At 40.0% G+C, this 144179-nt stretch overlaps 3 protein-coding genes across 7 annotated transcripts; 2 read left to right on the forward strand and 1 right to left on the reverse strand.

The window, feature by feature from the left end:
• Positions 1 to 5114: 5114 nt before the first annotated feature.
• Positions 5115 to 50706, forward strand: GUCY2C (guanylate cyclase 2C). Its single transcript, XM_010223274.2, has 27 exons — positions 5115 to 5351; positions 6339 to 6451; positions 7643 to 7710; positions 10113 to 10328; positions 12709 to 12830; positions 13679 to 13775; positions 16210 to 16324; positions 17493 to 17628; positions 19175 to 19257; positions 19687 to 19798; positions 23798 to 23879; positions 25617 to 25722; positions 26253 to 26315; positions 26887 to 26958; positions 27863 to 27967; positions 28930 to 29016; positions 32842 to 32974; positions 34686 to 34823; positions 39478 to 39566; positions 41291 to 41382; positions 42944 to 43102; positions 46187 to 46379; positions 46747 to 46921; positions 47824 to 47922; positions 48657 to 48751; positions 49409 to 49485; positions 50532 to 50706. Exons 1-27 carry the CDS (start codon positions 5141 to 5143, stop codon positions 50704 to 50706), a joined length of 3213 nt encoding a protein of 1070 aa, XP_010221576.2. The 5' UTR covers positions 5115 to 5140.
• Positions 50707 to 54207: 3501 nt separating this feature from the next.
• On the forward strand, positions 54208 to 90644 carry PLBD1 (phospholipase B domain containing 1). Its single transcript, XM_088532861.1, has 11 exons — positions 54208 to 54335; positions 62853 to 63072; positions 70048 to 70131; positions 72051 to 72189; positions 77068 to 77232; positions 78345 to 78489; positions 84812 to 85012; positions 85110 to 85250; positions 88240 to 88425; positions 88926 to 89032; positions 90445 to 90644. The coding sequence occupies exons 1-11, from the start codon at positions 54263 to 54265 to the stop codon at positions 90610 to 90612; spliced, it is 1629 nt and encodes a 542-aa protein (XP_088388987.1). The 5' UTR covers positions 54208 to 54262; the 3' UTR covers positions 90613 to 90644.
• A 9024-nt stretch (positions 90645 to 99668) lies between these two features.
• On the reverse strand, positions 99669 to 131406 carry ATF7IP (activating transcription factor 7 interacting protein). Of its 5 annotated transcripts, none has more exons than XM_088532852.1 (15): positions 130349 to 131406; positions 127278 to 127367; positions 126824 to 126969; positions 125518 to 125655; positions 123718 to 123783; positions 122887 to 122960; positions 122264 to 122349; positions 120621 to 121259; positions 119123 to 119190; positions 117434 to 117649; positions 106683 to 106761; positions 104931 to 105086; positions 104074 to 104259; positions 101860 to 101972; positions 99669 to 100344 (listed from the first exon to the last, which is right to left on the reverse strand). In XM_088532852.1, exons 1-15 carry the CDS (start codon positions 131403 to 131405, stop codon positions 99928 to 99930), a joined length of 3531 nt encoding a protein of 1176 aa, XP_088388978.1. In that variant the 5' UTR covers position 131406; the 3' UTR covers positions 99669 to 99927. The 5 variants fall into 5 exon arrangements, with proteins under 5 accessions (XP_088388978.1, XP_088388977.1, XP_010221578.2 ...); XM_088532851.1 differs by having other exon boundaries at positions 104931 to 105089; XM_010223276.2 differs by lacking the exon at positions 117434 to 117649.
• Positions 131407 to 144179: the final 12773 nt, after the last annotated feature.

The following is a 144179-nucleotide window of genomic DNA, read 5'->3' on the forward strand; positions in this document are numbered from 1 at the left end:
CTTTTTTTCTCTTTTCCCGGCCTGTTGACTGGAATAATCCAAATTTGAGGCTACAAAACAGTGATTCCATTTGTCCTGATCCTTGCTGGGAGGAGATGGTTAGTCCTTCAAAAAAAGAATGCAAAATCAGAAGAGGAAAGATCTCTTACTATTCTAGTGTACAAAGTAGATGACTTCAAAATGTGTGTACATTGAAAAAGGAGTAAGAAGAAGAAGGCTTTCCTAATCGGGCTAGATATTTATGATACGTCACACATTTTATTTCATCTTCTGGTATGTGGCAATATAGACATACGGAAAAATAGGGCCATCACCTGAGCTACTGTAATATGATGCAATTCCAATTGCAACTTTTTTATCCATGTTTATAGATTTCCTCTCACTGGATCAGTAACTTCTGATGAGAAAGTCAGTTCTGTGCAGCTGTAGTGTAATTCTGCACTGGTCTGTGGCAGCAGCTATGCATTCCAAGGACAGATATATTGGAGATCTGTGGTACCGTGTTGTGATTTCAGTTGCACTTTTATGAGCTGGCTATGCAAAGGGACTGTGTGATAGCAGACTGGTCTCTTGTTCCCGTTTTCCAGGACTTTTGTACTTGATGCAAAAAACGTAAGTATTCGAAGTGAGCACTCAGTGCATTAGTAAACTATACTGGGAGGGAGATGTTCTGTGGTGGATAATCTTATGTAGGCAGAGGGAGCTAAAGGAACACCTTAGTGGTGTTTTTGCTGTTCTGATTTTGGTTTGTCTACATGTCTTTGAATGTTCCAGAAGACAGGAAAAATCACTCAGGGTAGTTTTAGATCAGGAAGTCAGTGTTGATTATCTGTTTCAACAGATATAAACCTATAAAATCTGGTTGTTCATTATCCAATAAAGCAGAGGGCAGAGCAAACAGGTTACCTAGAATCAAGGGCCAAAAATCACTTTTCACTAAAACCAGTGTTACCTTTTTTTCAGTGTGTTAATTTGGATCAGTATTTCTAATCTAATACAGATTAGAAGAACACCCACACAAACCTGTAAAGACGTTTTTGTAACTATTCAGCATATGCTCAGGTTGTTGGCAAGGGATTACATTTTCCATTTACATAAATACAGCACGCCAATCTGAATATTAACTGTCTCTGTGCTTCTGAAGGTAGAAAATGTCATAAGCTTTCGGCTTTCAGGTTTTCAGGCTTTCTTTTCAGTGCTTCATATTCGATTTAGTTAAGGGAAGACCTCCTGCCACTGTTAGTAACGCTAGGATTGCAAAGATATACTCAAACAGATGAACATTCATGAACCAATTTAAACATTTTGCACGTAGTAAATATTTTGTATTGGAATCTTTTTGACCTTGCTTTCAAGAGTATAACAGTAACCACATTCTAGAAGTTGGAGAAGTCTGACAGGAAAGTGAGACGTGTTTTTTAGCGTGTTATTCCTTAAAAGGTAATTAAACATGGTATCTTGAAAGAGCGAATAAGTAGTTCTAGATGATGTGCTTTGAAAAAGCTTTTGGGAGAAATTTGTGGTCTATGCTTGGGGTTTCAGGAGAGGGTATCTTTAGCAGGACCTTGCTGGTCTTTGAAATTTTGATTTGCTTCCACGTGACATCCTGTTCTTTCTCTGCAGAGGACTTCATTGCCTTCAGCAATGCTAATTAAAGCTTGTGCTCCAGGCTTCAGGCACCTGCAGGCTTTTCCCCTTCTGCAGGACTTTCCCCTGCTCTGAGGCATAATGGGGCTTCCAGATTTATAAGCTGTGTCCCTCTGCTCTTTGCAGTATGAAAACTGGCTCATGAATGGGGGGAAGTTATTGAGATAGTGGGGATGGTGCCATGAAAAGATATGGAAGAACCTTTGAGGCAACCGCCTCATATGTCTCACTGATAAGCTCTGGAGCATATAGATTGCTAGGCTGGCCATTAGAACAGAATTTTCCCTTAGATCAAATTGGTTGGGAACCTTAGGGGCTTAGTTTCTTTCAGTAGCTGGTGCATTATGGACTCTCATGCATGTTTCTTCTATTTTATTCCCTAGGACTGAAGGTCCCTCGGGCACAGGCAGGGTTTTGTTCTCCCTTAATCTTCCTCCTTTCTCCTTACATGAGAGCATATGGTACATTCCCTTCAGGGGATCCCAGCAAACACCAACATACAGAAGTTTTGGCTTTTGCTTGTAGCAGATCCAACAGATCTTGTGCCTTACGTGTAAGGTACTTGTCTGCTTTTCTTTTCTCCACCTTCACATTCTTCTAATAGTAGTAACTCACAGCACAACCTCACAGCTTTTCTTTGTTTTGCTGAGCCTGTGTAACAGGTGTCTCCCATCAGTCTGCCAAGCAACTGTGTCTAATGCCTAAAACCCTGAGATGGACAGGAACGTGTGGTGGTCGATCATTGTGCACCGAGGAGTGCTCGCTTCACCTCCACCGCAGTCTTCTGCAGCAGGCCCTCCCACTCCACATCACCTGATGTTCAAGGCATGCTCCTGTCACGAGACTTGACGCAGAGAAACTACATATACTGGGCAATTAAAAGTCGAGAGGTCAACAACTCAATTATACCTTGTTCTGTGTGTGGACTCCCTTTGGTACTTTGGAGGTAGGAAGGAAGGGAGAGGGTAGAAAGAAATGCTACACTAAGACCATAATTGGTTTTGCCTTTTGTTTTTAAAGGACATTTTAAAGCTGCTATGAAAGCTAAATAATCACATGAATAAATACAAAACCAGAGGGACTCAGTGCCATACATATTCCCTATGTGACACATACATACCTATAAAATGGGCCAAAAATGATCAGATAATCTCAACATGAAAAGCTGTATTCCATTCTTAGTCTGCCACTCTAGCTATCTATAGTAGTCCAGGTCTTTACATGCCAGATTGTTAATTTAGAGTTACGATATTCCTTATTATAAAAGCTAGATTGGATGTGCTGATGTGTTCATGGTCTGTTTTTAAATGCTAGTTCGTAGTCTCTCCTGTTTTTTGGTAGAAGAAACACTCAAGTCATTAAGTATTAAAAATAGGGTAATGTAATAACATTGTGCAAATACATTTGAAGTGTATGCATCACCTTTTAGAGACAGGCTTTCCAAAGGAAAGAGTGTAGGTTTTCAGTTCTGCACCAAAAGCACACTTATTTACATTATTGGTGATCAATTTCCTTGCTTTGTTTGTCTTAAAATTACCTCAGGACAGTGATAAAAGTGAAATGATTTATTATCTGACAGCCTCAGTCTAAGTTTCAGTAGGAAAATAAAAGCTTCTATAGGTGTTTAAGACCCTTGCAAATTTTGACCAGTCACACTCCGTACTTTATTTAAAATGCTCCTTTGTGGAAAGCTGTTGGTTCCCTTTATCACAGAATCACAGAACAATTGAAGCTGGAAGATCATCTGATCTGAAGTTAGAGATCATCTAGTCCAACCCCCCTACTCAAGCAGGATTACCCAGAGCATGTTGTCCTGGACCCTGTCCAGATGGCTTTTGGACATCTCGAAGAATGGAGACTCCATCTTTCTGGGCAACCAGTGCCTCTACCGTAAAAGAAGTTTTTCCACATCTTCAGATGGAATTCCTATTTCTGTTTGTACTCATTGCTTCTTGTGCTATCTCTGGGTACCACTGAAAAGAGTCTGGTCCTATCCTCTTTACATCCTCTTCAGGTATTTATACACATTACTAAAATCTCCCTTTTAGCCTTCTCTTCTACAGGTTGAACAGTCCCAGCTTTCTAAGCCTTTCTTCATATGAGAGAGACTCCAGCCCTGGTGCGTGGGGTTTTTCCCAAGTGAAGGACTTCACACTTTCTTTTGTTGAACTTCCTGATGCTCTTCTCTGCCCATCTTCCCAGCCTGTTGAGGTCCCTTTGAATGACGGCACAGCACTGGTGTATCAACCATTTCTCCCAGTTTTGTATCTTCAGCATACACTGAAGGTGTACTCTGTCCCTTCATCCAGGTCATGAATGAATAAGTTGAACAAGATTGGACCCAATACTGAGCCCTGGGGTACAGCTTTGTTACAAGCCTCCAACTAGAACTTGTGCCACCAATCACAACCCAATCTTATATATCTCACTTATCAGTAAAACTTCTTTTTTTTTCTTTCTTTTTTTTTGTCTCACACTCATTCTATTTACCCTCTCTGAGACCATTCTCAGGGAAATTAAAATGATGGGATTGTTTTTAGGAAAAGTACTCAAGAAAGTCTTAGAGCTCTACTAACGAACATTACCATGATGTCCTTTAGCGTGTGCCTGTTAGTGATGACATTTACAATCTAGCTTTAGTCATGCAGGTCCAAGTCAGGCCCTTCAGCATTGCTAATCCCTACCCAGTATAAGAAGTCATACCACGTAAAATAGGAACGTGTTGTCCCCCGTATCAGGAGCCATTTGACAAAACGGAGTGGGCAATGCTGTGTGGTAGGAATATCTCTAGGGCAGAGCTGGGGCACTCCGGGGTGCAATGTTGGGTGCCAAGCCTACTCTCTAAACAGAAACAGAAGCTTCAAGTCAGGCATTTCTGCCAATATTAAAGATACTTTGATGGCAAAAGCTAACCAAACAAAATCGGTAATTTACCACAGAAGAAAATATAACCTTGGTTTATGAGCACAGCCAACAGAGGTAGTATTGTAGAGCAATTCAAACATGAGGCAACCATCTGTTTTCCTCTAGGCTTTAGCATGGCTTTTATTTTATTTCCATTTTAAAGAGCCTGTTTTACAGTCCATTTGCACCCTCCTCCTTCCTTCCCTCAGCCCATCAGTGTGATGAAAAGTTAGTGTCCTTATCAGACAAGGTTTCTGGTAATGCTTCAGTTTTATAGCCTCAGCCTTTCCATGAGCAAACATTGACAGCAACCTTTAGCCTTACCTGAGTTCTGCTGTTGTTAACAAACAGAAGTGCCACCTAAGACACCGGAGGGACAGGCAGAGGTGAAGTCAGAAAAGGGGGACAGGGAAGCACCTAAATGGAGTCTTGCAGAGCCTATTTTTGAACTTACAGCGTGGAAATCTGTTTTGTTCTATTCAGAAACGAAACTGTAGGGTACCTGGGAGAGAGATCTCTGGGAGATCTGAGTATCTCCGAGAGAAAGAGAAAAGAGCAAACACACAGAATGGATCTAAACTGAGCAAAGATGAAGCAATGGATGCTGCCTCTGGCCATTTGGCCTTTGTTTCTCTTGCTCCCACTACTGCAAGAAATTGGTTCAAACAAGTGTAGCAACGACAGTTATGTGATCAATGTGATGCTCATGGATAACACGGATTTCCCAGTGACTACTTATGATTTGAGGTCAACTGTGGAACAAGCCTTGAACATTATACGAGAGCAGTTCCAGATGGAAGGTAAGGCAATGGCTTTCCTACTGTTGTTTCTTGTCAGACTTAGTGTCACAGCTCTCTACTGATCTCACTTTCTGCAAACTCCTCCTCAGACAGGCTTCTTGGTGGTCCATGTTCTCTGCGTAACTCTTACAGTAGTAATGGCCCTCCTTCTGTGAAAACAGAAGTGCTGTAGGCAGAACCATTCTGGCTTACATGGTAGCTGGGAAGACTCTTCCTGCATTCCTTTCTGAGGTGTCCACTTGGGATTGAGAACACAAGAATTATTGAACTGGGTTACACCAATGATCCCTCCAGTCCAGTGACTGAGTTGTCCTTGCAACAGAATCTAGCACTAATCCATCCTATTTCATAATTACGAGATTGCCAGAGATATACCATGTAAAAAATGAGACTCCTCTCCTGCCTGGATAGGCTATACTCTTGGAGAATAATCTGCATCTTGATCCCTGCTTGTTGATCACATTATGACTTGAAGTGTGAAGAGTCTGCAGCCCATATGTTTTTTGTCCTCAATCAAGTGCACTGTAGATAATGCTTCTATTCACTTCAGTATCTTACTTCTTCTTTCAATATCACTGGTATATTGTCACTCTCTAGACATCTTTTGACAAAAATGTTCTTGAGAAATGATTCACTTTTCCTACTGTCTGCTAATTGAAGCGTTTTTTGTTGTTATTTGTTTGTTTTTTCCATTTTTGTTGCAAAGTGGTGTCTTGTTTCTACAGAGCTCTAAAAATCTATGTCTGATAATGACCAGCAGTAATACTCAGTAGAGGAAGTCAGCACTGGAGCAAATTTTCTAATCCCATGCTAAGTAGTGTGAGTTAGGTAGGTGGTCTCACTAGTAGTAGTTTATTGAGACTGGAAATATCTTAGCATGAAATTATCTGTGTTAAAAAAAAAAGAAAGAAGGAGAGAGTGTGTTAACACAGAGTATGTTAAGAGTTATCTACATCTCATAATGTTGTTTTCTTATACTTCTGGCAGGAATAAATGTTACAGTAAATGCTAGCTTCCACAGCCTTGGCGCACTACTGTATGTCTCTGAAGGCTGTCGTACCAGCACCTGTGAAGGGGTGGACCTCATCAGGCAAATTTATGTGAGTATCAGCTTTTAGGCTTTTTTTTTTTTTAAGGCTAACTTCCTAAGAAGAAAACTTTCTTCCATGTGTTTTTGTGTGCATGTGTGCATGTGAATATATCTGTGCTCATTTATCTCTTCTGTCTTTTACTAATAACTTTTGAATTTGTTTTTAAAAATAAATTTGACAGGGAGTTGCTTACTCCCTCTGTTATATCTGCACAGCTCTCTGTGTGGCCACACAGCCAAAGTAATACAGCTAAAAATGAAAGCACAGACAGCCCAATCAGTCAATTTCCAGCTGAATCAGTTCCCTGATCTGGTTCACCATGGAATTACACAAATATTGTGCCAGCACAAAGAGGAGAGCTGTGTAATGATGAGAATGTGCACCTTTGGGTAGAAGTGCTATTAGAGTGACATTGTAGAACTCATGGAACTATGTCCAGAGGGCAAAGATGAAATGCATGCTCGCTCCATACAAGAAATCAGAGGAATCACATGGAGAAAAAAAATGCTGGAAAATGCTTTAGTTTACAAGGGGTGCCTTACAACACATTCAAGAAAGCATGTTTCAGTGGATTTGCTGGTATCTAATAGCTTTGGCCTCCAAGTAAAGCTTTGACAATCTGATTTTAACAAGGTATGAGCATATGCTATAATCTTAGTTACTAGAAAAATCATTCATGACAAACAGCAAATGGGCCCTTATTAATTTTGGTGGTCATAAAAACTTCATATACCCATAAATAATCTAATTTCTGTACAAGAGTATCTCAAAATTCCAAACCTTTTGTCTGCTCCAAGTGCAGGCACTCTTCTGGTATGTAATTCCGTATTTGCAATTGCACCATACTGGTTACTGGTGCATTCATTATGCATTTTAAACCTAACGTGCTCTACGTCTCCCTTACTGCTTCACTTTGCAGACCAGGAAGTTAGCTCCTGCAGAGGTTTTTCTTATCTTTCAATGAAAGTCATACTCACAGGCACTATTCTGTCCTCTCTCTTTTCTTAGGTAATTCTCTAACTCCTTTCATTTGTACTCCAGATTTTTTTTTAACTTTTCTGCAGTTCCTTTCTTACTCCATTCCTGCCTAAATTCTGGGACTTCCTCCTAAATTCTGTAGTCTTCTTTGTTCTCCCACTCTGTTCTTTGTGATAGGTCTCTGCATTGTCCCCACTGCTGACCCTTTCTGATCTCTTGCAGATTAACAACTCACTTGGCTGTGCTGTCATAGGACCTGCTTGCACTTATGCCACCTATCAAATGGTCTCGTAAGTATTAAAACACCTTTGCCTGCCTTCCTTGGTGTTAAAGATATGAACTCTTGAACAAAGTTCTTCTATGCCCAACAAGCCAGCAGAAAGATTGGACCTGGGCATTCAGTAGACACCTTGGACTGTGCAGTCAAGGCAGTAAGACTCTTATATTCATAGCCATTGTGTTTGCTGGAGAGAAAGAAATCGTTTTCCAAACCCCATCAATGCAATCCCACCACTAGCAGGAAAATGTTTATAAGAGGTCAGAACACGCATCACTTCAACAAGCATGGTAGGAAAGCTAGTTATTAGCCTGATGCACGTAGATATTGCAGTACCGCAGCAACTGAGATCCTTCTAGGTGCATGTTCAGTCACTGAAAGGAGCCCGAGTCACATGGACAAGAGAAAAGCCAAAAATCCCAACCACCTACAGTAAACTGTTCATATAATGAGCAGTTTCATTTTAATCCTTTTGCCTGAGAAGGCATACCTGAAAAACAAGAGAATCTTTCTATCAGCATATTAGACATCAATATATATAATTCTATATTATATGTTCATTGTCAAACTGAATGCACAGCACTAGCATCATTCAGTTTAAAAATGGTAAATCATAGCATACAAGTTCATATTTTTACCTAACTAAATCACTGTCCCCTTTTTAAATGTTGCTAGTGTCTTGGCTTCATTGAGAAATACAGAAAAGATAGGGATGTTTTTGCCTCGAACTTTGCTTTTTGCTTTTTCTGTACCTTTTGGGTGGGATAACCAGAAGTGAATATAGTCTTCCCAGGGAAAGTGATTGATTTATAGAATAATAAAAACAATACAGTCTTCCTTATATATAAGACCACAATAAAATATTGTGTAATATACTCCATTTTATTTGTTGTGTTTCCTAACTGTGTTTGGATTTCTAATTTGTTGGATATGGAGCTGTCCAGAATAATGTCCAAGTCTTTTCTTCCAAAGCTGACACAGTTAAACTAGTAACTGGTAAGAAGTATGAGTAGCAGAAGTTTGTGCAGGGCAATGTAGAGCACTAACCATCAGGCACCAATCTGGATTTGCTCATGGTGCAATAGGTTTGTAAATAAAAATAGGTGCCTTAGCTTACAGCATACTATCTCAGCTAGAAAAATGTCCATTTCATTACATTTCCTAATTTATTACATCTCCTGGGTCTCTTTCTATTGCACTAAATGTAAACTTTCTATTTTGGTAATGACAGTGGCCTTTACTGAAAAACAAATTTCTGTTGTAATAATGCCAACAACTCTGATGAATATGTTTTTCACAGTCAAAATTCACTGGTATAAAATAACTTGTCCTCTATAAGAACTGAAATATCATTAGTCTAATAACAACATCTATAAAAATACTTTCATCTTATCCAACTTATTCTCTTTAAGGAGAAAAAAATATTGTCGTTTCACCAAACCATTCCGGTAAGAGGGTTGCCTTATTTTCTCTCTGACTGTTGCTGTTGTCCATCTTCTAAATTATGCCATAGTGAAACGGAAAGACTTTTCCTTTGGCTTGCAGGAGTAAACCTTTTTGATGGCAACAAAACCTTCCCCCTCCAGTACTGTCTAATAAAGAGATCAGATCCATTTCATATTAAAAGTTACAGTGGAAAACTGTCATCTGGCAATGCTCACAAATTGGAGAGGCGGTAAAATCCCCCTTGCTCATCCAAAACTAACTTAATAGCATTACCAAGACAGCCTCCTTTAAATTCCCTGAGCGCACACCTTGGATTTGTCAAGACATTTTCCTATAATTTTACAAATGTGACTACAGACACCAAAGTTTTTTTTTTTTTTTTTTTACTGCATACATACGTTGACAAACAGATTACTTGAGAACCTTCTAATAGTGTGTAGCTTGTCATTTCAGTCATCTGGGAGAGTTTTCCTGGGAATATATGCTGTCCCCGCCTTTTTGTAATCTGTTGTTCTGGCCTGGCCCTTAGAATAGGTCATAAAGCCACCTTCATTTCCCAGCGCTTAGGTGAATTGCTGAAAATATATACATCACTTACAAGTCAATTCCTGACAGACCAGCAAACAGTGCACAGTCCTTGATGACAAATCTGAGAGCAGAATTGGATGCATCCTAGAACCATTGGATCCCTCTGGCTCAGTTGATGCACAGTACCACAAGAGGCTAGATAAGGAAAGTTCCTGTGGCACAGGTGATCAGGACACTTGGAGAAGATGCCTGGCATGCTCATTTCAGCAGGCCATACTGATTTGAAATTTGCTCATGATCATTAGGAACCTTCTGTTTCAGGTTTAAGCTGCTGTTCAACTATGCAGGCCACAACATGAGAGGATGCTGGGGGTGGAAATTACACAGTAGCTGCCTTGATGCCACCACAATTCAGACGTGTCCTCTTTTCTCTCTCCTCAGAGTGGACACGATACTGAGCATGCCTCTGATCTCTGCAGGGAGTTTTGGACTATCCTGTGACTATAAAGAAAACCTAACCCGCATTCTGACCCCAGCCAGGAAACTGAATGACTTCTTCTATTATTTCTGGAATAATGCCAGTTTGCCTTTCAAAACCACAGCCTGGGAATCTGCCTACGTTTACAAGAGGAATGATAACTCAGAGGTTTGCTTCTGGTAAGGTGCAGTTTCACATCTGCCCCAGCTGTTGTTCTGATAAATTCAATATCTGTTTTGGGGCATAGCTTCAAGAGGCTGTCCTTCAATTCCTTTCTTTTGGAGGTGCTACACTGCTATCAAGAAATGAGCAGGAAAAGATGAATTACATCCTTCAGGTATCCTGCATATCCTAATGTTACATCCAGTCTAAGTAGACTGAGATCTCGGTCCTATAGAGCGCTAGGCATCTTCTTCTCCCCATTATTCTCAAAAACATAAGAGATAATTCTTAATTTACAGGAACATAAAAATAGGTAGGACATACTCAATTTTACATAAACTCAGCTATCAATGTAGAAAGTCATGCACTTTTGAGAATACTTTTAAGAAATCTCAAGCCTTGAAAATTGCTATGGACAGAATTATCAAAAACTTGTCCTGTCGGGAAATACTTCATGTAAAGAGTGCTACATGTGAGAAGCTCCCTCATTGTTCTCCCCGCAAATGTGTTTTTAGGTCGAGAGGTCTTATCTAACTCTTTTAATGTCTCTAGGTGGACACTATTGTTACTTTGAGACCTTTCCAAATGTGAAACAGTATCTTTATTTGAACAAAATTACCCCAAATAATTGCAAAATTTCAGCTGTGCTCACACCAGTTTGGAGCACAGGAGTCAATTCTTACTTTGTGACATGAAACAGCAGCCTGTACTTGATTCTTCAGAATACTGAGTTTTCTCCTTTTATAAAATGAAAAAGTATTTTAGTCAGGTATATGCAATAATATATTGGCGTTTGTCATTGCTCTTTGTTTACTGACTCTTCAATTTTCACTTCATGTCAATATTTCTATGTTCTTCTGATTTTTTCCCCCGATGTTAGGGTATGAAGAGAATGATTAATTCAATTACCTCTTCTACTATTTTTAAAAGGTAGTTCAAAGACAGCTAAGAATTCATGGAAATAATTGTTATTCATATTTCCAATTCATAACCTGAGGAGCCTGCAGAATTTTAAGGAAACTATAAAACTCTATTGTCTTCAAAGTGATGTAAGAGTGTACTTAGACAATATTATCTATGTGTAATTTTACATTTAAAATCCTTTTCATAGGATAAAAAGGCCTAAATATCAATCTCCATTTCACTGTGTTATAGATAGTTAGGGCCTTCTATTGTTTTCTTCTTTATTTTACAATAAATTGATGACATGATGTAATTGCTAGAATTATCTCTCTTTCTGGTTTTGAAACACAAGTGCACTTCTCTAATGTGCTAATTTTTGTTCAGATTCTTCTTTATAACTTCCTTTGCTGTTGACTTAACAAAATATTTTAAAATCAGTTTTGTATCTCTTCCCATTTTATTGTCATTTTTCATCCTAATACATTTGGGAAAAATGTGTATCACGTTCTGCTTTACTAGAAACTATCAGCTTAAAGGTTTTATACTTCTTTAATTTTTTTTAATAAATTTTTTAGTTAAAACACAAAGTATACTGCATTGGCTGTTTCCTCCATATATGTATAAAAGTGCATGAATGTCTGTACTGATAGCTGAGCCTAGGCAAAATCAGGTATATTCCGACTATTTTTATGTTCCCATAAATAAATGATTACTTCTGTTTCTGAGAATAATGGGTTGGAAAAGATGCTTGGTACTCTACAGGGCTGGGATCTCAGTGTTGGTAGATCAGAAAGTTAAAGAGTTTGAAAATAGAAAATTTCCTTTCCCCCCTCCTCTCCACACACTAACTTTGTTTCAGACAGAACAACCCTTTTGAACAGAACGCACTGAGGCAAGAATAGGATTTAGGAGTTGGGAGTATGCTTAATATTTTAGCTAGCCTTTTCCTCTTTTTTTTTTTCGGTCATTTCTTCCCTTCGATGTTTAGCTGACTCAGTATAGATTTTTTTTTTTTGTTCTTGTTGCTGCCTTCCTCCTTTCTTATCTTCTTTCACCATCAGACTGTGTGTGTGTTTTGAGATGTTGGTTCTTTCTGTAGCTCCCGTTTAATCCTGTAACTCTTCCAACATGTCTCCTAAGATTAGCCCTCAAGTCTTATTACAGCAGAGAATCCTAGAGCTATCTGTCACTAAAAGTTTCCCACATCCCAGTTTATTTTTAAGTGTTAATGTCTTATTACTCCATTGTATTTGCTCACCTCATCCTTTGTATTACCAGACTTAAATACCTTTGGGTGATATTCAAGATGCTTTTAATTCTTTCATGCTCCGTATTAACTTTCTTTCATAGGTGCACAAAAACTGCTCCTGTTATGCTGCAAACACTAAACAGTCTATCTACCAGCATGTTGGCTTATTTTGGAGAGAAGGCACTATGTGAATGTGAGGGGTTAGCAAATTTCTGACAATATTTGTGCTCCCTGCTTTGTATCAGGTACATGAATGCTCTAGATGCTGGAGTCACACAGTTCTCTGAAAACCTGAAGATCAAGGAAATTTTAAGGACTTCAGATCAGTTTAAAAAAACTGTGAAAGATCCAAAACGGAAAAGCAATGGTAAGGGGGGCTGAGGGAGGACTCTGTCTTGCTGGTAAGTTGCTATTCCCTGAAAATCAGTCTGACTCCCTTAGTTACATTTTAGGGACAATCTTTCCATAGAAATGGTGGAAAACACACACACACTGCTTCACATTGGTGCAAATGTAAGCTGGCACAAAGTTCTCAGATTCCTTTTTCCTTTCCTATAGAGTATGGGGGACTACTCTGATTCCAGAGGCATCTTGGGGTTAATTATACCATTGAGATATGACATTATCTTCTTATGAACCCTCTTTTGTGAAAGATTCAGAAATTGAGAAATGACAGCTCTGATCAGGGCCTTTAGTATTACAAAAATGATTAGTTACCTACCATTCCTATATTTGCAGCTTTGGTAAACATGCAGGCATTGCCTGTGGAGTAAGGGGCACTTCTTCAGGAACTGATCAATCTATACTAGAGACACTGATGAGTTATATACTTCATCTTCTAGTAAGACTATGCACCTGGCATCAACAGGCAAAATGAATGTGCGAGCTATAGGACAGTGAAACTGTAGTGGTTGAATGCCATTTACCTTGAGAAACTTTCATATTTAGTAACCTGACAGTATTGCTAAGGCTTATTCGAGTAAGGTAATAGTAATGTCTTAGGGCAATCAAACATAACATGGAGTAGGCATTGAGGGACCAAACTGCATCTCTCAGATATCCCTGTCCTGTTGCAGACTGTAGCCCAATGCCTGGGTCCCAACATAGCTCAGATTGCCTCAGCCCAACACTGTTATACTACCTGCTACTCAAGCACTGCGAGTAAGCAAATGTCCTCTCCTTATCTCTACCTCTCCATTTTTGCCTGATCTCTAGTGATCATCATGTGTGGTTCTCCTGCTGACGTCAGCATTGACCTAGGGACGGAGCAAGTGGATGAAGACATAATTATCATCCTGATAGATCTCTTCAAGTAAAGTATCACCTCTGCTTTTCCTCATTTTTCTGCAGCTTGCTGCAGGACAGAGATAATCAAAATAGGATGACTGGAACTGTGGCATTGAAGAAATGATCTCTCACAAAATATTTTTCATAGACATCCTTTGCCCTTTAAGCTGTTTAACTACTGTTGCTATTTAAGCTGTTTAATGCTTAAATTGTGGCACATCCTCTACAACATCCAACCAGTTTACATGAGACTTTTCTAAAGCAGTGACCAGAACAGGTATGAGCTTCATACTGCTCAACCTTTACCTCACTGCGGAACCCATTAGAGAACCATAGAATCTGATGTCAGAGAGCATGTCTGATCTCATGTGCATGAGATTGTGTATTTTTCTTACTGTCTATCCAACTAGACAATTGCATAATTAATCTTGCAGGATATTTTTCCAAGCTTTACTTACTCTGTTTTTAAATGACTTAAAGGATGAGACCTTTCCTTCACTGATCAACATCTTTATAACTCCATTATAAATAAGTACTCCATTTTTCAATTTCATCTTTAGAATTAGAAAGTAATTATAGATGAGGACTGTTGCAAACTGGCCTTATCATTGGTAGCCTCAAAAGCTTTATATGTATTCATAAATAGGAGGACCAATGGCCCTAAGCCTGTTACAACACAGCTTGCATCCACACAGCTAAACTATCGCAGATGTCCAAACTGCCTTTTGAGAATGACTCCCATCATCCTGCCAAGTCACAATCTGGAAGAAACTAGATGGCTTGGGCCAAAACCATGCCAGGAACTGTGCTGGCAGCTTAGTGGTATGGATGATCATACAAGTGTGTGCCCATGCCTTGATCTTATTTATTTCACTGTTGATGTAGTCAAAGAATCCATACAATTTCAGGCCTCTGGGACATCCCAGCGTTCCCTTCCAAAGCTGGTCTTGACAGTTCAGGAGGGAAGCACTTTGGAATAATGACTTCAGTCATCTAACTTTTAGGTCCAAACATTTACTTGAGCCTGCAGTTTGAGTTCCAGCAGTTGACTCTGTCTCCTTTCAAAGTTCAGCATATATGTGTATGTTTATTAGAAGTGCCTCTAACAACCTTAGCATTTTCACAACTTTATCTGGGCATTAAGAATTCTCAGTTGTTTTTCGTAAGGCAAGACTTTCCCTTTCTTTTTAAATGCACTACAGGGACATGCTGGTGCTGTATGTATAATTGCCTCAGTTCTCTCCTTTACAATAGGAAAGGCTGAGAAGGGACTTCTCTGCTGTGATATGTGATCTGATACAGCCAAATGCTTCAGCCCACCTTATGTGTTGCCCTGCTTAAATTTGCTACATACTCCTCTGATTTTGCTGCCTATCTCATGTTCTTCCTAGAACACAAACAAAATATGGCACATGTTAGATCCAAACTCAAGCAATAGCAGAAGACAGTAGGCAAAAATCTCATCATCTCCAGCAGTGACATCCCTCAGGCAAAGCAATGGATTTAAATTTTCTTCAGTTCTGAATCCTTTGGCAGACAGGACACACACATTCAGACATTGTGGGGAGAGGGGCTGTTATAGGATTATCCAGTCTGGTGGAGTCTAGTGAAATCTGGATAGTTCAGTCCAAGCCAAACTGAAAAGTTCTTTGAACTTCTCCTGTCTGAAAAGTGCAACTTCAATGTCAGACAGTTCAATGAATGGGACAGGATTCTGGAATCAGGTTCCCGTCTTGTACTTGTGGAGCAGAGCCTGTGGTCTTCAAAAACTCCTGTTGCATTGCTAAATGAAAGAGTAAAAGATCACACCTGAATAATGACAGAAAGCTCATACCAAAGGGTTCTAATCAGGCCAGCTGTAGCAATGATAGGGGCTTCTACTTGAGACTAACATGTATTGCTAAATTCCGCTGTAATACATAAATCTAGTTTTTGCAATACTAATGGGGGAAGCGCTTCCAGATGGCCTGTCAGGATGCTGAAATCAAAGACATCTGAAAGCTATAATCCTTACTGCTTGTTTCATCAGTTTGCAAATTTGCACAGTTTCCTGTAACTTTTCCTAGCTCACTGAAGAATGAAAAGTCAGAAGCAATAGCATGAAGAACCTATATATTCCACTACTATGGATGCCAAGAAGATACTCACTTCTTGAACCACTACTTGAAAGAAGGGGAAACAAACAGCACAGAAACAAAACAGTTGTTGTAATAATAATAATTCACTGCAGCTGTTTAGTTTCAGATTGCCAGATCTCCCTGATGTTATCTTTTTAAATAGTTAAGCACAGAAGCTGCCACCAGGGAATGAAAAATGTTAAGAGCTGTGTTTTTGTTTTTAGAAGCACTCCATTAACCTGTTAATTAACACTTCCACTGGGGAGGGCAGAATGATTCTCTTAGGGTTTCTCCTGTCCCTGTGGCTGATTGTTTTGGGTGCTCCTGTGTTTTGCTCTGCAGTAACACATACTTCAGGGACAACAGCTCAGCCAGTTACATGCAGAATGTACTTGTCCTGACCCTGCAGCCACCTGAAAACAGCTCAAATACCACAAAGATGGATGAAGACATCCAGGTAACCACACTATTTTCTGTCAAATCACTCTATTCACTTGGTTCATGTTCACGCACTAGGAAATGAAAACTAAAAATGCAGCTGTAATCATCTGCTGATCCACTGTTACGTTGATATTTTCATACGTTAATGCTGGAGAACATTTAATTCTGCTGTAATATCTTATATAATATCATAAGACAAATATGAAGGATGTCACATTCCTGCTTTACACAGTTCAACTCAAGCTGTTTTTTCTGGTCTGAAAGTGTCATATTCATGAGCTTGCAGGAGACTTGTAAATACATGACCTTCTTACGCCACTTTTGGGTGACTGACAACTTAAGCATGTTTTCAGCATGTGGCTGCAAGACATCAAGACATCAATGAAGAAGGATCTATATGTGTAATAGGGATGTGAGTGTGGAAAGTTCAGCAACTAGTAATTGTTGGCTGATTTGTGTGTGCAGATATGTGTAAGCAGTGGCAACCATTGTTCTTTCTGTCCAGTAACTTGCCAGTTAAATGTTTCTTTCTTTTTTTTTTTTTTTTCAATTTCCTGAAAAGCATAAGCTACCTAAATCTGGTGTCTGCTCTATGAAACGGTTACACTTGCAGTCTGCTCAGGACCCAGATCCTATATGTAGAGTTCTTCCAACGATTTGTGGCTTTGCGGTCCAACTCTCCAGCAGGGAGTCTGAAGCTTCAGCTTGGATTTACAGGGCTCCCAAAGCCCCCCTGCCCTGTCCAAAGGCTTTTTGGGTGCCAGCTCTATGGCAGGCAGATGGAAATTCTGGCACAGCTCTCTGCCCCTGATCTGTGGCCATCTGGAAGCCTAGACTCACTGGCATCATACCAGATTATCTGTACAGAAAATCTAATCAAAAGCCAGGGGCTTTGGATCCTACTGAGTGGACCTGCTCAGGATCCACAGTACATGATTTCTTGACTCTTGCTCTGTGATCAACATGTCAGAGCTTCAGATAGATACCTTCTGTAACTCTAAGTTTTTCCCACCTCTCTTGTTCAGACATCAGAAACATCTTGCAGCCTTCTTTTTCTCCAAGCATTCAGCAACTTCTAGCTTTCTATTATTGAGTTTTTGCCAAATGAAGACCACAAGGGATGTTGAAATTCCAGACAGAAGTACAATCTTTCAAGATGCCTTTTTTCTTTTTCTCTGTTCTAGAGGGAAAATGATTTTGTTCTTGGCTATTTTAATGCAGTCATGCTTTTTGGACATATTCTGAAGAAATTCATCTCCTCCCAGAAACCAGTTTTGCCTGTCAGTTTCATCAATGAATTCCGAAATGTCACTTTTGAAGGTAATATAGTACAGTCCTGAACAGGATTAACTAAACTGATGAAGGAAAAGAAATTTGTTTTTAAGCAGTCTTAGGGTAAATGCCTTCTACACTAAACAAGTCTAAGCTCTTCACTGAGTTCTGTTCCCACTGGTTCTTCTTTTCCATTTTATCTTTTTTTTTTTTTCCCCAAATATGTTATCTTCATATCCTAACAATAGGACTCTAAAACAGTCTTTTGAAGAATTCCCTCACTGTATGCATAATAGAAAAGGCAGGAAGCCAAAATAAGGAACATTTAAAATGTTGCAAATAGGAATATGCCGAGGACAAGATTCCTTTCTGGGATATAGCCTTTTCCTATTGTTTTGAAAGTATAAAGGAACCTAAAAGGAACATTCCTGCCTAAGGAGGTATGAGGAAAGGAGGAGAGGCAGAGCTTCCAAGCCAGCGAAGTAGGAGGACAGGGACAAGTCCTTGAAGCCAATGTCCTTCTTTTAACTAATACAGTGATTTGTTCCTGCTGGTACAGAAATTTAAACTATCTATAGGGAAACAGTTTGAAGAATGAAAAAGGACTTGGAACATTGAAGCATATGGGTGGGTTTCCGGGTGCATGCTTCCCCCAGAGACAGGTTGTCATACAGATTTCATTTTTTACTCACCACAAGTTGTTAAATTGTGACAGTGTCATTTCTAAACTTTGTCCCAAAGACGGACCATCAAAAACTCAGCATCAGTTTCTGAGATAAAAAGGGAGAATATCGTTGTCAAAGTAAAATAACAATACTGACCTTTAGAAAGGATAAAATAGATCATCAGCAACAGCAGCCAAAAACCCTATCTGAAGCTGGTTGAAAAGGCTATCCTGAAAAAAGAAAGCAAGAAATTTAAGTTGAGATTTTCAGGAGTGATGGGTATTGGCTTAGATTGCCCTCTTCTTGTTATGACTGATTTCATCAGAGCAAAGTCAAGCCAACACTGAGTAGCTTAGAAGACTCTACTGTAAATCTTTGGAATGTGAAACGTAGGCATTTTCTCAGGGTATACATTTGCTGACATAAGGAGGGAAGAGGTTAAAAATAAAAAAGAGCCTGGTTAAAATAATATTATTAGAGCCACATAGGTAACTATCAAAAGAGCAAGAGGTATGAAAGTATGTCTGCATTTCCTTTTTTGCTGATAGACTCAAACTGATGATGGAAGCAAGCAATTTCTCTTCTCATCTCTAAAGCAGTCCCTTCAAGGGAGGTTGTTCTGACATTCTTAGTATACTGAAGAGACATGATAAATATATTTTTTTTCAATGGCCAGACCTTTCCTCTAGAGTGCAGTTGGTTCAATATCTTTTCCTGGAATTGAATCCAGATTTTATAGGAAAAAAAAAAAGTAGTGTACTATTAAGGGAGAAGCAGAGTCACACTTTGTGAATATATGTCCTAGTACATACATGAAGGAGGAAGAAAAGTTCCCAAGCATCAGAAAACTTTTTATTTATCCCATTCATCCTTTCACATACTTACGTTTCTGAGAATACAGGCCTCTGACTAATTCCTTTTGTCTACAGGTGCACGAGGTCCTGTGACTCTAGATGAATTTGGAGACATTGATGTCAACCTGACCCTGCTGTATACATACCAGTCTACATATGTACGTATGTCCAGGGTGCAAGTGTTCAACCACAGATGCAAGAGAAGAAACAAGATGCCCTGCACTATGTCATAGGGGTGACAGAAACAACTACAGTAGAGGTGGTGGCATGCCAAGGCCAGCTGTACATGCTGGGGCTGGGTCAGGAGAGGAGTCCTGAAGTCTGTTAGGACTGATGTCATGCAGTGACTCAGTAAATGGAAGTGCAGCTGATATTCTGCTATATTTTTTTTCAAGGAGAGGGGAGGAATGAGGGAGAGTACCGCAGACAAACATATGGCTAGGTTGAGGAACACATCACTGAAGCAGATAGAATAAGAATTATTCTTTTTGACTTTGAGCAGTACATTTATTAAGGTAGCCTGAAGCACAGGACAACAAAGGGAGACCACAGCTACTGACTGCTTTTCTTCCCTCTTGCACCTGTAGTTCAGGACTCTCCTGTATTTTGACACTCACAAGAATGAGACTCGTGCACTGACTGCCAGTCCGGATTTTGTCTGGAGAAGCCACAAGCTGCCTAATGATACTCCAAGCACTGGTGAGATACTCATTAATCCTACTCACACGGTACTAAGGTCCCACCAGCACTCTACCTTCATGCTACTCCGTGCCAATGACCATAGGAGCTGGAGACAGAGCAGTGTCTTTCCTTCTCCTACTCAAACTCTCATATTCTCTGCATCCAGGCCAATTCTAAACCTGCATTTCTGTTGAGGCACTGCTGAAACTCTTATAGACTCCATAGAGAAGCAATAACTGCAGGCAGTAACATTCCGTGATTTGGAAGAGGTCACAGTGGAACATAAAGTTTTATTGTAAGATTGTGGTGGTGTGAATTGCTTCAAGGGCCATTTGGGAAAGGTGTCAGACTTAAAGTTACGATGTGTTATCAGAGTCTGCATTTCTATCTATATCCCTCATACAGCACAGTGGCTTCTCTCTGCCCCTTTAAACTTATTCAGTGGAACTCAGGAAAGCACAGAGGTGCAGATTGAGGGAGTCTGTGCTTCTTCATTCCTGCTGTGTTCCCTGTTGTGAGCCTGCTCCCATCAAATGACCAACTACTGAGGGCAGAGGAAAGAGGGAAGGGAGTGAGGAACAGCCCCTTCCCCATTCACCATCTCATTCTCTGAAACTGCAAAACTCCTGACTCAGTGTCTGGGTTTTGGAAATGTTTTCTTTTGTGCTGAAAGTATATATGAAAATTACTACGAAACAAACAAACAAACAAAAAACAGGCTTAAGAATGGTGCAGTATGGCCCAAACAAACTTAATTGGCAGGAAGGCTTAGATTAGCTGTGTCTGTGTTGCATATGCACTGTTTCAGATCCTGTTAGGAAGCTTTCTTCCAGACTGAAAAATGACCCAGGACCAGCCCTGACCCCAGCATGAAGCACCTCTCTGTGCGGAACACAGGGAGCAGAAGCAGTTGGCTACATCAGGCTTAGGTTTTCCATTCTCATTAATTTCTGCTCTATTTGGCATTTCATACCCTCCTTGTCCGGAGTCTGAATTTGTTCATGTTAGTTGGCTTAGTGGAACCAATTTTACATTGATATCAAAGCCAGTAGTTTTTCTTGGCCTTTTGAGTTAGTGTGAATATGGCTGTTTAATGCTGTCCATCCATTAATCACCTGCAGATCATGCATTGGTTCCTTTGCTTGCAGAGCATTTACTTTTGTGCAGCTTTAACACTCCTCAGCTAGTGGGCTTAGTTATTTAGCACACATGGTCTGTAGGAGAGCTGGATTCTTGCAAACAGACAATGGGAGGCTAGGTTATCACTCTGTCTCCACCCAAACTTTAAATCTGCAATCTCAGAAATCATGGACTACTTCTCCATTGAGTTTTTTTGTATTTCTTGGATAGAACAGTGGAACCCTCTTGCTGTTCAGCAGAGCAGAGCAGAACCTTGCTAATCTGTGCACTTTGGGATTGCTTCCCTGTATAGACTGCTGCCATATGGTGATTGGCAATGGCAAGGCCTCTTCTTCAGGGGATGATGTTGAAGACAAAAACCATGGCATTGGTAGTGGTTGAATGGGTTTAATGCGCAATGGGACTGTGTTCAGATGAGTTATTCACAAGGACACATGTCCAGAGGCTCTACTGTTTTTAGTTATAGGCCACTATTAGATTACATCTATCAGGTACTATTAGACTTAATTGTACTAGGGGTACAAGGTTTGTTATCGTGCAAACATAGATAGCTTAAGGCACAAATGTTTTCTCATAATTAAGAGTACATTTGTAAGGTGGTATGCAGAGTTAAACACTTTTATTCATAAATAAAGTAAACCACCTGACTTCAGATTAGGTCTTGTCCTCCTAAAAGAAATGAGAGGTTGTGTTCAGGAGCAGTGGTTCATGGCCAGAGTCTTGTGGGAACCACAAGGAGCAGGTGGCAGCGACAGGAGAGAAACAGGGGAGATGCACCAGCCCTGTCCTGACTCTCGTAGGGCAGCTCTGAGAGGAGCAGAGGGAGCTGAGCTCTCACTTCTTATCTCTGGTCGCTGCTCGGATAGTCTCCTTTGGCCTGACTGCATGGCCAGGGACAGTAATGGGTTGCACATTAGCCACAGGCTCTCCCTGCTTCAGCTATCTGAGCTGCTTGCTGCCTGGCCACAGTCTGCTCCAGACCCAGGCACATCCATCCCCACCTTTGAGAACTGCAGAAAACCAGTATCTGCAAATCAGGTAGCTTAAAATTCAGCTCTTAATGAAGGCCCAACCTTGTCGCCAAATACCCTAAACCGAAGCAAAACTGCTCCCAAAATTAATCTACTTTTTTAATAAACTTTATTCCAGTATGATTTCTAAATAAATAAATCACTCCAAAGGACTACTTTTTATAGTCAAAATTTAAGTAACCACCAAGCTTTGCCAAAGCCAGACAAAACTTGCCAACCATATATTCCAAATATATTTTTTTCCTCCAGAGAGGAAAACAAACACAGGAACCAGAGCCCAGTTTCTTCCTAGTGTGTAATTGAAAGCAGCTGACTCAGTTTTGCTACGTCCCTCTGCCCTGACTTCCGATGATATTAGGAATTTCATCCATTTTTTTCCATTATTCAGAAATCTTTAGTGCTTACTCTACACATGGATAAAGTCTGCTTTTCATTATGCCAACATTTCTGCTTATAGAGGAGCTGAAAAAATTTAATTCATGATGCAATATCCTTTTGTGGGTTGCAGTACTAATGGCCAGGAGGTGGTAGCAGAGCCTCAGGAACAAGAAATTGTGGCGCTCACAGAGCTCCCACTGCAAACTTGAAGCTGCTGGTGGTCTTCAAGCTGCAAGCTGCAGTGTGCTAAACTTGTTCCTAAGGATTCTTAGGAAAATCCTTTTGAAATTGATTTCTTATTGGAGAGAACAGCCCACCCAGTAGCACTCGTAATCCCAACACAAAGTGTCTATAGAAGAGTTCAGAAGAGCGTCTGGTTTCCAAAGCTCTGTCTACAAGAACTTTAGAGCAGCTTTAAACAACCAGGCCAGTAAAGGAAGAACCCTGGTGCTGAATGTTGACAAGACTGCATAGGTTCACGTGGCACCATAATTTTCACTCCAGCTTCTCCTTGGATAACAAATCCTTGCAAGAAATGCCTTTTGAATTCACCATCAGCTGTAATCTGTCTCAACTCAAATCCTGGGATAAAAAAATATGGTCCTTGGCCTTCCAGGCCTGAAGTTAACTCGGGTGAAAAAGGTATGAGTTGCTGTACAAAATACACTGTAAAAGAGGAATCTACCCTGCTCTTTTGATGCACTGCTAGTCTAGAAGGAAAAAGATAGCTTATTTTCAGCATTAGAAAGCCTAAATCAGACTGTAATCACTGAATATTGCTTTTAATGGTAAAAATATATATATATATATAGGGGACCAAATCCTTGTTCTCCAGTTTTGGGAAAACATTGTCCAAATGAGTCAATGGAGAGCATTAAGCCCTGGATATTCTGGGCATAAACAATGTTTTCTGCTTGCTGGTGACTCTGCAATTAAAGAATGAAGTATCTATATCCCTATATCTCCATCTTACACAGAATTATTCTCAAGATTTGCTGCCATCATCCGCTGGAACTATTATAAGGAATAATTTAGCCTTTTAATGTTTAAAAACATAGTTACTAATAAACTAAGTCAACTTCATAGTCTTTTTTTTTTTTCAAAGGAGAAGACCTGAAAACTCTACTGTTGAGCTGATTAAATTAAAAATAAAAAATAAGTTAAAAGTGTTTTTAAATTCACTTCCCACCTGGTTGTCCCTATCAAATGCCTATGCCCTGGCTGCTAATGAAAGATCACACTGTGCTGATTCATGCCTCATCCTGCAGTGAAAGGGGACAGGCATGTATCTTCTGTTTGGCTGATCTTTACCAAAGCTTCTGAGCTAAGGTGTGACCAAAGCAATATTCCTGCTCAGCAACCATGGATTGTATATTCATGGATAATGACATATTTTTTGAAAAGTACAATGTTCTTTCTCAATGTCTGTGATAAATCTGTTTACTTCCCATTTTTTTTCTTTCTGCAGGTCCACATGTTTTAACTATTGCTGTCTTTACACTTGCTGGAATTGTGATTCTGGTTCTGATCATCTCTTTGCTGATTCTAAGGTATCAACCCTTTGTCCCTCTCTTTGTCCCTCAATGACTTTTCTCCTTGGGTAACTCTTTTGATCTCTTCTTGAAGAACCATTCCTTATTTTTCCCCACATACCTGTGTGTTTGCCCTCACTGTACATGCTTCAGTGTTTACATCCATGGTGTTGCTAGGTCAGCACTCCATTTCCAAAGTGCATATGTATATGTGTGTATATGTATGTGTGTGTGTGTGTATTATTTTTTCATGTTTAAAGAATTTTTCTTACTCAAGTGTCTGCTTCTAGTAGCTTAGGATATCACTTTGCCATATTTCAGAGAGGTTTATAAAAAGTGAGAAAATCAGGTCTTAAGAAAACCTGGTTAAAAAGATACTACCCAAATGCAGTTGTTTTGACTGTACCAATCTACATGGCTACCTACGGCTTTCCAAGATGGAAAAATCAAAGACGAAGGTATAGAACTATCGCATATGCAATTGTTCTCAAGAAACAGAAAATCTACTTTTTCCCACAACACAGTCCTAACATATAAATGAACAGTTAAAGTTCTTTTGCTTGTAATGTTTCAACCTGTAAAAGATTCTGTGCTCTTCCACATTTGCAGATGCATAGAATATAAAAAAATCTTTTTAGATTCGATTATTATCATATATTATCATACCGCTGTAACGTACCCAAATGTCAAATATAGAAGAAATTTCTGAGGATTTTTTAGAATATTTTTGGTATTTTTGCTAGGGAACTGACTCTTTTGGTGTGAAAATAAAAGCAAACTTATTAATTGCAATTATTACAGAAGACTGTATCCTAACAAGAAAAGAAGAGACTCTCAACTGTGAGAATCAAAATGCCTTGTTACTCCTCATTTATCTCATAAATCATCATACTTCCCCATGTAGTTCTGACTGCCAAGTATGACATTGCACCGTGGTGATACAATGGCAACCCGTCTTTCTAGATTGCAGCTAATATTAGTCTCCCTCTTCTTATAGACATAGAAGTTAAAATGCATTAGAAAAATGAAATACCTGTGTTACCTAATGCCATAGATTATCTTGTTTGGATCATTTGTCTGCAGCCATCAGTGGGCTGGGATTTCCCTAAAGTCTCTCCAGTCAGTCTGGTGTCCTGTTTTTTTGTTGTTGGTTTTTTTTTAGAGAAAGCACTTGCACGAGGCAGTGGGTAGTCTGATGAATCCCAGTCTTCTTGTAATCTTGTCTGAAAGAAGACAGTCTTTGCTCTGAAACTCTGCAAGAGAAACAGCAGACTACCCCTTCCATTTCCAGAGGCTCTTCCCTCCTTTTTACAAGATAGGCAGAACACAGGGGTTGTTGTAGTTCACTGTTCAGCAGTGTTGTTACCTCCTCTCCTGGCACTGCATTAGCACCAGTTCTAACAATCCAGCATTGATGCCGGGACTTCCTTAGGCTTGTATTTGTTTGTAAGACCTCCCTTTAGAGTATGCTCAGTTACACAGAGAAGAAAGATATACAAAATCCTAATGGCTCTTTGTGCTTTAAATTGTACTGTCCTCCCTTGAGGTTCTAGCAATGGCCATTTTTTTTTCCTGCTAAATCTTGGAAACTGAATCAGTGTTTAGGCTTTGCCAGAGCTAGGTGAAAAAGAGCAGCCTTAGACTGGGCAACTGTATAAGAGACACACCTGACACTCCACATTTCCCTGCCCCAATCTCTTGTTGCAGTTTCAGTTTGCTGGGTAGGTATTCTGAACAAGTTTGCTTCTTTCACAGGAAGTACAGAAGAGATAATAGACTTCGAAATAAGAAATGGTCCCATATACCACCTGAGAAAATCTTACCTCTGGAGACCAGTGAGACAAATTATGTTAGTTTGAAGGTAAGAGAAGTATGGTGCTGTAGGCTGGGTCTTGGCTTCCATCTTCTAAAGACCATAGATGGTGGGGCTCTGACTACTATGTCTGTGATAGGACTGGGTTCTAATAATATTATTTTAATTATTTTTTAACCCTCACTTACTGTATAGAAGAAAAAAAGAGATTAATCCCTATCAGTAGGTCCCTAAAATAATAAATCTATTTCTGAACAGTAAAGCTCATTTCGTGATGGAAGAATAGTCTGGGGAGTGATGTCCAGGCTCTTCTATGCCACCACTGTTAGAAATTATTTCCCTCTGCTTTGTTCTGCCTCTATAGTGTCCAAGAGCACAAAGGCAGCAGGTGGAGACCCCAGCGGCTCTGGGAGTGGCATGGCCATCCCACACTTTCTGTGGCATTCTTTGGCACTCCTTGGACAGAGAAATGCTTGTGCTTCTCTTTGTGGTCACACTGACATTACTTATCTCACTTGGGACTTGCCAAGTGGAGAATATGTGATGATTGCAAATTAATGATCCTTCTTTGTTCCCAGATTGACGAAGATAAAAGGCGTGACAACACCCAAAGACTACGCCAAGGCAAATATGACAAGAAGGTAAAACTGACTCTGCGCAGTATTCATGCTCCCTTCCTTTGCTTGTGTGAATTTTTTGTTGAAGATGGTCAGTTTTCTTCAGATCTCAGGACACAACATCTGGGTTGCATGGGTTGGATTTTTGGGAAGCATAAGAAGTTTGTTTCCTACCAGGTAAAACAGATGCAGTGAACTTCAGGCCTAATCCAAAAAGACAGAAATAGGAGCAAATATAGCAAACTTTGGTATCAAACAGATTAATGGATTAATGGACAAGGACAGGCTATATACATGGCAATTCCTATACATTCAGTACAACTATCTGCCTGACTAACTTTTAAGTCATGTTGAGTTATAATCTGTATTAATGTTAATTTAGCTCCTATCTCTGGTAATTTTTAAGAGAAATATAACTCATTATTATTTGGATTATAATTAGAAGCATAACTTCCTGATTGGTTAAGAGATACTCCAATAATGAAGTAGTAGGCATTTGTTTCTGAAATATCACTTGTATAGTCATCTCTGGGAAAAGAAGGATGAAGTCTTGTATCAAAACCATACTGTTCTTCCACTGGTATCTTTTCTTCAGGTGGTAATCCTAAAGGATCTCAAGAACAATGATGGTAATTTCACAGAGAAGCAAAAAATAGAACTGAACAAGGTAATTATTGCAGGTAGCAAAAGTGTGGCTGAAGCCTACAAGTGATTGCTTTCCACTGTCAAATCCAACTCCAGCTTGAACATGTTTGTGAGTAGAATGGGTTTAGGAGCTCCTCAAACTGTTTTGCCTGAGGAGCTTTCTCCGTGGGTCTGTGATCTCACCACCAGTTCAGTATCTGGACTGTAACCGGTGAGGCTGAGGATGAGTGAAGTAATTCATATACAGTCATAAGGCCTTGCTAAAAGACATTTTTATAGTTGATGCTAAAAGGCAATCCACCCTGCTCATGTAATTACTAATTCATTAAGAGTGGAATATTGTAGTTAAATCTCATTATTAAACACTAAGGGCAGCTCTTTCAATATAAATATCTCTCTGCTGATTTCTGCATACTGACACCTCCAGCACCAGAGCTGAATTTGGCTACAGTACAGCATCTTGCTGAGTAAAACACACTTTTCCGTGTTAAACAGCATGTAGGTACAATGTGCATAAGCTTTAAAAGTAATTCAAAGCATACTAAACTACAGTTGTCTCTATAAATGGGCAGAGTCCATATTACCCTGCAGAGTTATTACATTTTTATAACCTGCTCATTTGCACACTGATCCACAGCATCCACTCATAATGGCTATTCTGACCAACTGTGAGGTTCTACTACTAGAGAGGCAATAATGGAGACTACAGTAAAATCTGGAATTAACTTGCAATACCCAGTGGCAGCCGCTCTTATCTCTCCGACACAGAAGTACTCCGACACAAGTACTTCATGCAATGCCGTAGTTCACACTGAGTCAAAAGGAACTCATACCTCTTATCAGGGCCTGAGACAACTTATCCTTGACCTGTGTTTCTACACCAGCAATGACTGATTTTTCAAATGGATGTAATATTTCTGTTCTAGCTTCTACAGATGGATTATTACAACCTGACCAAGTTCTATGGCACTGTGAAGATAGACACCATGATCTTTGCAGTGATTGAGTACTGCGAGAGAGGTTCCTTGCGGGTAAAGGATTTTGCAGGCCCTCTTCCAACTCAAACTGTCAAATCTCAAATAGTAAAATAACCCCTGCTATATGCTTCTGGTGCCCATGTGGCAGCAGTGGCAGCAAACTGAGCAGGTGGTGACAGGACTCTTTAAGTTCCCACTTCCTTCTCCTGTTCTTCCCAGCCCTTTCCCAACTGCTGTTGTTGCTGGAAGATTGCTGGTCGTAGGCAGCCAGATGATGCTGTGAGTTGCAGGCAAGTAAAATACAGGCTTAGCCATGTCCAGGCAATAGCAGCAATCAGGATTAGGAATTTCTTGTATTTGTTTTGTGTCGCTCATTGAAGGCACACAGGGTATATCTTCTTATTTTCCAAGCTGTAGGTGTCATCTTTGCTGATGCTAATGCTGCTCCCACAGTTGCCCCAAGGTTTGAAAATACAGAAAAACATACTCTATTTCATTATTTCATTATGGAATGAAACCCTTTTTTTGTTTCTTTGTTTGTTTTTTTATGAAATGAAATGGTAAATTACTACCTGGCAAGAATCGGGAAAGACTTACGGTTTATCATTGGCAATATTATTTCAGTGTTAGTCATGTAGTAATTGGTGGTATCAGATCGTGTGTAGATAAAAGTAGTCTTTGCTTCTGAGTCCATGCAAAGACTCTTTATCATTTGCAGCGTGCTCTGGAACAAACTCACAGCAAAGCAGCAAAGTAAAAGCTCTATCTCTAGTTCTTTAAAAACACAACCACCCCTCTCCGGAGTCCTCACCTTTATAGCTGTGTAAACCTAAAATATATTTCATATTCTCTGCTTTCTGAATCAACTCCTGTTCTAGTACATGTAGTTCCTAAGAAAAATGAAGGGCCATGTTTTTCACACCCTGGTGGAAAGGCTGTATGATGTAGATACTTAGGTTTCTTCTTTCACTTTTTCCCTAATGTATGTTAGAATTATTCTTTTCTTTTTTTTACAGCATGTTTTAAATGATAAAATCTCCTACCCTGATGGCACTTTCATGGACTGGGAATTTAAAATCTCTGTTATGTTTGATATTGCCAAGGTAAGTGGGCTGCTGACAGTGCAACATTAATCAATCTGTCCTGTATTGCAAAAGCAATTCTCTGGAAAAGGGCAGATTCCTCTTCTTGGGTTCTATGAGGCAAGACAAGTCAATGGCTCTCAAACTGATGGAGGAAGAATTAGCTCCGGGCTATTTAAAAACACACAAACAAGTAATATATGCCCCAAACAAAAGCGACCCAAAGATCAGGAGGTAACAATTTGTTTACTAGTGGCTTGGATTAGCAGTCACAAGGCCTGCAAAGTACACTGTGCTGTCTGGCCTTGGTAAGGCATATGTAGGAAACCTTTTTGTTTTTTTTTTCTTAAAAAATATGAATTATTCCAATTTGTATCTTTGTATCTAGAAATTGGCATCAGCTTTTGCTTTTTCCAAGCAAACTCTTTATTTTGCATCCTGACCAAACTTATTCGCTAGAGTTGTACATTTTAGGCAGCTAGGGAAGAAATCATCCTGTACAGAAACCAAGACTGGTTTTCAGTAGCTTTTTTAAAATTTCAGTGTTTTAGGCCCTTGTGGAAGGAAGAGTTGATGAGCGCAGTAGAGCATGTGTTGTTCAGTGTTATAGACTTGTAACAGTTTAGTTGGTAGTTAAGGGACTTCCGTGATTCACTACGAAGAACAGCCCCTTGTCTTTTGCTAGCACTCTTTCGCTCTCTTCCTCCTATTTCTAGTCTGCAGTTTCACAGGCTTCCCATTTCCCTACATGCCTCGATTCAGACGCGATCTGTTCAGTGAATGACTCCACTATGCCTGTTTTAAGCAGATATTGAAAAATCTCACTTCTTGCTAAAATGCCCTTAATCCAAATTGTCACAGTTTTTTGGCCTTGATGACTAATTTCAAGTTCAGTTAACATTCAGCATTAAGTTTCATTTTAAATAACAGTGGTTATTTAGTGTTTCCCTTCCTCCCTTTAGCATATCACAAAAGCATTTTTTAGCACGTTGCAGTTCACCTGCAGATGTTTCCCAGGAAAACAACAGTTGGTATTAGCTCTGTTTATGAGAAAGTGAATGAATCCCTCAGAAGTTAGTAACCAAATGTCCAAATGGAAGTGACTTCACTAGGACCAGGACTTCATATCCAGTCATTCACTGATGCATCAGTAATGGGGACAAAGACTCTGAGAATAGAAGGCACCTGGCATCATTTCTGTGATCCTGAGCATTACTAATCACGTTAGTAGAGAGGATCCACAGAATTTTCCTGAAAATCTTTATCTACCTAGGAATATCTGGCAATTTACAGTCAGTTTGGACGACTTGTCAACCTTCTCTATTTTTTCAGTTAATACTGTGGAGGAGCCTCCTGGATTTAGGCATTACCATGCACTTCTATTTCTTTTCCCAAACTAAAGCTGCCCCACCTCCAGGCACCCTGTCTTTTTGGTTTCTTGCTTTACTTAAGCCACTGCATAGCCTTCAGCTCCAGTTGAGCTCACCCCAATGTCTGCTCTTTTCAAGCCCAGTCCTAGCTTTGCCTGCAGTTGAAAGATTTATTATCAATTCCTGCAATTCTTCTGCTTTGCTTTTGATACACTGTCCCTCCCTACACCACTGCTTTCTTACACCCTACTTTTACTGTTTACTGACCAAACAGTCCTCTTACTTCCTTGACCCCTCATTTCACCACAGGAGCTGCTGTGCCAGTGTTTCTCAGTAGAGCAGGTTAGGTAATTTTCTATTCCCTGACACATCTAATCAAGCAGTGACTACTCCAGAACACCCCTAGTCCATGGAGAAGGTTAGGTAGGCAATGGGGAATCCCTAAATATGCTTTATTTTTTTTTCTATCTTTGTTGTCTCTGTGTCTGGTGGGCACCGCCTGTAGCTACATGAATTTGGCTGTATGTGACAAAGAGGTTCTAATGAAAGTCCTGCTAAGAAGGAACTGCACTAACCAAGCCTGGCAGTTATAAGCATGCCATTGCGAGACTGTTTATTAAATGAGGAGCTACTGCAGGATATTGTGCAAGCAACTGTAATACTTCTGCACTGTGCCAGGAAAATGGTTCAATTCTAAGGTCTCAGTCAGAGCTAAACCTTCAGAGTAGAGGTTATAAAAATGGATCAGTGATTTAGGAATGCCAATATGAATTTTGAAAATCACTCTGCAACTTCTTAATGGTTTCTGTATTTCCAGATAGGTACCTAGGATAGTCAGAAAAAAAAGGGAAGACTAAGTTATGAGACTTGCTTACAGAAATTGTTGATGCGAAAGCCCTGGCATATGTAAATTAAAGTTATTTTTGCTTTCCATTTGATGCTAAAACTGATAAGTACCTGCAGCTATAACAGTGCATACATTTCCTGATTGTTGTAAACAAGAGGTGGAAGAAGGTGCAGCTGCAGGAAACAGGCCTTGAAACAAACAAAACACCCTGGATGTTATCCGCAGGGCTGCATGATTAAAAGCTGCTTAATGGAGAAACATGCTCCTTGGATTTGGAGTGAACACAGTTTCTGTAAATTTTGGCATGGTCTAGATAGGCCGAGGATAACCAGTCCAACCACATTCTTAAGGGATTGAATCTTTAGCAGGCTGCTTTTGTCTCAGACATACATCTACTCTTCCCAAAACTCAGCTCATGTCTCAGTGATCTCTTATAGCCTTTTCTGATCTATTCCCAAAAGGGAGTGCCAGAAGAGGGAAAACCCAGCATGCTTTATGCTACACTCATGACCCAAAGAACTGTGTAACCCAATTTAAAGTCTATCAGCTAGCATCCAGGAGAATGAGATATACATGTAGGAGTTGAAATGGAAGACCATTCAATGAAGAAACTAAGTGGTCATAACATATCAGTACTTATGGTCTTTGCAGAATATAGATTCTGACCTGTAGAAAAAGAGGACTAAACAAGAGGATAAAACAAGAGGCAATTAGCATGTGCTACTTTCTTCAGTTTACACCCACTTAATAAAGTTCTTTTCCTGCTATGCCCCACTTCTGGCCCCTTGTCATATATTACACCATATTTGACTGCTATAGAGTAAATGAGCTAAATTCAGAAGTGATAAGTTAAAAGGGGCAAACTACACACTCGCGTATGCTAATGTGCATTTTGTGAGTCAGAGTCTGAATCTAGGAAAATACAGCTGAAACTGAATCAGCAAGTCCTCATCACTTAGCTTGTGAGTAACTGATATTAGGTATTGACTAGTATGGAGAAACTCATAAACAGTGATCTCCGTGACTATCTATATAATGTCCTGAATTATATAAGCCATAGTGCCTCATCTAGCATTCTCTGCATTGACCCTTCTCTGGCCCTCTGCTTTGCAGAAAAAGATCTGTCAGAATTTCTGCTGTGTTGTAATCCTCGAATACACATACATAAGTAGCAGTTCTTCTCTCACCTATTGTGACTGTTTGGACATGTAGTTTGAAACTTTTTTTTTTTTTTTACGTGTGTGAAATGGAGCAAATTGTGTACTAGTTTTACCAGAATAGTACTTGTTGCCAATGAAATAAAAACTTCTGTGAGCGGAAATAAATATCCCTAATTACCCAATGTCAATTTAATCTTTTCAAAAAATGTCACACCTTGCTGAGAAGTACCATGGTCTTTGGTTAAGACACAGTCCATCTAATGATCCATCCTTATTGACTTCTCCTTTGATCTTGGAAAGTATCTTCTGTAAAATAATACTTCTCTTTCTCTGTGAGAGGGAATTGTGATTTCTGCATATGCTTTCCTGATAAAGGCCATTTAATTACGTGGATAGATATTGTTGATGTAGTAAGAGCTGAGTGTCTCACACAAGTCTTGCTTTCTCCGTGGTTTATTATCAACCTCAGGGAATGTCTTACCTGCACTCAAGCAAAACTGAAGTCCATGGTCGACTTAAATCCACAAACTGTGTAGTTGACAATCGCATGGTGGTGAAGATCACTGATTTTGGCTGTCATTCAATTCTGCCGCCAAAGAAAGGTAAAAAGAGTATTCATCTGGATTCTCTGTCATGGTATTTTCTTATATTCGTAATACAATTTGACCCATTTATATCTTTTACAATGGACAGGACATAATCCATTTTTCATGTAGCATCTGTTATATAAATTACATCTAAACCTTTTTTTTTAACTTAAATAACACCATCAGTGAGAAGTATTAGCAGGTGGAGAAAGAAATTAGGGAGTGTAGGTGAGGGGAAAAAAAAGATGAATTTTCAATTTATGTTTGAAAAGACATAGGTATCTCACAGGTAGCTGGACTGTAAGAGCCATTTGCAGCATTGAATGGCCTTAGGCAAACAGCAATAATGTTAAATTTGTGTGAAGAATCGAAAAGGAGTCAAGTACCACATGATACTGTCATTGATCAGATAGTGCAATTTGCATGTGTTACTTTACGTGGTCTGACAGTGCTTGGTAATTTAATATAAATGTTAACACTTGTCACTTTGAACGTCTTTAAAAGTTGATAGTGATATCCCTAATGTTTACCCTTCCTTAGACAGGAGTCCAGGCATTTCTGTTCAGTCAGATGGGAATAATTTTTGTGGCTTTTCCTTAATTTTTCTATTTCATCTACTATTCTTGGGACATTGCTATAAAGCTGAGCACTCTTTTCTACTCCTGTTCTCTTTCCTACTTGATCTGGAGTGAAAAGAGAAGCCTATCTTCAATTATATAATCTCAATCCATGTAGTCTGTATGAGAAATAAAAAATACAGCATTGCACCATAACTGTAATATATGACCTGAGAAGAACCTGGGGTCATTAGGATTAAAAATATATATATATTCAAACACAAATGTGCCTTTGAGCAGCAATGAGAAGATAAAAAAAAAGCAAAGTAAAAGTGCACAGAATGCAAAACTTCATTTCTCATTTAAAAATTGCATATTTAAATTCATATTATTTTTATATTTTTATCTTTTTTTTAGTTGCACATAAAATAAATGCATTGAGAAATAGCCTCAAAATTTCTAGCTCCTAGACTTCCTTCCTTGAAGAAAACTTACTGTTTCCCCAGATCTATAGATTCATTGTGGCTAGATATTGCTTCAGTGTTGCTTTCTGGCTGCAGCATGTCATAACAAACTGCCATACCATGACAATACCCTGCTTTTGAGGTACAGTGGTGCTAGAAAAACAGATTAATAATTTCTGGAGAAAGAAAGAGATTATGAGCAAGTAATATTATGTCTGTCTCAGGAGCATTTTGGAATTACTTCAATGGGGTCATGACACTAAGGCCAGTGGGAAATTAGTAGAGTCTTCTCATCTGGCATCTTGCATTAACACTGTTTGCGTCTGGCACAAGAATTTACATCTTAGTCATTTTTTTAGAGCACTGTCATTCCTTGGTGATGGAATCCTAAGAAAGGTTCCTAAGACAAAAAAGCTTATTATTAATAACCTTAATTGTACTGGATGTGTGAGGATCTGCATCTACAATAGGGTCAACAAACCCTAAAAGATTGAAAACTACCAGATCAGAGTGTTACCTAGCCTGTACTGATATCAGCCTCTCAAAAGAACTGCTTATGAGAGAAATTCCAGTGTGCTTGGAATTTGACATGGAAAGAGTAAAAAGGAACAGTTACTATGGCAAAACATGCTCTGAAAAGTGCCACCCTTTTCAACTTCTTTTTTTTTTTCTTCACCTGCTCCCCTTTTGTCACCTCAACCTCAGACCTGTGGACGGCTCCTGAGCACCTTCGTCATGCTGATGTGTCTCAGAAGGGAGATGTGTACAGCTACGGGATCATCGCACAAGAAATCATCCTGCGCAGAGAGACCTTCTACACTGAAGACTGCAAGGACACTAAAGGTAAATCCACAATTTTCTCCTCCACTGCAGCTACCAAGCTTGGTGGAGCTTTAACTAGCCCATTCTCCACAGCTTTTTGTGAAAGGTGCTGTCTCAGATAGGTGCTTGAACTGCTGCTTCTTTCACTTTGTGATGAACGAAGAGTCCGTTTGAAGACCTCTCTGTGGGGACAATTGTCACTGTTCTTTCTGAAAATGAAATTTGCATTTATTTTTCTTGTCCTTCTTCCTCCCACTCCCCCTCTGCCACAGCATTACAGAAGATAACATTACCCAAAGCTGCCTAGACCTATTTTAGCATTTAAAGGTTGCAGAAAAGGTTTTTTTCTGACTGCGAGTTGTGCACAATTCATATTTGGCATCAAAAGTCAGTGTCAACACAGAAAAAAAAAAAAAACTCAGTCGCATGGCACAGGAGAAAAGCTGGCATTTAAAAAAAAAAAAAAAGAAATTCTGGCAAAATTAAGTATTTTAACTTTTGTCAGAAAATCCACCTCCTCCTGTACAGCATTCATTAAATGAGTGGCTAACAACAGTGTTGATCCCATACATTGTTACCATAAAGGTGTGTGGGTTTGGGATTGTCCTAGTAACAGTTACCAAAAACAGGTCTAGATATTACCTTCAGCTCTGAGTCATTCTGATATATTTGCCTTGCATTTGTTAAAATATCTAGAGCAGCACCCGGCCTGCCTAATAGCTCTTCTCCTAAGTAATGTTTAGAAAAACTTCTGGGGTAAGCTCAACATCTTGCATTATCACAAGTCTATATTCACGCTCAGGGTAATATAGTATTTTATGTCACTAATTCTGTTATACAAGTGTGGATCTAAGAGAGATTAGAGGTGCCTCTTCAACCAAACTCTTCAGGACACATGGTTTGAGAGACAGGACTGTATGACAGGTAGTTCCCGGAGCTGCATGTGAATAAGATAAAGTTCAGAAAATGAAAGTTCTTCTATTCTTTTTCCGTGGGAGAAACAGAAACAAGCCTCATGAATGTGGGTTTTTTACAAATACCACCAAAACAGATGCAGAAGCAAAGGAACAATTATCTTCCTTTCTTATTTTGCCTGGGAAAGCAAATACAGTTACAGTCCTTCTGTGTTGTGTTAATTGTTATTCAGTTAGACATGGTGTTTCTGGGCTTTTCTAAGATGTAGTGATATCCTCACTCTTTCTTTGACTGTAACTGTCACAGTCACAATTGGGTTCCTAGTTTTAAGTTTAGCATGTGTCTCACCACCGCCTTTTGGCATTTCAGAAAAACTGTCCCTTTCAAATTTTATGAGGTCAATCCATCAAGCTGAAAGGATTTTAGCATGTCTTGGTGCAGGCTGTCTGTTGCTGGAGATAGCCATACATATCAGAATGTTTAGTAAAACAGCAATGAGCCCACATTTTGGGGCTCAATGAGCCCAAACATATTGAGCCCAAAACCTATTTGGTAAGTCTGAATTCAGTCTACCTTAAAAAAAAAAAAGGCACCATCCTGCTTTCCAATTTTCCATTATTTTTTTTTCATTGAATGAGGATATCATATACTTCATGAAACCTTTTCACAGAATCACAAAATGCTTATGGTTGGAAGGGACCTCTAGAGATCATCTAGTCCAACCCCCATGCTCCAGCAGGGACACCCAGAGCACATGGCACATGGTGGCATCCAGGTGGGTTAGGAAGATCTCCAGAGAAGGAGACTCCACAACCTCTCTAGGCACCTTGTTCCAGGGCTCTGTCACCCTCACAGCAAGTAAGTTCTTCCTCATCTAGAGGTAGAACTTCCTGTGTTTCAATTTATACCCGTTACCCCTCGTACTGTCACCAACCACCATGGAGAAGAGCCTGGCCCCATCCTCCCTACAATCACCCCTCAGATACTTGAACATATTGATCAAATCTTCTCTCAGCCTTCTTTTTTCCAGACTAAACAGGCCCAGCTTGCTTAGTCTTTCCTCATATGACAAATGCTCCAGGCTCTAGAAGCTCAATGTCCTTCTTGTAGTGGGGAGCCCAGAACTGCACCCAGTACTCCAGGTGCAGCCTCACCAGAGCTGAGTAGAGGGGAGGATCCCCTCCCTCCACCTGCTGGCAACGCTCCTCCTGATGCAGACCACGATCCCATTGACCTCCTTGGCCACAAGGGCACATTGCTGACTCATGGTTAACTTGTTGTCAGCCAATATCTCTCTGCGGAGCTGTTTTCTAGCAGGTCAAACCCTAATCTGTACTGGTGCCTGGGGTTATTCCTCCCCAGGTGCAGGACCCTGCACTTGTCCTTTTTGAACCTCATAAGGTTCCTCTCTGCCCAACTCGCCATCCTGTCTAGGTCCCTCTGAATGGCAGTGCAGCCCTTGGGAGTGTCGGCCACTCCTCCCAGTTTGGTGTCATCTGCAAAATTGCTGAGGGTGCACTCTGTGCTCTCGTCCAAGTCACTGATGAATAAGTTGAAGAGCACTGGGCCCACTACTGACTCTTGCGGGACACCACTGACCACAGGCCTCCAGCTAGACTTGGCCCCATTTATCACCACCCTCTGGGCTATGCCATCCAGCCATTCCTCAATCCACCTCACTGTCCACTCATCCAGTCCACACTTACTAAGTTTTCCTATGAGGATGTTATGGGAGACTGTGTCGAAAGCTTTCCTGAAGTCAAGGTAGACAACATTCACAGCTCTCCCATCGTCCATCCAGCCACCATCCATCACCTCATCATAGAAGGCTATCAAGTTCATCAGACACGACTTCCCCATAGTGAATCAAATGGTGAAATCATGCTTTTCTTAAACAAATTGGAACTAATCCTTTTCTTAAAAGCATTAGTAGATGTTTAGTAGACGCACAGATGACTTCGTGTGGCATCTTCTAACTTCAGAATTGACCTTTGGATTGACCATTATTTTGCAAATATCTCAGATAAAAAGGGGGAAAGGGATGTCAAAATAGAATCAACAGTAAAGGGCAAAAAGATATCCCCGTTGCATGCATAGATTCATTTGTTAAGTCTCTCACAGGAAGTCTTTTAATGTTTAGGATACCAGAAGTTAACCTCCATAAGTTAGAAGGCATCATACTGATTTCTCAGCACAAATGAAGCAATTTGGCCAGGACTTCATTGGCAGCAACAAAGACCGCATTCAAACTTTAGAAGAGTTATTTTAAAAAGCCTGTATCTAACTTCCATCTATAATCTTGAGAAAATTAAACTCAGCTTTCAGGCAGTTTCAGGTACAATTTTTGTGGTAAAATGAGTGAGTTAATGAGTTAATGTTCTCAAACTACAAATATGAATTGATTGATTTAACACAAAATATTGTTATTAGTGAGAGAAAAGACCAACAAAGAATATAGACATACAGGACTTGATTTTTAATTCATAGCAATAACTAGGACATAGTCTTCTCCACTGACTTCTCTGTAAGACAGCTGTTAGGCCAGCTGGTTTCTCCACTTTCCTGCAGATGTACCTAATTCACAGCTCAAGACTACAAAATCTTGTCACGTACCAACAATAAATTCAACTTGCCTCTTTGTGCCACTGTTTTCTGCTGCTGGCTAATTGCAGTGTTGTTAATAGTTGCAGGTATTTCTGCTCTCAGGTGTATGCGCAGCATGGAAATCTGACATTGTTACATCTCTTAGTTCACAGGCAACTCCTAAGCAGTTTCTCATCTCCATGGTACTTGGAGACCCTTAAACAAAGTGTCTTGCTCTTTATCTAGCCTGTAACTTCTGCACAACAATGCTGGCACATAACTACCAGTGTCTTTTTTAAATTATCATGTACCTGGGCATCCCTAGTTGCTCTAGACTTGTACATACCATCATGATGACATACTTTCCTCATCTCATCATATGCTTCCATTAACAAAATTGTCTCCTAAACATAATGAGACATCAACAGTAAATGTCTCAGGTTTGTTCACTGGTCCCTTCCTATTTCTCTCTTTCTCTTCCCTGGATGTCAAAAAGTGTTTCTCTGGATCCCTCTCTGAAACTCTTGGAGTCTGGGAAGGGGGAGAGACATATTTTTTCTTTAGCTCTCAGTCACTTTACTTAAATTGAGTCCCGCAAATCAAGCTGCATTCTGATGTGTTCTGAGGCCAGATACCTTTTAGAGGATGGATTTCATGGAAAGAGTACAAATGAGCTACCAAACACAATATTTTAGAATTACATATATTAATAGCCTATTTTTAAAAATAGGCCATTTTTGTCCATTTGCAGGACAATTTGAACTGATCAAATGACAGTTTTAGGTCTCCACACATTTGATCAAGTTTCAGTATCATAATGGATTTCTTGTATTGTTTTTTGCCATAGCTATACTTCATGCTGAAAGGCACACTATTAATGCCTAACATTCACTTGGGAAGATGCCATAACCATGTCTACTGTGAACAATAAATACTCATGTACATGTTTATTAGTTTTTCTTTTCAGAGACCTTCAAGATAATCTGTTTTGATCTTGTGCCTTATGTTTAGAAAAGTTCCAAAGTAGGAAACCACGTAAAAGATCGATGGAGCTGACTTTCAGGCTCTGTCTGAGCAGTACTTTTAACATCACCATGGCACAATATTCACCACAAATGTTCTAGTTATTATTAGTATTATTATTGGTTAAAAGTTTGAACCTTTTCTCCTTTATTAGAGAAACTTTACAGAGTAGAGAGAGGCAACGGAGAGAAGCCCTTCCGACCAGATTTGCCACTGGAAATGGTGGGAGAAAGAGAGATGGAAGTAAGTTAATAATTAACTAAAACATTTTCTGGGTTAAATGCAGAACTCCTGGCCAGACTAGAATTGATGTTATTGGGAGAGTGAAGGCCGTACACATTTGTGCTAAACACTTGAAACTCATTAGAAGAGAAGGGGTTCTATCGTTGTTACTAGTGAAATACAGCATACAAAAATTATTTCTTCCCTCAACAGTGTGTCCTGTGATCCATTTACTTTTCTCCCAGTGACATTTCAACAACTAATGCATGTATTAAAAGCAGATCTAGTGTGGATTTGCACATTTCAGAGGAGAGGCCCTGGGTTATCTTGAAAAAAGCAAACATGTCAGTGTTCTCACCTGCCTCCATTGGAATTCCCTAAAAACTACATCCAGTTTGGATGAACCAAAGGAGATCTTAAAATAAATTAGGAACATATGCTTATTTAGTTTAATGCTGTCTCAGGGTTGTGAGCAGCTATACCATAAAGAGGATCTTTCACCAACATACGAAATATTATCAAATTGTGAGGGTTGTATAATTCAGTATGGGAAAGCAGCGGCTTGACCTGCATGTGAAAGGATAGATTAGTCTTCTAATCCGATGTACAATATACTCACAAGCACATTGTGTTGCAAGAATTAAAGAAGGATTATCATTATCTTTTGAACGTGCTTTCAAATGGAACTTTGTTTTCTTCTCCTTATGTTACAATGGTGTCTCTTTTGAAATTTGGTAATAATCCAGTGTGCTGGATTGATATTTTGTCTTTAAATAATGCATGAGGATGGCAAAAGATGATATCTCACAGGAACACCAAGCAGTACAACACATTTCGTAGTGGATTCATATAAACTATCTTTAGACATTTATGAGCTGGTTATCTCAGTCTGACCTAGTCCCTTCTCAGATGCAGAAGGACCTGCACCCTCTGCAGCTAAGAGGATGCAGAGGAGAGAACATTCATCCAGAGGGCTATTCTGATCAAAGAGGGACTTGCAGAGGACTACTGCTAGTCCTATCTTAGATCAAAGTGCTTTTCCTATTGATTCCTAAGAGAACATAAAGTGACTTTGCCAAACATAGGCATCTAGCTTTTAAGTGACTGAATGAGAAGCAAGATTCAGCTCAGGTAACTTTAGATATATGCAGTGTACATATCTGTATTTGAACTGACCACCTCATAGTCACTGGAAAGAAATGGAAATTACATGGTGCCATTCTTCTGATGTATTTTGGATATCTCTAAGATGGAATGAATCATACTGCAAATGTTCCTATTCTCTCCACTGATTATAGCTCCTAAGGCTTCTTGCTCAGGTGCTGATGTCTGTGTTGTGGACATCTAACCAGAGGACAGATGATCTCCATTCTTTTTTACTGAATCACTAGTTTCTGAAAGATCCCCACTGTAGCATATAAAGGGATATGATTACCAGAGCATTGACCTCCATGTCAATAGCGTCATCTGGCATGAGCTGCAGAACTGGATCAGTTTAATTGCCTTTCTTTTATTTATTGCAAATTCAAGTTAAGCTCGTGTCACTAGTCACCACAGAGTTAAGTTTAAGATGCTTGCAAGGAATGTCCTAACCATAGATTCGTAACAGTTAGTCATGCATTTTAATAAGTTGCTGGTCAAGAGTAACTGGAAATTCCCTAATGAACTAGTGCTGTTTAGCACCATTATCCTTCCATGGCAATTGCTTGAGCAGACTTTCCTTATTTTTGTTTGTTTGTTTGAAGGTGTATACACTAGTGAAAAGCTGCTGGGAGGAGGATCCAGAAAAAAGGCCTGACTTTAAGAAAATTGAGAATACTCTGGCTAAAATATGCAGGTGAGCAGCAGTGCTGTTTGTTAAGATACTCCTACCCCCTCTCAGCTGATGTGTTTATTAGCTGATGTATATGGTTCAGTCAGCGAAAAAACTGTCTTCACTTAGATCATTCCTTATCCTTTGATAGAAAAGGAGGTGAGCACGTGCATATGTATATGTGTATGTGTGTGTATGTGCATCTCTGCATGTATTAGATGAGGGACAAGATGATCGTCATACCTCAGATTGGTACACTGTGAAGTAGCAAGCTGGATAATTAGAGATTGGAGCCGTTCAAGTAATTCACCACCTGTCTCAAGTCAAGAGTTGGGCAGTGAGTCACGTTGTCTAAGTTTCAGGAAATGAATGCATGCAAATGTTTAGAGGATGATTAGAAAGTTTGGATTGGGTTGTGCCATAAATGAGTTTGGATGGTCCCAAATTAAGCTGACTAAAAGTGCTGGGTTGTACCTCATCAGAAAAGTTAATTAGAGGGTTATGTTGGTGCAAAGTTGTGGGATAATAAAGGCTAGAGTTGGGAAAAAAAACCCTGTGAGGTTATAAAGGCCTTTCACCTGGCCACTGCTGCATTGTTCCTACGGTGCTTGGCCTGAATTAATTATTCAGACATCCAAACAATGTGTCACTTCTCATGGGGACATGCTCCCTATTTTTTAAAGCTGCCTTCATGAACCAACCCCAACAGCACTCACATCATTTTACACTTTACATGGGCAAAAGGACAACTGCACTATCCATAACCGAACATATTGTACTGCAGCAGAGTAGAAAGAAGTCTTGCTTCAGCTCCTAAGTCTCCATCCAGAGGGAGGAGGTTGCCACTTGTAGCAAGGCGTTCTCCTCATGAGGAGGTCTGAGGTGGTATATTACTGACATAAAGATTTACTTAGAGTCAGAGAAGTTTCGAAGTTCATTCATGCACAGTATGAATCTGATGCTCACTGTCAGACTGGCCCCATCTATTTTCAGACTGCTTTGGTGAGCCCAGGCTGACAAGGCAAACAGGGATTATGAGTGGTTCATGCTACTGTATGTCTGCTTCCAGCAAGAGTTCACTGCCTGCTGCCTGCAGGATCTTGTGAAGAAAACTAACTCAGGGCCTGGTAATTCTTTTGTTGAATTGTTCTGTCTTCCACAGGAACAGCCCCAAATTTCCTCAGTCCTTCTGAGTCTAATCCACAGCTCAATCTAAGCCAAATTTTCTGCCTGCCTTCTTTAGTTTCCTCTCAGAATTTGAGCTTGTCAGTTCCTTTTTTTTTTTTTTTTTTCTCAAATGTGTGTTCATGGATTACCCAAAGTAACTCGTAGTTCACAATATTAGCAGGGCTGAGAGATTTGAAAATGCTTTAAGAATTAGCAACTCTAAGTGACATTTGTGGGCCACAGGATTGCAAATCATAAGCATAGACCTCTAAGAACAATGTAGTTTAAACAATTTGCATTCCAACTATATGGAAGTCAAACACTGCAAAAGTTTTCTGGTCTCATTTTTGCCTCTTTCTCGAAAATGTGTTTCTATCATCCTTCCATGTTGGCTTCCATCTGTTTATGTTATTCCCAGTAACTACCACGGCCAGACCAATGAAAGCTACATGGATACCTTGATTCGGCGTCTACAGCTGTATTCTCGTAATTTGGAGCACTTGGTGGAGGAAAGGACAGAGCTATACAAAGCAGAGAGAGACAGAGCAGACAGACTTAATTTCATGTTACTTCCAAGGTTAGTACTGTCCAACAGGATTTTCACTTGAATTTTATTTACATGTGTCATTTGATTCTTGAAGAGTGGGATTGGAATTAATATTCGTCTTGTATTTCTTCAAATGAGATAATGAAAAGCTACTTCCTCTGTCTTAATTCTCCCAACCTTATGGGCAAAGGGCAAATGTAGGAGGCACTACCACCAATTTCCTCTGTACCTCCTCTGCCTCCCTTGGACCACTTGAGCAAAATGGGTAGCAGATAGAGAAAGCATGACTGACTTTGCCCAGAAGAATCACATACTTTCTGTAGGCTTTGTAGCCTGGTGTGATTTCCCATCTAGGCCACTGAGTCCCTGTCTGAGGCTCCAGTTCAGCTCAACATTTAAACATATGTTTAGAATTAAAAAGATTTACTGAACTGGAACCTTAATTATGAACAAGCTGAAGCTCAAGTGAACCAGATGTGATCTACAATTACAGTAGAACAATTTAAGCCAAGGGAAGTAAAATGTCTCAATTAGGGAGCCACTGTAAAGAATCTTGATTCATCCATGCATCCAAATATATTTGCCTGCAGTAAGGACATCCTCATTTGCCTATAGTTAAAGTCGCTAATGACAGATGTGTCTTAGTAACATTTGTATCACAACAGACAAGCATTTTCATACCTGTGTGTACCACTATAAGCCATAAAATTACATAGCCTACCTGAATGTTACTGACACTGAAGATTTTTTTTTTTTTTGGCCAGGACTGGCCAAATCATTTTATCGGCATCTCTTGATGCAGTATAGATCCGTTCAAAAAGTTGGCAGTAATTTGAATTTTGAAGATTCTTAATTTTACATAATCATTATAAATTCTAATAGAGAGACAGATAGACTGATTTTAAAACTAGCTTCCTGAGATGAGATCTTTTGAAATACCTGGCCCAAACACCTCACAAACTGATATATTACTTATTACCTACTTACACATTTTTTCAGTTACTCAGAAGACCCAGCAGGAAAGCTCTGTATACCTCAAGTACCCTGGTGTTTTTTAGAAACTACATAAATGAGAATCAGCCCCCCGCAGAACTGGTGCAGACAGCAGTTCCAACAGCAGGCATTAACATTAGAAGTGAAGGACACAGAGTGACATGCTTAGCTGAGACCAGAGGGGTCAAGTTAGGCAGGCAGGATGCTTAATCCAAGTGAAATCTGACCAAAATAGCATCCTCAGCAGATGTATTCTTCATAAGAGCAAGCATACGTATGTACAAAATGGCATTGTGTTTAATATCCAAACCTACCAAACCATAACCAAACAGTCCAAAATGAAGCTGAGGAAAATGTGTGTTCTCATCAAAATAGTATGTACATTTTCAGACAGTGCAAGTCGGTGTTAGAGGCTGGTTGCCTGACCCTAGTGTTGGCCCTTAATGTCGCCAGTTATATGTAGGACACAGTAGGGATCCTAATGCTTTAAGCTTATTCTCCTAGACTGTTTACAGTCAAGTGAGGCTCTGCAAAGTTAGAAGGATGTAGTCTGAAAAGCTGGTATGATAACCACGTAGACCATCGTATAGCAATGGCAGTCTTACTTGAATCTTTTCTGATACGGATGCAAAAACAAAATATTGCAATCCTATCCCATACCAAGAACTATGAAGTCTTTGGGACAAGAAGGCAGAAAAAATTCTAAAGACATGTATCTGTCCTTCTTTCTCACCAAGTTCCTTCTAACTTCCAAAGTGATCTTAGGGAGAAAATAAGAAACTGTCCCTGAAATCTCTACCATACCTTGTGAGACCAGAGACTCCAGTGGACTTTCATGCCAAGGTGGTATAGGGACCCTTTATCTCACACAGTCTCCCCTCATGTACAGGATTCTCTCCTCCAGCACAAAACCTCTCTTTCACTGTCTTCCTGTCAGAACCTAGAGATCTATATTGAGCTCGTTTACACAGAACTTTGTTGTCCTACAGTACTTTGCTAGGGAGAAGGAGTGTCTCCAGCTGGAGAGCAGGAGGAATGCAGCCCAACTTCCCAAGTTCAGGCTGTGGATTTGCATGCAACAGAGAGATTGAGGAGGGTTGGGACATATTGGACCAGACCAGACTAGATGCACGCTTTAGAGTAAGGCACAGGACAAGTATTATTGAAATTGTAATACTGATGATGCTAGTAATTTTGGTATTGCATACATTCAGAGCAGAACACTGTCATGGCACTTTGTCACCAGTTTCAAGGGCATTGAAATAGTCAAGGTGTTGACTTTATGACTCATTAAAAAATCAAACAAACAAGCAAAAAAAAAAAAGTTAAGTGTTTGTTCAGTCCCATCCAACTTAGGGGAAAATCTGACATTTTCCAGGTGGTTAGGCAACAGGACAAGAAATCCCTTTTTCTTCTAGCCTTTGTTCCCAGGACTCTATAGCTATCTCATGCAGAGGAAACATCGCACTGTGCAACACCTACATTTTTCTAGGTTTCTTTCAGTTATTCCCTTCTAATTTTCCCATGAGAAACATTTTTTTCCTGGATGTAGACATGCAAGAAAATGAAATTCCACCTAAATGGATACTCAGTGTCATGATACTGATTTTTTTTCCATAAAATTATCAGACTATCTCATCTAAAACAAGGATGAGGTGATATAATTATCAGGATGCAGTTATTTCTACACTAGGAAAAAAAAAAAAAAAAAAAAAGAAGTGTCTGTTCTCACTTTCTGGCAACAAAAGTGGAAGTAGAATATAGGGCTATAAGTCAGAAGTTCCAGAATTTTAATTTTAGCTTGGCAGTTTCTCTATTTCTGACCTTAGCTAAGAAGCTCAGTTGTCCTGCACCTCAGTTTCCTCATGGCTTTTATTTAACACACTTGAATTTTGAAAAGCTCTTGTGCATTAATTAACATTACTAAGTACTTTGAGGTCCCTGGCTGAAAGGCATTATGGACTTATGGACATCTAAAATGCTATTACAGTGGTAGCATTCAGCAAACTATTTGATGTTTCCTATCCAGGAAACGATGATATAATTGGGTTATGTGAGAAAATTTCTTTAATGTAAATCACAGACTATTCATCCATCTGTCTGCCTTCTCTATACCTGCAGGCCAGTAGTAAAATCTTTGAAGGAAACTGGCCTGGTAGAACCAGAGCTATTTGAGGAAGTCACTATCTACTTTAGTGACATTGTTGGCTTCACTACACTCTGCAAATACAGCACGCCAATGGAGGTGGTAGATATGCTCAACGATATCTACAAGAATTTCGACCACATTCTTGACCATCATGATGTTTACAAGGTGATTAACTTCTCACTTTTGCTTAATTAAGAATAAGGGATACAGAAATCAAAATCAGATAATGTGTGGGTTTGGGAAGACTGTCTCAGCGTTAGCAAGGACAAGTCCAAGATTACCTCATATCAATACTTGTGTGCTTGCTTATAGCTAATTTTCTATATCAGGTTGTCACAGATTCATTACTTGGAATGCTGTGTACAGTTATGAATACTCACATACTGAAAAACATGTCAGCTATCTTAAAGGAAGCAGTCTTGCTGGTTAGGGAGGACACACTTAGTCATAGACAAGAAGATCTGATAACCTTTTAACCTTTATATTTTGCGGTGTATAGAGTTGGCAACTTTTAATTGTGTTTCCACCACAGGTTGAGACCATTGGTGATGCCTACATGGTGGTGAGCGGTTTACCAAAGAGGAATGGCAATCGCCATGCAGTGGACATCTCTATGATGGCTCTGGACATCCTCAGCTTCATGGGATCCTTTGAACTGCGACATCTGCCAGGCCTGCCTGTCTGGATTCGCATTGGGATTCACTCTGGTATACTGTGGTGCTGAATGAGCAATGACAGTGTTCCTGAACTTAGCAGAACAGACATCCATGCAAAATGTAGCACATGACACACAACTGCTCTTCTCATGAAGAATCAGGTTGGGACCAATGTTCCTGGGGGTATTGCTACAGAAGTCAATAAGGCACAGGCTTGCTCCCTTATGGTGGCATAGCCAGCATCCATTCATTCATAGCTTAAGCTGGCAACTATGGAGAGCAACTGCCACAGTTCCTGGGTTAAGCCAGCTATAACCTTCACAGATCACTCTTCCTGTACCAAAGTGGAGATCAGCTATACCAGATATGTCTATCTGGCCATATAAAGCAGGCCTGTGTTATATGCTTTTTGCAACAAAAGTTCTGATCATGCCTATATAGAAATTGATGTTTTAAATCAGTTTCCATCCAAAAACTGAAGATTTTTTCACAATGGGGAACTACAGTTAATTCCACAAGTATTTAGGAAATATATATATATATATATATATAAAATCTTTCCTTGTTTCAAAAATCACCTCAATACCCACTATCAGAAACACACAAGTGAAAGCACCGGAGGTACGAGGAGACCCCTCAAGACACTGCTGTGATTTCCCTCCAGAATGAAGCTTGTTCTTTTTTCCTCCCACTTCCAAAAATGAGTCAATAACTATTTTTTTCCACACAAAAATTGTGTTCAAATAGCGTGTAGCTGTGTCCTCTTTATGCTCCTATTGAATGAACAGAACCAGGCCTTGTCTGGAGTGGAATGGGAAACTGCCAGACACATGAGGTAGAGAGTAACGCCATGAGTGAGGAACCCGCAATCCTTGTAGGTGTACTGTACTGCAAGTACCTTCCAAATAAGCTCTCTGAATCCACCGTTTTCACTCCCTGTATCCCATTTCTAGGTCCATGTGCAGCTGGTGTGGTTGGAATAAAAATGCCTCGTTACTGTTTATTTGGAGATACAGTGAACACAGCCTCACGGATGGAATCCACAGGCTTGCGTAAGAATTTAATTCTATCTGTCAGTGTTGCAGGATGGAAGACTATCTGTTTCTCTGATCAAAGGGTTTATTTTCAGCTGAGAACAATTTATTATCAGATCGCCGAAGTTTTAAGGATGAAGAAGCCCTGCTCATTTTGACTACCCGTTGTCTACCTCCGTGTTAGGCAATGAAGAAATGTTCCTTGTTCCTGCCTCAGTGCTGCTAAGAGGGAGGAAACAGGCTGGTTGACTGACTGAATTTCTCTGGAAGATACGATATGTACCTGTCTTGCGTTTAGTTACATTGAATGAAATATATATTTTATTTCAATGTAAAGTTGTATTGCAGCTTTACTGTGTAAATATGCTGACCATATATTTTAAATGGAAGCAGTTACTTCAACTTCACCATTAGGGAACTATGCCAAAGGCCAGTTTGTCTTCTTTCTGCCTGGTATCTTTGCATTACTGTCCTCTTTATAAATACCTCTCTCTTCTTCTCCTTTTTGGCATCTAAACACTAGAAAAGATGATGTCACCTTTTTGTAGATACAATCCCATGTAATGGAGTAGGATTTTTGATACAACAGTATAATTCATTCTCCTTTAATTTCTCTCAGAATCTATGCTGGCACTAGTTGGAAGAGCGTCTACCATGGCAGTTTTCACATATACTTAGTATGACTGTATACTTAGTATTTCTGAGCTAGTATTTCCAACTTGATGTTGCATTATTTGTATTTTTATTTTTAGCTTTAAGGATACATGTAAATGGTTCCACTATCTCCATCCTGAAAAGAACAGGCTGCCGGTTCCAGTATGAAACGAGAGGAGAAACATACTTGAAGGTAACCTGTACCATGTACAAGCATTTACACAGAGAAGAGAGACTGCTTTAGAAGGAATATATCAGTGGCAGAACACTGTAACATAATTAATAGCTGGGATACAACAGTCATGGATCAATTGGATTCACAATCTTAAAGTGATCACTATAATTCTGTGAAGGTGACATGGTCAATGAAGAACTGTCAAAGACATAAATGAAGGCAACATAAAGATGTAGAGAATAAATAATGAACATACCAATAATAACAGGAAATTGGGTAGTGATGGTAAATGGCTCTGACGGATGGGAAGTTGACTCTATTGCTAATATGTTCTTGCTCGCCTATCTGTCTACTTAGGTATATATTTATTTTGGTCTGTTAAACTTGGCAGATGTCTGTACTTGGTTGCTGAAGACAGGTACCACAGCTCACCTTTTCCATGGTGTGTTTTCCAGGTCATGGAACAAGGAAGTGAGTGGGCAGTTGCACTTCCCCTATTCTTTTTTCCTATGTCTTATTTTTAACCCTTTGCTGTAAGCGGCAGTTACTGAAAACAAAAGTCAAACACAACGATGTGCAATACATTATCATTTAAGTAAATTAATTATGCTGATTATGGAAAACTATACTATAAATCCTAAATTGTGCTTTCTCTTCTTTGTCATATATATTTAGGGCAGAGGAACTGAGGTTACTTACTGGTTAACAGGCTCTGAGGACAAGGAATATAATCTCCCAACACCTCCTTCTGTGTAAGTTGGTCTTTATATGTGAAAAGAGAAGAGAAATTCCCAATCTTTGCACTTCAGCCTTCACTGTTCCTCCCCAGGTTTTTTTTTTTTTTTAGTAACACCTGACTTGCTTTTATTAGCTAAACCCAAAGGGTTTAACACGGCATGTGCATACAAACATCTGTAAATGTTCATGACAGCATTAGCTATAGGACTGTGCATAAGCTGAAGGTTATTTGTATGTATAAGCATTTAATAGGTTCATTTCCTAGGAAAAGAAATAAGAGTTAGAGGACAAGCTGTTGATCTATTATACACAGAGCATGTAGAAAAAAAAGAAAATATTAATATTCCCCAAAACTTTAGTCCTCATTCCAGCTGTGTGTGACTGCGGCAAAAGCATAATTGCAACAGAAGGCATAGCAGGATGTACAGTTATGCCTTTTTGTGGATTTTTACCAGTGGATTTTTAGCAGTGAAGCAGCATTAGCATTTAAATCTGTACAGCATGTTGTCTGCGGCTTGCAGTGCACAGAAACTGCACAGCAATTTGTTTTTTTTTTTTTTTTTTTGCTTGACTGGGGATAGGGAAGGCTGAATTTCAAAATCATATGTAACGATTCTATGATTCTATGATTCTGTGTGAGGGCAGACCAGTGAAATGTGTGTAGCTGTGTATCTTGTGTGGGAATCTGCAGGAGGAATGGGACCTGCAGCATGTTGAACGATATTCTGCTAGGAGAATTGGGCAAAGCTATTGCAGTATTGCACAGGCATACTTGTTAAAAAGTGAACAAAGGCTACTTTCTAACATGTAAGAGAGGAGCTACTGGGAAAAAAAATGAGGTTGATGTCCTGGACCTGAGCTATTGTTTTGCATTTGTACTGACTAAAACATAGGAATTGTGGAAGACCTTGAATTTTGTTCTTCCCATGCTTTGTTTCAGACGTGTATGAATGTTGTGGAGATAAACCTAGGATAGAAATGTTTAAACAAGGGTGGGAATCAGGGTATCATTATAAACGCTGTGTGAATCACTGCAGTTTTTCTGTCCTGTTGCTTTCAGAGAGAATCAGCAGCGGTTACAAGCTGATCTAGCAGAGATGATAACTAAGACTCTTCAGAAACGGGAAGCTGAAGGGTTCAAGCAGCGGGAGCTTTCACGGGTACCCAGCTACCGAACAGGTACCCTAGAATACTTGCAACTGGCCAGCACAGATAAATCTACCACGTATCTTTAAAACTCTGACTCAGAAAGCTGCAGCAAACCTATGCATGCTCTCTCAAGTATTTTAGGTAAAGGCTGGAGTTTTATATTCTCAGGTAAAGGGGAAAGAAATTACCCTTTTGGGCATCCTCGGTAACATCTGGCTTGTTAGCTGTAAACCCAACCTCTGTTCACCACAATGTCCAAATTTTCTGATGACTTCAGAAGGACACATGCAGCCTGATTTGAAGGAAATGAAAATACCTACCAGTTGAGACCAGAAAATAGCTTTGTTTGTTTTGTTCTAAATTGATAGGCTGTTCAATAATCTGCTTCTGAAAATATTCATTGTAAAGCCTTTATTTTCATGATTTTTAAATGTTGTGCTTAATTTGTAATTTTTATTTCAAAAAAGATTTGTTATAATATATTTGAAAATAATATTAAACATATCATTGATAAGTCCAGGATATTTTGGCATTTTGCTTCTTCTGTAGTTTTCCTCAGTGCTTTGTTTAATCAAATTGACTTTGCTCAAGAGTTTGTGCTTCCATTATTTATCTTTTAAGATGACTCCAAAGCTTGTGTAGGGTCTAAAGCTTATATGAATCTCCTAGACCTGCAAAATGAAAAAGAAAATCTTGCAAAACCAGACCCTTTCATATCCTTTCTCCACTCCTACTTCTGTCCCCAGACCAGAAGTGCAACAGAAATGAAGACGAACTTACTTGAATTTCTTAAACCTCAGAAACTTTCAGTTCAGTTTCTGAAGGAAGTTTCACTTCTAGGCAGAACTCAGATTTAACTGAGTTGACTCACCCGTTAACTGACACCACAACATTTATTATTATTATCTTTTTTAATCAACCAAAGCACAGGAGGAGGGGGTGCCTATAAAAGAAAACCACCTTTTACCTTAAACGGTAAGAACTACTGAAATGCTTTTTGTACATTGGTGGTTTTCAAACCCTGCCAGTGGACTGCAACTTTTAGGTAGTTCTTAGAGCCTGCTTCTTACACAAATGTCAAATACGGGTTAGTATTCAAACCTTTAAACTTGGTGCATAAGTTATCTCTAAATCATTCTTTTATAGTTTTGAACAGTGTTTTTGTCCAAGTAAAAACACCCTAAAAATGACAAAAAAAAACACCAAAAACCAAAACTCAAGCCTATCTCCTGCATTTTTTCTTTGTTAGCCTAAACAAGAATTAAAAAATATATATGTATGTATTCTGTTTGTGCTAGACCACCCTAATGGATATGTTAATGGGCAAGAGGATAGAAAAACAAACAAGCAAACAAACTTGTATTCTAACACTGATTTGGATTAAAAACAATCCTAGTACAGTAAAAAAGTATGAAGTCAGCATGACTGCCATTTCCTGCCTCAAGGAATTTATCAACAATCTTCATCGCTGTATCTACGTTTTTCTGCTGCAAGTGCTGCACTGCGGTGCTCCCAGGCACCACCCCGCTGCCGTGACAAGCGTTCGACGACGCCTGCCTGAAGAAGCCTCCTACTTTAAGCAGAGTTGCTCTGCTTGAAGTCACTTAAGACCATATTAAAGAGGAGTTCTATGGGCTGCATTTGTGACATCTCTGAGATATGATTTGTTTTAAAAGAAGCATCTGCTGAAAGTGATTGAGACAACTAATTTAGACTTTGTTGGGTTTTCAGTGGTCCTTGTCCTTCTTGCACTCTTCAGACCATGGTTTTGGGGTAATTCCTGAAGATAAATAGTTACCTTAGGAATGAATTGATTGATCTATCAATCTCTGTCTGCTTGCAACATGATACTGTGCTGTTGCATTTCTATGGCCCATGCATCCCAACGAATTCATTTATCTTTCGTAAAAATAATTTGTACCTGCTTTCTGGCCTGAATCTGCCCAGCTTCAATGTCCTACCACTGCATCTTATTATTATGCAGTTGATCAAAGAGCCCTCTACAATTAGAAGTCTGTCACCGAAGTTGCAACCACAAATCAGGAGAGTTTCCTTTTTGAACAGTGTGCCATTAAATTAAAAACCTAACACGAGATGTAATTTTTCTCTCCAAATGGAGAGGATTTTGGCTGTACCTTCACCTGTTCACTTAAACTTACCTCACACATACCCCCAAAAATCTGTGAATCCCTGGGTTGGGAAATCCTTCCAAACACACAGGGCCTTTGTAGCCATGGTCACACGCATATTCCTTTTCTCCCTCTTAGTTTCCTCATGCATCTGCACAGCATTCCTGGTGTAGCATTGCTTATCTGCACTTTCTACCCAAGGTTACAGGTGCCTGTAATTCCTGACCATGTTCATCACTTGTACACACAGAATCTTATTTATTTATTTATTTTAATAGTCTATACAAAGTATCCTTTGATATTTCAATTCACCAGTATGAGCAAATTGAAAGCTGCATGTCACAGAGTAGGATTTTTCATTTGGAAACATATTTTTTGTAAAGGAAGTATCAGGAAAATACTCCTCAGGCAAATGCAACACTGATGTGAAGACTTACTCTTTATTGGAGAGGTAAAAATGAAAGAAGGAAAGTAACTGCACTGGTTTTATCCTTATCTCTTAGTAAAACTAGACCAGGAAGAAAAAAACAGCAATAGCAAGGACATGATTCTTGGAGGCGGCAGTACCGATGCAGCGATACAGGGCTGCTCTCCCAGGCACGGGGCCAAGCCTTGCTGTTTCGCACGAACTGGTAGGTGCGTGACCTTGTTACGCGAGGCTACTGCAGGAACCTGTATCACATTTGAACAACGCTAAGCAAGCAGCAAAATACAAAGGCCTAATCGTGGCCGTCTGGGGACACCGCTGGAATATCCCATGATGGGAAATGAAAAACAAACAAACAAACAAACAGGCTACATCTTGAGATAGCCTGAGTCTCACTGGGATGAGGAAAGAGCAAATGGGAAATAATACCTTCCTGAAAACACCAGAAAAAAAGGCCTGCCCTTGGATTCTTTTTTCCTGAGACATGTTCAGTGGTCATTCTTCTCAACAGGGCCAGAAGCTGCTCTTGGGCTGGTGCTGCTTGACCAGCCTCCATCCAATTCTTGAGCTGCTCTGCCGGCATCTTTCATGCCGACTCTTCCTATCAGCGCAGCAGTTCCGGCAGAGGCAGGACGGAGGGATGCTGTTATTTTTATTTTCCTCCTGCCGTGCTCAGGCATCACCGAGACGGGGCCAGGCTCCAGCCCCGACCCCTCAGCAGCCCTGGAAGGGCTCAAAGCAGCGTGGGGCCCTCCCGCCTCGTGGCGGCTGCGCGGGAGCTGCCGGGCAACGTGCGGGCGACGCCGCCGGGGCGAGGAGAGACACGGCGGGACGGGGCCGAGGCCGAGGCCGAGGCCGCCGAGGCCAACGGCCGCCCGGCAGCAGGGGTCGGCGGGGCGGGCGCGCTCTGCGTCCCTCGGCCCGGCGGGCGGGAGATGGGGCGGGCGGCGCGGGGCAGGGGCGTCCCTGGCGCCGGGCTGTGGGGCGGGCGCCAGAGGAGGCGGGAGCAGCGGCGAGACCTGCCCTGAGCGAGCGAAGGGAACTTGTTAAAGTCCCGCCGCCTCCCGGCGCCCGCAGGAGAGCAGCATGGCCCGGCTCGGCGGCGGTTGCTGCTGCTGGGCGCTCGTCCTGCTCTGCGCGGCGGCGGGCGGCCGGGCAGGTGAGGCGGCAGCGGCGTTTGGGGGCTCGGGGATCCCGGGCCGGGCGGGCCGCAGTCTCGGGGCTGTCCCGGCTCTGGAGCCTGGCGCGGGGCTGCCTGCGGCTCCCGAGGAAGCGGTGCGGGCTCCGAGCACCGCCTTGCTGCTCCCCCAGCCTCTTGGGTCCCCTGGGAGTGGGGCCGGGGGATCCGCACCCCGGGCCGGCCCCGCGGAGCTGCCCCAGCGCCCCTGGCGCCCCGCGGGCTGTGGCGGGAGGCGCCGCGTCGAGTTAACGCGTTTCCCAAACGTCGTCTTTCCAGCTCCCCGAGCGGGCCGGGAGGAACAAACTTCGACATAAGCAAGTGGGGAAGCAGCTGCTGGCGCCTAGTGATACTTATTTATTTATTACTTTTGCACGTGCTGTATAGAACTAAATGTAGCATGTGTGTGCAGGAGTGAATGCTTTTTTTGATGCCATGGCCTGCAGCGTGCTGCAGCTTGTTAAAAAAGTTTTCATGCTAGCTGGTGGATACGAATAATTGATTTTTTTTGTTTGTTTGTCTTCAGAGTTTGTACCTGTGCACGGATGTGAATCCCATATGTTGTTTTCTGATTAGATAAACTTATGTTGCTGTTGGAGTAATTAAGCACCTATTGGCAAATTAATTTCCAGAAGATGAGATTATTTTATGTGGTGCAAGCAGCACTTCATGCTGATTTCCTGCTCAGAGTTCCTTTTCATCTTCTGTTTGCATAATGCTATATTTTCAGCTGAAGCTGTAAGGCTGCAATTAAGCTAATTCAATAACCAAAACTTCTGAAACACATTCAAGCTTTTTTGGTAGATTTTTTTTTCTATATCTTTGATTTTTTTTGTTTGTTTTTGATTTCTGCTTTAATGCTACTGTAATCGCCACGACTTCAGAGACAGGGTTTGAGTGTGAACAAACTTTTGCAAATGGCACATTTTTTCGGTAGCCTTCACAACTTACTGTAGGATCTCAGCCTTCTGTTTAAGTTTTCACATGATTTGTTTGAGGAAACCTTGCAGATGTGAGCAAATACTGTGGTGTCTAACCATGGGCTAGAAGACATGCCAGCAAGGTGTGAACACTATGTTTCTTTCCTCATTTACAAGTCTAAAATAGCTTACACAGCAATAGGAAGGATGGGGAAAAGCGTCACTGAAGGAGAGAATTTAAGAGATTCTGAATGGTGTGGAGTACGTGAAAGCGAAGCCACCTTTGTGTAAAACTGGTAAAGTTTAGGAATAGAGAGGAGGCAAGGAGGGCAGATGCTGTTTGTGTTGATGGTGTTGACTAATGGGCTCTGCAAACGGAGGAGCAAATCCACCAGGAAAACTTCACACTCTGCTGCTGCTTTCCATTAACTCTGAAGATCTTAAGGGCTGTTTCTGCTGCTCGTTTGCTCGTTTTTTAGGAAACTCCCAAGTGAAGGCATTTATTTATATATATATATATATATATATATGTGTGTATATATATATATGTGTATATATATATATATATATATATGTGTGTGTATATATATATATGTGTATATATATATATATATATATGTGTGTGTGTATATATATATATGTGTATATATATATATATGTATATATATATATTTGTGTGTGTGTGTATATATATGTTTATATTTGTGTATATATATATATACACACACACACACACACACATATTTTAACATCAGCAGCACTGGAGGAAGGGTCACCCAAGAAGCATGCATGGAAAGTGAAAAGAATTTTGGGATATTAAGTAGTTTCAGCTAATACCTGCCTGATTTCTCACATGACAATCAAAGTTTTGGTAGAAAGACATTAAGTAACAAACAGAAATACCTTTAGGCTATTTAATGGAGTAAGTTTATTCCTCCATCTAGTGAATTGCCACAAAATACAATTTTATATATATATATATATATACACATATTTTTCAAATTAGTTCATTGTTATATAGCTCTGTTCTATAGAATTTCAAATGCCTTGAAGGTACTTCATTTTACAGTTTGGAAACGGTAGGGAATGTCCTGTGGTAAAAATCACTTAAATTTAGGAGTAGAAGATTAGTGAAGCTCCTTGTAAAGCTGTTCTTTTTGTGACTTATACTGGGGACCTACAATTGTTTTGATAAGTTTTCTGTGTCAGCTAAGCTTTCCATGTAAACATAAGAATTTGAGTCTTTACAGTTTTCAGTTCATAGTTTGCATGGTTGAATGTTGCTTCCCTCTCTTGAAAGCACAAATCAGGGGATTAGGCTTCAAATAATGACAGGCCTGTTAGAGACAAATTGAAAAATTACTTAAACCTAACTGTATGAGTAAATAGGATGAAGTAAGGCCAAGAGAATAGAGAGCTCAAATTGCTTATATTTAAGCACGGACTAATTTAATTGAAAATTACTGAGCTTCATGTTAAGTTTTTGTATGGTTTAAGTCAATTTCTAAAGAAGTCCTGAAGTAATTAGTATTTATTTTGTAATAAATTTCAACTGAAACTTCAAAATATAGCTATATTTTGTACTTCACAAGCTTTCTGAGAAGTTAGAGGGATGAGGTTAACATTTTGTTGGAGGAAATAGGACAAGTCATATGAAGCTACAAAACTGAACAGAAATGCCAGATGCTGCTTGTTTTGACTGACATGAAATATTTAATGGATAAGTTCTGCTAATATAAATTAACTACTGAACATTAGCTGTGGGAGCGGGCATGCAGGATATGAGAGATGTGCTACTTTGTGCTATTTTTTGTGGTTTGTAAGTTTTCCAAAATAGTCCTTGGTGAAACGGAAAAGGAAAATTAATGGAAAGTGTTTGGGTAGAATCTGCTAAGTAGATCTTAATATCTCTACAGAAAAAAACCCTTCACCTTTAAAAAGCTATAGATAAAAATAAACATTTAAAATATAGTTAAAATTGCAAGGTAAGGAATCCAGTGGGTTTTCTATTCTTAAATGTTCTTCATTCTAATTCAGCTTGTCACTCTGATTTATATCACTGTGAAACCTGCAAAAATGATTGAAAACTTTCCCAGTGCTGCCTTGCACATCAGTAGTCTTATTTTTCAGACTAAGAAAAAGTACAAATATTAGTTCCCATCCCCAAAACTTGTAGGCCCTTTCATTTCAAGAAAAAAAAAAGAGTTCTGATAATTTCTAAATGGAATTTTACTAATCTTAAGGCATGTCAGGTGTTACTTTTGCAGTTGTAACTTATATACTAAATGTAGGTAGTACATATATTAAGTTATGTTTGTTCAATGCTATTGAGCCCCTTCTCCATATTTCTTCTCTTTTTTTTCCCCTTGTCTTCTCTGTCCATTCTGTCTTCTCACTACAAATTGCTGCTATTTTTGATGCCTTTTTCAGCATCTTCTTTTTTTACCACCTCTCAGTCCCACTTGATAATTCCTTTAATTGTTTTCTCTACCTTCTGACAAATGTGTGTATTTCTATTCTCCTAACTGCCACCAAGTCGAAGACAAGCCCTGTTTCTAACACAGCCTGGCAACTCCTGGACTTGGACAAAAATGACAAAGAAGATTTGGCATTTTGGCCTGAAAATCCAAGGGACCACCACCACCTCTTGGCAACATCTGAAATATCTCCATTTTTCTGTTATTAAGGGTATAATCTTGGCAAAAGGCAGAGTTCTGCTCAGTTGCCAAAGGAATTCCAGCACTCTTCCTGCTGTTGTCCTGTTAGTGGATTTTTATTTGGAAGATGCATTGTACTATCTTCACTAGCATCAGGCAATTTAAGGACAGGCTCTTGTGAGTCCCTGCTAACTGCTGGGAAGAAGCAGCATGTGTTTATTTGCACGCTGTCTCGTCATTGCACGTCTGCTCTGTTTCTGTCTCCCACATTGCACGTGCTGGTGGCCTTGGTGGAACTGTGTCCTTGGTCCGGTGTGGGTCTCCCGAGCTGCTGGTTGCAGTGAGGTGGAAGGGTGAATCCCCTGACCTATCCTGTCCCAAGGGGGTTCAGTCATTGCTTGCATTGCAGTAAGTAGCTCATATCTGCTTCTGTTCGTTAGCTGGGTCATTCCAAGCAATACTGGTAGGAAACTCCAGAGAAAACCTTTGCTGCCTTTGATGCATTTTAGACTCCTGGGAGCTGGTAATAGGCTAAGATGTTTGTCAGTATTTGCTCTGCTACACCTTGTGAAGTCTAGCTTAGCAGTGGAACCAGGATGATCTGTGATCGTGGAGGTGTTGCATTTGATTCGTGTGTAAGAAGCTACCATTGCAACCACTGGGAGAATTGCTGGGGTCTCTGCCCTGCCCTCCAAGAACAAGTATAAAAATACCAGCATTACCTTTCCAGGGAAAGGTTCCTGTTCTTGCAGGGCGTGTATGGAGTTTTCAGTAATATGTGGTTGCTTCTTAGATATTCATCTATATTTCACTGTGCATTTTAGTTCTGGATTTTTTTCTTGGTTTTTATTTTTCCTGAAGTTAGTCCTGTTAGTTTAAAATGAGTTTAAAACAAACTAGGTGGTGAGAAATGCTTGAATTTTATTGTAGCATAAGCTTGCTTAGGTGTATATAGACTTTGAAGTTTGTAGCTTTAACTTCAACTGTACCAAGATACTCACTTTACGTATAAATACTAACAGTACTTATATTTTTATAAATACTATATATAAGCATGAATGTGTATATGCCGAAATAAACAGAGTTTCATGATGCCTGGGTATTCTGACACTTTGTCAGATCTGAGGAAGCTGTAGGCCTGAATCTTGGAAGCAGGGGAAACTGACTGGTGAGTGGCAGAGTTACAAGGAACTTCATAAAAGGGAAATAGTCTTTTCTGAATAATAAGAATATATTTGGGGAAGGGAAGAAGTAGTTGCTCTTGAGAGTTCATTTGAACTCGGGTGAAATACACCTGATCCGAGGATTTCTGTTGAGAACTGCTATGAAAAACGTACTTTTATATTTACAAGAAAAGAACAAAATATTATGTCACTGTGATTCACAAACACCTCTTGTGGTTGTGGAGGTGAAGTAAGAAAGCATTTCTTATACAGCTCTTGAAGGAAAATAAGCGGATCTTCATATTGCCAGTAGAGATAAGGCAGTGAAGTTGGAGGGGAGAGAGGAAGGGTTGTTCTTCATGTGTGGACACAGTTGACAGGGCCATAAAAAATGCTGTTAGCAGCATTGAAGACAGTTGGAGTGCTTGGAGAGTATATACTTATATACATGTATACACACACATATACACATATATGGCATTTAACTCTCTGCTTTTTCCTTAAACGCCTCTCTAGCTTTGTGGCAAATCATTTCATACTTCTTCCTCTCTCCCATCCTTTTCTTCCCCAGGTCTTCCCCACTTTAAATCTACCATACAGTGAAGTTAGGGACAGGGTAAACTTTAAAGTTTTGAAGTTTGTTCTGACTTATAGAAACATCTCTGTGTGTTTATGACATGGCAGTGGGAGGAGAAAAAGATGTAAAAAAATAAAAACCCCACAAGAAGTCATTTTAGACTACCTGTGTTCAGGGTACTTGTTCTTATTTTGGTGTAAATGGCCCTGGGAGTAGCCTTATTTAAGAAGACAGCAACAACTCCTTTGTTTTAGGTGGAAAAAAGTTTCCTTGTTGCACCTATTTGATCTGTGGGCACTAGTAATAGTAACCTGCTACCCTACTTCCTATGGGCAGCTTCCCAACTCTTCATTAGGCTGGAGGTGAAAGTGTGTCACTTTGCATCCCCTTTCCTTGGCAGTTTCAGTGAGCAGAGCACACAGCCTGCCTTTCCTCTGCCCCTGCTATGGGCTCCGCAGTCAGGATCTGCCTCCACTTTAGTGCTGGGCAGGCTGGTTCTGCTCTGCGCTGGACCCTTGTGCTGCTTCAAAGGATCTTCCTTTCCATGTAGTCAGCATCCCTATCTGCTTTGTGTTTGTGAGCTTTAGTGTTGTAAAGTGGTATTTGTCCCATATCGTCCTGCTCTTCGTTCTCTAAATGTTCACTCTGAGTCCCATGTTAACCCTTGCCTTAAAGTAACTAGATTACCATATGTGTTACTAAAGGATAGTTAGGGGATCATAACAGAAAAGTAGAATTATGCCTTTTGAAGAGGGATCCAAGAGGCCGTCATATCTCAGTTCTTTAAATAACCTCAGCATCTGGCAGGCAAGAAACCTGTTTTTAAACATGGGCTTCCAAGTTCCTGGAATTTCCTTTCTAAATATAGAGGCAGTTAATACTTCTAGTATTGTCCATAGAACTAGGAAAAATAAAGTTTTCCTTGAGTATTAAAATTGTCCTAGCTATCACTGTTCACTTGTTAACAAGATAAGTTTCTCTAAAGCATTATGAAGATTGACTTAGTAGGAAACAGTTATTGCTATCCTTGCTGGAATGCTAGGAAGAAACAACTGTGTGGTTGAATGCAAAAAAAGGTGCTTATTTGGAGAAAGCTTAGCTGTTAGAAAATACTTTTGCTCTTACCTCTAATGTGTGGGAAAATTGAAAGAACTGGGCCTGTTGTACCTGGAGAAGACTGAGAAGATCTTACTAATATGTATAAATACCTGAAGAGAAGGTGTAAAGAGGATAGAGCCAGACTCGTCTCAGTGGTGTCCAGCAACAGGACAAGAGGCAGTGGGCAAAAACTGAAACTCAGGAAGTTGTGTCTGAACACAAGGAATAGGGTCTTCTTTACTGTGGGAGTGACTGAGCACTGAAACAGGTTGCTCAGGGAGGTGGTAGATTCTCCATCCTTGGAGGTACTCAAAAGCCATCTGAACGGCGTGCTGGGCAACGTGCTCTAGGTGACCTTGACTGAGCCGAGTTCCCTTCCAACCTCAGCTACTCTGTGATTTTATTCAAATACTTTGGTTCTTGATAAGTCTTTTTTTAATGTTATGTTTCAGAGTACTGACTTAAATAGGTGCACTTAATTCAAAGTGAAACTAGATGCTAGACAAACATTGCAGTTTCTTTTAAAGAGAAACAGATATCATGCTGACCTTGTGCTGATTTTTTTTTTCTTCTAATTCCAGGTATTGCAGAATACCTACTAAAGTCATTGAATATTCTGGATGATCATAGAATACGTAGCTACTCATAAAATAGCTAATTATCTACTTTGCAGCTGATACGAGCATGGCACATAAGATTAATGATTATAAGGAATAGTAACCAAATGATATTTTCTTGCTGTAAGCTGGCAACAACACCCATCACCACACACTGGAAAAGGGCCAAGGGAATAGAACATCACAGGTTTCTCAATAGTCATACTGTGATTCTTTTGAGAAGTTAAGGATAAGCTCATAATTCTGGGAGCTGTGACTCATGTGTTTTTTTTTTTTTTTTTTTTTTTTTTTGAACTCTTCTCTCTTGCAATACCATAGTAGTCCTGTGAGTTGTAAATTGGGAGATCTGATGTAACCAGGTCCAACCTTAGAGAAGGCCGAATGACTTGAGATTTTGGAAGTAATTTCTTTATCTCTTTGTTACTGAACTTGAAACAAACAAAATTTGACTAACTTGGAGTATACATTTTAAACAACAATCTAAGAAGAATTCTGGGTCAGTCTAATGCCCAACTTCCCTTATTTCCTCTTCATTTAAAACTCTTGTGATCTATTCCTATTAGGGTGATTGGCTCTGTGCCTTTTAAAGGATTGCAGTTTTTTGGTGCTTTTGCTCTTGAATCTCCAACCCATTAAGTTCTAATCATCCTGTTGGATAATGGCACCTTCAGGATTACTTGCCCAGGGAGATAATTTGGAAAACCTTTGCAGTCTTTTGAATCTTTAGGTGGTAGGCAAATTTGACAGGAGCCATAATCCTTTCCAGTTGCGAAGACGTACTGTCTTTTAAAATTACTTTCAGTAAGATTTTCTTTTTGACCAGTTAATAGAACACTTTCCTCCTAATTTTTATGTTAAGACTCAGCTGTGTCAGATGCTGTCTACTGTAGGAGTTGTAACTAATTTCCTAAAGACTAACAAGAGAATACTTAGCTGCTGTCCTGGTAGTACTCCAATTAGTTCTCATACTGCTCTGCATAATGTTAACATCAGTGTTCCTATACATGGTGGAACTGAACATTGTGGAAAGCAATCATATTAATTTTTTAAACTTATTTGAGTAGAGTATTTTGGCATTTATTATTGGATAGGAAATACCTACTCACACTTCCCTGTAGTAAGATGTACTTGTTTTGCAGCAACAACTTTCTTAGTTCTCAGTCTTTGAAAAGTCTGTAGATGAGTAACTTGGCCTATCACATTTTTTGAAATCTCAACTCTTGCATAAATCTGCATACAGCTTTCTTCATATAGCTAATTAATGATGCCTGTGACTGGAAACCTTAGCTGGAGCTACCAAACGGAAAATTGAAACATTTTATACATGTCACAACTAATTCTCTGATCGCTTTGGTCTTCTGAGACACAGCACTGAGCAAGCAAAATGAAGTTCCTATAATACCTGTCAGGTGTATTGCAAGACTAACTTTCCATTTTTGTTTGTTTTCTTCCCCCTTTTATCTACAGAAATGCGCTATGCAACTGTATACTGGAATAAAGCTGAGAAGACACTTCAGGTCAAGAATATACTGGACAGAAGTGGAGATGCCTATGGTTTCTACAACAACTCTATACAGACAACAGGTTGGGGAGTTCTGGAGATCAGATCAGGCTATGGCCATCAGACTCTAAGCAATGAAGATATCATGTATGCATCTGGCTTTTTGGAAGGCTATCTCACAGCTCCGTAAGTAGCTCAGGAAGCAACTCATGACACTTCCAGTGGGTTTCTGTATCTTTCTTTTTTTTTTTTTTCTCTCCCTAACTCCTATCTGCTTAAACTAACTATACATTTAGCAGCTGTGTGCTGTTCTTTTAATTAGCAGTAAGTATGAAGCATATCATATTTATTACAGGGTGAAGATGCGGTTTCTACTCTGTGCACTCTTCATCCTTTAGAAGTTCCTTCTCACCTTGGTGAGATAGATGAGCGCTGCATCTGTGTTACTGAGTAAGCAATGTAATCACAGAATGGCGTGCATAAACCCTGCATCGTAAATAGTTGCAAAAGGGTAGCAGAAGTTTATTTCCCCAGCCTGTAGTTAGGTGATTGACCAGTAACAGATGAGACACTTGGACAGGCCATGCAGGAAGAGGTGTCTCTAGCAAAGGCTGCAGGACTTTCCGGAGGAGCTTTCTGAGGAAATGCTGTCCAGAAACTGCTAGGGAACATGCTGAAAACTCTCAGCATGGTGAGAAGTTTAGTCTCTCTCGGACAAAGGTAAAAATTGCACTGATAGGCTAGGAGGCAGACTGGCCTTCGTCTAGGAGGTTCAGTGTGTTCCTGAAAGACCTTTGGAGAGGTGGGGGACTGAATCTCACCACACAGATCTGTGTGAACACTGACAGCATTTTTGTACTTGTTATGATTATCCAGCAGTGTGTGTTAGATATGGGTGGTTATTTGTTTGTTTATTCCAACCATTCATTTCTTGGCTAAGTGGGAAGGCAGCACGGGACTTTAAGGTGCTAACTGATGGAAATCACAGTGCCACAGCTAAGTAAGTTCAGCTGAGCTGAACAGGCTCCACCTCTTCCTGTAGTGATTTAGTCACAGCAAAAGAAGAATTCCGAAGTTCTGATGCATGTCTGGGAAATAGATGTTTGTGATGAGTGCTGTGACATGAATTTGGCTTTACCAGTTTTGCTTCTAGAATACTGGAATACACATTCACAGGCTGCACTGAACAGGCCAGCAGTGCAGAGTTGTTTGTGCAACAGTTACATCAAATATAAATGCTGGACAAGATTTTTATTTAATGAGTAATAAGACATTTTAAGATTTGCAGATTATTCTTTGATCATATAATGTGTTAAAGTGACTCCAGTAGACTTTTCTGGAGTTAGGTCTCTGGACAAGAATGTTTGAAGGAATGAAGGTATGTAGGAATATTTGTCAACAACAAAACACTTTGCCAGGTCAAGGAAAGAGTTCTGAGTGCCTAGCATGTACCCTGTACATGAAGGGAAAGGAAGTGCATATAAGAGATTAAAAAATAAACTCAGTAGATTGTGGCATGAGATGGCAGTATTATGTACTATGCAGGCAGCTTATGTAAACTGTGTTTTGGATCTGTGAATATTAGTATTACATCAAAATATTTAGTTATAATTGTTTGTTGTGCAACAGAGTTTCACTAAGGCTCTATCTAGAAGCTTTCATCTCCAAGTGATTAATGCAAGGGCTGTCATGACATCTACAGAACTCTAAGTAGCAAGCCCAGTCAGATGGCAAATAAAGCTCTATCTGTTCTCACTGCTTCCATACTAGAATTTAAGTCTTCTTAGCTTCCATTCCTTTAGACTTGAAGTGAATGTGGAAAAGTATTTGCAAGTATTTTGTTGTATGTCGTAGTCTATGTGCAAGTTCAGGGAGGGAGTTTTTTCTGTGTTGTTTTTCCATAGGTATTAATTGAAGTTGCTCAATGATGGTGTTCCCAAGTGACAGTTCAGGGTTTTCTCCTGCTCCAGACAAAGTGCTTACCAGGGCTACTTTTCAACCCGATTTGTTATTGCAGTGCTGCTAGTGCCACCACTGAGCAGCCTTTGCCTAGAGGTGGATCTAGCAGAAATAACAATGAAAAGAGATGGAAAAAAATTGGAAATGAAGTTGAGGGTTTGGTTTAATGAAGAGGTTAGGAAAGCAGGTGTGAGACCTGTGTGCATTTTGCTGGTTTAAAGCAGTTTAAGAATGGGTTAAGATGCAAATAGAAATAACCAAAGCCTTTCTTAACTTGAGGAAACTTTATGAGGAAATCCACTGAGAAATTCTCTGACAGTGTAATAATTGTCGATGATCCTCATCACTAAAATGACTGTCAAGTGTTATACATCCCATTTGAATTTAGTTTTGGGTTCTGTCTTTGTCCCTTAGTATGTCTGTGACTGTACTGGGAGCATATTCCTCACTGAGGGTTATGAATGTTAACCTTTATCGTCAGATCTTGTAAAGCTATTTCAGATAAGAGGTTATCTTGAAGTTAAGAATACCTATCCAAATGGGCTAATGAGCAGAGATGAATTGTGCTATGCTTCACTGACCCTTGCAAAGGCAGAATTTATTACCTCAGTATTTGCCTGCAAGACCTTGGTGTGTCTCCACTTGCTCAATGTAGAGATTACTGGCTGTTGCTTTCACAGTGGGTTTGCAGTTGCCTAAACTGCAGGAGTAGTGAGAACCTGCTAAAAATTGAATACTTTGTTTCCTCTCAAAATCCTGTTTTCTCCTTCTTTCTCTTGCCCAAAGTTTCAGAATCCAAATTAATGCTGAGGCAGACTTTCCTAGAGGACAGTTACCGACGGCCTCTGTATCAAGCTGGAAATGGTCTCTCTCAGCTTGTAGTTACCGCTTCTGTCAATCTGCCTGACACGCTCAGCCTGTATGCAGGGAAGCTCCTCAGCACTGTTGATACTTCCCTTGTGAGAAGAGGGCTTCGAGTGCCTTCATTCTCCTTCGGTGCACGTCAGTGCCCACAGCAGCTGCACAGAGCTCAGTGTCCCTTTTAGAGGGCTATCCTGTCCTGGTAACAGCAGGGAAGAGTATAACAATCTGTTCCTGAAAGCTTTGCTTGCATCAACAACCGCTCCCTTTCAAACATTGAGCTACAGGAATATTCTCTAACTTAACTGTCATGCTCCATTACACTAAGGAACATGTAGCTCCTAGCTAGTTTTCCTCACAGAATTTCTTTAAACCGTCAAATTAAGGAACTGTTTTGCTACCTTGTACCCTTTTATTGCGTAGGCGGAGAAAAGGAGGTATCCTGCTATCCTTTAACTGCATTAACTTTTATGAAACAAAATATTCCATGAAGTGAAATTAGTACTTCCCTTTCCCTTGAAAATGCATTAATTTATTTCTGCCTAATTGTGCATCAGTATGTTCAAAACTCTGCTGATTGGACAGAACAAAACCCAAATACTCGTACCCCTTTTATTTTAAAGAATTGCATCCAGAACTCATGTAGCTTAGTGGCCCAAGTCCAAGCGAAGAGGGAGGAAGATGAGACAACAAGGGAGAACAAGTTGAGAGGGGAGTAAAGTTGTATATTTCTATGACTTCTTTTGGATTCCCAAAATCTCAGATGCCATGAGCAGTCCCTGCTATTAATAAATATATACGCTGTAGTGCATCTGAATAAAATAGGTATATAGCATTTCTTCATTGGGGGATTCCAGAACCATTTTTTGGCCCAAGCTGTGAATTCTTGCTTTACAAGTTATTTTGAAGGAAGCAGGGGGAAGAGGAGGTAGAAGTGCTCCAAGTTTTCAGAAGTGAAAGAACTTAAGGTATCTATCTCCTTGTTTGGGCAGCTAAAACCAACGCTCTGCCATGAGTGTATTTGTTGTCTTTGAACTCTTGAATTCCCCCTCAAGCTGCTAGCCTGCACATCCGTGCTGAGATGGGATTGCCCAGTTCTCCCCTGGGGCACATCTGTGGCTGCACTGCCCTGCAATGTGGCTTCAGTGGTGGGTTGGGAGTGAAGATAAATGCTTGATATTAGGGGCCTCCACTGTACAAGCACCACCAGAGCTGGCTCTGCCATAGCCCCCAAAAGAATGACATTAAGCTTGGTAAAAGTCCCCATTAATGCATAATTTCCTACAGCCTGGACAACTGCAATCTCCAGCTGTCTTGCTTCCATTTGTGGCAATGACTTCATGACGGAGAAATGACCCAAGGTACTTTCTTGGAGAAATCCTAGAATCTTGTCAGGAGAGCTCTGATTTCAAGTACTGTACTGACACAGATATTTTGGAAGCCTGAGCTGAGGTTGAAATGCAGGTTCCTGCAGGGGCTGTAGGTCAAGAGCACTCCCAATTCAGAGACTTCCAGGAATGTTCAGCCATCTCAGTCCTTGCATTACACTTAGGGCATGAGGAAAGGTTTCTAGGCACAGCTGGACCTCTTGATGTAAGCATAAGAGTGACAAAATAGTACCCTTAAAGGATAAGCTTTGTTCTTGGTAGGAAACCAAGCCCAATGCAAGACAAATGAATTACAAATAAACAATCATGCAAAGGACTGTTTTGCCTTGGATTTCTGGAAAGAATTCATTTCACTCTAGCTTTATAGCTGAGTTAATCAGTCCATCCTATGAGTCAAGATAGGAAGGCAGGCATTTCTAAATGATAAATTCATTTCTTTACAGTGTAGGCACCTGATTCAGATAGTAACTATGTATTTTGCAAAAGCATGTATTGGTGATCCCTTTCCTAGTGCCTGGAGTGTCAGATATCAGTGTTCTGACTCCAGTCTCTCACCTCTCTAAAGGAGCAGTCCTGTTATCCAGCCAGAGTTGCTTGTCCTGGTTTTCTTGGATTTGAATTCCCCTCCCCAGCTACAAATGGAAGTGCTACTGAGGCCTCACTTCATTGGGTCAATGGCAGAGCACATGAACATCTGTGGCATTAAACACATACTTTTAATCAGTTCCAACAGGGACATATAAGATACCTAAGAGCAGGCTTTAACTTTGAAGCATCATTAATTGAATTATTTTATTTCTTAATGTGACCTTAGCTGACCTGAGTCCTATCATGATCCTCTCTAATTTTAAGAAGTAGAGCTCTGCTTTACTGATTTTGTACTTTTCATCCCCAGCTTTGTAATAGCCTTGCATTTGTTCTCAAAGTTACAAAGCTCTGCCTTACTATAATGGTTCCCTTTATTTCAGAGGATAATATGCTTGAAACATGCAAGCCATACACATAGAGGCTTTGTTAAATAAAATAAAAAAAAAAAAAAGAAAAGAAAAACACAGAGCAGTTAGGAGAAAAAGTTCAGTAAGAAGCTCTTAAGATGAATCATTTTTGACATTCCTTCCTCTGCCAGTGTGATGCAAAAAGGAAGGCCATTGAAGAAGGTAATTTCAGTTGCAAGCCCTTGGAATGCCCAAATGAAGATGCTCTAGGTGGTGGTTAAACTTAGAAGCCTGCACATCTTTCTACCTTTTTCTAGTCCCATCAGAACTCTGACTTGTTGTATGGAGCATGTTGCAAGAAAATTTACCTCTAAAATTACTTGGGAATTTTACCTGTTGAATTTCCTGGGACCGTGAGGGTGTGGGATATTGATCAACCTCTTCAAGCTTCTTACCCTCTTTAAGAAGTGTGATATGGTTGGGGCACATAGTCTTTTCTTCAATGGGAAACTTGGAAACGACAACTGATAGTGTGGCTGCAGCTTCATGGCAGGTGCAATAGCATGCAGCTGCTGGAGATTTTGCTTATTCTCCTGCACATCCTAGCCCCCCTTCCACAAGTCCTACCTCCTAACCTAGCAAAAAAACTGCCTTCTTGCACCAGCTCTGCTGCTTTTCTGCTGCATGATAATCAAATTCTAACTAATTCCAATATTCTGGCAAACGTGCCAGAAAAATACTTCACTTCCTTGATGATTCAATGTTTTGCCTGAAGGTCGTGCAGGCTATTTAGATTTTGTAGTCAGAGGGTGCCAGAGTTGACACATGAAGCAAAGGTTTCACACAACCAAGCGGTACCTAAACAGCTGGAAAGCACTGAGAGAAAGGGGGAGAGCAGCAGTTCGGTATCTTTAATTCCCGGCAAGCTGCTCAATCGTCTCTGCTCTGGTCTTCGATTATGCTCCAAGACAAATTATAAGTAATAGCTGCTGCCTCTGCCCCTCCCAGAAGAAGTTGCCCTCCTGGGTTTTAACACAAGGAATTCTGACTTACTGGCCTGCACTTTCCTCAAGGCTGATGTCTGTTTCTCAGTTCTGCTTTTGCTCTCTCAGCACTTGGTAGGAGCTGCTTTTACTGACGACTGATGTAGGTCTACTAGCTTCAGACCTCAGCAAAAATAGCTTCCTGCTTACCTTTAAACCAGATTAAGAAGTCTGATGGGAGGAAAAATAACATAATGAAAATACAAAAGTTCTATTTTGCCTTGATCAGGACAATTTCATTTTACCTAAAATGGAAGGATATTTTTAATTTTGAGGCACTTGAGCTCTTTGAAGGTTAATTTCATCTTGAATTGTTCAGTTTTTCATTTCGATTTTTTTTTTCCTCTTTATTAATGGGAACAAAACAACAACTGAACTCAACATGAAATTCACAATAATTTTGTTCTCTACAATGCTGAATTGAATCAATCTGTATTCTTTTGGAACAAGCAGGATCAACTTTTCATTTTTAAATATACACTTTAAAAGGTAGATATTTAGCCTAATCAGTAAGGAGAGAACGCTTCGTTAATGGTATGTAAAATTGTTAGATATTAATCAGTGAATTATATCCCCTCTACACCAATGCTTTCTTAGTTCGAAATGGAATAGTTATTCAATAAATCATTTCTTTTATGCTTTAAATTAGCATGCTAGGACTTTCAAGATGTTGCTGGCCTGCAAACCTTCCCTGAACTTGAATTTTTGTTGCAAAGTAGTTTAATCTTATTCTTGCATCTTTTCCATTGAACAAGAGTTTAGATGGATATGAGCAAGGCCTTTTATTTTAATTACAACCATTTATTACTTTTGCTGTTTGTTATGCATTAAAAATGGAAAGCCATTTCCATGATTTGGAAGATATGACATTGTGGGCTGTGCTGCTTATGTATCAATGCTTGTTTACCAATGGGGTGGAGAGGGAAAGGGAGGAAAGATGCAAAACAGTAACTTTTGCTGCTCTTGTTCTTTCAGGCAGATGTACGACCATGCTGTAAATATGTATCCACAATTAATTAAGAATCCCACCGTTCGAAGTGGAGTTCAGAGTTTTATGGCGTATGTATTAAGTTATTAGAAAATAAATTATTTAAAATCTGGGTTTTGAGATTGTCAGTTTTTCACTGTTTTGAATCCTTTTTTGTATGGGCTATAGAAAATATGTGCTTACTCTTCATCTGACTGTATGCCATTAGTATAAAAAAAAATCTAAACGTACTAAAGCAGAGTCTTTAATTCTGTTCACTCAAAAGTTTTTTAAAACTGTCCTTATGAAGGGATAAGGCTAATGAAATCTGAAGCTTATTCTAGTTAATAGTCTTTTCTGAAAAGCTGGGGTTTTGAATGTTATATGGAACAGTGTGGTCTCTTGGCACCTTAATCTTTTTAGCACTGTGTATCCTTTCCTTCCTCTGTTAGGTTTGTGTTTTGTTTGCTCTACTACTGAAGTGAATTCTTTGCTAATCACAAAAGTCCTGGTTACCTTTTCTCTTCAGCTATATAAATCAAAAGTAATTCTACTCAAATAATGCAGTTACACTGGTGGGAAATTACAAGTGGGAAAGGAACCATGCCAGGTACTTGGAGATTCAGCTGTGACTACCAACTTTTTTTTTTTTTTTTAAATAATAATCTCCTTAGGCTTAAGTTTCCTTCCATTTCAAACCCTCCTGTAAAACTTTGGTCACTTCTGTAGCTTTTCCTATTTTCCCCTCATTTTATGCTTCTCACATTAGGATATATATCTGATTAATTCTGTTGTTGTATGCATATGAAGTCTACTCTATGGTAGCCTATTCGGATAGAAGCAGAAAAGAACACCTTTGTGTGCTCTAGCTGTCCGTCTGTCTTTCAGCCTTGCTGCCATTCTTGTAAGAAAAAATGCAGTAGCTGCCATGTCTAGGCAGATTTTTTTTTTTTTTTTTTACAGCGATTTGGCATTGCAACCGTATCCCCAGCGATGCATTGTTAGGGTGGCGGGAGCAATGCTCCATGGCCTTGTGTCATTTTCCTGTTGCCTGTATCATAGACACCTGCAGAACTGCTTTATTTTATAGAAGTCTTGTTATATGCTGCTTCATACTGAAAGCCTGTAGCCCTGAGTGCTGGAACCATGTGCCTGTTTCTTCTGACATACTTCTTCCTCTCGTTATTTTGAGAAAGTAAAGTCAGGCTGACTTCTGTCACTCATACACTGCTGACTGCTGGAAGAGTTTGCATCCTTGCCAAATTGATGCATTCTTTTTTGCTGCCATGTGTAATGCTGGATAGATACAGAACCAGAGGCCAGAATCTGCTCCTGACTTACTCTAATAAACTGTGGTTCTTTTATGGCCCTGTGACTACAAGCCAAAGAGAGTTCTTGGAGATCCTCATACTGTTGAATGCTCTTGCTGCAGGGTCTCTTCAGCTTGTATTTCCTTATGCTGTAAACCAGGGTTCTCTGGCAGGTAGCTTCCTGACTGGATTTGGCCCATGGGATGATTTAGTTTCGCATCCCATGTTTTCCTCACAGGAGGATAGTCATGGCTGCCAGGCGGCGTTTGAGCACCACAGCAGAAAGCCTTCATTGCACTTGTACCCAGGAGAGGAATACTGGCACTTCAGACTTTAGGTTTTATCCTAAAGTAGGCATTTAAAGCGAGCTATTCAACTGACCTATCAAATGTTGACTTACCGTTACTGAGGAGGGGAGGCTGGTCTGACATAGACGAGTCCCTCAAAGATGCAGTGTCCATCTCTGGTTGATGTATAAAAGATGTGTGCCAGTGGAAGCGTTCTGCTTTAGGTGCCTGCATGGATCTGGACATGTACACCTAGAAGATACAACCCCTTCATGCCTGCTGGATCTCCAAACCAGGATTTCCCTCAAACACTAGGAAGGGTCAAATAAGGGCCTGCATTTGTCTGTCCCATACATTATCAGTTATACTCTAAAACAAAAACAAGAAAACCCCAACCTGTTTGTTCCTCTGCAGGAGACAAGATCAATGGACAAGACAGCAAATCAGAAATAATAAAGATGACCCCTTTTGGAGGCATGCTGGCTATATTATTGCACAGTTGGATGGTCTGTACATGGGAGCCCTCGAGTGGGCTAAACTACACAAGCAAACAGTAAGACTGATGTATCTGTTTTTTAGTAGTTGGGAATGGGATGTCATAGATGGGAGTGGAGTAGAAGAGAATCTGGTAATACACCATTCTACAAAAATTGCAGTGGCAGTTCAGCTTGGATAATATAACTGGTCTGCAGTGGTGTGTGAGGAGGCCTCCTCTGAACTGGACTTGTAATCTGGGGCTCTCCCATGCCAATGAGATCGGGAATGGTTTTCGTATGTAAGGGCAAGTATTGGAAGGGCACAGTTGGGAGCTACAGCTTTTGTTCTTATTTCCAAGTATAAATTAGAATTTGGAGTGTGCTTTGCATTGCTCAATGTCCTCTTCTTTTTTGTTTTCTCTTTAAGTGTCCCATAACAAAATGTATGGTTAGTGCTGTGGCAGGACAAATGATTTTTTTTTTGGGTTCATATTAGAAGTTGTACTTGAAATTGCAATTACCACATTCCAGATCATCAACTTTTGTGCAGTAGCAGCGATTCATTAACTCTACCGTAGGCATAGTAGTTTGTAATGCTGTTGCAATAGTCTGGCAGGTTCTTCAGGGTGAAACTGAGGATTCAAGTAAGTGTGGTTGACCGGTTTGTCTTAATTTAACCATTATCAAGGATGACAGAGGGTCCTGAATTGTAACAGGTGAATTTCAGTAAAATACCCACCTCTTTCCTGTGTAGAACCTGATCTAGATCTTTCAGGAATGGCAGTCAGCTCAAACTCAGAGGAAAAGGACAGCATCTCTTCACAAATTATTATATTATTATAGATACTTCCCGGTGGACCTGAATTGTAGAAAAAAATCCAGAAAAGAACTCAAATTCTGTTCCATAACACCTGTATCTGGAAAGCCCTGTGAATCTCATCTTTTTATTTTTTTGGATAATTCAGAATCCTTTAGATTTAGACAGGGTGAAAAGTGCTAGCTTGTGTTGAGCTATTGCCTTAGAGGAGACATGTCCTATCTGCAGTGTCTGTTCTGTGATAATCATTTGTTTAACTCTTTGATGTCAAAAAGTGACCTTTGAAGTGACTAAGTCATTCTGGCCTTCTTTCAGTCAAGGCCTGTTGCATCTCAATAGCATGCTTTTGTAGAAATGGTACATTTAATAGAAGTTCAGAAATGTGGTATGTATTTTTAATCAAAGCAAAACATCTTTCCTGTCTGTGTTTGGCACTCAAGATGGTGCTTTGGTTTCCTCTGTTTGCTACAGCCAATATGCTAATGTTAATGTCTTGAACATGGTTTGGACAGTGGGGTGTGCACCTAGACCTCTGCATTTCCTTGGCACCAAAATGGTGCATGACAGCCTTGCAAAAGAACATATGGTTCCATTACTTGGATACCATTCCACTTCTCAAAGATTTCCAGAGGAATAGACCACAGTATGCTATTTGTGTACCTATTTGCTGCTGTTCATATCCCCTTCAGTGTATAAAGAGCTTGAAGATTGCTTCTCCAGAGGAGAAGGAGATGGATTTCAAAGTTCTTAAGATTTAATTTTCCTTCTAATGAATGCTTATTCATGGACAAACTGCACTCCTGAGTCTGTTTTGCATGAATATTATAGAATTCACTATATCTGCCGCAAATAACCAGGCCTTATTATAGACAGAATAGTTAATTTAGTCTCTTAAGTATTTGATAGTAGTGCTAGTATGTATTTTTTTATTCCTGTAATAGGGAGCATATGTTTTGCTGCGTACTGTTGCAGATTCTTTTCTAAATCACATAAAGCTTGATGTCCTGCAGGGCTATTTTAGATAGATACTTCCACTGTAGACCTGCTTGGTGACAAGGTGTATTTTGAACCTTTATATTTTGAGTTTGACGTTTGCAGGTGTCATTAAAATTGATGTCAACATCTGAATACATTTTCATGCTAAAGTGTGAAATTATTCCATCTGGTTTAGCAACATTTTTATATCCAGTAAACAAACCCAACCCTTCAGTTAAGACAATTTCTGAAGGAGGGGCACTCAATGAGCATTAAGCCTTTTCATCTGCCTAATGCTCTTCCTAGGCTGTGATTAATCTTGGGCTTGTCTACATAGGGAAATTACTATTGAAAAGGAGGTGTAAGTTTTAAACAGTACAAAGATTCTAGGACAGTCCTCAATTTGTACTTCCTTCTTTTGTATTGAGAATACTCACACATGGGGAAGTTACTAGAAAACAGTCTATTCTATCATCCTATGTAGGGGCCTGTTCTTAAAAAAACAGCTTTTAAGGTTAGTTCTGTTATCTTTTAACATCTCAAATTTTGTTTGTCCTTAGAGCTGATGGAAAGCTTTCAACAGGGTAGGGAGACTCACTTTGATCTTTGCTACTCTGGGGGGATGGCCTAGAGAAGGTGCCTCACATTCCAGCAGAAGGAGTTTTTCTCTCGTCATGGTTGCGTAGCCTCATTGTTCGTCAGCTTAACTTCTGCCATTTGCTCTTCCTCAGGATATAAACCATGTGTACAAAGAGTTTTTCTGTCATTGCCATGTGAAATGGGAGAAGGTGATTAGAAAAGGTCATAATATGCCCTGATATGGACCCTGTTTAGTACCTCATAGAATAGGGCTCTCTGAGGTCCATATGCTGGACCTCAATAATAGCTCTTTTCAAGCTGGAACTCTCAAGCTGGTGAAGGATGCCTCAGGCTGCTCTGAGATTCCCAAATTTGGCCTGTATTACGGGCACGCAAATCTTCTTTTTGAATGCATTCAATGCTTCAGAGAGGCTCTGTGCGCCGTGCTTGTTGGACATCGGATGGCCTGTCCTAAAGAGGAAGGGGGTTATTGAGTGAGTTATTGAATGAGTTCTTAGAAATAAACTGGAGGAAGATTTCCTTGTTCCTGAAAAAGGGGAATGAAAACAGAATTCTAAAGGGTGCTTAACAAGCTAGTTCCTTTTTCACTTCTCTAATATTTTGGTGAGTTTGGGGAGCTGACAAGCTAATCTCGCCCAGGGGAACACTTGGAATATACATAATCTTTGCTGCTGTATTAAAGAGGGTCTTTCCTCACACCTTCTGGCCAGATTTGTGTGCTTACAGTTCTGAGAGCTGCCTTGTTTAGCACATTCCTGTCAGCTTGAATGAATGCCATAGTAGTTAGAGCATTTTTGCCTATCAGCGACTGTATGATAGTGCATAAAAATGAAACATTTTTAAAAATGTACAGGTAATTCTAAGTGGTGCTATAGCAGGGCCAGTGTGGCTACACGTGGATGTTGCAGTGAAGATAGGTGTTACAAGGAAGAATATGGAGTAAGAGCCAATAAGAGGACAGAATTAAAATTCCTGGAGGCTGGCGGAGCTGGGCGTTCTCATCCGCAGTCCTGCTTGTCCCTCTGTGACGGTCCTGTTTGCTGGTCACTTTTCTGCCTGACTTCTGCTCAGAGTTAGCAGCTTTGTTTGTGTAAATGGGGTGTTGGGAAACAGCTTCTCCTCATTGTACGTTTGGCTTGCAGTCCTTTAAATTCAGCTAAATCACACATGGGGAAAAACCATGCTCTCTATATGGATTCCCAATAGTTAACAGTTGTGAGGGCATTTTAATAAATGATTCGTACCACCTATTTGCTTAAACTATCCAAATATATATGCCTTGATTTTTATTTGCTGAGGCCTCTGTGGCTCCCTGTTAGTGTTCTGATAGCAAAAATGTGGTGAGCTAAAGCAATATAACATATGTCAAAGTGTGCTATGCATTTCTTCTTTAAACTACAGCTGCTGCTAGGGTCTTCTGCTGTGTATGATGTTAGTTGTGAGTGGTTTATTTCTCTCCCTTGCATTGGTGAATATTTTGTGAAGGTTTAATTCCTTCCCTGGGATATATGCACTAGAATTTACTTTTTTTTTTTTTTTTTTCTCTCTTGCTCGTTCTCCTCTCTGCCAGAACAGCAGATGGTAATGCAGAATTCAGCCTTCCAAATAAAAAGTAGATGTTCTCTGGATTTGTCACCTTTCATCTCTTCCATGTCATTTGACTCCCCTCTTCTGGGATGTCAGCTTTATGATTTAGGAAGAGTGATTTATACTGCAAGCAGTGTATGCATGTGCTGTATGATTATGTCCTGTTCTAAAAATACTAATCATATGCCTACAGTGATATGTGTTCTGTCTTTTTTCCTTAAGCCTTGCCCTAACAAAAGGCATGGTGTAAGCAGAAATAGGAAAGATTCAAAAAATTCTCTTAACACAAGAGGCTAGATCAGCATTTATCATTTATTTGTGAAGAAGAAAGTAAGAAGAAAAACCCGTTCTGCAGAGTGGGTTGTACTGTGAGCTGCATGACAGAGAACCCTGGCTAGCTCCAACCAGAAGGGGATTTTGAAGGCTCTTAGCTGAGTGCCTTTTGACTGACTTCCTCTGTTCAGCTAGTTGCATAGTGGTTTAGTATTGTTAACATACCTCATTTTCCACTTTTGTTTTCTTCTCAGCCCTGAGGATGCATTAATCTCAGTCTTTACAAAAATCTGAAAGCTCACCTCAGTGTTTCTTAATGTAAGGCTTCTCAAAGGCATTTAGATAATTAAAAATATTTTTGTTTGAACATAGTGTAAAAGCAGCAGCAGACTGATCCACGTGCTGTTTGCAAAGGCACACAAAGGTCTTAAAAGTTGCTGTCAGCATGTCTTTTTTTCCTTAGAAATGTTGGTACTAACAATGTCACTACACTGGAACAAGGGCCAGACTCTTAAAGACAGTCAAAGTGCCCAGTTGCACACTCTGTTTTAGTACCTGGGCCTTGTGAACAGATATTTACATAAAAGAGAAAATGTAAGAAGTTGTTTTGAGAGCGAAAGAAAATAAATTCTGCCAGATAAGATTGTATTGATTTTTCTCTGTCTGAAAATGGTCCCGTGGTCCCTCTTTTTTCTTTCCTCAGCCACTGAGCATCTTTGATGTCCATTTTCTAAATGCAGTTGGAGACCTGCTGGACCTCATTCCTGCGTTATTTGAGCATCCTGCACGGAGTGGACAATGCAACGTGGAGCCAGGAGGCCATGGGAAGTATCAGTGGGATATGGGTCACTGCTCTGCTCTCATCAAGGTGAGCGCCAAGAATTTCATTTCCAGCGACTTGCAATGTCATGAGTCTGTGTTTCTGTAGTATGAGCTGTTTGTTCCATGCGCATAAAGGGACCGTGTTATCGATCAAGGCCCTTTCGCTTGTGCTCGCTTGAGGTCAAGAAAAACAAATTGTCAATGAAAGTCTACTAGAATTACTAAGGAATGGAAAACCTCATGGAGAGGAGAGCAGAAGAAAGTGAATTGCTTTACTGAGCTGAGCGAAGGCTGAAAGGGATAGTGTGAATGCCTGCAAATAAGTCAGAGAGGGTTGAGAATTGCTTAAGCTGAAGGACAGTGCTGTCACAAGAAGAAGTGGGTGTAACTGGCTCATGAATGAATAGTCTGGAAATCAGAAGAAGGTTTCTAGCAGTAGCAGTGCTACTCTGAAAGAGCTTTCTAATGGGAATGGCAGGAACAAACGCTTTTGAGATAGTATTTAAGCATCTGACACATCATTGCCATAACTCACTTCTTTTCAGAGTTGAAATTGCCAGTTAGTAGAATATGAAGACCCCATGTATCCCAGAACAATAATATTTGCTTTAACTAGACAAGATTTAAGCATTTGCCTAAAACAGCAGACTTCTGAGTTAACAACAAATCTCAGAACCAGAGAAATGTTTTGGATAAGATGTCCTATCAATATGTATTTACTTTGCAAAATGAATTTGCTTATCTTTGCTTCTGTACTTCCCACCCAGAAGAATTTTCACAGAAACAGCATGTTCTAAGTTAATGTTGGAGATGTTTATAGAGAGCTGATTTGAATGTGCAAATAAAAGGATTCGGGAGGAAACCAGGGAAACAAAATGTATCATGCGGCGCAGGTGTCCAAATCAGAAACCCTAAGCTGTTTGATTTTGAAAAATAGCAACTAATTATTTGAGAACAGTACATTCTCAAGAATTATTCCGAAAGGTTTCAGAAATTCATTGTTAGGTACACAATTAAAAGCCCAAGAATCTGCTCATTCTTGAACAAAACAATTAATCAAGCCACTTACAGCAAGTTTTCCCAGTTTCTCTGGAGTATGAAACATGAAGAATGTGGTAGGGCCTGAAAATTGTTCATTGTCCTGCTTCTGTTTTCTAGGTTCTGCCTGGATACGAGAATATCTACTTTGCCCATTCCAGCTGGTTTACATATGCAGCCACACTGAGAATATATAAACATTGGAACTTCAATATAGTTGATCCAGACACTAAAACCATCCGTGTTTCATTCAGTAGTTACCCAGGTAAGGTCAAAAAATGAGGATTCAGCAGTTACCCAAGTAAGGTGAAAAAGAAAGCCCCCTCCCCAAAAAAAGGATATGGATATACTAGGCCTTTTTACTGTCTTTCAGATGTCTTTCCTGTAAAAACGATAGTACCACAAGAAGCATTGAGTTTGATCTACCTTAATTCTTTTTCAGACACTGAGAAGGGAAAATTTCTTCTTTACTTTTTAGACCTGAATATGTTGTTGTCTTTTTTTTGTTGTTGATTAATAGACTGCAGTTCTCTGAACAGTACTAGTTAAATATTCTACCATCTCTGGCACAAACAAGCTGCTTCGAATTCAGCTTGTGTTGTCTGCAGTCATCTTGACTGTTGAACTTCCTCTCACCTTGCCTGTGAATGATTAATAGTAATAACTCAGTTTTGAACACTGCTGCTTACCACTTTGGTATGATTCACGCTGTAATGCTGTAATAGCATTAGTAGAGAGCATGCAACACTAGCCATTTGAAATTGTAGAGATTTCTTTGGTGTTGGGTTATCAACCTGTTGCTGATTTCCCCTTCTTCCCCAGCTTCTCTACAGAGTTGCAGCAGAGGGGAGTATTCTTTATGTCCTTACTTCAGATGTTTGTAATATAGCCAGTCAGACTATTTATAATCTTCCTTGAGAAGATTTGCCAACATACAGTATTCTCGAGTTTCCTGGAAGAATGTTAGCAATTTTTTAGTGGCAAATTATTTTTTTTAGTGGTAAAACATGGACTATTGCTTTAAAAAAAAAAAAAAAAAAAAAAAAAAAGTAGGGTAGGACAGCAAATTATGAATGAGGAAAAGCTAAAGCAAAATCTGAGAATGAGTTAGTGCTGCAGAGTTTGGAAGGTGAAATTTCAAACTCAAAAAAATGCTCAGACAGTCAAATTTAAAAAATCTTTAAAGTGAAGCATATGCCATAAGAGAAACAGATTCTGAAGAAACTTTGCACTGTGGATTGCAAAATGCACTTTGCTGAACTGCTGTGGTTCCCTTGCTACAAAGCCAGGAGGTTCCTTTATGGCAGGGGCTCCTGAGATTGGCTGAAAAGCATGTTTCTGTAGGGTTCTAATCCTCCTCAGTGACTCTCAAGAAGGGAACTTTTCCTGAGAACTGGGCTTTTTATTTTGATAAAGGAGCAGAGGTATTTTGGTCAATGCCTGTCAAGCACACAGCATTTCAGGAGACCATGTTATCTCTACCTCCTCTAAAGGAGCTCCACTTGTTGCAAGGAATTTTGCCAAGCCCATGTTACCTGGTAAAAAGCCAAGGCTTGTGTCTGACTTGTCTGTCATGGACAAAAAGTCAGTCTGGGTCTGATATCTCATTTGAAAAAAAAAAAAAAAAAAAGCTATTGAGGATAACATTATTCTTTAGGAGAATGTGGCTGTTTCCTAAATGTTGTATTTAGTATCGTGCCGCAGATTCAAACTAGGAATCAGGATCACCCACACAGAGCTTTTTAATGGGCATAAATGCCAATGTCTTGAAGCTGTTTTGCTCCATTTGTGGACTCTTCCCATAGAATGAAATACAAATCTTCTGTTTTGGCCATGCTGATCAAGAGCATTACATGGAAGGGTACCTGAAAATTGTCTGTTGACATGTTGAAATGGTCGGGGTTAGTTCCAAAGCATACAAAATCCCAGTGCATTTCTTAAAAACACTTGCGGGCTACAGGGAGCTTCTAAGAAATGGCTTATTGAAAAACTTGGTTGTGCCAGGTAGCCCGGGCAATAATGTGGTAAGCTTTACTTCTACCAGGAAAGGTCAGGGAGAACTGTTAGAAAATGCAGTTCCCATGTCCACAGTGAAATTTCAAACACCTGTGAGACAGGTGAGGGCACGAAGTGCACTCGCTGACTCCCTAATTACGGGGCAGTATCACAAGCACTAGACAAGCATGACCCATTGAGTCCAGCAAACTGCATTAGCTGTGGGCGTAGCCCACAAACTTGAGGTTTTCCAAAAGATGATCAGGCGCTAAAGCACTGGCCTGGTCATGATCTAGGAACATTATGGAGGAAGGAGGGAACTGGCAAATTCTTCTGCTCCATGCTGTGTTGGGATGAAGCATTATATTTTCAGGGTGTCTGACCATGGAACTCGCAAGTCTTCTTCATGGGTCAACTTGACAATTAATTTCTTCCTGCATGTGAGCTCTCTCTCTTAATCTCCGCCTTCATAGGTACTAAGAACTAGAAAGAAAGTTGCAGCTAGTAGGCTTCCTTAAAAATTGCCTAGCTGATCTTAATGTGCCTGTGCATGAAGATGTTGACTTTTGGTTGGGAACAGAGATCATTAAAGGAGGCAGTTGTTCCTCCAGGCTGATGATGACACTCAAATGAGTAATTAATAGATTTTTGTCATCCAATAGCCTGGATATGATGTAATATTCTTCTGTAGTCCAAAGTTGAGTCAGAAAAGCTTGAAAAGCTTTGAGGAGGCATTTGTCTTCTGAGAAGGAATGTGCCAACTCCTTGATTTCTCTTGGGGTCAGAGAGTCAAATTGTCCAGATTGTTTGCTTATTTACCAAATTTCAAAAGACAGGCTCATATGCCCAGATTAGTGTTTGTTGTGACTCTGTTTAGCAAATAGTCTTAGATCATCTAACCACAGGGTATGTCAGCACATTATGGTACAGCTAGAAGACCTTGAGTTTGCTTGCCGAGTTCCTGAGGCTGAGTTGAGAGGTAGGAGGACAGGCAGCAACTGCAGACTCTGTTCCTGCCTCCCCAGTAGTTCCCCAGGGATCTGCTAGCAAGTGCCAACACCAGTGTTATGGTGTGTTGTCTTCCCTGCTGCTTTCTTGCTTTTAGAGCAGCAATAGTGCTATGGAATCGCAGATAAGTGGAAATGAAAGGAAATGGTAATCTCTGCTCCTGCAGAGTGATTTAGCTTCTTGCTGCTTGTTTCTACACTAATCCTAATTCTCAACTTGAATGTCGCTGCTGATCTTGGCCTTTTCTACCATTGAAATCAACTGTTCAGAGCAGCTCTGTGAACTTAATGAAAAGGAAGAATATCCGAGGTGAATGCCTGTGCTCCCCTGATTGCTGTCTCTCACTCGAGCATTGGGCCCAAGTGCTTAATCATGTGGTTGGTGAATCTGTACGTATCAGAGAGAAATTGTGTAGGGCATGTGGCTGTTGCTTATAGATGTTGCCTGAAGGTATGCTTTTTGTTTAGAGGAATAAGAAATGTGGTGGCAGGGACCAGAGGAATGTTGTGGTTCTGCAGAATACACATGATAAAATGGGCAGAGAACAACAACAACAACAAAGCCCTTGCTCTGTAGTCACTGCTCCTCATTGCCCCAGTAGTCATGGCAGATCAGCAGACTGGCAGTTTGTCCTCTGCCATCAGCTGGGTCATGGGCTTTTGCTGGACTCTTTGTTGTTTCCTTGCTCCTTCAAACCTCTGTCTGAAGTTCGGGGGCAAACAGAGAAGAGTATCTGAAGTGCCTTAAGTCTGTGGTCTCTTCATATCCAGTGTGGGGTGAGCTATCGGTTAGTGCCCATCAGAGATGCATGAGTACAGGTAAGGCAGGAGATTGGTCTTGACTAACTGATAATGGGTTTAAGAAAGGTGATCCAAAGACTCCCTTCCCATTGTCCTGGAGCGTTTGCAACCGAAGCACTGAGCATCTCGACCAGGAGCTACTCCCATCCCAGTGAGGAGATGTCTGGACCTCACGACTCTGGCTTGTAGACTACAATACTGTCCCTTTCTGTACTTGAATGAGCACAACGACCTGACAAAATACGAGAAAAACAAATGCTGCTTGGTTCAGAAAGCAGCAGTCTGCCTTTAGTAACAATAGCTGCTGGGAGCATGTCACCCCTCACGTGCTGTCCTGGGTGCTGGCTCCCTGGAGGAAGCTGTGGCTCGGATCTTGGAAAGTATTTCGCTTTGCTTGATGGATGTATAGTGTCACGATGAATGAAAACTTCACAGTTCTCCAGCAGTGTTTGGAAATGGAGTCAAAAAAGTTCAGACCCGGAAGATGCAATCAGAAATGTTTGTGCTTGTTTCTATGTAGGAATAGTAAGGCTCATAGAGGAGAAAAAAAAAATAAGAGAGAGAGTTTCTCATAAGAGTGGGAGATGGGTTTACAGAGCAAATAGGTAAATAGGTGAGCTGTACAGAGAGATAACAGTTTACGTAGTTAAAAAGACAAGAGTGAAACATGAGGACATAATTTCTGATATCTCTAGGCTTCACGTAGATTTTATTACTGTGTTTTTTTTTTTTTTTTTCCCTCCCTCTGGGTAAACCTGTGGTATATGTTTAATTTCCCTTTGTCTCAGGGATGGCTGTGTCCAAAGTCATACTGGCATTTATTGTCTCTGGGTAATTGGGCTAGTAAAGATTTATGCTGGAGGGCACATTGTATTGTAGAAGTACTGCCGGGTAAAAAAGTTGGTGAGTACTAAGCAAGAAAATCCTCTTGTTTTGGTTTAGCTGAGCTGTGCAATTTGTTTGAATTGCAGAGTTCAAACTTCAGTTAATTCAGCATCTGTCATTGTGTTGACACTTACTTTTTCTGTTTTAACTCAGCTTAAGTTGATTTTAAAATCACAAAACAAAACTTTTTTTTTTAAAATAGGGCACTCGGCAGTGACACTTGCATGGAATTGGCATTTGCTTCAAATTACAGTTTTTTGGTGATTTTTACTTCTGGTCTCTGTATCAGCACTCGACTTGTGAAGCAGCTGCTTGTTGGTGGAGTGCCCCATGTCTTGTGCAAGATCAATCGCAGCAGGCGTGTTTAAGGTGTTTAATTTCATTTCATTACTGTTTGAGGAAGAACTCTGTTTTTGATATGCTTTATTTAAAGTTACAGTTTTTTCCTGCTTGTTTGTCTCTCCAAGACCATGGGCTGGCAGAGCGCTCTGCGCCTGTCCTGTGCTGAAGTGTTCTTGGAAATCAGGAGACCATAAAGTAGCTTTTCATGGATCTGTTCTGATTTGAGGACTTGGAAGAAATCTGCTGTAGTGGAGCACTCAAACGCTACAGGCCTCTTCTGCATGGAGGAGGTCGAACTTTTCATGAAAGCCTGGGAATAGGAGGCAGGGATTTGTGGGTGGGTGTTTTTGTTTTGTTTTGTTTTTTTTACCCCTGATTCTCCTAGGTTACTGACTTTGGTTTATTTGCAATGAGGTTTGCTGTAGAAGATTTTATAGAGGAGCACAACAGCTACACCAAGTAACTGTTTGAGTAAGCTGCTTTGTCCTTGTAAGGCATGCTGTGCAGATGTTTAGACATGAAGATCTGAACTTTCTGATGCCATTAGAAACTCTTTGGTAAGAGTCCAGTTTCTGGAGGACATCCCCCTCAGGAGCTCTGTTAATATGACCTTACTGGGGACCTTTCTTCCCCAAGTTGGCAACTGCAGCTTTGTGGGAGCCTGGGGGATCTTCAGGGGGTTGAGGGGTGTGTAGAAGTCGGCTTTGCAGGTAGTTAGCAGTATCCTCTGCCACCCATGGCATCCCAGCTGACCTTAGCCGCTCTGTGTGCCACTTCTTGGCATGGGATCTGCAAACGGACCTAGCACTTCTGTTGGCATGCAACCTGGAAAGGAGACCTGCTCTGTCATCCATGGCCTCGTTGATTTGGTGGGGCTGCTGGGAGGTTTTTTTTTTTTTTTTTTTTTTAAAAAAAAAAAAAAGGCATGGATGATGTGTGAGAGAGGAGGAGGTAGAATGTTATCTCTCTTTAATGTGCAGGGCATGTTTTAGATTGAGGTGCCTGGTTCGTGGGCTTCGTTCTTTTTGGAGTAGTTACACTGCAAAAGAGTAAACTGGAAGGAAGGCTCTGCTTGGCTAATTTAGTCCAGAAGGGACTGCTGAATAAAAATCCCAAGCTGAAACTGCTGGATAGAAATCTGTTCATTCTGTGAAGTATGTGGGATTTTTTTATTGTTTTTTTTTTTTTTCTGTTTTTAACCAAACCTTTTAGTTATAGACTAAAAGTCTGGTGAGTATTTGTTCGTCATCCTCAGTGTAGGAATAAGATTATTGCTTTACATGTGAAGGGGAACCTTCCAAGGGGGAAAGCGTGTGACATAAACCTGAAGCAAATGCTCTAGACAGAAGTGGGCTGGGTGTCAAAACCATGAGGGGTAAGATGCCGTGCGCTGGAGGAGGCCTAGCCCACTGGCAGAAGTTGCCATCTCAACTTTAGTATTTGTATGATTTTCACCCTGTCTCACACAGTTTGATACATTCATAGTTTGGGTCTCTGTTTTATTCTGTGAGTATATCAGAGGTTCACAGGGATAACAAACTTTTGTATTTTTTTAAGGCTTTTTGGTGTCCCTAGATGACTTTTACATACTAGGCAGTGGCTTGATAATGTTGCAGACTACCAACAGTGTGTTCAACCAAACCCTCCTTAAGCAAGTGGTGCCCGAATCCCTGTTTGCTTGGCAGAGGGTCCGTATTGCCAACATGATGGCTGACAACGGCAAAACTTGGGCAGAAATTTTCTCCAAGTGCAACTCTGGTGAGTATAAACCATAGGAGAAAGGGTATGTTCCCTCTCCCCCTTGCACATCCTGCCTGAGCATGGCACGGGCACAACTTTATTCCCTCCTCCCCAGGGACCTACAACAACCAGTACATGGTGCTGGACCTGAAGAAGGTCAAGCTGCAGAAGAGCCTTGATGACGGTGCCTTGTACATTGTGGAGCAGATCCCAACCCTGGTGGAATATTCTGATCAAACAAATGTTCTCCGGAAAGGTAATAGCTCCTGTAGTAGCTGATGGTTTAGGAAAGCCAGATGTTTGTGCCAGCTGATAGAGAACCCTACTTCACACTTGGAAGGTGTTTTGGGGCACTAATGCTAAGATGTCGTTAGAAAGCTTTATGTGAACATAGCTCTGCTGCGATGTCCGTAACTTTGCACTTATTTCTCCTGTCTGCTGTGGTGGAAGTATGGTGAGCATCTGTATTTATTGGAATGGTGCAAGGAAAAATTGACTACTACTGTCTTCCTTCCTTGTTTTTCTCTGATACCATTTTTCCCTGTTTTAGGGACTTACAGGGGCAGGGGTGAGGTGTCTCTGGAGCAATGGTGAGGGCTACTGAAATTGTTCTGTGAGGACATGACTCTGCAAGCTTTATAAAAAGTTTGCCATTAGATTCAGTCCCTTTGCTGACCTTTCCTGGAGCCGTGTTCTCTCGTAAATGTTTGTTGTTCAACAGACTCCTCAATCCCACAGCAAGACTAATAACAAACTGATGGAAAACAAAAAAGGACTGATTTAGGTGAGTTGCTTTTCTGAAGAGCAACAGTGGCTTAAAGTGCTTGTCGAGTTGCTCACCCTGGTGCCTTCCATGTTTGGCAGCCACTATCCAAAGATAAGGTGATTTTGCCACTCTGGCCTGGTCAAAGTGAGTTAGCTGCTTTTGAACCAACTTCAGCTTTGCAACTCTCTTTCAGGAATAAACCTAGGAACAGCAGGTGAACAAACGTGTGTAATGTTGTAGTAAGGCTGTATCTGAGGAAAAAGTAAGCATTTTCTTATATGTCTTTAAAGCTGGCTTCTGTCAGCTTGTGTCTTCGTCGAGAGCGGGTAAATTAAAAACAAAACAAAACCAAACATGAATCTCATAGGTTTCATATACCTTCCATGTCATGTCAGGTGCTTTCTATATGTAAGCGAAGAAAACTCAGGAATCTTGTAGAGGAGGTGGGGGAGGATGGGACTGTCTCCAGTCTAGAGGTGGGGCATGGGAGCGGACCACAGTTGGGATGTTTCCTGGTCAGGAGTGAATTGCAAATCCAATCCATCAGAAGGAGATCCCAGGCTGGGATCTCCATCTTTCCCATCATAAGCCTCACCTTATTGCTGCACCCCTCAGTATGGCTGAGCTCTCTTGCTCTGATGGCAGAGCAGGCAGGATCTTGTTTCAGAGAATTTTTGCTGCTCGCGTGTTCTCCCCCAACCCTGCACGGTCGCTGCTGTGTTCTCCTCCCCGTTCACCCGGTCAGACCTAACAAGCAGGTTTCACTGGCTTGTGTTAGTCCAAGGGTGAAGTCTGCCTGAGGTTGGATGCTGCACATAGATGCTCCATGGGATTTGCTGGTTTTGCCTGGAAAACGGGAAGTCACTTACTTGAAGAGAACTTAAAAGGACTTTTTTTTCCCCCCCTCCAAGTGGATAAGGGAGGCATCCGCATGTGCTGTCTTCCTGTGAGACAGGAGTACTTCCTTTTGGATCGTAACCCAAACCTCTAGGTTTGGAAGCTTATGCACCCACATCGTCCTGCCTGCTTCGATACGGGGTGGCAAGTGGGCTCCTTTCTGCAGGATGCTGTGTTACAACCCAGCGTGCCCGTGGGACCCTCCTTCCTTCAGACTGGTCATTTAAGCAGATGCCAGCAGGTGTGGTAGCCCTGTCCCTGCTGCTGCACAGCCCTGAGCTGGCAGGGCCTCTGCTTAGGCAGAGTCATGGTGCTGCTGCTCTCTGCGTATCTGTCTCGGGGAGTTTGGGTTGTGTTTTTGTATCTGACTCCCAGTGAGTCCCAGTTACTTGAGCCTCTTGCGGTCAGACTCCTCACGTCATGCTGGACTGGTGTTAATACATGCATTTATCAGTGCCTAATCCTGGCACATGTGACTTGAGAAGCAGCAGTCCCTGCTCACAGCAGAAAGGCCAGGGCTTTGGGGAGGAGCTGAAGATGAGGTGCTCTTCGGACCAGCTTATGGTGTATGCTCTCTGTTTAAACACTCCTTGATGCCATGCCTTGCAAAAGAAACTCAGCATGGACATAGGTGTCTCTTTGTGTTCTCTCAGGACTCTTGTGCCCAGATCCTGATCTGGATGGCTCTGTGGCTCTTTGCAAGCATATTTGCTTCCTAAGCTAATCTCGTTCTAGACAGTCATATGTCACTTGTCTGAAACTCTCCTTTGGCTCTGGGCTTCTAATCCTGCTGTTTAGAAGTACCAAAACCTCAGGACAGTGGCAAATGTGCAGCTTTCCACCTTTCCTCTGCCTTGCATAGTCTGCTACTACTGCAGCCTGTATGGGTGCTTCGCTTGCCTGCTTCTTGTTCATCCCCATTAGCTCTGTGATTCCTATTTATCTATTTAATTCCAATTTGCCTTTTTTTTTCCTTTTTCCTCCTTTTTTTCTTTCTAAGTGCTCTTTTGGGGCCCCGAGTATGGCACAAATGCATGTTTGCTTAGGTGTTTCATTTTTTGAATTTCACTCTGCTCTTGTCACTGCTGTGTCTGCAGATTGCTCCTGGCATCTCAGCAGTTTCTCTTGCTCTGCTGAGCTGGGAAGGAGGGTGGGAGTCCCTTTGCAGTTCCTGCTATTCCTTTACAGGAATGTTTGGTGGAAGGAGATGATCTCCTCCTGCCCAGCTTGGGGGATCTTGATGTCCCCCAGAGCACTGGGATGTTCTGCGTGTTCACCTGAGACTCGGCTGCTGGGTGGGATGAGCCCTCAGGTGGGAGCAACTGGCAGCCTGGGTACAGTCCCAGTGTGCTGTACTGGGAGTCAGCTGAGGTCCTTCTGCTGACTCTTGCCCCATTTTGCTGTGTTCAGACCAGCATGATTTGTTATTCGTGGACATTCGATTAAGGCAATGCAGGATAATTTCTTAAAAAAAAAAAAAAAAAAAAAAAAAAAAAAAAAAAAAAAAGAGAGAGAGAGAGAGAAAAAAGCAGAGGGTTCAGCTTTTCTAAGTAACTCACAGCTTGGGTTTTGTCTCTGGCAGGTTACTGGCCTTCGTACAATATTCCTTTCCATGAAAAGATTTACAATCTCAGCGGGTACACAGCATATGTCCGGAAGTATGGCCTGGATTTCTCTTACGAGCTTGCTCCGAGAGCAAAAATCTTCCGGCGAGACCAGGGCAAGGTGACCAACTTGGAAAGCATGAAGTACATCATGAGATACAACAGTAAGAAACGTGCACTGTGGAGCTGATCTTAATAAAGCAGTGTTACATTTGGTCCTTGGATTATAGTGATAAGCCATATAGAGCAGAGCATTACCCACGCACACACAGAGCCAAAGGACAATGCAAGCTTACTGTTGAGGTAGGAGACAAAGCTAAAATTTGTGCAACAGAAACAAGATGAGGTTCCTTCCAGGGCACACTCTCGGGTGTGATGTCTGACCTTTCCAGAGGGTTTCTCACCTTCCAGGAGACTCTGAGGACTGCTGTTCCTCAGTACAACTGCAGCTCTCTGTGTCTTGCAAAGCCATAAATCCAAATCATCAGTCAGACTGGACCGGACCAGACAATTTTGTGTGAAAACGGCAGGTCCATTTGGTGACAGACTGGTGTACCTGTTAGGTACTAAACAGCTGTTTAGTAGCTTGGGGACTTTGCTCCATCAGTGGAGCGTTTGTGTAAAGAGACTAATTTGTTCTCTTCCATTTCGCATTTCTCCCCAGACTACCAGCGTGATCCTTATGCTGAACGCAATCCTTGCAACACGATTTGCTGCCGAGAAGACTTGAATCCTTCTTTTCCAGTGCCTGCAGGCTGCTATGACTCCAAGGTAAAGTGCCTTCGATTGCAGTGTCTGTTGCAGTGCCAGGTATTTGCTGTAGCCTGTTTGTGAATGTCAGGCTTAAAACACGTCTCCCTGCGTTAGTGGTGGTGGCAGGGCTGTGTGGCTCCTGCCTGTGTCCCCTTCTCAGACTGGGCCCTTCTCTGCAGTGAGTCCCATCTCCTGTGTACAGAGACAGCCTGGCAGTGATAGGTGGCACAAGGTTAGAGCTGGGCAAGGAGTGCATGGGAGCAAGTGCAGAAGCATGGTGCTCATGGGGGAGCTCCTGGCATGTGGAAGATAAACCCCCAAGCCTTGCGCAGGGGAGCCCATGAGGAGGCCGAAATGAGTCTTCACATTACTCACAGCAACAGCGATTGCTACACAGTCCAGGGTCGTGGCCTCCCCAAAGCCTGTGGGAAGATACTGTCCTCTTCCGTACATTTCTACACAGCTTGTTTGATATTTTCACTGTGAGGGGCAATACTTAACATGGGCTGCTGCCTGGATGGGGTGAGCTGGTAATGCATACAGCACTTTATCCCACTGGGAGCAGCCTGCTGCTTTTCTCAATTGTTTGGCCGCTGGGATGGATCCTGTGGAGACTGTTTTGGCATTGCCAGTGCTGAGCGTCTCGCTTGGCTTGCACGAGCTCAGGGCAGCTTGTCTACCTGCCATGGTGGCCAGCAGGAGCTCCCCGGGCTGGTTATTGCCTGGTGATCCCAGGGAATGGCCTTGCGGAGGTGTTTGCCAAGGGCAGAGCACCCTGGTTGTGTTGCCCTTGGCAGGGTGGTTAAAGGGCAGGGGCCTGGAGGAGAACTGAGGACTCACAGCAGGTGCTGAAGAAGTCAAGTGAGTGCAGAGAAGAGGCAAAGCCAGTCAGATCTGTTGTAAACACTGAAGACTAGCTGAGTTGGTGAAGATGGAGTGGGCTGGGGGCCTCTTGGGAGATGGTGAAGGAGAAGGTCAGGGACTGGACAAGTGTAATTTTCTGCTTCCTTTATCCTTTTCTGAGTTACCTGCCAGTTTCCAGGGGGACCACCCAGGTGCTCAACACGCAGCAGAGTTCAGTGCAGACCCTCGGGGCTGCAGCTCCAGCCCTTGTGGGGACACCTGAACACGAGGAGGATTGTCCTGGGCGCAGACGTGAGGCCCCTCGGTGTGGGAGGCGCAAAGGCTGCGGCAGCGCAGACTTCCACCTCGCTGCTGCCCTCTGCCCCCCAGTGCTGGCTGTTCATGGCTGAAGATGCTCTGGTGTTGGGGAGCAATGTTGCCTGACCAGCGTTCACTTCCCCTTGCTCATTTTTTTTTCCTCTTACTGTTATCAAATCTCCCTGGGCTGTTCCTGCTCCCTGTGATGGTGCCTGTTGAATCCCCTGAGCCCTTTTACCCTGACCTTAACCTCCTGTTCTCTGTTCCAGGTCTCAGATTTCCGCCTGGCTTCAGCTTTCACAGCTACTGCCATCAACGGCCCCCCCGTGCAGGGTGGGCTCCCTGTCTTCACCTGGAAGCGCTTTAACCACACACGACACCAGGGCCTGCCAGAGTCGTACAACTTCCATTTTGTCACCATGAGGCCGATCCTCTAGTGTCGGCACTGATATTCCAAAATGGCTTTTTTTAATGGAAATTTTAATTTTCTTGTGTATAAACCCACCGGGATGTCCACGTACCTGGGCCTCACCTGCCGTTCCCTGTCCTGTTTGCTGGGTCTGTTATGCTGAGATTGGCCTCCTGAGTCCAGCCCAGGGTCTTTGGTGACAACAGATCTTCTGAACTGCTTGGGTGGCCGTTGGTTTGATCAGGGTCAATGGGAAGGTCACATAAAGCTCTACTGGGAAGGCGCTGCCCTCTGGTGATCGGAGCCATCACCAGTCACTCCTGTGAGTGAACTGCTCTGATTTCACCAAGTGATCTGTGAGAGCAGGACCTGCCTTCTGGCATGGGCCAGGCCTGTGTGGCTTTTTATCTTTGCACTTGCCTTGCTGCTCAACTCCTGAGCAGTGTGAATGAGAGCGGTGAACGCTGTATCATCCAGGAGTGTTATTAGCAAAGCAAGCAGGCCATGACGTATAGCAGCACCCTGATCTCTCAAGAAATTCCCAGGTCTCTCCTTCCTCCATGGCAGAAGGGTGAGCGCTTTGTTTGCAGGGCGCTGCAGTCGCTTTTGCAGAATTTCTGTTTCTGTCTTCCCTTGAGTTGTGTCAAGGTCGAGGTCAGGCTTTGAACTACCGTGAAGGGCCCCGAGGGCTGCCCGATGATTTCTGCAAGCAGCCTGGTGCTTTTGGAAACACCATTGGGGTTTGTGTGTATGCACACAGGCTCCTTTTTTTAACGGACCTTTCAGCTTTTCAGTATCTTGAACTCTTTGGCAGAGATTTTGCCTGCAGTGGGACCAAACAGTTGTGCAGTTTGTCCCCCAAAGGCTGAGTGTGAGGGTGCATGTGAGCCTGTCTGTGACCTGCCTGCCCCACTGCCTGGGTGAGTGGCTTCTGCGCCTGCTTCTTCAGTCAGGGAAGTGGCCTGTGCCTGAGGGAGGGTTGTGTTTTATTAGCAATATATTTACATCAAGGAGTTGCTGAGCTGCTTTGTCCTGCATGTGCTCCATGTAATTAAGAAAGCAAAGCAAACTGCTCTGCTCCTGGCCTTGACAGGCCAATCTAAACAGTGCCCGGCACTGCCCTGTAGGAGGTAGATGAAGAACGAGCAATCTGGGGGGTGGGTTGTTGCTCAAGCTCTTGTCATTCAGCCTGTGTGCTGGGCAAGGGAGATTCCCTGCGGGAGGGCTGAGGCCCTGTGCTGACTGCCCCAGTGGGGCTGGTTTCTGCTGAGGTGGAAAGAGAGCAGAGGTTACAGCAGAGCTGTTGCTGAGCCTCGCCTCGGTGTGAGGAGCTGTTTGCTGGCGCAAGAGGAGGTAAGTGTGAGAGGAGGGGAGCATGTCTGGGTGCTGTGCAGGGATGTGCAGGGTTCAGCTGTGGGCACCACAGCCTCACACAGCCCCATGGACATGGAGACAGGGCAGCCCTGCCCTAGAGGCAGGGGCGAGGGAACCAAAAACTGCACCCTCAGAAGGGGACATGTAGCTAAAAAGGCTCTTTTGTCATCTGTCTGTCCGCAGGGGTTGTTGCCCAAGGGTAACAAAAATGGAAAGTTGTGATTGAAGCAGAAGGCTTGTGGCAGGAGCTCCCCTTGCTTCTCACACCCTGCCCTTGCAGGTTTGTTGTTTCCCCTGGGGTTTCTGCCTTTTACTGTTTTGAGGCCGGGTTGGAGAGGACTTCCATTTTTTTTTTTTTTTTGCACAAGGGTGAGGAGAGGTAACTGTGAAAAACGCCTACCTCTCCATTGCCATAATGAAAGGTGCAGGTTGTGCAGTTCCCAGTACAAGGAGGACATTGAGCTTCTAGAGTGTGTCCAGCAGAGAGCCACGAAGATGATTAAAGGACTGCAGCACTTGTCATATGAGGAAAGACTAAGTGAGCTGGGCCTGTTTAGTCTCGCTAAGAGGAGATTTGATCAACATGGTCAAGTACCTGAGGGGTGATTGTATGGAGATGGGGCCAGGCTCTTCTCCGTAGTGGCCAGTGACAGGAATCATAGAATGCTTAAGGTTGGAAGGGACCTCTAGAGGTCATCTAGTCCAACCCCCCTGCACACGCAGGGTCACCTAGAGCACGTGGCACAGGACTGCGTCCAAGCGAATTTTGAAGATCTCCAGAGAAGGATCTCTCTGGGCAGCCTGTTCCAGTGCTCTGTCACCCTCAAGGTCAAGAATTTTTTTCCTTCAGTTCCTGTGGGACTTTGGATGCTTCAGTTTCCGGCCATTCTGTCAGTGGCCACCAGTGAAAAGAGGCCAGCACCATCCTCCTCACTGCCTCCCTTGAGGTACTTATAGACACTGATTAGATCCCCTCACAGCCTTCTCTTCTGGAGGCCCAGCTCCCTCAGCCTCTCCTCATAGGGCAGATGTTCCAGGCCCCTGATCATCCTTGTAACCCTGCGCTGGACTCTCTCCAGCAGCTCCACATCCCTCTTGTACTGTGGAGCCCAGAACTGGACACAATACTCCAGATGCGGCCTCACCAGGGCTGAGTAGAGGGGCAGGATCCCCTCCCTCGACCTGCTGGAGACGCTCTTCTTAATGCACCCCAGGATCCCATTGGCCTTCTTGGCCACAAGAGCACAGTGCTGCCTCATGGTCAACTTGTCGTCCACCATGACACCCAGGTCTTTCTCCGCAGAGCTGCTCTCCAGAAGGTCGGTCCCCAGCCTGTACTGGTGTCTGGGGTTATTCCTCCCCAAGTGCAGGACCTTGCACTTGGCCTTGTTGAATTGCATGAGGTTTTTCACCGCCCAGTTGTCCAGTCTGTCCAGGTCCCTGTGGATGGCAGCGCAGTGCTCTGGGGTATCAGCTACTCCTCCCAGTTTCGTGTCATCAGCAAACTTGCTGAGGGAGCACTCTGTGCCTTCATCCAGGTCATTGATGAATAAATTGAACAGGACTGGGCCAAGGACTGACCCCTGGGGGACACCGCTAGCTACAGGCCTCCAACTTGACTCTGCACCGCTGATCATCACCTTCTGAGCTCTGCCATCCAGCCAGTTCCTAATCCACCTCAGTGTCCACTCATCTAGCCCACACTTCCGGAGCTTGCCCAGGAGGATGTTGTGAGGGACGGTGTCAAAAGCCTTGGTGAAGTCGAGATAGACGACATCCACCAGGAAAAGGGGTAACGTGTATTAAGTTGAAACACAGGCAGTTCCACCTCCATGTGAGGAAGAACTTCTTTACTGTGAGGGTGACAGAGCCCTGGAACAGGCTGCCCAGAGAGGGTGTGGAGTCTCCTTCTCTGGAGATCTGTAAAACCTGCCTGGATGCCACCCTGTGCCACGTGCTCTGGGTGTCCCTGCTGGAGCAGGGGGATTGATGATTTCTAGAGGTCCCTTCCAACCCTAAGCATTCTGTGATTCATTCTGTGAGTCAGTGAAGTCTGTTACCTGAATGACCAGCAGCTGACAAAGGTGATGATAACCAGAGTAAGCCTGCCCCACCCCTGACTTACTTACTGTGTTTGATGTGGTTTATCCTTTTCACCCCTCTGTCCCCACCACCACCTTTACAGCAACATTGTCACATCTTCCCTGCCAGCCACCATCCCTCCCTGCTCCTACGTGTTAGGCCCCGAATAGCCCCAGGGCTCCTACGTGAGGCCTGACCCCAGAGCCACCCTGCTGAGAGAGGAGGGTGCTGAGCCTGTGGCAGGGCCTGCACGGAGCTCGCAGGGAGGGTCAAATGATGTTTGCTGCACCACTTGCATTCTCATCCCCTTGCCATTGTCCTACAGCGTCCCCCTACCTCAGAGTAGAGGCACCTCTGCTCTCCACCTGTGCAGCTTGCGGCATGGTGTCACGCTCTGAGGTAGGGGCATGTCTTTCAGACAGACACACTCTGCTGTGTACAGGAAAGGGAGAAGACAGCGGCGTTCACCTTCCACCCTTTCACACCAGCACAAAGTGGAGTTCACACGGCTCTGCTGGGCAAGAGCTGCTCAGCTCGAGAAGCTGGGGGAGCTACTGCAGAATCACCAGGCTAAGGGTGAAGGGAGGAGTGGAAAACAAAAGGAATGTCCCATGCTCAGTTTTTCTTCAGAGGTGAAAAGCAGTTTTCAGAGGGTGAGCACCAGCAGCAGCCCTCTTCCCTGCCGCAACAGCACTGTGTGCCTTACTAGACTCAGGAGCGGCTGTGAATAATCTTTGGGACACAATTTTACAAAAGCTCCCAGTGTTGCTTTCAGTTGCTCCTGTAAGACGGCTGGGAGAGTAGCTCTGTGCAGGCAGGTTTCTAGAAACAACCCTGAGCCGGGCCTTATGGCGCGGGGTAGCCCATGACCCCAGAGTGCCTGCTCTGCCGCCTGCGCCCAGCGGCCACACTCGGGAGGAGGAACCGCACGTTGCTCTGCGGAAGGAGGTGACTGCAACTAAGCACAGATGACTCGAACCATTAAAAACGCAGTAGTTTATTTCAAAGTATAAATTTCAGGCTCATCAGACAAAACCTCACTACAGTTAACATGTACGCGCACTAATCTACAGTACATACAAAAAATGGGGAAAGCTTGCACCTGCCCAGTGAAAACTGGACATTAATCAGTCCTATTTTATTTGTATTTACAAGTTCAGCAGCAAAAGAAAAAAAAATCAGACCATCAGTTGCCTATAAAGGATTTTGCACATTTGAATCTTTTGATGGCCAATAAACTACTAAAGCCAAACAGGAGTCCCCAGACACTACCACTCAGCTATCTTATTTACAGCTCTATTCCATTAAATTAAGACAGCACTTCAAATTATAAATTTATACACGTGTGTGTGTGTGTGTGTGTATATATATATATATAAATAGAAAAATAAAAAAATGCTCAGCCTGCACAATGACAATGAGAAATAAAAAATGCATTTTAAAGGGTACTTGGCAGTGACGAAAAGATCCATTTATTCACATTCTCTTGATTATTCTTAATTTTTCACTCCCTCCTCAAGCTGTTTGAAAGGGAATATAGGTTTTGCTGACAGTACTGGCTCAGGTGACAGTGTTATTTGACCTCCTTTCCTTCCAGTATTTTCATACAATGCCCACCTGTACCCAAAACAACAAATTAAAAAAATATATATTTAATATATCAAGCTTTTATTTAAAAAAATCTGGATAGATATTCGACTAAATGAAAATACGAATTAGTTTATAAGAAGGCAGAATCACAGCTTCATTTTGTACAGTGTTCGCAATACTCTAACACCGGGGAAGGGCTAGGGACCAAGAACAGATCTGACCGGTGCCTACATAGAATATGGATTCTAGGTAACAGGACACCCAAGACAAACTGCATAAAGGAAAGGGCGTGACTATTTCCTTCCAGTACAAAACTGCTCAGATCCCACTATGAGGCCAAATCTTGCTCCCACTGAAAGCACCAAGAGCTTTGCCAATGTTTTCAAAGGGAAGATACCACAGGCACTGCCAGCCTTGTGTTGTGCTCCATGGCCTAATACAGCAAAGGGCAGTGCGAGTAAAAGGGCGCAGAAATTCCAGTATTAATTCTCTCCTCGAGAAGTTGGTTGGAGTATGGAACTAAATACAAGCTTGAGGGAAAGAGTCTTTTCATGCTCACATTTGTTCAGGTCGCCCCCATAGGTGCAGTAACGCGTACCACACCTACAGCCCGCTTCCTCAGGGTGGAGTTACCTGAATAAAATATCTGATAAAGTTTTTGTAGATGTACTTTGAAATGAAGGTGGTCAGTGAAGCTGTAACTAGGACAAACTCAGTTGAAGTGAAGAGCATTTTGCTATCAACGCACCACAGTTAGGCTTCAAGCAAAAACCAAATCAACCAAAAATGTTTTTAGCTGGACATCCAGATCTGCACATATTACACAGAGAAAACAAACCCTAGACAAAGCAGAAGGCAAATGAGGATGGAAAATACAGCTGTAGAATCAACTTCGGTTCTGTACCATGTGATGTACCCAGAGCAAGAGCAAAACTCTGAACAAGGAACAGGTTTCTACAACATATTGAAAAACTAGATGGGAAGTACTTGCATGAAGTGCAGAGTTGAGACTAAAACCAGTTGAAACTAAAACTCTTGTCCCTTAAGAAACCATGTGGAGATTTTTTTAGCATATTTAAAAACAGGAAGCCTCCAGAAACAAACTTTCACCAAGGGCCCAGTCTAGAAGCATGGAGTGTTAACAGTTCCATATTGAACATTCTAGGATGTTGTGGTAATATTCTCAAATAAATCCATTAAATGAAAACAGTTATGAAATGTTTGTTACTAGCAGAATTTCAGTTCCTAAAAGTAGTTTCAGCATTTATTGGAAGCAAAGGGTGATGTTAAAAGCAAAGCAACTCCCCAGGTCCCGTACACCACCAGGAAGTGTCATTGTGGCTAAGGACACTTTGCCGGAACACACCAGCTGGTTAACCTAAAGAGTAAGGTCTTTGCAGAGACCTGTTACAGCAGTGAGGCTTTCTGCGTATCAGTGAGCTGAGGACTTGCTACCTGGAAGGTGGCCAAACTGAGATGGGCATCTCAAAGTCAAGTTACAGTTTAGCATGTACCTTGTCACCAGCACTTGCTTAAGATCCTGAAATTGGGTGTTAACAGCTCTGCTGCTAGGGTGAAACAGAAGAAAATGCAGCTTCCGCCTTTGCAGTTTTGGTGGCTTTGGCAGGCTTAGTCCATCCACACAAATTAACTGCTCTCTGCCATGTAGAGTGGATACAGATCTGTTAAATGAGTCAGGTTTTACACTGCCTTGCAACCACATCCTTCCTCATAACAGAGGTGTCTTCCTCTAAAGACACAGCCTACAAACTGCTAAATACAACCCACAGCACCCCAAGGAACAAAACCTCCACTGAAGGAAAAACAGAAAGTTAACGGTGAGCACCCCGTCCCCCTCTTCCCCACCCAGGCAAGACAGAGCCAGGGCAGCCATGGCCTAAAAGCCAGCACAAACTTTAGAAAAGTTCAGGCATAGTTTGGGTTGGAATCACAAATAACCAGCGTAAGTTCTAGGTTGTTTTCTAATTTTTAACTTTCAAATTATAAAACCTCGTCATACTGATATGGCCTCTCAAAGGCCCTTTGGTACCACCTCAAAAAACACATTAAAAATTGCCCAAGGATTGAACAGCCATGAGCTAGAAGAAACCCCGTCCTAAGCCTCTGCTACAGAAAAGGCTGTGTAAAGGATCCAACTTGCCATAGGCAGGCGAAACACATTTTTAAGTGATTTTTGAGCCTTGAAAGAGGCAGACAAAACATTTAGTTAAACATAGAAAAAAAAATCAAGGCATTATTGATTATTGGCACCAGTAATACAGGGACAACTGTTACTCCAGGGAGGAGTAATGCATCGTTCACACTTGAGATTCAGTGTGAACCTTCTCTCATGATAGTTGAGTTTGGACAAAATCCTCGTTCGCTCAAATCGCTAAAACTGCTACCGCTTAAATGCAAGTTTCCATATAGAGAATATTTGTTACTCACCTGACAGAAGTGAAAATCCTACAGGAAGGAGCTACATGAAGGAACACAGTGAAATAGTATGGACAAAACTCGCTTTCTTTAACTGATAAAAGTTCTTGAAGGAAACACAACTACGAACCCATAGCCTCATAGTGTATTTTACCAGGCATGTTTCAGGGTTTATTTTTTCCTGCCCTTTTCAACTATGATTTACATTTGAAAACCTCTTAATTTTAGGAAAGAGAGTAATAGAATTGAAAAAAAAAGATCTATTTTATGCAATTTTGTCACATAATGAAAAATAAAACAAAAAATCGTCTCCCTTCCAAATCCTTTGTTTGGTTCTGGTGGGCACAAATGACACAATGGTCCTAAGAAGTGCTGAAATGAAAATCTTTCATATCCTTTCTTGTCCAAGGGTGCTAAACCTGTTTTTCTCATAAATAAACTACAACCTGACAACAGGACAGGGGGGCAGTTTTTTTTTCCCCCTCAGCTCAGAATCATGATGAAAGATTCCATTAACTTTTGCAGTTGTTCCCAATTTTGGGGCCAGTGTCTAAAACAATTTCAAAGCTGCTTTGGGTGTGTGTGGGCTTCCTGCAGAGGCAGACAGGTGACTGGGAAGCCAACGTGGTACCTTGTGACATTACCTCAGCCTGCAGCCTGGGTGTGAACAGGCAGGGGCTTTCCCAGTGCCACCCACAGGGGCGTCTTCTTTGGCTGAACGGCAGCATAGGCCTTTCCCAAGAGAACAGGGAAAGGCTCTGGTGTAAAATACTGTTTGTATACTTAATATTTTCTTCACAGGACAAAATTAGCTACTCGGAAATTGCAGGGAGGAGTGCTGAGTTGTACTACAGATGAAGATAAATCCGGCATCAGCAGATGTTACACTTCCTGGGCTTCACACAAATGCCTAATTACTGGGGGCAGGAAAATGAAAAGCAGCTATGGAAGGCAAAAGGGATAAAGGAAAAATAACTCCAAACAAATAAGAACACCACAATATATCTGGCTACATTTATTTCTGAAATTACTCTTTAAGGCACAAAATAAATCTAAAAAATAGGGCTGGATGTATAAGAGAGGGGCAGAGAAATCATCTGAGCTAAGATGTGAATGCAGTCTCTACAATCCAGTTTCAAATCTGACCTGGAAATGCTCCCAAGACCTGTTGGGGGAAGATGAGGAAAATAAAAAAAGCTCTTATGGGGGAAGAAGTAGGAGGTAGTGTTTTTTTGTGTGTTTGTATTTTTTTTTTCTTTTCTTTGCACCACCTCCAAATTCACACACACATTCTTGCCTTGGCCAGACTCAAATTTCCTTCTCTCCCCCCAGAGAACTGATGACAGTTTGAAAAATGAGATCAGACCACTCCATTTTCCAGCACGGAAGTGAGACCCTGAATCACCTTTCACATCACAGCCTGCTCACAGAGCAGGGATGCAAGAGGCAAAACTGTTCTTGCCCTCATGTTAGCACTGTTGTAGATATGACCAATGTGTATGTTCTGCTCCAGACAAACTGTGCAATTTATTTTGTTCCTGCTCTGAAGCAGAACTCCAGAGGTCCAGGGCACCCTTGGATAAAGGGCACCTAGTAGGTAACTAGGTGGAACCAGCTGTCATGGAAGGGAATATGAAATTTTCTAACAGCCCATGACTTGAGCTACCCAGGAAAACAGTTTCTCTTGCTGCAGGCGAGACTTTATTTTTCTTTCGGTTCTCAATGCATGTAGTATATCACAGAGCTGTTTAAAGTAATCCTGCAGTGAGTGGATTTGACAGTGAATTTCATGCATTGGATCGAACCCCCCAAACTGGGGTGATTCTTGGTAGTGGGACACATTTAAAGGCTCTAAAGATCTCTAACTGCTCTGGGAAGAGATCACATCTGTGGACTGAGGGTCACAGAAGGGTCCGAAACGTCCATAGATGTCCTTAGCCCGCACTGCAAAGTAGTATTTGCTGCCAGACACAAACTGAGTAAGAGTGCATGCCATGGGTAATGGGAGCGCCTTCACTTCCCCTATCTTCTTCCACTGGGAGGGCATGGTGGCACTTGGGTCCTCGTGGTAGGCGTAGAGGTGGTAACTGTCCACACTAGCACAACTCCGGTCCACTTCCACGACGCTCCACGACAGCACAATGCCATTCTGGCTCTGGACCCGGGCCAGTTTCAGCTGTGGCTTCTGAGGCAGGGAAGTGTTGGCAGCTTCGGGGGGCAGCCGAGGTGGCTGTGGTGCCTCCGGGAGTGGGGCAGGATGTACAGGGCGAGGTGGCTCCTATGCAGTAGAACAGCAAAAAGGTAAAGGTTAGAGTCTGTTGCAGTGGCAGGGGGCTCTACTTCATAATTCCTGAGGCAAATGGAAACAAACCAGCCTGCAGCCACCCAACCCTGCAACTCAAAATCCCGTGTAGGCAGAAGAGAACAGCAGCAACAGGTGAGAAAGGGGAGAACAAGGATGCAATAAGTTCTTATTATTCCCATTTAAATCATTAGCTGGACAGAATATCATTGTCACAGTTATTTCCCCTGTATCTTCTTTACTTCCCCCACCCAAGACGTGAGGGATGGTGAACAGTGCCTTTTACCAAGACAGGTTAAAAACGAGTTTGATCTAATCCATGTCCAAGCTGCTGTTTCCTCACTGCCCCCAACACCACCAGTAGTCGACTGGGCTGACAACTTTTCACCTCTTGACAGGCTGCTTCTCAGGCAAGAGAGGGAATGGGCTACGCTGCATGAATGTTGTTCACCTAAACTCATCACCAAAGCTCAGCCTCAGAAGTTTCCAAGAAGTTTTCAAATAAGGGCAGAAATGAGGCTTTCCAATGAAAATTTTTAGGTTACAAACATTCCTAACTATCACTTACATTAATTAACATGGATTTAGGAATGGGGTTAGAATGAGTATGAAATTTTGTTGTTCTTCAGGCCAGGGGCCTTTCAGGGTGGAAGTTGGGATAGTTTTTGTGCCCTCCGAGTTTTCTGTGTAGAAGTTGCAGGATTTCTTTTCATTATTTATCCGCAGGGTGTGCATAAAGCTGAATGGTGTCTAGATTCAAAGAATGGTGAGCAACCTTCTTAGTAATACATGTATCATTTCAGGAGATCAGCAATAACACGACTTCCCAACAACAAGCAAACAATAGGGCTCAATTTCAATAACAAAACCATAACAAATCCAGTGGGATGAACACACTTTGGTATAACAGCAGTGACTTTAGGGCTGCTGGCCTAAGTCAGTAATATGATCTAGTTCACTGAGTTGAAGTCAATTTTGGAATAACTACTAAAAGGCGTTTCAGGTAGGGCAGAAAGAATTAATCTAAACAGTAATTTTTAAAAAAATCTAAAATTTCAGAGTCAGCAAACTTGAGGTTGTTGTCTCTATCTTGGCTTCACCCTAAAATCTACATAGAGCTGTGCTGAGAAACTGGTTATCCCTTTTGCAGCCAAACTCGCAAATTAGATTCTTCAATCCTTGCTGAAGTTTTTTTTGCATGAGGTTTTCTTTAACCCTGACTGCACAAGTCACCGGCAGACAGTTCACGCACCACTTTTCAAGATGTGTTACAAGTGATTTGCGGAGCTCTGGAGTGAGCTAACTGATCACACACCTCCACTGTTCTTGGCATAGATCGCAGGAGGTAACAGTGTGGTGGCACACACACAAATTGGCTGCAGAGCTGACCTACCTACAAGACATCTCACCATTCCACAACTCACCCTAAGAAATGATCTGAGACACTAATGCAGTAACTGTGGTAAATAGATTCAGACTTACAATACTCACAGTGTGTACTTGTGGTGGTCGATGATGCACCGTGAGCTGAGGGGCTCCAGATCCGAGAGTGAGTCCGTTGTTCACAACATACGCAGTTGTTGGAGGCATTCGTACTGTCATACCTATAAGAGAACACATGATCAGCTGGACAGAACACTGGAAGACCAACTCCTTGGTTCAGCTGCATGAAAGCAAATTTTAAAATGACACTCCTCTCTTGAACAGCCCACAAGCAGAGAGATTAAGTACTATAAAAAATAAAACCATCTCCCTCTTCACCAAAGCTGTAAGACTGAAAGTAAGCAAGAGTATATATCGGCAAGGGGACTGACTGAAACTTTAATCATTGGTAGCACAAGAAAGAAATGGATGGAAGGGCTGGGTGAGATTTAAGGAGCCTGAGTATGAAAATAAAGTTAAATCACTTTGGAATTCAGAAAGAAAGAGATAAATGCTGCCATAGCAAAATGCTATCAACATCCAATTGCCACAATGCTGCACTGTGTATAGCACAGAAAATGAAAGATTGAGTCCTTGATGACAAGTTTGTCCTCCCTCTCAGGAGAGAGGCCACTATGGATGCCAAAATCCTCACAGAAGATACCATTCCATTCAAAACCACAGCAAACTGACCTGGCTGGCAGTAATAGATTAGAGGAGTAAATTGCCTTGAAGAGAATATCCAGAATTTCCTGTATTTCTATCCAAAAATAAAAGACCTGGGGCAACCTCCACCACTCTCATGTTCCACAAGTGTAAGAGATCCTGGTGTTCTAATATTCCAGAACAGAAAAAGAGCAGCTCACAGAAGGACAGATTTTACACAGCTACTGTGTACTGTATTTCTTCAGTCGATAGTCATTGAGGTATCAGAGGTGATGGGTGTTAAGAAGTCTACACAAACTGTGAGCCTGAGGCAGTGAAATCAAATGAAGTGTCAAATCCTAATGCTTTTATTATTGAGTAAGAGTAGTTAAATGAAAGTGCTGAACTCCAGCCAGCTCTTTTACATTATTTTCCTTTTGACATATTTATCTAACAAGTTACTGAAGCTGCGCAAACTACTGCAGGATAAACAGTCTGCTGAACTGATAGTTCATATGAACAAGACCCCTGAAAAGAACAGTATTTTCTCCAGACTTCAGCATTGCAAAGATATTTCAAGAACTAGCTGACCAAGTCAGAAGACAACTTAACTAACATAGTCCATATTTTCACAGCCCAAAGCAATGTGGCCAAACTCAGTAATTATACAAGATACCTAGAATTTAATATATTTAAGATAATTTCAATTTAATTGCTATAAAAATACACTGGTACTGTTTTCCAAAAATTACTTCAAAAAATATTTTTTTTGCGCAAACCTATATAGGCACAGTCTTACATTATTTAAGCTTGTAGTGTTTTGAGTCTGGTTTATACAGACGTATGTCTAAAAAATACAGGATCCAGAGGTCACATAAAAACAGCCTCTAGAGCATCAGTACAGGGAAACATATGCAGAGCCATGTAAAAATAACCATGGCACATAAAGGGTAGGATTAGTGGCGGAACTAAAAAAAAAAGTTTAAATCAATCACTCGAGAAAAAAATTCATCTAAAAAAAAATGAGTTTATCATTGCAGGAAGATACCACTTATGTTTGCAACGTCAAGGTGAATTTGCTGGCATCTAAAGTCAAGGAGACTCAACCATACATTAATTTCTGATAAATCTGGTGGGAAACTTCATCTGTCTAGGCTTAAGAAAAAAAGAAAATTCGCTGCTACTTCAAAACAAAAGACAAAGTTTGTTACAGAATTACATTAGGATGGCTGATTGAAACTGAGCTTTTAGGCAGAATTTGGATGTGATTGAGTACCTATGTATATACTCTAAAATTATTATTTAATATCAACACTGTCCCTTACTACCCTTTTACAAAATACTGGTGGTCATCACATTAACTTCTACTTTGTAATGTATTTGGCATATCATCCAGCAATGCACAACTGGTAGAATCAGTGCCTGAGATTACTTCATTCCAGTTTTTTGTTATCCGTGTGTCTACAGGAAGAATGATTTCCTAATAGCTCAACATTTTCTCAAGTCTGCAAGCTGGACAAAAAAAAAAAAAAAAAAAAAAAGCGCCTAATCTCTGTAATTTTGGGATAGTACTTTAGGAAAACCCATTCTTCAGGCAACTTGTGCTGTGCTGAAAAGTGTATAGAAGTAGTCCCTTACCTCCACTCTGTGGGTTAACTGGCCTTAAACCTGGGTTTGGCATGACAGCTCCTCTTACTGGATTCTGAGTTGGTGTAGAAGAGAGAGTGGTATAGACCACTTGATGGTTAGCAGGGGCTCTTGGAATAGGAAGTCTTGCAGCAGCTTGTGTCACTGGACGATGTGTTACATTCACCGTTGTCGGAGCTGGAAAAGAAAGACCATAACATAAAAAAGGCAAGGCACGGACCAGATAGCCCTATTCCAGATTGCATACATCCTTTAGAAAGCTGACTCAGCTGAGCCACACAAAATAAAACCATCTCCGTGAAATTATGTCTACTTTTGATCACTAGAAGATGACCTTTGTGTTAGATAAGCAGATGCATCTGTTGAATGGATTAACTGATGTGAACTCTTCTTCCCAAGCTGATCAAACAAGTGTAAACGGTTCTCTGAGATTAGCCAGACCAGCATGAAGGAAGTGCACATGTGGCTCTACCTAACACAGGGTACAAAGCTTGAACAACTAACAGAGGACTACTGAAGACAGCCACAGGCTTGAGCTGTCTTCCAACCCATCTCCTCCTTCTCTGTGCTTGGGCATGCCCAAGGTCACAACAGAGAGTATACAGAGACCATACAGAGTCCGGTAAAGACAACCACACCGGTACTGCGATTGAGCTGTATGCACATAGGCATCTGTATTGTGAATTCAGTACACTGCTGAACCACGCTGCTAAATCAAAAATCCTGTGCAACATCAAATATTGTAACATAAACGTTTATGTTAAAGCTTGCACTCTCTGTATGTGTGGAATATTAGAAAGAACCTGCTCAGAGGGTACCGGACTCTGGTAGATGTTGAATGAAGTTACCTGTAGGTAATACATGTATTGTGGTCTGAGACGGTCCACTTGTTGGCACACCTGTCTGCTGCAGAGGGTTTGGCTGCAAAGGCTGTAAGGGGCGAGCCAGGGGCTGAGCAGACAAGCTCACCCCTGTCACTGCTGTCTGGTTCTGCTTCTTGGCATCTCCTTGAGAAAAAAAAAAAAAGAAGAGTATAAACAATAGTGAACAGAAATTAGAGTATCACAGAGTTATTTAGTCTTGTTGTCATGCACAGACCACTAAAGAAGATTTCCTAGGATGATTTTTCTTTCATCTTTTCACTCTGTAAATCAAATTAAGAAAAAAAAAAATCACTCAATTACCTCACTTTAATAATCCCAATCTAAATTCCACTTTTTATTCTCTTGCAAAAGTCTTGCAATATTTCAGCATAATTTGGATACCTCAATATAATGAAACACCGTTAAAAGTTTTTAAAAACTTTTCCGCTAAATGTTTCCACATTTCCGCTAAACATTTCCACTAAAAAGCATTAAGGGCTAAAGACCTTAAAAAAAAAGGAGAAGCCTAAATACTATTGTATTCTTTTTTTTTTTTTCACCAAAATCAAAACAGCATTCTTCTACTTTAGCAGGAACTGTTATTCTAACAAGAAACACGAGAACTTGAAAACAGAAAGCCCTTAAAAAAAACCAAAAAACAAACAAACAAAAACACTATTCTCCCCTCCCCCCAAAATCTCAAGAAGTTAAAATACTTGCTATTGATAATCCACAGTAGTGAGATACCAACAAATCTACAAAATAGTTTTACTTTCTACTAAATGGAGCTTCAGCTGAAATACATCACAGTGCTATGACAAGCTAAATTAAAACACACCATAGACCCATAGGTAGATTTTATAGTATGTTAAATAGGACTGGATAGTTAAACCTTATTGGCAGTGTCATATTCTGAGTATAACGATCCTTTAAAAAAAATCTTTGAGAACCAACCTTTAGATAGATGACAGCAATAAAGGCATGATTCCCATGCTGAGGTATCCTGGCACTCAACTACGGAATTTACAGAATCATTAAAATCCTGGTCGGAAAGGACCTCTGGTGGCCCTGAAGCCCAATGTCCTGTGGCAGTGGGACTACCACTAATGACAAGATCAGATGGGCTGTGGTTTTGTGTAGCTGAAATTCGATTGTAGAGATTCTACAATCTCCTCTACATAATCTGCTCCTGTCCTGCACTATCTTCCTGTAATGATTTTTTTCCGCTTGACTTTAGCCTCCTAATATGTAATTCTTGGCCATTCTGCCTTGATACATCATCTGGCGCTTCTGAGGACAGTTTTGCTCCATCATCTTTATAATCACCTTGTTGCAGGTCATCAAGTTGTTGTAGGCTATTACAATGCTTCAACATGCTCTTTGGTAGACTAAACAAGCCAACATCTGTCAACCTCTTCTCACAGGTCATGTATTCCAGGTCAACTATCCTGACAGCCACAATATTCCAGATATAGTCTCATTAGCACCAGTAAGAGGGAGTATTAACTTACATTTCAATGAGAACAAGCTGTTAGCTCATATTTGACTCAGTGTCCACCATATGTCCCCTGTTAAAAAGTGACACAGTAACAGCTATCCAAATTATATCATGTTTCCCAAATACTTGTTTCACTAGGCAGAAACAGAAGCTTCATTCCTTTTTTTATCATTCAAGAGAATGAAAAAAATATTTGCAGCTCAATTACCCTTACAGCTGTCAGAATCTTTTTTGCTTACCCTGAGAAGAGCCATCATCTTCATCATCCAGTGTAAGATCAATGACACCTCCTGAATCACCTCCTGTGACCTTCCCACTCTGAAAGACAAAACTCCTTCATTTTGCAAAAGCAAACCCAGGGGAGGCATGAGGAAAAGGGTATGAATCGAACACTGAGTAGGAGAGGTCTCAGAATTAAAGCACTTTTTAAAAAACAATAGACGACATGAGCAGGAGGTGGAAGTTTCAGACAAATTTCCCAGGACTTGAAAAACAGGCAATAACTGAAGGACTGGAGTGCAATATCAAGTATTAAAATATTTTTTTAACTTTTTAAGAAATAATAATAAACACCCAATAACCAGCTGTTAAAATTGTCTTTTTACAGGTAAATAAATGACAATTTGATACTTCATAGTATCTTTCAAACATGACTCTCAGTACTTTTAATCAACTGTAACCTGTGCTTTTCTCCATAATAGTGTATTTTTTTGAAAACAGTCACCAGGACAATGTATTACTTATCTTGAAACAGGTCAGCCAATATGCCTATAGCAAAACTGGCTTCACAACAACAAGTAATTTCATTTTATTACTGTATTTTTATCAAAAAACATTGGTTCAACTATTCTATAGATGAAGTCAATTGAAATAATTTCTTTAAAGAGAATAAAAGCATCTAAGCTTTCGTGAAGGCTAATAGTTATAAAAAAAATCAGAAGACCATCAGACAAGACTTATCCACTGCATCAATGGCTGTTCCTTGGCTGTTCAAACTGGAGGGACCAGTAATTTTTCCCCTTAGGTAACAGGAAAAAAACGGGGAAAGTCTGATATCTTTTCTATATGTTTTCTACAAAAGATCTCTAATAGTGTGAATTTATGATTCCTTAAGCTTGCTGCAGGATTGTGGTTTTGTTGAAGAGGTGACCACTTATTGCTGGACTGAATTGCTGCTACTTTATGAACTACAGTAACCACCAGGTCCCTTGGGACAGAAAGAGAGTCAAGGAGAGGGACATAATTCTCAAAATTACTGAGCAATTACCATGGAAAAAATACAAGAATTAACAGTCATACGTGGCCAGTACAAACAAATACTACAAATCTTAGGAAGTGCTGTGAGATGGGGACAGGTGCAACAGCTCAAGCATTGGGACTGTTTCCCCTATAACTCTCTGTTGGGTTAAAGCAAGCCTTAGAAGAGATTCTGAAGACAGTTCTCACATAAGCGAACTTCTGGGGAGATGGAGAACCACAGTACGATCACAAGCACAAATGAAAGCCATCTCCAAGTGAGAGTGTCTGCATCTGGAGTGCCTGACATGAACAACCTCTTCCCTGTGCAGTTAAATTAACACAATTTGCCTGAAAATCTCTTGCTGCCACTGCTTAAATCTTGATGATAACCTGAGATACAAAACTGCAGGCAGGAATACCTAAACTACTTATGTTTAAAAGCAATAGAAGAGATCTCTTTAAAGCTCTACCTTTGCTACCTATACACAAATATCTCACGGATTTATTAATCATGGAGTTCTTCTCCTGAGCCATTTCTATTTCAGAGACTTTCCAGTTTTCTGAGTATGATGATCTGATTTACGCACTTGAAGCTTAAGATAAAAGGAACACTCAAATAATCAATGATTACTTGATTAGCACAAAGCTGAGAGGAATTTCATTCCAACTAGGCAATTTTCCAGTCAGCAGTGTGTATTTTGAACTGTTACTCTCTTTGCCACTAGAAAATTACATAAAGAGTGTATGATGAGATATATGAACAATTGTGGAAAGAAAGAGTAACACTAATCCTGAAAGTAACTTCCTGTCAATTCTTACTCCATAAGAAAATCTAAATCCCTAGAAAAATACTTTGTACAAGAACCAGCAGCTTTGCAGCCCTACTTAACCATATGAGTTGAGAAAGTTCTATGAACTTCCAACTCGGTATTACTGCATGCAGTTTTGATTGTGTGGTGTTCAGAACTGTCTTGTATGTTCATGTAGAAATGAAGGAAAATGTGTCAGAGAAGAAGAGCTCATATAGGACCTAAAATACCTATAATTTGTTAAAAATGCCTACATACAAGGGAACTTACTGAATGTGAAAATTGCAAGATTTGCCAGTTTGGGACCCACTCTGAAGCCACAATTAAGATCTGCAGTCAAATCAATGTAAATACTCTATAATTAAGACCCAGTACATATCAACGAAACCAGGACACAGAGAGGTTTATAGTCTGTGTTCTATGCACAGCTTTCCACATACTTTTTATTGGATTAATATTATTTTTATACTGTAGAACAGTACTGCAGTACTGTATACTGTAGAAGAAGAGAGAACACCTCAACTTTTTCATCTAGCAACTCTTTCAGATCATCATTGCTGCAGATGAGTTGGCTGCATCACTGGTAATTTTGGGAAAACAATAGCAACAAAAAAAATCCAATTCCAGAAATAAAGCAAACAAAGAAATGAGACTGAACTTAAAAAAAAACAACACAGGTGTAGTAGAGATGGTGCTCAGAAAAGAAGGGGGTATTTTCATCATAACTACAATTGTGAAAAAAGTTATCACAAAAATGACTAGAACATCACAGCATATATAGTAGGAATGTACTACTAAAGAAAATTGGTAACAAAAACCTCTAAAATGTAAATTGAACAGAAATTTTTGTATAATATACCTTTTTATGTAATACACCTAAATGCAATATTGTTTACCACAAAAGAAAGGTAAATGTTGATTTCTGGAAGAAAACTATCAACATGTAATTATCTATTCATATAAGATATATAATTTAAAAAATGTTTTGGTATTATATAACGCCATGGTTCAGTTCATCACATAGAAATAACACAGCTATTAAGGTAATGCCACCTGCTTTTCATAAACAAATATTGAGTAACAGTGGAGGAAAAGGAAAAACAAAACAAAACAAAAATTCCCAAACCCCAACCTCACCTCAGTGCAAAATCAAAATTAATGCAGAATAGTAAATATCCAAATTTTGAACATCTTTTGTGTTGCACTGACATAGTGTAAATACTTTTGTTTTGACAATTCCTAGAGTAACAAGGAAAGAATCTGAGTATTTTAAGACAGACAAAAGCATGAAGCATGTGACACAATCATGTATGATGCACCAAGGCGTTACATAATAGCAAAAATTAATCTTAAATTATGAGGAGCAACGTTAAAAACATGTTCTGTGTACGTCTGTATGAGAGAGAGAAGGAAAGAAGAAGGAAAGAAGAAGGAAAGAAGAAGGAAAGAAGAAGGAAAGAAGAAGGAAAGAAGAAGGAAAGAAGAAGGAAAGAAGAAGGAAAGAAGAAGGAAAGAAGAAGGAAAGAAGAAGGAAAGAAGAAGGAAAGAAGAAGGAAAGAAGAAGGAAAGAAGAAGGAAAGAAGAAGGAAAGAAGAAGGAAAGAAGAAGGAAAGAAGAAGGAAAGAAGAAGGAAAGAAGAAGGAAAGAAGAAGGAAAGAAGAAGGAAAGAAGAAGGAAAGAAGAAGGAAAGAAGAAGGAAAGAAGAAGGAAAGAAGAAGGAAAGAAGAAGGAAAGAAGAAGGAAAGAAGAAGGAAAGAAGAAGGAAAGAAGAAGGAAAGAAGAAGGAAAGAAGAAGGAAAGAAGAAGGAAAGAAGAAGGAAAGAAGAAGGAAAGAAGAAGGAAAGAAGAAGGAAAGAAGAAGGAAAGAAGAAGGAAAGAAGAAGGAAAGAAGAAGGAAAGAAGAAGGAAAGAAGAAGGAAAGAAGAAGGAAAGAAGAAGGAAAGAAGAAGGAAAGAAGAAGGAAAGAAGAAGGAAAGAAGAAGGAAAGAAGAAGGAAAGAAGAAGGAAAGAAGAAGGAAAGAAGAAGGAAAGAAGAAGGAAAGAAGAAGGAAAGAAGAAGGAAAGAAGAAGGAAAGAAGAAGGAAAGAAGAAGGAAAGAAGAAGGAAAGAAGAAGGAAAGAAGAAGGAAAGAAGAAGGAAAGAAGAAGGAAAGAAGAAGGAAAGAAGAAGGAAAGAAGAAGGAAAGAAGAAGGAAAGAAGAAGGAAAGAAGAAGGAAAGAAGAAGGAAAGAAGAAGGAAAGAAGAAGGAAAGAAGGAAAGAAGGAAAGAAAAAGAGAGGAGAAAGAACCTGACTTTGGATAACTATATAGCCCGCATGATGTTTTTACTCATCCATATACAAAACTACAGATTGCTAGCACAGTATAAGTAACTTCGGAAATTAAATGTTTTTAGAATTTTCCAGTACACTTCAGTCATGCACTGCTTCAATGTCAGGCTCATCACTCCTTAGCACTTCTTAATTCCAATGCAGTAACTCTCACAAAATTGAAATAAGTATTTCAGCCTTGCAGAGGATGTCATGAAAATTTATTTGACCATGTACCTAATGCATTTGTCATCTCTTATCAAGATAAAAATTATCATAATGCAATAAAGCTAGCAGTTCACTGAGTTCATACTTCATACGAACAAATTCACAGGGCCGTAATACCTTTTTTGTCAGTGTGTGGCTGCATACCTGTATAATATTCAAAAAAACTCTCAACAGACATTTTATGTATTACATTTAAGGCAAAACTGCTCTGTCCCCTAAAATTTATCCTGCACTGTGCAAAACTTTCTACAGAACAAGAAAAATACAAACAAGAAAAAAAAAGTCTTATTACACCTCATGTAATATATACTCTTACAGTTCTTTATTGCAAAGAGTAGACACTGGCTGGGCTACCCTGTTAGTTAAAAATTCCAGGAGTCCACCTCAGAGATTGCTAGGGCCTAAAAAGAGCACTTTGGACAACCACAGTTGTAACTCTGATCCAAAATCAGAAAGGAAAATACACTTGACACAATGCTTCAAATATTTCTCTACAGCTGTGATTTTGCTTTTTCTTAATCATACAGTTGAAAGGGTATATAAAGAACATATACACATGCATGTACACACATGTGTCTTTACTGTTTCTTTATTGTTTTAAGGTGAAACATCTACCTTGTTTCCCTGAAGCCAACTGACAGTCCCCAACAGTATCATGCAGGAAGGTCAACTTGAACGACAAGATTTTATCAGTAAATCTGTTTTACTTATAGCACATTTCAGAATAGTCTAATGCATCTTTTTATAGTTATTATCTGTGTTTGCTGTAATGATATTATCAGTTACATAGTTTTAATACTGTTTTTTTTCAGCCTCGAGCAGACCAACAAGTGCCTGCGAAACATAAGTTTATTTATTATTGAAAAATGCTCTTAGCAACTGGAGATCACTTAGGTAACACCTAAGTGGTCTCAAGGAAAGAAATAATTAAAAATAAATAAAAAAATAAAGCCAACTGAAAACTTTCCAGCAGGACAATATGTAGCTGAATTTAGCAGCATTCATAAGTAACAGAATTTAAGTTGATTCATTCCCTTATGATTTTTACACTGTCATCATGCCCAAATCCTTGATTTAGAATTAGTCTCATGTAGAGGTTCCACCTTACCAATAAAAGCTAGTTGCATTTTAGCAGCACAAACATAATCCCAAAGTCAGAGACAAAAACCAAGTTTCCATTTACATATATTATTGTGCATGTTTATTTTCAATGACAAGACCATGAAATGCAAGGAAATATTTTCATCAATATATTTCAACAACATAGAATTACCTGCTTAGAAACCTTAAGCTGATATTTTGCTCACATTTTTCCTAACAGATGCTACATTCACAAAGTTTGTTACACATTGCAAGTAAAAGTATAAAAGTAAATAGATTTTATTAACTTTTTAGAAAAGGAATTTAGACTACTCCCCAGATGGCTCAAACTAAACTATAGTAAATAATCAAACAGATCAAGGCATAACAGAAATAACAGGGAGCAGGTATGGCACTTTTTTTTTTTCTTTTTTTTTAAACTAGTGTTAGCTGAAAAGGTAAAACACACAGATAAAATTTAGATTGGAAAAAAAATTTGCCCCATACAGAGGATAAGGTGCACCTGAAGTGGACAACAGGGAAAAAGCGAAGACCGTTCATCTGACCTGGTGGTTTAATAAATACATTATACTATTCTGGAATAGATTTGATTTTATACCAGGCATTTTCAATATATCCAACCCCATTTAGTTTGTTCACTGTTATTTTATGCCGCAATATAATAATAATTTAAAAAAATCCATAAATTATCTCAATATAGCTCTGACTTTATATATTATATCTAATATATCTAAATCCTTTCTCTATAACCGAGGCTTGTAATATAATATCTAATAATCATTATAAAGATTTGCAATATCATTTAAAATGCCTTTCCCCCTATCACAGTAATATATACTGTAATACATTAAAAGTGCTTGTCATGCCTTCAGAAATGCAATTCTAGGACTGTCTTGAGGCACAGTGATGGCCACTGACAAATGACATTGACTGAATAGTAGCCATTTAAAATTTCTGTGTAAATGTGATTAAAGTTAAGAGACTAAAACACAGTAAGATGCCCCCTTGCCCCAAGCAAGCTCGGCCATAACTTGCTTTTGGAGTAAAAAGTGGAGGAAGGCAGGAAAAGGGAGAAGCAGCTCTACAGCAGAATGATTGCCCAAGTTGCTTACTGGTCACCGTGACTAAGCTAATCTAAGGTGTAGGCACCTTTTGAGAAGCTACATAAATCACGATAGCTGAATAGATGGACAAGGACCTTTCCAGAATCAACTCTAGCATGGGAAATAGGAAACCAGTAAAATGTCAGCTGTTGCTTAAAAACAGTTCAGTTGACTTGGATATGCTATGGATATGTTAACTGGTGTTTATTTGCAACTGAAATGAAACTTTCACACTTCTTCCAAAAAAAAAAAATCAAGAGTAATAGATAACAATTCCTTTCAAAGTAATTTGTTATATTCAGACTGAATTTTAAATTCACCAATTGACAATACTGTATCAACAAATTTAGAGACAAAGGACAGCCTAACTCATAACAAACTACATAAATCATTGGTTCAGTGTGCTTTACCTGTGAGGGAAGTGTTCTGGGAAGAAAGGGGAAAAACAAAAAAAAAAAACCAAAAGAGTCATCATGCTGTTCTAGGTTCTCTACTGATATTGCCACTGAGGAGTCCAATTCATACCAATTCTGATAGATGTCTTGACATTCATACTATATAATCTGTACCACAATGCACAGGATTGTTTCTAAGTCTTATCCTGCAGGTTAAAAAAAAAAAAAATCGGCTGAACAGCAAAGAACAGCACTGCCTTGTCCCTTGTATTACTACAGATGTGACCACAGTTGACCTCACAACAGCAGTGATACAGTCATTCTGTCTGCTTAGCTCAGCTTTTCTAGAAGGAAAATCTGAGCAGAGAGAATCCACTGAATATTTTGGGCACAGGATGGGGGACACCAGGGGAAGGGGCTTCAGCTCTGGAAAGTTCTAGAAGCATATACTATTACTTAGAATTAACTTAATTATCTTTTTTACTAAGCTTTCCACTAACATGTAATAATGAATCCACTTCCTACAAACCAATGCTGCTTCAAGCTCAAAACAGGATTTTTTATCCTCCTTTTCAGAAAAAATCCTTACCATTTTCAGTTGCCTTACTTCATCTTGGATAAAATGATAATCCTGGAACCATAATTTACTTCCACTAGTCATATTACAAATGAATGCTGCCACTAAACAAATATAGGATTGTGCAGCAGAAATTCTTTTTAACCATTATGTTTGATTAACTACCATGTTAACTGTAAAAACAGCAAACAAAAGTAACTGTAAACATGATGTGTTGAGATGAATACAAGACTTTCAAAACATCCACCAGAAAATGGAACATTCTACACTGATGTTCCATCTTGCAAAAATGAAGTGGTTTGTAATGTAATTAAAATACAGTATCCAAGGCCATATAATTAATTATTAGCCACAATTAAAAAAAAATAAAAAAACAAATTCAGGCCTTTCTGAGCAAGGCAGTCTTCCACAGAATTAAGAGCTTGTAAGGGTAAATTTGTTTCAGCTGGGATTATTCTACATTGCCCAGGAACTAATATTTCCCCAGTGAACTACATTTTTACAATTAATTCTTTGTGTTACACTGAATATGTGCTTGCATGTATTTATGCATATATATATATAAGCACATCCCTACCTATAAAAAAAAAATCTACATACTTAAAAAGTGCAGTTATTTTTACTTTACTTAGTTAAAACAATGGAAACCGTTTCAAATGCTATGCTATTTCTTCTTCCGTAGTGGAACCTGCCCCATTTTATGATCTGATGACCGGTTTTTCATTTTTATCGACTTTAAGATTTGTTATTTGAGAAAAGCTCTAATGAAAATTCGTGGCAGAGAAGAGCAGAGACAAACTATGAGTTGAGTTAAATTATCCAGCATAGTTCATTAAAAGTGAACTATAACTAGTAGTCCTCCCAATTTCTCTTCTTCAGAAAAGAGCTGTTCTAAGGAAAATTTCATTTCACTAGCAAAATTCACATTCACTGTCCTGAGGCAAGATTTCTAATCTATCAAAATCTCCTATGAAAAATATAATGACAGATCAGTTTACTACAGGTAGTGACAGATGAACTAAAGAAATTAAATCTAAAGAAATTAAACCTAAAACCAAACTTTGAATAGACTTTGGCAAGGAAGAACAGGACATCTTGTGAAAAAATTCTGAAAACTATTCTGCAGAACTGATACAATGTGAAGTGCAATGGAAGGAAGGGGTAGGCAAGAGAATATACAGAGGAACCTCTCTCAAGATAAGTATATATACAGTCCTTCAACTCCAATTATATGATATTTAAGTAACAAGCTTATTGTCAACCCTTTTAAAAACAGGTTTCCCCATTTCAGGCAGGTAATGGAAGGTAATGGAAGAGGTACCAACTTTAGCATTACTTATATCAAATACTGCTTTTGGAGTCCAGAATGATTGGAATTTTAGCCAGAAATATGAAGAGGAAAAGGAAAGATCTAAAACATAAATCTGTAACCCGTAGAAGAAAGCCAATTTAAAAGGAATTACAGCAAGCACAATCCTCAGATAGGTCTTATGACAATTTGAGCAGAGAGGGTGACAGACAGCAAAAAATTCTAGGTGTTCTCATGCATACATATACATTTGTAGTGGATTTATGTCTACTTCATTCAACTTGTATTTTCTCTTTTGCCTTCAGTAATTATTTGATTTGTAAAATGCTACATTAGTGCCAGCAGGCACGAAGTGGTATAATAAACACTCTCTTTCACAAAACAAAAGCCATGCACTTAGTGAAGAAAGCGCAGCTCTTCAGCTAAGTGGAAATCAATACCCCCTTTCACTTTTTTTTTTCTTTTAAATAGCTCTGTTCAGCTACTTAGGGTGCCAGCTGCCACAGAAAGTCATACAAACTCCAAACCCTGCTCTCTCTACATTTCTGTTCCATAACTCACTTCAGGAGTCCAAACACACTATTTCTTGGTGAACTATGCAGTATGAAATTTTATTAATGGACCAAGTGAAAAAAAGTTTTGTTAGATTTTCTACTTTAGTAATTCATTTGACATCAGTTCTATCACAGAAGCATCAAGTCATTGGTTCTTGCTTTATCACATGACTTATAAAGACAGGTCTGTTACAAGAGCCTGGAAGGGGACTGGCAGTTAGATTCCCACTGGCTACGTTCTTGGGGAGAAACACCTTGGAAGAAGCATGCTTCAACAGGATGTGACTTTCAGAATTCAGAACTGCATGCCCTCCAGGGACTAAAGTCACAGAATTATTGCCAGATGGCACAACAGCTTTCTGAGGAAATAAAATTTTGTTTTGTTCTAAGACAGTGTGATTTATAGAAGAAGTTGAGGCACCAGATAATGATTCTGTTATCACTTCATTTGGAACCTTGCTATATAGGTAACGGGGGGCATTATTCTCCGTTACATCTGACCAAGCCCTGTAGCGAACTTCAGCTGCGCCCCAGTAGTGTCTAATAGCAGACTCGGAGCGGTGGCCAGTCACGGCCATTATTTCTCTGGGCCCCAGGCCTGCTTCACACAGTAACTGGATGGTGGTAGTTCGGAGAGAATGATTAGTGTATCGCTGAGAGAGCCTGGCTGCCACGCTTATCCTGGGCATCATTGTACCCAGGTAGTTCACCCCCATTGGTTCTCTTTTGTACCAGACAGGCTGTTCTTGCATTTGCTCTGATGTTAGCTTTAAAGGATGTAGGTAAAAGGCAGGGGGCTCTGGAGGTAACTTAGACAAATAAAGCTCCAAAGAGAAAACAGGACAGTTTGGGTCCCCTGGCATATCATACATTTTACCCATTTTATGGGGATCTTCACCATTTTTTCCTTTGCCAGGATACCTAAACATAGCATATCTACGCCCATTCTTGTCCTTCTCAACAACAAAAGCATCTGGAGCCAGATCTCTCAAGATTTCCCTCCCTCGTTTGGCAAAATGCAGCTGCAAATCAAACCACACCTTGTTGACGAGTGCAAGGGGACTGTGCAACCCCAGCACACCAGATTGCTTAATCTTATGCAAGTCCTCAGCAGCTATAGGAGGATGGTGGTGAGTCTCATCCTTTCCCTGCATGCGCAGCATCTTCAGCACACTTACAAACACCGTGTTTGCACTAGCAAACTCTTTGTCCTTCATTAAGCAAATCTGACGATTATAAGGTGGCATTTTGAGATGCCGGTTTAAGCCAGCACGCATTGACTTGTAGCTTGCCACACTGTAGGTATTTCCGTCGTGATTTCTTATTGTGTAATAAAATTCTCTCAAAATATCATTGAGTTCACTTACTGGGACCAATTCAAAGCTAGGATCCTTGCCATTTTTGGCCAGCCACTGCTTTAATAGGTTAGCTGCCCAGCCAGTCTGCTTGTGGGTGTTTTTGATGCTCTTAGCATCTTCTTCCTCTTCCTCCAAGCCAAAGAGGACATCCTCAGGGAAGTTAAATTTCGTCTGTGGAGCTTCTACCGCTTCTTTTTTTTCTGATGAGGTCTCTTCCTGTTTCAACTGCTTTTCGAAACAATTGATCAAAGTTGTACCATCAAATATGCCACAGGTATACGGCACACAGCGAACTACTTTTAGTTCTGAAAGCTGCGAAGTGCGAAGTAATACATAATATTTTGGGTTTTACGTAACAAAAAGCAGGTGGCATTAACTGGATTTTTCAAATGATATGTATGGATGTCAATTCATACCTCACTAGCCAATTAAAATGCATCAGATCCTTCTTCATTAACCATGGCATTACCCATGCTTTAGCCCATTAGACTGAAAGTAAACCTAAAAACATACACTGTCTCAGAGGACTGAAAACCGGAAAGCGCCATGTGGCTATTTGCCTCCTCCTTGCTCATCTTCTATTGCTAAATACCACTATTGCACACAACCTGTTCTTGAGAAATCTTTTCTGGGTTTCAGGCTCTACCAAATAAGAAAGTTTTTAAAATATGTATCTTACAATAAAAAATTAATACTGAAACTATATATATATATATCAGCCATTCCAGTACTGTATTTCCTACATATCAAGTATTGATTTTTTTTGTAGCTATAATCCACAGGTATCTACAAAAATTAAGTTTCAAACAACCATTTTTTATGAAATGCTTTTAAAAACATGGGTAGAGTGAGGCACAGCTGAAAATCTATAATACAGGTTATCTTTGTTTTTATGACAGATGTAAACCAAAATCTTGCCCAGTATATTTTCTTTTTACTTTAATATACGATTCAAATTTAAATATGTCTTGAAACACCATTACACAAAAATTTTGGCTTGAGGAAATTTACCTTATTTCCCTGCCAAATGACTTCCAGTTAACATCAATATAAAGTATGAGGTGCTTTGTGAAACATCTCTGTGCAAAAGGACAGTTAATTACAAATAATTTCAAATAGCTTGATTTCTACCTTTAAATTTGAAAAAAAAAAGTTCAAAGTATCTTAGACTTCAGGAATCAGGATGTACTACAGATGCTCCTTGATCATTAAGTAGTTATTCTGGAAAAAAAGTGTTTTTCCCTCTTCCTTCCCACCCTCCCTCATGACATACAGTAATATTTGAATTCCAATGACTTCTAAATGGCTTCTTCAATAATATGAAAAATGACAGAGTTTCAGTAATTTGCATTATATTTCTAGCTTTTAGTTCAGACTTTTAAAACAAAAAAAAAACTGGGCTGTTTTCCTTTGTATGTTTGCTCTGTTTATCTGACACATTTTCAGTGTTTGCCTGAGTTACTAACTCATCTACTTACACAAACCCATTCGAAAAATTTCAAAAAAGATTTATCTGAAGTTTATACTCCCAGTAACACTCTGGATCAGAAAAAGAAGAAAAATACAAATGGACAGAAACTAGAAAGGATGGCACAAAAGAAATTAAAATTCATTCCTTATGCACAAAAAAAGAAGAAAACTGCTGCCCTGTGGATTGTAACTTTAGAATTTTATATAGAAACATAGTTGACAACCTACCTGTGTTGTTCCCTCAGCTGTTCGCTTGTTTGCTGAAGTATCTGTTGATGGCCTGCTTGGCTGGTTTTCTGAAGGGTCAAGAAATTGTTCACTTGTAGTATCTAATCAGTATTAAATATTGTTATCTACTATATGAATTTGCAGGAAATGTTTCAAAACTGTTTGATATTAAACATTTAATACATTGTGTGTTTTACACTTTTTCTAGTCCTGATTTGCAATTACAATAATTTAAACTTCAGGGAGAGCAGCAGTTATAAAAAACTGAAATGGTACTTTTCACTAGCCTAGAAGCACTATACACTTCCTTCCTTGAAAGTCTGGCAGAGTATTCCAAATATTTAATGAACAGTTCCCTCACTGTCTGAAAGACGAAACAACTCTCCTCCCTCTATATGTAACCCGACAAGACATGAAATTGAAAAACAGTAGTTACTCAACATTTTGTCTATAAAAACTGACTCAGCAAAGGATGCTTAAACTGACTGCAAAACAAAAAAGTGAGGCAAGCTGTGCATGAAAAAATATATTTGTTAGCTCTACTGAGCATATATCTACACTAGCAACCTAAGTTATTTCATAAAAACATTTAGATCCTATTTCTCCCTTTCCACTCCTTTCCATTTTAATTATAGCTCAAAATTATAGCAGCAAAAGCATCAGCCCAAGCAGTATGTCAGTTCTGGTCAGAAAATGATGAGTGCATACCCTGAGGTAAAGTGAACTGTAGAAAACTAGATGAGTTTCTGCGCATGTAGACTGTTCTTTTCTTCTCACTGTCCCTGATCATCCCAACCCTTTTGATGCTATACTAAATCTAGATTACTTTAGCTGTAAAGTTAAAACCAAATGCATAGTGTATGACTGTCACTTTGATGAAAGATAATGTATTTTGACATAAGTAGCTTCCGACTTAAGATAGGGAAGTAAAATAAAACTACATCTCACGTCAAATGCTGCTTGAGTTAATTTTAACGTTGTTATCTTGCCAATAATAAGAAACTCTTGCTATGATTCCAACTCATGCTGAAAACTTGATGATCGTATAAAAACATTTGAGGTACATAAAAGCAGAAGTGCAGAGAAGCATCATGACATGGCCAAAGACAGAAAGTTAACCTGAATATCACAGTTAAACTAGTTATTTAATTAACTTAGAAATCATATTTAAACATTCATTGTTCTCAAAGTCAGATGTAATGCTTTGGAACTAAGTTAGCATTCTATATTCTTTAGTATTTAATTTTTTTAAAACTTTCAAACATTGTTAAAATTAATGAATATGCTTCCTTTCAGTATGTCTTTCCTTAGGAAAGAGGTAACTTTGAGAAGCTTTATTAAAGTTATTAATAAAAGAATTTGGTTTTTGATTTGTTAAAGTCAATTCTAAATAAAACACAGCTTAGAGAACTTTTTAGAAACAAGATTTCCACAGGAGTAGAGCTTCTTGCTTCCCTTTCTCTTCTTTTACCAGTGTCAATACTAAAGCACAACTTACCAACTCTGGGTGCTGTAACGGTGGGTGGTTCAACAGGAGCTGTACTACTAAATGCAGAGAGGGGAATCTTCATTTGCAGGGGAGCTCGACTGCTGGTAGGATTATAAAGTCCTGAAGTACCCACTGTGGGCAAAGAAGTCCTTGTGGCCTGGGCAACAGGATGTGCAGTTGAAACAGCCTGTACTGCCAAAGTTGTCCCTATGGTCCCAGCACTGGCTGGAGAGTTCCTCTGAATGCCGGGACTGGGCACAGATGGGCTGTTATTTGGTTTAGTTGGGTTAGTTGATGCCAAAGACACAGGAGTTTTGGTAAGGCTACCAACAGTGGTTGGACTCTGTACAGATATAAATTCAACACTGCCTGACTGCTGGTTGGTGACCAAAGTCCCTGTGTGGCCTTGCAGGAGCTGAGGTTGGGATGACACTGCAACAGGTACATGCAAGATTACTGGTAAAGACTGCAATGACACAGACATTGTCTGTGTGGTGCCACTGGGCACCTGGCTAGTGCCAACAACTGTAGCTGTGTTAGCTGCAGGAAGAACTGTTGTTGTCAAAGAGCTGGAGGTCACTGGAGTCTGAGGCTTAGGATGTCCACTACTGATGACTGTCTGAGGAGCAGCAAGACTGGGAGCTGGTGCTAAAAAAACACAATAAGGATTAATTTTTGGCACAACACAAAAAACAGAAAAACGTGTTACATTACTGCCATTTTTAAAGGAAGACTATCAGATAACACTTTTGCTTTTCTGCAGCAATGTTTGATGGCCTACTGAAAGGTAAAATTTCTTCTGTTTGAAAGAACTATATACAAATGGCAGAGCAAAAATAAAATATATAAGCTATGACAAAAATCTGAATTCATATTAATGAGAAAGCTTCATGGTTTAACTTATGAAAACACATACATGCAGCGAGATGACAGAACAGCTGGTTCTTCAAAAAGACTGACTTAGAAAGAAAAAAGAAAAAAAAAAAGCTAAGTCAGTTATGGCCAACTTTGGTTGCATACGTAGAACCTTTTATCCAGAAGGTTCTACTGATAGAAAGGACTAATTTATCAGAGAAGCCATGCAAAAGGAGGAAAAAAAAACAGGAATGTATTTAAACATCAGGAATATAATATACTACATGCAGCCATGTATTCCTATTATGAGATGCTTCTGTGAAAAAGATTCGCTATTCAATATTAGGCAAACAGTATTTTTTAAAAACAGGGATGATAGGATGGTTATATAAATGTAACATTATCAGGACTTCTTTCCCTATAAAATTCTAGAACAGGAACTCTGTTTTTCAACCTAACTCCCTTAAGAAATGGGACTTCTGACTTGCATCAGCTCCCTACTCAACTTCTGTAGCCATTACTGAAGAGAACATTATTAGCATCCTATAATGTTCCTGTGTAATAAACGGCCCACTGAGCTACGTGTTCCACTTCTCAGCAGTTGAGATAGAGCAGGTTAAACTGACTTATCAAGCAAGTCTCTGAAGCAACTAATTTTTGTACACATTCTGGTTGGTCAAATACACATATGCAATTCCTTGTTTAGTGAACAAATCAAAAAAAAATTTGTTCAGTTACTTAGTGTAAAGTAATAATTTAAAAAAAGTTATTCATGAATTTCACAAGACATTTCTTACCTGCAGTCATGGGGGCTTGAAAAGTTGCTGGTGTGCTCTCGCCTACATTCCTCTTGGATTCTAGCATCTGTCTCACTGTGCCAGTACTGTTACGGAAACAAAATCTAGTTAGCAATATATTGATTCAGTTTGACTTTTAAAATCAAATACAAATAATTTAAAGTCAATTCTACATAAAACAAGCTTAGAAAGCTTTTTAGAAACGGGATTTCCATGTTTATCCTTTTTTACTCATTGTTAATTTATTTAGGATGTTCTCCAACCATAATAATATATTATTTATTTGTTATGTCTTCAAGGCTTTGCACCAATTTTGCCTTTTGCTATAAGAATATTCCCTTATTTTTTTCAGTTATTCTTCCATTTTCATCAACTATTTCTAGCTGCAAAAACAACATTTCTTAGTTCAGAATGCATTCAGTACTGCTCATATATGACTTCTGTAACACTGCAAAAGAAAAAGGAATTTTACAGATGACCAAGGATGGGAAAAGAGCCTTTTCATGAAACAAACATATGTGTGTGTATATATATATATATATATAAAGAAGAGACCATATATTATGTACCACAGATCTCCTACTGTAAGGTTGAACATGGGATAATTGATGTTTCTCCCTTACCGATACGTCGCATTGTTTGTGCTTGCAGTGTCACCTCCTGCTTTCCCTGGAGACAAAGGTGGATTTGATGAATTCTACCAGAAAATAAAATATCAGGGGAAAAAAAAAAAGAAAAAAGTCAAATTGCAAACTTATATTTCAATTGTATTTTGTGTTCATTCATCTTTGCCTAAGGTACACATTCTCTGGAGCCAAAAATGGAGAACAACTTGAAATGTTTTACAGACCCCAGCAGCCTACTCATACTGTCTGCTTCCCTTTTTCACCTCCTCTTTTCTTACGAATCTTGAGTCTTAAGGTTTTTATAGTAAGATAATCAAAACTTCTTTAACTTTTATGGACTTTTACCTTCCACTTCTTCACAGCAATATTTATTCTAGACATAAATAGTTCTGTCTGTGTCCTTTCTGATCTCTATTCCTATCACACAAACAAGAACACAGGGACTCCCTCCTATTTACTGCGCAATCTATTCATGCAATAGTACACTCATGTGCATAAACTTAAAAGATAAATTCATACTGCTAATGTAGAAAGGAATTTACGCGCAAACCAGAACTACATATAGATGTTAAAGAATGTATTCTTCATGTATTAATGTCTTTTAACCAGCAAGCCAAACTTACTTTATGAACACTGTTAACAACAGGATCACCATTTTTCTGCTTAGAAAGTTTCTTTATCAAATGCGATGGAAAAAAAAAAAACCCTCAAAATAATATAAAGTTGACTTGACACTACCAAAATTAAATTCAATTTATGGCATAGGCTAAGAAAACATAAACACATAAGCATAGGAAGAAAAAAAAAAAAAAAGAGTCCAGTTCTTACTTCTTGTCTTTTCTTCAAGTCCTCCCTGACAACTCCAAACCGCTTTGTTAATCTAGCGATTTTAGCCTAAACGAGAACATATAAAACAAATAATATAAACACTTACAGTAGTAATATAAACTAAATAGATACATAATTAGGACATCAAGTCAAAAAGCATTGTCATATCAGGAGAAAATACTATTTCAATGAAAAATGCAGTACAGTTGTAACACTGTAGCAGCAGTAAAAAAAAAATCATGTGTATATCACAATCATATCTTAGAGACAGCCTGAATCATTTTTGTCCTATTCACAATTATACAAGCATAACCCGTTTGGTATGAATTAATGAAACTGCTTACAGAGCAAGGAGTTGATCATTTTAATGTCTGATAAGGCATCCTTATTAGAAAAAAACCCACCCCTTTTGTTCTTTGTATCATCTCTCCTCTTCACTAGGTTTCAGTCTGTTTGATACACTGCATATCATATACACCTCACTGGCAGCTTATTTTACACTCTTGTTGATGCTCAAGTGCCAGGTTCATTTATATCTGTTTTTTTATTTCTCTTTAATTGATAATCTGTTCCTTCTGTAATTAGATGACTCCAAACCCCCTCCCCCTAGACTGAAGTTCTTATGACTGACTTATTTTGGAGGCACTAGTTACTTTGTAAGTAGCTTGTTCTAAGAAGGCAGAGCAGACAAAAAGTGTTTTTTCTTACATTTTAACTTCTGTATAATTTTTGAATTAACAGTAAAAGACTGAACGCTTATAATGCTTTTTAAGAGCAGGGAGTTTCACATACCATAGTTCTGGAACACTTGACCTAAGAGAAGCCATCCCACTTTGAAACTCCAACTCTCACATTTTTAGAAAGTGATGTGACAGGCTACAATTGCAGTCTACCTTTAACGACGTGTACTGCAATAATCAATTTCGGCTATGCTGTACAGCTTAGAGATCTTTTGTAGCACCAGGCACAATAAAAGCAAGTAACCTTAGGTTGAAGTACACTAGCATCAACAGATTCAGTCTTACATGAAGTTATTAATTCGACATCACGCTCAAGCCTGAAGATTCTGAAACGTATATTGAAAGTATAAAAAAGAGGAGATATCTACGAATAACTGTTGCAGCAAACCCAGTATTTTTCTTACATTAAAGGGGAATGGCCTTAATTTTGAATTTGTAATTGCACAAGTCTAATTGTCTTTTCAATTCAATATTCTGAGTTTTTTGTGAGGCGCCTCATCTCACTGATAAGCACATAATCTCTATGAAAGAATGCAAGAAAGCAAACTGCTTTCAATACAAGCCATCTGTTTCCTTATTGAATCACAACTGCTTAGTTAGCAGACAAGTTCATGTGAATGATGATTATCAAGTGATATTTATTTGTTTCAATGTTCTGCAATGTTTGGTGCTGCTGTCCCATTCCCTTTAATACTCATCCATTTTTAAATTAGATTTCTGGCCCCAAAGAATAGAGTTATTTTCACACTCTACATTTATGTGAGGAATATCTAAACAGCAAAGAAGGGTTGAAAGATGATTTGCTAAAAAAATCCACTGGGTTGACTGAGGATTGGTTGAATGACGATTTGCTTTATTTTTTTTTTAAATAATTAATTGGATCCTGGCATTTTTCAAGTTAGAGAGAGAATTTTACAATTCAAAAGAATCATTTTATTTTTTCTCCTTGTCAAGCCAAGATGGCTTTTCTAACAACAGCTACAGGAGGCTTGCAACTAAACATTGATGAATTTATTTTTGAGTAAGACTCTACTATGCAATGTAATACACAAACACTTACCTGTAGTTCAGTAAGCACAGTTTTATGCCTTTTGTTACATTCTATTTTCTCTATTCGTGTTTTCAAGTCTGCCAGAGTCTTGTCAAATACAGCACACTGTAAAGCAGCAAGTTTTTCTTCTAACAGTCTCTGGATAACCTGCAAAAATATTTAACAAAAAGAAGAAAAGATAACATGATTCCTTAATTTGGAAGACCAGAATATTCTCAATTCTTGAAAATAACTGTGCTACAGAGAAGACTATGAAGTTATGCTCTGTTAACCAAGTATATTATAGTCGCCAACAAACACATGGTTGTACAGCTGGGAGAAGTTTCTGCACCTTGAACTATGGCATAAACAATCCTTATTTGCCATTAATTCATTTCACTGCAGTATGATCAAAGTACGAAACATTATTACAGATGCAAAGAATCGTAACACAGGCATTTTCGTAAGGCATTTTCCTAAGGTCTTTTATTTGCACAAATTAACTTTTCCTTCTTATTACTCTTTTAAGAGTCAGTGATATTTTTCTTTTCTTTTTGATATACATTTTTCCCCAAACCAAAAATAAATGACATGTTGCCTTTTTTTTCCTTTCAGAAACTAAAAAGGAAAGAGATTACTTGAATTTATGCAACATTTATACTTTTATTATTCACATTTTTTCCCTCCTAAACCTCCCTAAATCTCCCTAAACCCCCCTAACCTAAAGCAACCTTGAATGACAAAGTTTTCTCAGGAAACACAAGCAAATAATAGACATAGTTCCGTTCTCTGAATTGTGTATTGATGGAATCCAACATGAACTATTAACTAAGTAATGGAATAAATACACAACTTTTTTCTTTAAGAACATGGGCTTCTTCAGTTGCAACTGATGTAATCAGGTAGACAATTAACAGCTTTATAAAAACCTGCAAAACACCCCATCAATTACATTCTTTTTTGAGCATAGATTTTCTTTAAATGTGAGCATACAATAAAATTTGCCACACATAAACCTTTACCACAAAGAAATGGCTCCTTAGCTGAGATTGTTTTGGTCTGCATCTATATTCAAAATTAAACACAAGAGTTTAAACACCCTTAATATCTTTTACATGCAATTATTTCACCTAGTAGATGATGTTTGGTCCCTTCTTCTAAGTAGGTCTGTATATTAAACCATCATTGTTAACTGCATTTGAATTATGTCAAAAATAAAGGAGGGGGGAAAGTAGAGCATACATAAGCAAAGATAACTAATTTAGAACCAATTCAGAGATGGTAAGAAAAAGGACAAAATTGCTTTTGCCATCTTCATCATGCATTTCCACTCTACCTTTTCTAATTTTTGGTCAACGTCTCTTCTAGCTGTAATTTTTACTTGGAGTTCTGCTTCATAGTCCTCCCCCATGTACCGGCGGCGTTTCGAATGTACGCTGTCCATATCCTCTGATTTAGAGCGCTTTCTCCTTGACAGTTCATCTGCAACAATTAGAGAATATTATTTATAAAAAAAATCTTAAAAATCTGTAGAAATTATCATAAAGTTTCTTTTCTTTTCTTTCTTTTTTTTTTTCTTTTTTTTTTTTTTTTTGCTACTTTAGGCATTCTTAGTTCAGAAAGAACAACATTATTGTTTTGGGGAAAAATAAGACATGCCAGGCAGCTTTGAGCTGAGATCTGTATGAGATGGGTGGCCTAGACAATCTTCAGAGGTCCTTCCTACCTCAACCATTCTGTGATTTTAATACCTGCCATCACTGAAACATAATATTTTTAACTTTACATACTTTTTTCTGTGTGTTTCTCCTCTTCTTTTTGAGTCTTTTCTATTTCTTTATCCTCCTTCTCATTCTCCCTTCTCTCTTCCTCCTCCTCTTCTACAAATACAAGAGGAATAAAAACATGCTATTCATTCACACAGAGATACAAAAAGTCTCACAGATTCTTATTTTGAGTAGCAAATTAGAATACCAATCTAAAACCATGTTGGAGAAGGAGACAGCCAAGACGGTGGGGATGCAGAGATGAGAAGCTAGAGAAAACCTTCGGAGAAAAAAAACCCTTAACTCCCATAGAGAGGGTGGCGACTTAGCAATACCTTTCCAATAACACTATGGAGGTTACTGAGAAGGAGCCCAACCTTTATGAAGGTGCATGGCAGAGGATGAAGACATCAGGTGTAAGTGGAAGAGAAATTTCAAGTAAATACAAAGAAAAACATTTTTAAGCATGTTTGACCCAACTGACCTAACTTCAGCAGGAGATTGAACAGGGACTTCTTGATGCCCCTTCCAAAGTAAATTATTCTATGATTTGGTCTGACCTCTTGGCTTATTACCGGACAAAAATGTCTATCAAATTATTTCAACATAAAGAATGATACTAAGTTATTACCACATTTTTAAGTTGAAAGAAAAAAAAATCCATATAGGATTTAACATTGTAACTGGCGAATCCTGCATCCCTTAGCAAATCTCCAAAAGTCTGTCTGCCAAAAGCATGCCTGATTTCTGGTTTGCGAAGTGGCTTGAATCTGCAGCAGTTCAGTGTCTGTCTGCTACATTAAAGGAGCTTCTTCCTAATATATTCAACTCCATTTGTACATGCTGTAGACCTCCCTAAATCTCCTCTTGGATAAACAAAATTTACCATCTTTTATGATCTCCAGTATAAAGTACATTTTCCAAATGCGTAAGTATTTTTGCAGTAGCTCTTTGAAAGCCTTCCACTCTCCATTTTGAAGTAAACACCCAAATTGGAAAACTTAGTCGTTTCATCAATGTAATCTAATTGCAACTTAATTTGCTGTTTGTGCTTTCAAGGATTGCAGGTACTAATTCCCTTATAACACAACCACAAAACATCATGCTCAGTTTTTTAGCTTCCATCCACATGTTCTGACTTTCTCTTCAGACACCACTTTCTAGAAAACAAGCCATATCACTTCAAATGGTAAGCAGTTTCTTTATTCTTCACTTGTCACAGCTGGCTAAGCTATTAGACCTCAGCCTGGAAGGGATGAATTATCAGCATCGTAGAAAAGCCTAGAACCAAGATGTCTAAAATGCACTCGAAGTGTTAGCAGAATTAGAGGGAGTGTAAAAGGGAGTGGGGAGGGATATAGCCACAGATTCACTAGATAAAACTAGCTGTTCATCAGTCTAGAATCCTGTCTCCAACACTGAAATGACGACAGCACATGTCTAGGAAATCAAGGAAGAACATAAGGGGGAGAAAAAAAGTTACAATGTTACAGGAAAATCCCTAAAACTTATTTGGGGAAAAAATAACAAAACAAACAAACAAACAAAAAACAAACAAAAAAAAACAACAAAAAAACCACACTCCTTAAGAGGCTCTCGAATTAAGCCTTCATGTATTGGACTGCCCCCAACAGATTTTTCTTCCATGGAAATCCAATTCATTGCAGAGCACAGTAGACTCTTGGCAGCCACAGTGTTCTATTGCACAGATTTCCAATGGTTAATCATATATCACCTGGAAAACCATCTCCTCTTGAATGCTCTGATCCTCATGCTATTTGATACTCCTAACTCCTGTAGAGGAACAGACATCAAATATTTATTCTCCGTTCATTTTATCTGTGCCACTTGTAATTTGCAGATCTCTGTCACAGTCCTCCATCTTTTTCAGGCAGAAAAATCCTAGTGTATACAGTCAACCCTTGTACAGAAGTTTTCTCTCTGATCTGGTGTGTAGAAGGTAGTGAGCTGACTTTGTGAGATCAGGATGGGCTAATGGCATAAACTGAGACCCTGCAGAGGCCCACGAACGTGCAAGACCCACAGACCGAGGAAAGGAGGACGGGTAGAGACTATGCTCAAAAGCAGCAGCGAATGGAGACTCCCAAAACAGAGGTCATACTGCAATCCAGAGAAGGCCTGTGACCTCTAGCAGCAGAATAAGGCCTTCTCTGTCTGTAAATCTGTAATTACTAACAGATATAGTGCCCAAGGAACTCATGAAAAAGGAACATGCTCTGTCAAGAGAGGCGGGAGAGCCAGCTGAATCCGACTGTCAGTATAAAGAGGAGGCTATATGAGGTCAGGCAGAAGCAAGCCACATGGTTCCTTAAGGATACTGAAAATAATTTATTGACACAGGTGATGGATAACTCAACTAGGAAAGATGCTTTGCTGAGTGTTATTTGAAAATGAAGAAAAACTAGTCCAGGATGTGAAAGTCAAGCGGAGGCAAGGAAGCAACTTACTTATCTCCCATTTTATAAAAGGGATTTTTAAGATACACAGACACACACAACTTTTTTCTTGTGTCCTTCCCCCACCATCCCAGGAAGTTTCTGGAAGATTTTAATTCCACAACCACAGCATCATCACTGAGCAACCTCAGTGGAACATTGACTTCAACACTTAAACAAAATTCGTGCAAGAGAGCCTCAAATTACTCAAGCGAAACTAAAGATCCTACCTTTTCTCCAACTAACAAGTATAAATTTACAGGTAAAGATGAGACATAAGATTATATCCCTTTCACCAATTACTTATTTAAAAACTGGAGACTCAGAATGCTTTGCATGTTGTGTATTTGATATTTGCAAAACTAGTTAAACAATAAATGCTCACACTGGTGAGGTTAAAAAGAGAGTATGTCTTATCACCAGCCATTATAAAGATATTCATATGAATTTCACATCCTCTTAAAATTCATTGCTTCACTGCAGTTCTTTTAAGGAAAAGACCACATAATCCTACCCAAAACAGACATCAAAGACTTATATCATCAGCTATTAGTTCAGAAACATATCAAAAGTGTGCTGTTTTAAGGGAGGAATGAACAAAATCCAAGACCTCAATGTTAACTATTAAAGACGCCTTACCTGGAAGGCTTGATTTGTTTGTTAGTATCACTTCAGCATCTTCCTCCTTCTCATCGCAAGGATCCTCTTCATCAGACAATACTAAGAAAGCCTCTTTAGGCAGACTTTCATTGCTCTCCTGCTTGGAGGGTGAACCCAAGGAGTTGTCCATTTTCTCTTCTAAATCTGCGACTGTGTCATCTACTGGAAGCAGAGAACTTTTCGAAAAACAGCTCAGTTCCTCTTCAGCAGGAGCTAGCTTTTCCAAAATTGGAATAATTTCGTCTGTTTCCATAGAATCTGTATTCTCCAAGATACTCTCGCTTGGCTCATCTATGTTTTTTTCAATGATACTTTCTGAAAGATCTGCAGCGTCACCCCCTTCATCCTTTGGTTTCTGGTCAGCTTCCATACTGCTAGAGATAGCCTCTTCTCCAACATCATCTTCAACGGTTACTTCCTCAGCTTTCTTGTCTTCAATGGGTAAATCAGAACCAATAATTAAGTCATTTGTTTCTCTTTTCCCTTCAGAAGAATCATTAATATTATAGTTTAGTTTACTTTCACAATTGGATGGGGTGTCACTCCTTCTTTGGTCCAAATGATTCTTTGAGTTATTTTTTTCATGGAAGTTGTTTTTATTGCTACCAAGCACTCCGTTTTCTGCCTCACAGGCTAAAGCTGTATTATTCATATCTCCCTCTTGCTCAGAAATAACATTCTCTGGAGATAATGTTTGGGCTTTAGAGCCTAGATCATTAACTATGCTCTCTGTCCTGTTTTCAGGGCTTTTGACATCCATAATTTCCTCAGATTCTGTTCTTCCTTCTTCAGAATTAACACACAAATCCACTATGCCATTAACTTCCCTTTTGTCCTCCACACCATCTGTATTGCTTAAAGGGGAATTTAAATCGGAATCTCCATTCTCATGCTTTCCATTTAGCAGTTTAACTTCAGTTGTCTTCCAAAGATCCTCTTTAACCTTATAAACAGCCTCAAGTTGTTGTCGATCACTTACTCTCATTGTTTTTCGTGCTTTGAAGACTTTTTTCTGAGGTTCATCTGTAGTATCCATCTTGACCTTTAAAAATAAGAATTGTGAAGACAGTTTATTACAAATGTTCCAAAAAAGAAATGTAGCTGTAAATTGCAATAGCACAATTTAAAGCAAACTGTTTAGCTATTAACTTCTATTTAAAAAAGTGAAGCACCATACAAAATATTTTTGTCCTTACCTCAGATCCCTGCAAAAAATGTCTGAACATGCCAAACAAGCACATTTAGACAAAAATCAGTACGATCATACTATTATTTTGAACTACATTAAGCAATAATACTACGACAAACCATTTTAGACCAGTATGTTCTAGGTACTGTTATGGCAGAGCCACTTCTCCTGAGGTTTCTAACAGGAAACAGGTACTAGGCTAAGTTCCAGCACCCTGTCTTCTTCCAAAACATGAAAGAAATGTTCTTGCTTATCAGCTGATACTTTGTTTGAATTTTAAAATAGTTTAAGAGTCCTAAAATGAGTGGCAAAATATTTATATCAAGATGGAGAAAGTCTTAATAACTTGAAAGAATTTCCAAATTTGTGTCATTGCTAAGATGCATTTTTCTGCTATACATATTAAAAAAAAAATCCCTCTCCCTCCATATCGATACAATAGTCAAATTTTAAATTTAAGAGTACTTCTCTCCAATACGTAAACTTGTATTTTCCTAAGACAACTCATATATAAACTGATTCGCATATATAAGTATATGCTCATAAACCCTGAAATTTTGTGGCTAAGTTTAACATTTTCCTTTTTCAACAAAAACTGAATTTCTTGTCCTCCATAGGCTTTTATTTATTCCAGTTACTCATGCAAATAGTAAGCTACAAGCAGATGCTTGAAAAATCACTTTTAAAGCTTACTGAAAAGAATAAGAAATTGAGTTAAATCCAGTTTTACCTAGGAACATGAAATATTTATTATAATTTTGCTGAAATAAGCCAAAGCCATTTTGTATTTGTTTTTATTCAACTCCTCTTTATACAACAAATAAAATGGCATTGGAATTCCAAAGTTAATTTATTTTTATTTTGGGGGATATCAACTCATCTTCTTTCAAGACTTAATTTTAATAGATCATATACATATAACATTATCTAGCTAAGACAAAAAGAATTAACTCTAACCTTAAAGAAGTTCAGAATCTTTCTTTACCTTAAATGAAAGCTCTTGAGGCAGATGATGCTAATCAGTTAAGCTTTACTGAAGTTGCTGTATCACCATAAATTACTTTTATCCAGGATATAAGTTTTGTCATACATATTTTTAGTTGTGGAAATCAAAGTTTTGGGGAAGGGGAAGGTTTGGGGAAGATTAAGCTGTGGAAGGTACCAACATCTATTCCAGTTCAAGCTAATACATCACATTAGATAATACTTTAGTTGCTCATGAGCTGATTAATCACCTATTCATCTGTTCCTAACTTTGGGCAGTGACTTTGAAGAGCAGTTGTGTGGAATGGTAGGCTGTCCAAAATGGCAGCTGATTTAAAGGCAACACTGTAAACCCACTATCAAGTCCCATCAACATAAAGGAATTCCTTGAAGCCTGAACTATGCTCTACAGCAACAATGGCAAACCTTTGTTGATTGCTGATGTCAAATCCTCACCACTCCTCGCTTTAAAGCCGTTCAATCCGTTAGTTGTAAAGTTGATGACTTGGTTGCTGCTGCACTCTAAACCTATAAAACAACATACTCTAAAAGCGGAGGAAGCAATACTTCCCACTCTTATGTATGGGAATGCACTTTGGTCACCCTTTGATCGTATGCCAGAATGAAATGCAAAACAATCACCGTGCTCCTCACTTCCTGGAGTTTCCAGTGGAAAGAGATGCACACATTGTGAGGAAGCCATTTTATGCCAGATCTCAGTGAATCAGTAAGAAAATGACAACTGCAGGATGCACCGTGGAGTACTGCTGCCCTGAATTTCAGATTTGCCTATCTACAGGAAATGAAGAACCACAGAAATCCTGGTTGGCAGAAAGCTCTGGAGGTCACCTAATCTAGCTTCCTACTCAAAAAGGACCATCAGCAACACTAGATCACATCATCTGTAATTTTTTTTTCAGACAAGTCTTAAAAAGACAATTTGCAACAGTTTCCACAACCTTTAAGTAACCTGTTTCAGTCCTACATTTATCCTTCTTGTTATCTTTTTTCCTAATGCCCAATCTGAACTTCCCATGCTACATGGAACTCATGGACACTATTCCTTTACCACCTAACACTGTAAGAACAGTTTGCCTCTAATCTCTTTACAAGCAACTTGGCCTACATTAAGCAGCTAGTAGATTGCTCCACTGCTTTTTCTTTGGCAAATTGAAGAAGGCAAGCACCCTCAAACTGCTATTCATAGACATGCGCTCTAGCTGCTGATTGTTTGGGTGGTCCTCTGCTGGATCCTTCCAGATTTCTTCATAAACAAACTTTTCTGCACAACATTATTCAGCACTTCTGCATTCTTAAATAGATCATTCCAAGATACTACAGGCAGTTATATAAATTGGAAGATCGGGATAAATGCTAAACCTTATGATCATGAATTACTGTTCTTTAGAAGTAGGCTTCTGTTATACCTAGTCAACCTGTGCCTGTCAAAATAAATGGGCAAAACGAGAAGAGGTATGATTAAAAGAAAGTTTTCTTTTTTTTAAAAAAAAAACCTTTGGTTTCTATTTCCAATTAAGGCAATATTCAGATTCCCTTATACATTTCAGTTCACTTCTGCACAATCTTTAATACTCTTATTTTAGTAGTCACAGAATCACAGAATGGTTAAGGTTGGAAGGGACCTCTAGAGATCATCTAGTCCAACACCCCCTGTTCAAGCAGGCACACCCAGAGCACGTGGCACAGGGTGGCATCCAGGCAGGTTTAGAAGATCTCCAGAGAAGGAGACTCCACAGCCTCTCTCAGGGCTTTGTCACCCTCACAGCAAAGAAGTTCTTCCTCATCTGGAGGTGGAACTTCCTGTGTTTCAGCTTACACCTGTTACCCCTTGTCCTGTCACCGACCACCAAGGAGAAGAGTCTGGCCCCATCCTCCCTACAATCACCCCTCAGGTACTTGAACACGTTAATCAAATCTCCTCTCAGCCCTCTTTTCTCCAGACTAAACAGGCCCAGCTCGCTTAGTCTTTTCTCATACTACAAATGCTCTAGTCAATGGTCAATGTCAATGGTGCTTTCATAGCACTTCAGTTCACACCTCAGTAGTTTATAGTGCAAATCTTCACAAACACTGTATATAGCTCTCTCTAGATTCTCAGTAGGACCAGCAAGAGTTTGAACAAGAGTTTCTAAACAAGACTGTCCACTGTCGCATTGCCACTAGTGGGAGCAAAAATGTAACACCTATAAAATACTGATTTGCAAGATCATCTTACTTTTCTTTTTAAAGAAAGGGTTCTCTTGTTGCATAATTATTTCAAGCGAGATGACACAAAAACTCCAGATGACTTAATATATTTCCAAAGCTGTCTACGTGCTAAATGCAGTATGTTCAAACTTCTTCAGAAAGGAATACATTTAATACAGTAACTTCAGCCCTGATCTGAAGTTAGCAGTTAGCATTAAAACATTTAAATATTTCGGAAGTGTGCGCACACTTTTTGAAAGCATCTTTCCTCCCTCCTCCAAAGAGATTAAAATGATTTTTTTCTTTTCTTTTTGTTTTACACCACTGAAAAAGTATTTATCAGACTGTCACATAATGCAACATGATCAGCACATTTAAGTTTCATACATAAAATGCCCTAGAAAACACACACCGAAATATCTCTTTTACAGCCAATTTGAAAAGATTTAGAAAATCCCAAGCTTGGCTAACCTTTAACAACTTCAAAGTATTGTAACAGGTGATAAGCTAGCAACAAAGTCCTCCATTAAAAGTAATGCTAGAATAGGGGGCCTTTGCATTCTAATTAGAGATGAGTATTTTATCTCCCAACTGCAGTATTCTTTTATAAACAAAATCTTAAAATCCTTATGTTACAAAATTCAAAATCCTGCTTTTGCTGTGACGGAAAATTATTACATTATTAACGTATTCACAACTAAAGCTCAAATGAATCACACTTTCACAATCACACAATGAAACTTAACAGCAAAATAAAACTGAAAATATATTTACATGCTCTAATTTCCTTAATATTTCAATCTTCCATATTTTTAACATAACACAAAATCTAGCAAATGCATAGTAAATGAAAGATTGTTCCTTTTCAACTTTGTAAGTTTTTTTTACAATCAAACATCAGAATACCTTTTGTATATTCATGTATATTTACTGTCTTATAGCAGAAAAAAAATGAATCGTTTCCAGTGTATTTCAAAGTGATGTTTACTTTTTAATCTGGTATCATCCAAGATCTAGTTTAAAAACAAAGCTCTAATACGTTGCTACAACAAACCTGGAAAGGAAAAGGTTCCTTATAAAATTCCCTTGTTAAATGGTTTTTCGAGTAGCATACATGCGTATTTTCAGGCTATTCACGCGAATCCTCTTTTGCAACCAAAGAGCATCGAATAAAACCTATTACAAATGATAAAAATCACAAGCACAGAAGAAGTAAAAAGATAAAATGAAACACTGGTTAGAAGTTAAATATCATGTATCACTGCAGACAAGACTTAAGCCATTTAACTTCCAGCCATACCCACAAGGGAGCACACTGCAGCCAAGTAAGAGATCTCATTTTAAGAGCTGAGGAAAATAAGAAACAAATAAATCACAAACCAGTTCAGGCAGGTTTGGTCATATCGGTGCAAGCCAATCAGCAGCCTTCTTACAATCCCTGCCTCCCACCCCTGCAAAGGGGGTGAGAAGGCAGCCTTGCAGAGCACAATTCTAGAGCAGGTTGTGCTCATTTGAGTCTTGCACAAATTAAGCATTTAAAAAACACTTTTGGTTTTTAAAGTAATTCACCTAAAAAGGCTCCTTACATATTTGAGGATCAACACAGGGTTTTCCTACATTGGCTATATATGCTTCCCTCATATCAAGTTTGGGCATTTCCCATAGCTTTTATGCACTAAGTGACCAAGTTGCAAAAAGGAAACAGGTAGCAGGGGTGCCAGGCCAATGAAAGGGCATTTTTTATTTCACAGAAAACACTGATTATGTTGTGGTACAAAATGATTCCTGTGTATAGAGTGTGTACAAGGGTTATACTCAATAAATACGATGGCAGATTTTTTTTTTTTTTAAATGACGTTCACTGAAATGATCATCAATTTTGAAACACCAACACACACAAACATTGCGTATATTTCCCTTCTCCTTTTTCATTTTAAGCTTGAAAACAATACATACTTCAGTATGACAAAGAAACACACCTTCAGGAACCTTCCACCAATCATAATTGTGCTTTTTTTCTCATGACCAAATATATATACGGCAAAACCAAAATGTGCCAATGTAGCCAGCAATACACAAAGGACTCCTCTTTCAGCCTATTAGAGAGTTTTCCCTTTCCTTACGCATTTTTTTAATTCTGCAGCAAGATTGCAGATCTAAAGCAACAAAGGAAGGTATTAGTAGAGCTGCTGCGGATTAGCCTATGATCACATGCTCACTGGAGCAGCCCAAGAGCTGCACAAAAAAGTTAGCCAATCAGCAGGCATCCTCCTGAATCCTGCCTGGTAACAGGCAGCAGACAAAGAGAAGGTCATGGAAATGCGTCGGGGGCGGGGAGGGGAGAGAGGGGGAACGGGAATCTCAACTGTAGTGCACAATGGGCTGTGGATTATATAATCAATCTAGAACAGCATTTGCACAGGATTCCTAAGTGTACACAGCGCTAGCCAAAAACACTGTAACTACAAAACACTTGCCAAAGCACAAGAACTACATGAAGGAAGGAAAGCAAGACTCTCCCCTTTGATCAGGAAAATCAGAGCTCAAATATGCAAGTCTCGTTAAAATTTAGTACAGCCAAATTTTGAAATTTAAGATCGCAAATGGTCTAGATTATTGTGTTCTAGATGGAGAGTCCCAGAGAAAAAAGTGATGAATAGCACCTGCCTTTTAGGAAGTGGTTCATAAAAAGCAGTTCTCAGCAAAACCCTTGACAGCAAGGTTAATTTTAATTGTTAGCAACTTATAAACCTATATTTATTTTTACACACATACACACACACACACAAAAGTTTTGTGCTGAAATATTGCGCCAATAGCTTATTTCCCTATCAGTAACAATTTATGTTGACTTATTCCACCTGACTGAATGCAAGATAAACACCAGGAGCCTATTAAAAACACATGTAACTGTTTTAATTTTCATGATTTAATACACACAATCCATGATATATAGTAAGTGGAAATAAAATCTCTTTGAGCATACCACATAATTTTGGTCTGTTTCTTCTCTTTTGGGATAAAATCATGTTAACAGCTGAATAAAATGAAGGAAGACTGTCATTTTCTGAGAAAAAAAATCGGCATTCTATTTCAGCTAATATACTCCCAACAAAACAGACGCCACTAATTAAACCTTTAAAGTGTTTTTTTTTTTTAATAATATCTAGAAACTAATAAAGTGGTTTGGTAGTTTGCAATTTAAAAAACAAACAGCATTTTCCTCTGCAGAAAAATCCTGTAATTTTTCATATGCACCCAAGAGGGAGCCTGCCAGAGCCATACCTTTTGCTTATACAATCTGCCCATAGGAAAAAACAATCAGCAACCCCTTCATTGTTATCGTGCTGGGAAAGAATTCAAAGACCTTATCGGATTGGCTCCAAGGAGCTACTGTACGACAGCCAATCAGATCGCGGCTCCTTAAATCCTACCCAGCAACAAAAACCCATGAGACCATCGTCGAGAATTCAGCCAGAGTAAGAAAGCAAACAAGGGGGCCTACTGTATAAAAGAAGCAAAGTTTGTATCAAACTAAACATTTTTTTCCAAAAAGCTGATAAACTACCAGAAACCAAGATGCTCTATTTTGCACTAATATTTAGAGGCTCACAAAAACATTAACCCATGACTGCAACAAACAGGAAGTTTACAATCTCAAGGATCAATCATGGATTTACAGGGCTACAAATTCTGTGATGTTAAACGCCGAATCAAAAAACAAACAAAAAAAAACCAACCAAACAAAAATCAAACCTGCTGAAAGCCAACCTGGGTTAAGTATTGCAGTTGTTAACCTTTCTTCCCTTCAAATATTAAGCAGTCCCTATATTTTTCCAGTGTTCCAAAAGAGGCCTCAGACTCTTCAACCAGTGCAATACAATTTCTGCCTTGAAAGCCGGGGGAAATCTCCACCACCCAAGCACCCAACAAAGCATTAAGCCGATATGGGCCTCTGTGTGCATGCCTACTAAAAACACCTAAAAGCATGAATACGAGCTTCGTAAACCATGATAAATTATAAATTTTGTTTCACACTAGCTGTACACGCTTTGGTAACTTACTTGATCAACCATGCAATCATACAGACTTGAATTGGGCTCTGATTGGTTTGACACCACAACAGATGCCACAGTTGTCCTGTGCTCTCCCTAACTCCAAGAGGAAGATACCACCCCCTATGTTGACTCACAGACCTGTTTCACACACTAATATGAACACTAATGTTCTTTCCCACAAGGCTTGGCAGCTACTCACGCTAGGTCTCTTTACCCAACTGAGATCTTTCACCCATTAATATTTTGAAGAACTGAGTCTTAGATGGTCCATCATGTATAACTTGGTAACTATTAGGTATAAAAAACTAATCTTTGATAACTACTATACATAAAATATACCTTATTTTTAAAGGCAGGAAAAAGAGAACACCTTTTCAAGAACTTTTAATTAAGATATATACTTGAACTAATGATCATTTAGGTGCCTAAAATGATCAGCAGTTTAACACAGGAACTTACAAGCTCTGAAGCTTGTTGTCCTAGAGCAGAAGAGAGCTTTGTCTTTTTCTGGAAGCTATTTTTAACCACTGTTTACATCATTAAACCAACAAAATTGTTTTGAGCACAACTCAGCCAGTGCAATACTGGTAGATACTGTGCTTTCCGACCTCCCAAAAGCATTACTGATTTCAACTTTTATCAACAACTGAAAACTGCGGCTTTCAATTCAGCTGTGAGATCCCCAAGCATGAAGTACTGCTGTGCCAAGTTTCTATAACAGCAAAACAGAATATTCTTAAGATTTTTACTAGAAGCTAAAGCATTAAGCATGTTTCTTAAATATAAAGACATTTGAATTCATTGTTATTCATTATTATAAAGTTGAAATAGTACATTTTAAGATATCTGTAGGATATTTTTTATCATACAGCTTAAATATTATATACTACATCCCTAGCACAGGAAAAAACAAGCAGGTGGAGATAATTATTCCAGGGCATTTACTGCCACAACACAACTAAAAACTTATCCAACTTCTAATATCCCCCAAATTAAAACCTGAGCCCAAACAATCTGGGATTCATATACGTGCAGATGAAAAAGGCTGACAAATTATGTTAAAAAAGTTGTTTCATTCATTCAAGCTTTTCTATTGGCTACAAAAACACAGCACTCTTATAGGTGATAATTAGCACTCCAGCTGTAATATAGCATCATTAATGTATGCAGAATTACATCATTTTTTAAGCTAGATCTCTCTAAATCTACATTTGGATAAAATGCAGCATGACAAAGTTCAAATTAAAAAAAAATGATATATTTGCCTGTAACATTGTGCAATGTCTCTTCTAAGTTACTCCATGTACTACATAGACACCTGATTGTAGTGATGTCAGAGCTTCAAATGCTTATAATTTAGCATCAGACAGTTCATCTCTGAGTCTTGATGCCACAGTTCATTTCCAAGTCTGATGCCACTAACAGGGGCTGGCTCCCTGAGATCATTTGTCAAGCGCTGAAAGAGGAAATGCAAAGAAAACTGGAATGACAATTTTTATGAGAAACTCCAGAAGAGAATGCACCCAAGGACATATTTTCACTGCTGTTGCTGAGATACTATGAGAAGGTACAGACAAAACAACAGGTGTTATATGGACAAAACAGCAAACACTAGTTGAAGATGAAGATAAGGACTACCGTATCTACAAGGAACTGGCTGAAACAGTAGGACCAAAACAGGGCCTTCTGAGCCAAAATAAGGCTGTATATGGAAATGAGGTACTACAGGTCATCAAGTGGACATGGAAAGACAACCACCGAGGATCTCAAAAGATTACCAAAGGGACAAAGGGTGCATGAGGGTGAGATATATTGTAATTAGTTCCAGGAAATAGAATGAATATGTATAATCATTCCAAGAATTTAATGCATATGTAGATAACAGAAAAATAAAAGTTTTAGCAAACGCACCTTAGGGCATGCAGGTAGAGTTATCCCTCGTGCATCCAGCACTGCAATGAAGTGAATACTGCTCCTTAATACCACATTGGTGTTAAGAGGTTTAGTCCCAGTTTTTGGTAACCCAAAGGGTGAGACTACACTGAAGAGTTACTATTTCTCATGCATACAAACACATTTTAGACTTCTTTTTTTCTGCAGACATGACATTTTCTATGTAGCAAAAAAACCAACAATTTAAAATGCAACTAAAATATCAGCTGATTAGTCAACCCTGGAACTTGTTCTTTCCCTAGGGAAGATGCCCTTTCTTTGGAGGTTAAGTAGCACCTGCTACCTTTGGAACAAGTACTTCCCACATACAGGAGTCACGCTACACTACCAAATCCGATGCAAGGAGCTGAGCCGTCAGTTCCTGAAAGAGCCAGATGTTTTGGGAATCTTCTCTAAATTAAACCTTGGTAAGGACTTCCTGAAATCTTTAGCGCTTGGGGGCAGAAGCCTATTCACTTATTTTTATTTGAAATGATGAATTTTCTCATTGCAGACGTGGAGGGGAGGAAGGGCCTCGCGGTGGAAGGGCCCGCAGCCTCGTGAGGCAGCTCCCGCGGCGGCAGGACCCGCACCCCCTCGGGGCAGCCGCTGCGGCACTTTTGCATCCTCGCTCCCATTGGCCGCGAAGGCTATTTTGCATAAGCCAATCCGCGACTTGCGGCTGAGCCCCCGCCGGGAGGCCCGTACGAATCCGCCCGGCAACCGGCTAAAAATAGAAACCTTCCCAGGGCGCGTCATGGAGAACGGGCGTGAAAATGGGAGCGGCCCTTCCGCTCAGCAGGCGGCGGCATCGCGGCCCTGGGCGGGGACGCGTGTGGGGAAGCGCAACCTGCGCGTTCGCGGACAAAGCCGGCAACTCTGCTACCATAGAGGAGATGCAGACGAACCTCCGCAAACGCAGGTGCTGGAGCGATGCAGTCTTCAAATGCCAGGCTAAAAGCAAGTGTGTTAAATGCCAGAAGTCCTCACTGTCTTTTTCAAACAAACTGATATATAACCTGTGCACTGCCTTCTCCTCTTGCTACTGAGAAAGCATGTGAATTTTTAAGCAAGCATGAACACACCTTAGTCTATTTTATATCCCACATCAGTTTGATGATATTAAAAAAGTCACCCTATTCATTGTAAGTTACTGACCTGAACTTCGACTAAATGTGGACATTTATGCTTGACTTAATGGATTTTTTCAGGGAGGGAACTTATAACTTGTTATGGGGAAGTCGTATGCCACCAGGGATAGACAAGAGTTCTCAGATTTACACAAAAGGACAATATGGAATTTGAAAAGGTTTGCAGATTGAGCTAAGAAAACAAAATTTGCTGTTAGATATCTCAATAATAAAAAAAAAAGTCAAACAATGCATGTGACTAAAATGCTTATGTAAACGCACTGGTGATGTTACTCAAAAATGGGATAGCGATCTATATGTACTTAGCATTTTAATGTCTTCAACTGACAAAACAGGTATCTTCATCTGCAAGTTGACATTTCAGTACCACTGATCTCTAGGTACAGGGTTCTGACTGGAACTGAATCAAGTTAAGAGATGTCCACACTTTTTGATCCAACGGTCCTACTCCCTAGGTTTCTACCCCTCTCATACTATACTGTTCCAGTAACTATTTTTTTTTTGAACATAGGCTATTTCATGGAACGAGGAAAACTGTTGAGAACAGCAACACATTCATGTGGGGCACCTTCAGCTGCCCAATCCAATCTTCCACAGCCTGGAAAGTTCTGCTTGACCATATTCTATATGTACACATGCAAATACCTGTATTTGCTACAAGGCTGTACTGGTAGGGAGAAATAAAGGTGGCCAACACATACGGTCAGTGTCAGAGTAATAGCAACAGTTGGTGGCTCTTGAATTACTCTAGAAACCAGAACCTCAAAATATATATATATATAAAAACCAAAAGAGATTTAAGTAAAAGAATGCAAATTTTGAGAATCATAAGTCTTTAAAATAGCATTAGCAGAAAAAGAAATAATTTTTTTTGGTGAAAGCTACAATTTACAGGCACAGCGTCTCTACTGTTAGAGCTATTTGCCATAAACATTGTTTAAGCACCGGTAGCTCACTCCATTGTTAATAATCTTTATTAATAATTGCAGTTCTTTGCCTACTAAACATTTATCAACTGTGTCTAAATATTCCAAAAGAAAACAGAATATTAGCTACCTAATATTCTATTAATAGATGCAAGAAAAAAAAAAATACCATTTTCAATGCTGCCAACCCACTATACTAGCATACAGTACTGTAATGCAGCTAGTGCATGTTTTTACAGTGGTAAGGAGTCACTCTCAGAGATTTCATTGGCAGTCTATTTCTTCTTGTCTATTAGGTATAAAATAGAGCAAGATTTATTTATTCCAGTAAGAGTGTACACCAGCAATATTCTCTTACATCAAGAAGAAGCCAATCATTTTTCTGTATTTGCTACTAGACAAAAATTTGTCTGTAAGAAATACTACCAAAGATGTTACCCAAACTGCACTTTAACACTTCATCAAACAGGTAAACAACCACAACACACATTAATCTTCAACTTAACCATGCTCATAGAAGCTCTGAAGATACACAGATTGCAAGAACATCTCTAATTTGTTACTGTATATAAGAATTTCTCATCAGAGAGTAGATGCAAAGGTCTGAAATAATGTCAAGCTAGTTGCAAGTTAAGCATATCAGCATGCAACAAATCATGACATGCCCTACTAATTTCCAAAGCACTGGCTTATACCTCATCCTAATGCGTCATGTCAACTCAGTTACACATTCTACAAAGCAATGTCATCCTCGGGGGGGGCGGGGAGGGAGTATAGAGGACCAAAGAAATGTCTTGAACGTAATCACTCAGTTCTGTACTTGGCTCTTTAAAGTACTTTTTAATGATTCCAGTGGTTCTTAAATGGTTCTCAAAATAGTCACAAAATTTGCATCTGTTCCATATAGTGTTGATATTACATTGTATGCAGCCATTGCACAACTAATGCAAGAAATTAAGCATTATAATGCAAGAGTTTGAGGCTGAATATTAACTCAGTTCAGGGAACTGAACAGTTAAAACCTACCTTATTGATGTTAGGTTAGCCCACCTAATGTAGAAAAGCCTGGTCAGTGGATAAAAAGGCTTAGATCAGTTGCATCATGCCATTCACCATAAAGCTGCACTTAACACTTGGGCCAGCACAAGAGAGCAGGTCTTTAAGGGGAAGTCTTCCTACTTATTTTTAAATATTCGTTGCTTTTGTGTCAGAAGAGCAGCTATGTGCAACAATACCAATTCCCTCACATATAAAAATATGTTATTTCTTGAACATTTCAAAAATAAGTGTCATAAAATAGCAGATTAAAAGATCCAGTTTAACTACTGGTTTTGGACTGTACCAGATTCCTCAGTGGTAAAA

Source organism: Tinamus guttatus, unplaced genomic scaffold (genome assembly GCF_059628265.1).
Source record: "Tinamus guttatus ecotype Peru unplaced genomic scaffold, ASM5962826v1 Tinamus_guttatus_pri_ptg000472l, whole genome shotgun sequence".
Classification (NCBI taxonomy): domain Eukaryota; kingdom Metazoa; phylum Chordata; class Aves; order Tinamiformes; family Tinamidae; genus Tinamus; species Tinamus guttatus.

What these genes read in the sequence shown, in the direction of transcription:
- GUCY2C (XM_010223274.2), top strand. Translation starts at nt 5,141, where the DNA reads ATGAAGCAATGGATGCTGCCTCTGGCCATTTGGCCTTTGTTTCTCTTG. An exon ending in AATTTCATGTTACTTCCAAG is followed by an intron (nt 43,103 to 46,186) that starts GTTAGTACTGTC and finishes CTATACCTGCAG; the next exon opens with GCCAGTAGTAAAATCTTTGA. An exon ending in GAGGAGAAACATACTTGAAG is followed by an intron (nt 48,752 to 49,408) that starts GTAACCTGTACC and finishes ATATATATTTAG; the next exon opens with GGCAGAGGAACTGAGGTTAC.
- PLBD1 (XM_088532861.1), top strand. Translation starts at nt 54,263, where the DNA reads ATGGCCCGGCTCGGCGGCGGTTGCTGCTGCTGGGCGCTCGTCCTGCTC. An exon ending in GAAGGCTATCTCACAGCTCC is followed by an intron (nt 63,073 to 70,047) that starts GTAAGTAGCTCA and finishes TTGTTCTTTCAG; the next exon opens with GCAGATGTACGACCATGCTG. An exon ending in GTACATCATGAGATACAACA is followed by an intron (nt 88,426 to 88,925) that starts GTAAGAAACGTG and finishes ATTTCTCCCCAG; the next exon opens with ACTACCAGCGTGATCCTTAT.
- ATF7IP (XM_088532850.1), bottom strand. Translation starts at nt 131,405, where the DNA reads ATGGATACTACAGATGAACCTCAGAAAAAAGTCTTCAAAGCACGAAAA. An exon ending in TTGACCAAAAATTAGAAAAG is followed by an intron (nt 125,656 to 126,823) that starts GTAGAGTGGAAA and finishes ATATTTTTGCAG; the next exon opens with GTTATCCAGAGACTGTTAGA. An exon ending in CTGTGCTTACTGAACTACAG is followed by an intron (nt 123,784 to 125,517) that starts GTAAGTGTTTGT and finishes GTTCTCGTTTAG; the next exon opens with GCTAAAATCGCTAGATTAAC.